Source organism: Rattus norvegicus, chromosome 10, assembly GCF_021556685.1.
Source record: "Rattus norvegicus strain SHRSP/BbbUtx chromosome 10, alternate assembly SHRSP_T2T, whole genome shotgun sequence".
NCBI lineage: Eukaryota > Metazoa > Chordata > Mammalia > Rodentia > Muridae > Rattus > Rattus norvegicus.
Window position 1 is genome coordinate 48,093,941 of NC_141543.1, and position 141,216 is coordinate 48,235,156.

The 141,216-nt window shown below is 46.4% G+C and overlaps 4 protein-coding genes, 1 long non-coding RNA gene, 2 other non-coding genes and 1 pseudogene across 58 annotated transcripts in view; 3 read left to right on the forward strand and 5 right to left on the reverse strand.

Annotated features, from left to right (window-relative positions):
• Positions 1-6,397: 6,397 nt before the first annotated feature.
• Positions 6,398-61,596, forward strand: Larp1 (La ribonucleoprotein 1, translational regulator). 2 transcript variants are annotated; one of them, NM_001427639.2, is given in 19 exon segments: positions 6,398-7,034; positions 39,349-39,410; positions 39,630-39,695; positions 40,498-40,672; positions 41,278-41,406; positions 41,485-41,691; positions 41,793-41,955; positions 43,162-43,306; positions 46,791-46,965; positions 47,073-47,242; positions 48,999-49,391; positions 50,136-50,259; positions 50,355-50,560; positions 50,976-51,082; positions 52,210-52,361; positions 54,741-54,885; positions 56,493-56,602; positions 56,697-56,824; positions 58,053-61,596. In NM_001427639.2, coding segments are annotated over 19 exon segments (3,222 nt in total). In that variant the 5' UTR covers positions 6,398-6,676; the 3' UTR covers positions 58,260-61,596.
• Atp5mkl1 (ATP synthase membrane subunit K like 1) lies at positions 26,633-26,977 on the reverse strand (annotated as a pseudogene). The gene has a single exon (XR_015631636.1). The product of XR_015631636.1 is annotated as an ATP synthase membrane subunit K like 1 (transcript).
• A 506-nt stretch (positions 61,597-62,102) lies between the features above and the next one.
• On the reverse strand, positions 62,103-89,454 carry Faxdc2 (fatty acid hydroxylase domain containing 2). Of its 39 annotated transcripts, none has more exons than XM_087574513.1 (9): positions 89,403-89,454; positions 89,033-89,138; positions 72,607-72,698; positions 72,423-72,526; positions 69,439-69,560; positions 65,900-66,105; positions 65,421-65,526; positions 64,934-65,100; positions 62,103-63,497 (listed from the first exon to the last, which is right to left on the reverse strand). In XM_087574513.1, the coding sequence occupies exons 3-9, from the start codon at positions 72,675-72,677 to the stop codon at positions 63,305-63,307; spliced, it is 969 nt and encodes a 322-aa protein (XP_087430639.1). In that variant the 5' UTR covers positions 72,678-72,698; positions 89,033-89,138; positions 89,403-89,454; the 3' UTR covers positions 62,103-63,304.
• Trnal-aag (transfer RNA leucine (anticodon AAG)) lies at positions 82,412-82,493 on the reverse strand. The gene has a single exon. It is a non-coding gene; the product is annotated as a tRNA-Leu (tRNA).
• On the forward strand, positions 86,676-89,611 carry LOC134480692 (uncharacterized). The gene is made up of 3 exons (XR_015631640.1): positions 86,676-86,800; positions 87,267-87,312; positions 87,504-89,611. It is a non-coding gene; the product is annotated as an uncharacterized LOC134480692 (long non-coding RNA).
• A 7,644-nt stretch (positions 89,612-97,255) lies between these two features.
• Positions 97,256-110,284, forward strand: Cnot8 (CCR4-NOT transcription complex, subunit 8). Of its 4 annotated transcripts, none has more exons than XM_087573413.1 (8): positions 97,256-97,352; positions 98,798-98,919; positions 101,703-101,908; positions 103,539-103,732; positions 104,774-104,935; positions 105,720-105,864; positions 106,800-106,910; positions 109,094-110,282. In XM_087573413.1, exons 3-8 carry the CDS (start codon positions 101,792-101,794, stop codon positions 109,241-109,243), a joined length of 879 nt encoding a protein of 292 aa, XP_087429539.1. In that variant the 5' UTR covers positions 97,256-97,352; positions 98,798-98,919; positions 101,703-101,791; the 3' UTR covers positions 109,244-110,282.
• Positions 98,590-98,663, reverse strand: Trnas-aga43 (transfer RNA serine (anticodon AGA) 43). Its single transcript has one exon. It is a non-coding gene; the product is annotated as a tRNA-Ser (tRNA).
• The window catches only part of Gemin5 (gem (nuclear organelle) associated protein 5), a 50,078-nt gene continuing 17,146 nt past the window's right edge, over positions 108,285-141,216 (reverse strand). For 2 of the 9 annotated variants that reach the window (XM_087574543.1, XM_087574540.1), the window contains exons 12-28: positions 139,981-140,054; positions 139,373-139,554; positions 137,778-137,917; positions 136,593-136,764; positions 134,550-134,771; positions 131,563-131,676; positions 131,322-131,444; positions 129,556-129,651; positions 128,699-128,836; positions 126,527-126,674; positions 122,168-122,287; positions 121,548-121,758; positions 119,961-120,215; positions 118,002-118,164; positions 116,687-117,158; positions 114,180-114,276; positions 111,844-113,656 (exon numbers count right to left, since the gene is read on the reverse strand). In XM_087574543.1, coding sequence (XP_087430669.1) covers positions 113,489-113,656; positions 114,180-114,276; positions 116,687-117,158; positions 118,002-118,164; positions 119,961-120,215; positions 121,548-121,758; positions 122,168-122,287; positions 126,527-126,674; positions 128,699-128,836; positions 129,556-129,651; positions 131,322-131,444; positions 131,563-131,676; positions 134,550-134,771; positions 136,593-136,764; positions 137,778-137,917; positions 139,373-139,554; positions 139,981-140,054 — 2,895 coding nt within the window. In that variant the 3' untranslated portion in view covers positions 111,844-113,488. 9 annotated transcript variants of the gene reach the window in all.

The window sequence follows — 141,216 nt, forward strand, 5'->3', positions numbered from 1 at the left end:
ACCACAACTGACGGTCCACAGTAGCTACAGTAGTTGGTACTCCTTCGGCAATAAATAACAGGTCTTTGTTCCCACACCCTTTCCAACATATCCCCACCCCCTTCCTCCCTTCATTTTTTTTGATGAGAACCTTTCTAACTCAGGAGTGATGATTCTCGTTGTCATATCTTTTGCTTCTCCTTTTTGGCTCCAGAGTGGTTTGTTGTTGCTGGAGGGTAAAGAGGGAGGGAGGAGGAAGACAAAGGGATAGAGAGGAAGGGACCAGGCTGTGCTGGGAAGAACACCCAGCTGTTGAGCAGAGGTGGGTCTTGTCGAAGTCCATCAGAGCAGCCTGAGGCTGTGTAGTGAACCTCACACAATAGGTGGCCAGTGGGAGTCCCACCAGGAGGTAAGCATGGGCAACCGATGTAGTTTACTTGATAGTGTACTTGTCTAGCTTGTAAAAAGCTTGGAGTTCAGTCTCCATCACTGTATGAAGTGTGGTCTGGTTATGGTGCCCTCTGACTATAATCCTGGTACTTAATGTGTAGAAGGGAGAATAGAAATTCAAGGTCACTTTCATCTTTGTTGTGAGTTCAAGGCCAGCCTGGGACACATGAGGCCTGTCCTGAGGCCACTGCGGAAGGCAGGATGGAAAAGAGTTTGCTTATGTAGAATTGATGAGGTGAAGGTAGGTTGGTGTCAGGGGCAGAATCAGGGGCAAGTGTGTGGAAAGCTGGTGCCTTCTGTTAGTCCTTCTCTATTGCAAACCATCTCACCCTAACTCTGGGCCTCTTTCAAATGTAACTGGGGTGCATCCTCACCCTACTTGATAGAAAATGGTTGCTCCAGGGTTAGGTGTCTTGGGTGTGATGATGACAACAGTGTCTTTCCCCATCCCCTTTCACATGACAGGTCGCAGAGGTGATCTCAGTCGAGCCTCTCTTCCCAGGAGCTGAAGTCATTGTACAGCATGTGCCGGAGAGGCTGTGAGTCTTTGGGGCTGGAAAATGTTCCCCAGCTGGCATTGTTTATTCTGGTCAAGGTCTTTCCCCCTATTACCCACCCCCTTGTTGGCATAGGCAGTACTGTACCCAAGGGCTACCAGAGGAAGTGAATAGCCCAGCACAATTTCTTCTAGAAACCCAAGGTCCTTTGGAAAATTAAACTCACAGAGGGATAAAACTGTGGGTTCAAGGCCAGGTGTGGAGGTGCTGCATGTCTGTAATCCTAGGACCTGGGAAACGGAGGTAGGAGGATTATAAATTTATGGGTAGGGCTGGAGAGAGGGGTCAGCACTTGCTGCTCTTTCAGAGGACCTAGGTTCAGTTCCTGGCATGTACACGAGGGCTCAGAATCATCTTTAACTCCAATTCCAGGGGATCTGACATACTCTTCTGGCCCCTATAGGTACTAGAATGTGCACAGCACACACATACACACAGGCAAGACGACTATATACATCAAAAACTACCAAAAAAAATCTACCAAGCAGCACACACTTTTAATCCCAGCACCCAGGAAGCAGAGGCAGGCAGATCTCTGAGTTGGAGGCCAGCCTGGTCATAGGGTGACTTCCAAGACAGCTAGAGCTATACAGAGAAACCCTGTCTCAAATATATATATATATATATATATATATATATATATATATATACATACATACATACATCTCAAATAATTAAAGCAATGCTCTTGCATGAGCAAGTGTGCTGTGAGCTAAGGCATGGTAGCTCTTCCTGCACTCATCCCTAGCTCCCAAAAAGGCAGAGTAATGGTCCTGGGCTAAGGGGGCTCCGAAAGGCTTCCACAGCTCCAGAGTAGGAGAGTAGGGACTTGGGTTACCAGACAGTCTCCTAGGTTCCCTGGTTTTCATTCCCAACTCTGCCTCAGTTCAGAAGTTCTCAGCACCAGGAGCAAACATAGGTATTTAACTACATAAAGGAATTTAGACCCACTGTGTGTTGTTTTTACTTTCTTTTTTCTTGTCATGGGTAATCTAGGCTACAGTTACAAATACGTAGATAGGGGCTGGGGATTTAGCTCAGTGGTAGAGCGCTTACCTAGGAAGCGCAAGGCCCTGGGTTCGGTCCCCAGCTCCGAAAAAAAAGAACCAAAAACAAAACAAAACAAAACAAAACAAATACGTAGATAAGGCTGACCTTGAATTTCTGATCTCCCTGGCTTTACAACCTGAATGCTAAAACTATAGGCACGTACTAACATGCCTGGTTTTAAACAAACAAACACAAAAAAGCATCCATATTAATTTTTGATCCTGTCTTGTATTTAGACAAAAAAAAAAAATGCTTGTGTTCAGAACATGGTAGTATGTCAGAAACCAGAAGTCTGGGCTAGGGATGTGGGCTCAGTAGTCAAGCACTGAGTCTGGAAAGTGTATGGCCTTGTTGATTCTCAATACTGCAAATAAAGTATCACTGGGATCATTAGCCTGAACCACTCAGTGGTATTGTGGTACAGCATGTGCTTAGCAGGCAAGAAGGGATCTACATTCACTCTTTAGTACTGAAGGGTGGGGGTGGGGGTCTGAATTAAGATTCCAGCTCTAGGGGGTTGGGGATTTAGCTCAGTGGTAGAGTGCAAGGCCCTGGGTTCGGTCCCCAGCTCCGGAAAAAAAAAAAAAGATTCCAGCTCTAGCTCCTGTCTTACAACTCAGCTCCTTTCCCCAGCCTTCCTTTTTGCTGGTGCTACCTAGGAAGGCCAGATGCAGTACTAGCCTTCTGTATTTTAATTTTTGAGACACGATCTTGATATTTAGTTCCAGCTGAACTGGTACTTACTCTGTAGCTCAGGCTAGCCTTGAACTCTCTCCAATTTTCCTGCCTCAGCATTACAGGCGTGTGCTGCCTCATCGGTCTTGCCCTTTGTTATAATCTTTTTTTTTTTTAAAGATTTATTTATTTATTTATTTATTTATTTATTTATTTATTTATTTTTTGGTTCTTTTTTTTCGGAGCTGGGGACCGAACCCAGGGCCTTGCGCTTCCTAGGCAAGCGCTCTACTACTGAGCTAAATCCCCAACCCCTATTTATTTATTTTTATGAGTACACTGTAGCTGTCATCAGACACACCAGAAGAGGGCATCAGGTCTCATTACAGATGGTTGTGAGCCACCATGTGGTTGCTGGGATTTGAATTCAGGACCTACGGAAGAGCAGTCAGTGCTCTTAACCGCTGAGCCATCGCTCCAGTCCCCAATTTTTTTTTTTTTTTTTCGGAGCTGGGGACTGAACCCAGGGCCTTGCGCTTCCTAGGTAAGCGCTCTACTACCACTGAGCTAAATCCCCAGCCCCCCCCCCCTTTTTTTTTAAAGATACTATCTTATTTTGTGTCTGGGTGCTTTGCCTTCTAGTATGTTTGTGCACCACATGGGTGCCTGGTGCCCAAAGAGGACGTCAGATTCCTTGGGACTGTAGTTATACATAGATGGTTGTGAGCCACTTTGTGGTGCTGGGAACCAAACTTAGGTCCTTTGAAAGAACAGCCAGTGGTCTTAACCACTGAACCTCTCTCTAGACCTATTGTTATTATTTTGTTTGTTTCAAGACAGGGCTTCTCTTTGTAGCCCTGGCTGTTCTGGAACTCACTCTATAGATCAGGTTGGCCTTGAACTCAGAGATTCCCCTGCCTCTGCCTCCAGAGTGCTGGGATGAAGGGTGGGCACTACCACCACCGCCATCGGCTTTCCAGCCCTCCATTATATGAATTATTATTTTTTAAAGATTTATTTATTGGGCTGGAGAGATGGCTCAGTGGTTAAGAGCACTGACTGCTCTTCTAGAGGTCCTGAGTTCAATTCCCAGCTGTGTGAAGACAGCGATAGTGTATCCACATACATGAAATAAATAAGTCTTTTTAAAAAAAGATTTATTTATTATACATAAGTACACTGTAGCTGTCTTCAGATACACCAGAAGAGGGCATCAGATCTTATTACAGATGGTTGTGAGCCACCATGTGGTTGCTGGGAATTGAACTCAGGACCTCTAGAAGAGCAGTCAGTACTCTTAACCACTGAGACATCTCTCCAGTACCCAATTATTTGAATGTAAGAAAAACTATTGGATTTGGTTGTGCCATGGACTGGCCTTGTGTCCCTTGGATAAGGAACCTTATTTCTCTGAAGTTCAGTGTCCTCATCTTTAAAACAAGAAGATGAAATAATTATTCAGTTTACTTTCTTAGGGTTGAGTATCTCTAGTTGAAGATAGTTCTAAAGAGTCTAAATTCAGAGCTTCCCCAAACCCCATCCAATGCCTCTCTCTGGCCCAGGACAGGGTCCAGAGTAGCCATCTCAGAGCACCGGTTCCCACGAAACAGAGCCTGGACACTTTTGTTGGCACTGACACTGAGAGCTAGGTAGATAAACCAGCTAGTTATATGCTACACAAAGCCTTGCTATGCCTACAAGTTGTATGAGAGCATATCTCCCCTCTACATCCAATTAGTAAGTGGCCTATGACTTTAACCCCAGTACTCAGGTGGCAGAGGCAGTGGGATCTCTGTGAGTTTGAGGCTAGCCTGGTCTATAGAGTAAGTTCCTGGACAGCCAGGGCTACACAGAGAAACCCTGTCACGAGAACACAAACACAAAACAAAAAGAGAAAACAAAAAGAAACTATTTACCAATAACTAAAGTTAGCCCTGGTGAAAAGTGTAGTGATGTGCTTTGACTAAGGGTAGACATGACACAGTTTTGTAGAATCCTGCCTAAGCTAGGTGGTGGTGGCCCATGCCTTTAACCTCGGCACTCTTGAGGCAGAGGCAGGCAGATCTCTGTGAGTTCCAGGCCAGCTGCTTGAATTCCCTATTCCCTTTAAACCATATGTTCCTCTGCACCTCTTCAAGCATTGGCTTTGGTGAGTTGTGCCTTATAATATCGGCCACTTTGGCTGTCTCGTTGACTACTTAGGCATTAATTTTCCTCAGAGAGGGGCTATCAGGGAAAGGGAGAGCTGTCCCAGGCTTGTAGGCCCAGGACTGGAGTTGGAACTGGACATCAGATTGCTAGGAACACTTTTTCCAGTATTCCTGATGTCCACAACACCAGGGCCTGCTAAGTCTTTTCAGGAAGCCGAAGCCTTGCCCTCTGCCTAGGAGACAACCTGTTTTTTTAATCCTTCTTTTGGAGAGTTCCACCAGCCTTCCAGGCTGTTTGGTTCTCAGATTTCTGATCCAGTCCCTGACACTTCTCTCATTTCCAGTATTTTGGGATCTGAGTTCAAGGGAACATTCCCTCAGCAACTAAGGAAGCAAATCTCAGTCAGATGGTGGCGGTGCATCTCTCTGATCCCAGCACTAGGGAGGCAGAGGCAGGCCTGGTCATCTGGTATACAGAGAGTTCTAGGGCAGCCAGCACCCAGAACTACATAAAAAAACAAACAAACAAACAAACAAAAAACCCTGCTTGAAAAACCAAACCAAACCAAACAAACAAAAAGCCAATATTGTCTACTTCATTACAGCGTAGTGACTACTGGACAATATTTGTTTCTTGCCTTCCCCCACCTTACAGTGTAAATTCCGGGAGGACAGGTGCTTGTTAGCCTGGTTTATTGGCAGACTTTTCTAAGAACTTTGCAGGCCCCCAGAGTATGAAGTCAGTAAATATTTATTGAACCGAATGACAGTGAAATTTGAAACCGCCTGGCATAAATGGCTCCTTCATTTTACAATAGAGAATCGAGACCCAGGAAGTGGACCTGACTAAAGCAGTTAACCCAAACTGCAATGGGGTCAGGGTTACGTTACAAATCTCAGAGCTTTCTGAGTCCCTCGACTAAGTGTCAGTTCAACCCCACCCTAAACAATTCTGTAGAAAACACACAAGCTACTTGAAAGAAAAGCCATTTCCTGCCCATAAAACACTGGGTCTCGAGGGCCTGTAGAGTGTGGGCACTACTGGGAAATCTGTTCTGTTTCCGAGGTGCTCGCTGCCCCTATGGGGTAAGAACTCCCTTGGACCCATTACCAGTGCCCTGACCAGGCTGCAGCTGGGCCAAGGTCACAGGAGTGGGGCCAGAAGCCACGCACAGGGGGAGGTCAATTTTTTTTTTGCATCATTACCCAAGTCAGGGCTGATATATTAAAAGACCCCTTCCCTGGAGCCCCGCAACCCTTGTCACCAGCGTTAGCAGGCTGGGCTGGCCGCGTGGCCCGGTCCCATGTGCTCCACCTGCGGTCGCTCTGGGGCGCTGGCTCTTTAAGGCTCCTCCCCCACCCCCGCCCTTCGGAGTTGCATCAGGCACGTGCTCGCCCCCGTTCGCTTGCCGCGCCACAGGAATGGCCGCCGGGAGGCGGGGCCTGGGCGGGACCTTCCGCCCTGCGCGCGCGCGCCCGCCGCCGCGCCGTCCCCGCCCCTCGCGCGCCGCGTCGCGAGGCGCGCGCCCGCCCGCCGCCCGCCGCGGATCGCGTGGTCTGGCTCGGCTCTCCGCGCCGCTCCCCCCCGGGCCGTCCGCACCACTGCAGCCCCCCGAGCCGCCCCGGGCCGGGGGCGGGGGGACGCAGGCCGCGGACCGAGGTCCGCCAGGCCGGCTAGGCGCGCCGGAGCTCTCCGCCCGGCGCGCCGCTCAGCGTCCGCCCGTCCGCGCCGCCCCGGGTCCGCGCGGCCCGGGCCCCGGCGCCCCGCCAGCGGCCTCGAGCGGGGCCCGCGGCGCGCCCGGCCCCTCCGCGCAGATGGCCACTCAAGTGGAGCCGCTGCTGCCCGCGGGTGCCGCGCTGCTGCAGGCCGACGAGCACGGTCTGGCGAGGAAGAAGCCGGCGCCCGACACCCAGGCCGAGTCGGGCCCGGGTGACGGCGGTGGTGAGCCGGACGGCGGCGTCCGCAGGCCGCGGCCCGCCTGCGCCAGGCCTGGCCGCGACGGCACGGAGCGCGAGAGCCCGCGGCCACCCGCAGCTGCGGAAGCCCCAGCGGGGAGCGACGGCGAGGACGGCGGCCGGCGTGACTTCGTGGAGGCACCGCCGCCCAAGGTGAACCCGTGGACGAAGCACGCGCCGCCGCCGCCGTCCGCGGTGAACGGACAGCCGCCTCCAGGTGGGTCTGCGCGGCGCGGCACTGGCCCGCGCAGTGACGCGGGCGTTTCCTTCAGAGCGGGGCTGCCGGGGCCGCAGCGGTTGGTGGCAACGGCATGCCTCGGGCCTAGCTTGCGGGACTGGGCCGGGCGGGGCCGCTCGGTGTGCCCTGTGTGCCCTGTGTTTCCTATGCGTGTCGGCGCCTGGAGAGTGCGTGTTCAGTGAACATGTGTCACGGCTCCGAGCGGAGTCTGCCTTTGAACTTTGCAACTTTGCGGTTCGGGGAGCCGGGTGAGGCGTAGGGAGCGCGGGCCCCTGCGTGCCCGGGAGCCGGTGGCGGCCCGCGGCGACGCGAGGGGCGTGTGTGGCGGCGAGGGAGTGGCCGCGCCGGTGCGGGGCGGGCGGGTGACAGTTGGGCGCCATGCGCGGTGCCAGGACTGTTCGCTGCGCTCGCCGGCCTGAGCTGCGCGCGGGGCTCCCCTCCCCCGCTGAGTCCGGGCGGGAGGTGGCTAGGGAATCCTGGCCGGGCGCGATCGGCGTGGGCATCTAGTAGCGCACCACTCGGGCACAGCCTCCGCCTGTGTACTCCCCGGTGTCTCGTGAGCATGGCCCTTGAGTTTGACCGTCGGAGTCCTGGTACTTGTACTTTTTAAAAAAGAGAGAAAAGAAAAGAAAAACTCCTTTTGGAGCTTCGGTGAGGTTGCCTAACCTAAACTGGGCACCGAGGAAGTCGTAGCTAGCCTCTTTCAGGTTCCAGAGTGCAGGAAAGTGTAGGCCTACCCCTGGGGGAAACCAGCACGTTGGTTGCCCTTTCGATTTCTCTTAGGGTTGCTTCATAAGGAAGAGGGCACATGGGGTGGGGGTGTACTAGAGTTTCTCTCTTCTCCTTCCCTTCCAGAATCCTCTTATGCAAGGGGCAGTACTGAAACCTCCATTTTCTTTCATATCCTCGCTTTCCACCCACAGAGTGGGAGAAACAACTTTAAGACACTCTTTGGTCCTGCCTCTCTTTAAATTCAGAGGTATAATCATCCTCTCGAGCCGCGCTCCTCAGAAGTTTAAATGAGGCTGTTCGCTCAGTTCGCCGCGCTTAGCTACTGGTGAACCTGCCTTGTGGGTTTTAAGTCAGCTGTGACATCAGGCAGGATTGGGTGCCTGAGCTGGCATTTTGTGTAAAGCCAGGGGCCCTTGATAGCTTGCGTCATTGGAGTTATTGATCGTGGGAAGAAGACAGTTTGGCTGGCATCTCAAATTTTCCTCCGGATAAAGCCAAATTCAATATGTGACCAAAGCACACATTCTAGGCATGGTATGTCTGTTCTGTACCTGTGTTTGTTTTTGGAATCTTAAAAATGAGTGACTACCAGTTGGTTTAGAACCTTTGGAGTAGTCTTTTGACAGACTACCAGAATTAATCCAATAGTTTTTTAGTTTAAGCTCATCAAGACCTGGGTGCTTTTTAAAGTGATTATGTGATTGGGTTGTCTGTCTGGTAAGGTTAGGTAGTGGCCTTATCTCTTCAGCCAAAGGGATCTGTAGGTCCTTTTTTAGCTCTGATTTTATTTGCAGCCCGGGCATCTTTAAATGTGACACCAGTGGTGTGGTTGTGTGGTATTGGAATTTTTATGTTCTGTGATGCATATGTTTTGGGGAGTGTACAGAAATGAGTGTCTCATAAGCAACCTAAGCTTTCCAAAGCTTGCTGCAAATGCCTATTTTTAGCCTTCTTTTGGCTCAGATGCTGGTGTTTTAGTTTTTAAGGGACACAAGCAGTAACTAGTAATAAAATATGTTTTACCCTTTTATCCCTTTCATGTGGCATTTTTCTATCTTGTTTAAGCTTCCAAATCCTAGGTTTGTATTTGGAGAGGGGGGGGAGCGAGGGCATAATCTTAATGGCCTAGAACTTACTTAATCAAGGTTGGTCCTAAACTCCTGATTCTCCTGCCTCTGCCTTCTCCATACCTGATTTTAGCGGCACCCCCCACCCCCCCACCGTGCGTGTTCGTGTGTGTGTGTGTGTGTGTGTGTGTGTGTGTGTGTGTGTTTTGTTCCTTAGTCCCAGTTGGTTTTTCATACATATGTTAGCCTCTACTGCAGTTTCCCCTTCATTCCTCCCAGTATCACACACACCATTTTAGGTTTATGTTTTTTTTTTAATTTTTTTAAAGATTTATTTATTTATTATGTATAAGTACAGAGTAGCTGTCTTCAGACACACCAGAAGAGGGCATTGGATCCCCATTACAGATGGTTGTGAGCCACCATGTGGTTGCTGGGATTTGAACTCAGGACCTCTGGAAGAGCAGTCAGTGCTCTTAACCGCTGAGCCATCTCTCCAGCCCAGGTTTATGGTTTTAAATTTTGAATTTGTCCTTTTTTTTTTTTTTTTTTTTGGTTCTTTTTTTCAGAGCTGGGGACCGAATCCAGGGTCTTGCGCTTCCTAGGCAAGCGCTCTACCACTGAGCTAAATCCCCAACCCGGGATTTGTCCTTTTGGACACCGTTCCTAACAGTACTATTTACATTCTTCCCCTTTTTCCAGCCACACCCCCTTTCAATCTTGAGTGCCCAAGTGGGAAGAGATACATAGGTTCTGCACGTGTTCTATCTGTCTCTTGTTAGCTGATCTCGCCTTCTCCTCTGTACAACAGGGATTAGTTTATGATGTGCATGCCTCTCAGGACATTGGTGACCCTTCACTGTGATAACAGTGGTTCTCAACCTTCCTAATGTTGTGACCCTGTAAAAATACAGTTCCTCATAAAATTATTTTTGTTGCACTTCGTAACTTTGCTACTGCTGTGAATCATAATGTAAATATCTGTGTTTCCTAGTGATCTCAGATGAGCCCTGTGGAGCAGCTTAAGAACTGCTTTGTGCTTAGGAGATTATGGACCCTTCAGGGACTTTTTTATTTATTTATTTTTTTTTGGGGGGGTCTTATTTTCAGAGCTGGGGACCCGAACCCAGGGCCTTGCGCTTCCTAGGCAAGCACTCTACCACTGAGCTAAATCCCCAACCCCCCTTCAGGGACTTTGATGTTCGGTTTCCTTTTTTTGTTTTGTTTAGTTTTAACTTGTGAAAAGAAGGCAGAGAATGCACATCTTTTGTTTTTGTGTATAGCTTAACACCCCCACAAGTAGTAGTTTGCTTTAAAGTTGACCTTTGAACTGGGTGTGGTGGTTCACACTTAGGGTCCCAGCAGAAGAGTGGTCTTGGTTCAGGGCATGGAGATACTCCTTTTTTTTTTTAAAACAAAACAAAACAAAACAAAACAGGGGTTGGGGAGCGCAAAGCTCTGAAGTTCGGTCCCCAGCTCCGGGGGAAAAAAAAAAAGCAAAAACAGCCAAACAAGAAAAAACTTTTTATGCACCGTTAATAAAAATTGTCTTAGAGCTCACTCTATAGACTATGGGCCTTGAATTCAGAGATCCGCCTGTCTCTGCTTCCTCAGTGTTGGGATCACGGGTGTGCGCCACCACTGCCCAGCTCTTCAGAGGATATTTTACAAGAGTCTGGTCTCTCCTTCCATCGTACACAGGTCCTGAAAACTGAATTCAGGTAGTCATGCCGGATGGCATGCTTTTACCTGCTGAGCCATCTTACCAAACCTTGGCATCAACACCCCTCCCCCTTCTCTCTGAGTAACAGCCCCGGAACTCAGTTTGTAGACCAGGCTGGCCTCTAGGTCTGAGATCTGCCTACCTCTGCCTCCCAGAGCGCTGGGATTAAAGGTGTGCGTTACACCTGGCTGCAATTAACAGCTTTACATAGGTCAGTCACTCAAGAAATGACTACCTGTTTTGGGGTGTCTTTGTTTTTGTTTTTGTTTTTTTCAAGACAGGGAGGGGTTCTTTGTGTAACCCAGGCTCTTGGAAGTCTGTAGATCAGTCTGGCCTTGAACTCAAGAGTTCCCCCTCTCTGCTTCCTGAGTCCTGGGATCAAAAGGGTACACCACCATTGCCTGGATGAAATGACTACTTTTGCCTTGGGACATGGTATAATGATGATGAGTTCTGCATGCTTCTGCTGCATGTCTAGCGCCATGCCCACCATTCTTTTCCAGTAATGATGATCTTTTTTAAAAGCAATTGAAAAATAATTTAATTATTTTTATGTACGTTGGTGCTTTGTATATATGTATGTCTGTGGGGGGTCTGATTCTCTGGAACCAGAGTTTCAGGCAGTTGTAAGCTGTTGTGTGTGTACTGGGAATTGAATCTGGGTCCTCTGGAAGAGCAGCCAGCGCTCTTAACCACTGAGCCATCACTCCAGCCCCCCAATTTTTTTTTCTGACAACTTTTAGGGTTTCACTCTAGCCTAGCATTACCTTGAACTCACTGTGTAGTTCAGACTGACCTTTGAATTTCTGACAATAATCCTGCCTCAGCCTTTTGGGAGTTAGGATTATATGCATTAGTTACTATGCCTACCAAATCAAGTTTTCATTTGTCTTAAATAAGCTTTAGTTAATTTGCTTCTCTCCAAGACCCTGGGGAGCGCTCACAAGAGCTCACATACTGTATCTGCCTCTACTGGGTATATTGAGAAAGCTGGTGCCTGAACTGGGCATAGAGTCTGAGACTTAGTGCTTCATTTCTGTTTGTGTGAGTCTCTTTGAAATAGAGCTAATGATTGCAGCCTGGCCTGCTAACTGATGGTGTCCTGGGACCCTATTCTGCCCCTGCTGCTGTGGTAGTTGGTCATCACTAGGGCCTCTCAGCATTGTTAGGCTTTGAAACTCTGGCTCTGGAAACTGGCTCTTTACACTTTTGGTCCCCAGGTAAGTTTCTAAGTTGCTGGGTAATCTTAGAATTGTGTGCCTGTCTTGAGCCCCTGTTAACTTTACCCTTCTAAAGAAGGGTGATGGCCGTGGTTTTGGAGAATGGTTGTGAGAATCAAAGGTGGTAAATCAAAAGGTGGTTACGAAACTCTTAGTACGTGGGTCAGACACGGTGGAAGCCCATAAGTGGTGCCTGTAGTAAACACTGCTCAAAAATATTTTTGTGGGGCAAGTGAAATGGCTCATCCATCAGATGAGGGCACTGGCTTGGTACCTTCTAACCCCGAAGATTTGAGTTAGATCCTCAGAGCCCATGTGGTTGATAACCTGCAAGTTGTACTTGACCATACACACAGAACGAAAAAGGAGTATTGCCTATATGATAAATAGTTATCTTGTCCTAACCCCCCCTCAATCCCACTGACATATTCGTCAAATCGTCTTTCTGATGTATTTCTTCATTTGCAGGGAATTAGATTAGATTTAAATGTCTTTTAGGTTCCAGTGTTAAAACTGTGTTCTTGGGGCTGGGGATTTAGCTCAGTGGTAGAGCGCTTACCTAGGAAGCGCAAGGCCCTGGGTTCGATCCCCAGCTCCGAAAAAAAAGAACCAAAAAAAAAAAAAACAAAAAAAAAACAAAAAAAAAAAACTGTGTTCTCCGTGTTAGAACCCCAAGTCCACTCCACCCACAAAGCACAATTAAAGCAGAGCTTTAAGTGCATGTGTCTTCAAATCTGCCCATGTGATTGGGAACTCCCATCTTGACACTAAGCCCTGGGAAGGCTGGAGAGAGGCTCTTGGTTTCATTAAATGAGAGTGGTAGCTTGGAGGGCACATGGTGGAGTGATTGGCCTTATTGTATGGTCATAGAAAGTTCACAACAGCACTTGTGAAATGCCTCCCACTCACAGTACATTGAGAAAACAGGATGACCTTGCGGTCCCCATCCTAACACCTCACAAGTACTGGAATTAAAGGTGTGTGTGGCCAACTGGGGTTATCCAGTGTTTAACGAGAAGTTCTGTGCAGCAACTTTTTTTCAGTGAAGCAGCCTTTTAGAAGGGGAATATTAAAGATGAAAAGGTCATGCATGGGGTTGGGGATTTAGCTCAGTGGTAGAGCGCTAGGCCCTGGGTTCGGTCCCCAGCTCTGAAAAAAAGAAAAAAGAAAAAAAAAGAAAAGGTCATGCATATCTGGATCTTCATTTGAACAAACTAGACCATGAGATGTTTTGAAGCAGGGTCTGGTGGCTCAAGCCTGTGCTCCCATTACAGAGACTAAGGCAGAAAGAGTTTTTGGTCAGCTTGGCTAGAGTGAGATCTAGTCTCAAGCAAACAGACCCCCCTCCCCCCCAGACAAGTCCTTTTGATGATAAATGAAGAAATTTGATCATTTTAGGTCCTATTAGGAAGTTATCCTGTTTGTTAAGAGCATATGGTCATCCACTTGTTTTGAGTTTGCTGATTATGTTATATTATTGCAAACGAGCACTAAGAACTGTTGAGTACAGTTTGAATAAATGAGGCTTAAGACTTTCCTCACCCTAGTTCATGTCACTTTTTCTTCTGAAGAAGGCACAGTTAGGATTCTTTTTTTTTTTTAAGATTTATTTATTATATAGCTGTTTTCAGACACACCAGAAGAGGGCATCAGATCTCATCACAGATGGTTGTGAGCCACCATGTGGTTGCTGGGAACTGAACTCCGGACCCCTGGAAGAGCAGTCAGTGCTCTTAACCACTGAGCCATCTCTCCAGCCCACCAGCTCTCTTGAATCCTGAACTTCCTCAGAGACTGAATCTTTGCCTAGGTCTGAAGTGGGTCCCAAGCCAGAGTTCAGCATTTTCCACTGTTACTCAGCATCTCTTTTTCTCTTCTCTGGGATCAAGCACAGAGAGAAGAAGGAGCAGTGCCCTAAACCACAAAGCCCTCTTAAAAATGGAGAGCCTGGGGGTTGGGGATTTAGCTCAGTGGTAGAGCACTTGCCTAGCAAGCGCAAGGCCCTGGGTTCAGTCCCCAGCTCCGAAAAAAAAAAAAAAAACCAAAAACAAAACAAAAAAAAAAAAAAGGAGAGCCTGGCAGATGGGAGTGTCCCTGTTCACAAAATCCAAGAGGTGATCAGAGGGGTAATTAGGTGTTGCTGGGGCTCCGGAAAGGTTTCAGGCCAGGCTCACAGACCTCTGTTGGCTAATCCAGAGTGATCTCAGGGAGATGGTCAGGAGAGTGGGTTACTTTAACCTTCTAGGCCTGAGGTTTTGATAATAGCTAATGAAGTGGAGGGAGAAGTTGAAGAAATTTAAATTATAACCTGGGCAGAGAGAGTACTTAACTTCTTCCTGTCTTCTATGCCTTCCTTCCTAGCTTGCCTAGCCTCTCTATTCTTCCTGCAGTTAAGGACTCGTGCAGTGCTACCAAAGTTCTGAGGATCTGGTTGATGGCACAGCATCCCACACAAGATTAATTGGCTCATAGCCAGAAGATGAATCCCATAACTAGATTTTTGTAGACTGAGGTGATTGTCTTGGGGGGAAGGTATTTTGTGCCTTTCCTAAATGGGGATGAGTATCCGTGAGTCTGGTGAGTTTTGAGATGGCTAGCTTCCTGTGGTGGGTTTTCCATGAAATAATAGGGACAGCCTTGATGTGACACCTTTGTCGTTTAGCTGTCCTTGGACTGGCTGAGTTCTAGGTGTGGGGAAAGGCCTTCCTGGTGAATTATGTAAAGCTGGCCAGGTGTTGAAGGCCATCTTCATTATCTTAGTCTGGGGTACTGTGTGAACTGCTGTTGACCACCACCAGAGAGAGAGAGAGAGAGAGGTCCATTCATGGGCATCATCCTGCAGTAGCCAGGATCTGTAGTTTTTTTTAAATGTCTTACTCTTTTTTTTTTTTTTTTTTTGGAGCTGGGGACCGAACCCAGGGCCTTGCGCTTCCTAGGTAAGCACTCTACCACTGAGCTAAATCCCCAGCCCCTAAATGTCTTACTCTTTAAAACATTTGTCTCAGCAGGTGCTCCTTAACCTAATTCCCATATGAAAAACAGACTCAGAAGCAGCTAAGTGTTCAGAGAAACTTGAGGCCATCCTGCACTGCTTTTGTGAAGGCACATCTAATTCATTAGTACAATCCTTTAAAGGCCTTAAAATTGCCTCTAGGTCTAGATATTTCTTTATACTTTGAGTGTCTGAACTAGAACTTAGGTTGTCCCAGCAGCTTCTTTACTGTCTCCTGTTAACTTCTGTTTAGAACCCTCTGGATTTTCAGAACAGGAGTCCTTAGCCTGGCCTAGGACTTACTGGGCTGAGTCCTCTACCCATCATGCACTCACTATATATCACTTTCTTCTTTCCCAGGAGTGACTGTAGTGTGTCTTTTGCTTTGGGCCTTTAGTTCTGGACTGTTCTTTCTCTGGATTGATGTCATGGTGAGGCCTTCCCAGACCACGCTCATAGTTATAAACCCTGGCCCTGGACTGCTTCCCCTCCCTCTGATCCTGCTGTGTCTTTTTAGCTTTGTCTCTATTTGGTTAAGCTGTCCCTGGCACTATAGTTGAGGTTGACAGGTTGCAGTGGCAGCTCAGAGTATATATACTGGTGAGCAGGTAGATGGGTGGTGTGCTTTGTGGGTTTGCTCTATGTGAGATGTTGAGGATCTTATAGTAGATAGGAGGATGTGTACGTAAAGTTCAGTGTGAGAGAAAGTGCCATGTGGGAAGAGCATATGTGGTGCAGCAGAGGCGTCCTGTGCAGTTCAGCTCAGAGATCCTGGGGAGCAGGGCTGAGCCGACATGGGAAGGGTGAGTGGGGTTGCTGAGCAAAGCCTGTGATCACTTCGGTGGAGCCCAGGGAGCTGAATTCCCTGTGGTTGGAGTACAGCCAACTAAAAAGGTGCTTCATAGGAGTGCCAAGTCCCAATTTTAGCAGAAATCCATAGGCAGGCAGTCTTAGGGGATTTTAAGTGAAAAGAAAGGTGGTCAGATTTTTCCTTTTACAAGATGACCTTAGCAGAATTTACTTTAAGATAAATGATTTGGGGTTTCATGTCTGATCCTTTGGACTACAATTCCCAGATTGAAGATAAATGATTTGGGGTTTCATGTCTGATCCTTTGGACTACAATTCCCAGATTGTACAAAAAGGAGGAGCCCCACATGCTATACTGCTTCCCAGCCACTTTGCAGCACAGTCCCTGGATGGGGACTACATTTCTGAAGTCAACTGAGGTCACACCCGTGCTCAGGAACAGGGAGTTTGCATGGTCCCGGAGAGACTAAGTGTCTTCCTGAGAAGGCTGGCTGGCCTGAGGAGGTGGACTTTGTTTCAGTCCAGACCCTAGTTGTCAGCTCTATTCCGATAGTTGTGCCCTGGTATGTTTGGTTTTCCTCCTCTTTTAAGAGTATGGGAATTACTAAAATTGGAAGGGGCTGCAAAGATAGACTCCTCCTTGCAGGGTCCTTCATTTGCAGAACAAGTTAGATGGGAGGTGTTTAGGCTCTGGGTTTCAGAGGGTTCAGTCTGAGACTGGGTTACTTTGGTGTAGACAGGGTGAATGTAGGAATGTAGGGGTCTGTAGAGGAGGAGGCTGCCACCTCCTGGGAACAGAAAGCAAGGAAGACACTGGGCATATTTCCAGTCACCTACTTCCAGCTCAGTCTCCACTCCTTCTAAAGCATTTCCAAAATCTCCTAAAATTGTACCACACCTGTAAGGGACATTGTATTCAAACCATGGCACTTACCTACTGGAACCTGTAGGTGAAGGTGAGTTTAGCTGAGAGTGTAAAGAGCTTCCCAGGAGCCTGGCTCAGAAACTGCAGCTTTACTCTTGAGGCCCCGAATTTGGCCTTTTATTTTACTTAACAGAGGATATTGTTGAAGCCATTCTAACTCATGACCCAGCATCTTCTGTCACTTGATCTCTAGAATTTGGCCTATCCATAGAAAGGAAGGTGGTTTCTGTCACATCTCTCAGCTGCTTTTCCTCCTGGCCCTGCCCTCTCTTGGCTTATCATAGAGATGAACTTAAGAACCTTGTAAGAAGCCCAAATGGATGTGGGATGTGTGCACATGTCTTCACCTGCCCAATTGCCTGTGTTTTGAGGTCAGAGGACAATTTGCAGGAGTTGGTGTTTTCCACTATGTGTGTCCCAGGGATTGAAGTCAGTTCTCTTTTTTTTTTTTTTTTGGTTCTTTTTTTTTTCGGAGCTGGGGACCGAACCCAGGGCCTTGCGCTTCCTAGGCAAGCGCTCTACCACTGAGCTAAATCCCCAACCCTGAAGTCAGTTCTCTTTTATCTGCTGAGCCATCTCATGCCTACCCATGCCCCTCCAAATTGTGACTCTTAGAATTTTTTAGTGGTAGATGAGCCTGGGTGCTTTGTGGTAAAACTGTCCCTTTAGTGCTTTGGTATCTTTCCAGTTTCAGATTTGCTGCAGACAGAGAGGTCTCCTTTCCCATGTATGAGAAAAAGGTCAGTTGGCATTAATAGCATAGTCTTGTTTTGGAGTTAAGTCCTATCGTTTCAGTGACCTTATGATTAAGTTTTGGTGTAGGTTTGGGGAGTATTAGTGGGTTTTGGCTTTGTCAGTTGGTAACTTTGAACAGTGTCCCCAAGTGAATGTAGCAGATGCTGAGTTCTTTTGCTCAGTAACTATTTACATTTTTTTTTTTTGGGTTCTTTTTTTCCGAGCTGGGGACCAAACCCAGGGCCTTGCGCTTCCTAGGCAAGCGCTCTACCATTGCTCAGTAACTTGATTAGTGGTGGTGATTTCCTGAAGAACCTTTGATTCAGAAAATTTGTAGACTCTATTAGCTGTCAGTGTCTTCTCCACCTTCAAATTAAGTAGGAAGCAAGATAAATTTGCCATGGTGGGTCTTATTTATACCTGAAAGAAAGAGGCATAGTGGTGCACATCTTTAATTCTGGATCCAGAAGGATTACATGAGCTTGAGGCCATCCTGAGATACTATAGCAAGAACCAGGCTAGGTGGGGCTATAAGCCACACCAAAAACAAACAAGTCTGGACTGCAATGAATGGCAGGTGGATGTTGGCTCTCTGTTGAGTTTGAGATAAGCATGGGCTCAGGGAGGGGGAGGGGTAAGGGATGGCTCAGTGGTTAAGAGCATTAACTGTTCTTCCAGAGGTTCTGAGTTCAACTCCCAGCAATCACATGGTGGCTCACAACCATCTGTAATGGGTATTCAATGCCCTCTTGGTGTGTCTGAAGACAGTAACAGTGTATCCACATGAAATAAATAAATAAATCTTTAAAAGAGAGAGGAGGAAGCAGAGAGACAGAGAGATAAGCATGTTCTCTACATAGGGTGTTCCAGGCCAGCCAGGACTTTGAAACTGCTTTAAAAAGAAAAAAGTCACAAAGTGTCTCCCTGTGTCCACATCTCCTGCCCAGTTTTAACTTTCTAACAGTTTTCAGTTGCTTTAAGAACACTTTAAAGAAACCATCTGTATTTTAAAATTGGGAAAATGAGATTAGGTATGCTAGCACACAGGCCTGCCTGTAATCCCAGCACTTCGGAGACAGAGGCAAGCATATTTCTTTCAATTGGAGGCTAGCTTGGTGTACATAGTTAACTGTAAGATGGCCAGAACAATGTTAGAGACCCTGTCTCAATGACCTACCTCCAGAAAAAAGACCTACCTCCAGAAAAAAGTCAAGTCAGTCAGTCAGTCAGTCAGTCGGTCGGCCAGCCTATCTATCTATCTATCTATCTATCTATCTATCTATCTATCTATCTATCCATCCATCCATCCATCCATCCATCCATCCATCCATCCATCCATCCATCCATACGTGCTTAGGGATATCTTACTTTACTTATAAAAAGGCAAATGTGTAAAGCTATGCTGAATTGCATGTGACACTGGGTGAAGGACATGGACTAGCATCTAAGTGTATATGTCACTGACAGGTGGCAGAGCACAGCCACCTCAGGACTACTGGCCAGCAGCTGTCTACATGCAACCCACTGCTAGGCCCTGCAGGCCCTTGAATTTGTATTCCTCTTTAGGCTTCTTTCCAGTATGAGGCCTGTGGGTCCACATACTATGCTTCATCATAAAAGGGAAGGGACAGTGCTCTGTCCAAGGTATAAGTCAAGGAATAGCCTTTGTAGAACAGTGCAGAGGAGTTGTTAGATGAGACTTGAAAGCTCTCCAGAGAGACTACTTAATCTTCTTCTGAGGGAGAGCAAGTGTGGTGAAGACATGATACCAAGAGCATTGTGGCCTGAGGCCCTGGAGCAAAGCTGAGGATGAACTAGCCAAGAAAATTGTGTTAGGTTCCGGGTAGTCTTTCCTTTTCTGCTCTCTCCTGTGGACTGGGTATATAAATAGCATCATTGGTTTCAGTCTGTTGAAGCCCCTTGTACCACCTGTCCTCTTGTAGGTGTGAGGAGGACTATATAGGTGTTAACTATCACAATGGAAAGGGGAAAGAATGATCCTGGGTAGACATCTTGTGCAGTGTGGTCCTGTTGTTTAGGGAAGGGAACCGAGGCTGTTGGAGCATCTCTGGACAGAGGCTCCCAGCAGTGTTGTCCTGTGCTCCCTGTAGTAGGGAGGGTAGGAAATGAGGTAGGGAGATTGGAAGATAAGCTGCCAACCTCAGCTGTGCATCTCACTGAAAGATTTGGGCAACCTTACTGAATTTCCCCACTTCCTTTCCTGCTTCCTGTGAATGGGAGTGGTTGAATCACAAGAACTTTCAAGACTTTCCCATTAGGATTAAGTACACTGTATCAATTGAGTCAGAAGTTAAGGCCCTGATTGTTAAGATCTCATTCAGAGACTCCTACTCAGATCGGACCAGCTTTTCTCCCCAGAGCTGCACTAAGGCAGTGGGTTTCTTAGGCATTGTGCTCGAGGCTTCTGGTTCGTGTTTAGGTAAGACGGACTGCCCTAGGTGGTGAGTCCTCTGCAGCAGACAGTGATAGGCACTTGGAAGGATTCTTAAATCCTGTGTCTAGTTCAATTGGGTCATTTTTGAGAAATCCCCTTCTGGCCTGAACATGTAGAACCTAGGGCTGGTAGAAGCTGGGGTCCAAGCGTTAGTCAACTTAGAGGAACAGAGGCAGACCTAAGAGGCTCACAAGTATTCCAGTGTTCAGGCTTGTTCAAACAGGCCCCATGGCTTGAACCTAACTTTTGTAGAACAGGAACTGCTTAGCTCCCATCAGTTTGAGCATCCTACTAAGAGTTAGGCCCTGGGAATTCTGCTGTGCACTAGACAGAGAGGCCTGGCCTCATTGTTTACATTTCCACTGGGAAGCAGTGAACTACAAATGATTGTTTCCTGCCTAACATCACCTCCCAAAACAGCATCTCAAAGAATCAGCTGTCTTGAGGGTGTGTGCGGTGTACAGTCCTGTTATCCCAGATACTCTAGAATCAATTTCATAGGGAAGTACTGCACAGTGACTCTGTGCAGGCACTGTTAAGGTGTTGGCATGATCAGAGTGCACTGAGGATCCTCCAAGGACACAGATGGCCTGTGTAGATGAGGAGGGCCCTGCACTCTGTTGTGGAAGCTGGAGAGCAGGGACACCACAGCATATGCTTTGAGATTCCTCAGGTCTGTGGAGAGTGTTGAGTGGGGAACCAGGTGAGAACAGAAAGGCAGGAAACTCAGGTAAATCAGAGTAGAAGACAAGAATTATAGGATATTCATTCTTTGCTCCCCTTCTCCCTTCCCCCATTTTGATACTTAGTAACAAAAAATGTTCCAGAAAAGGATTGAACAAAAATTACAAGATTAGGCAAGGGTTAAAAGTTTTTTTTTCTTTTTTCTTTTTTTTAAATCTGTTTCTTAGAGACTTTAAGCAGTTCGGAAAGTTGTTTCGTTTGATCTAAAACAGGAATCGAATCATGGTATTTAAGTGAGATTTCAACAGAAAATTTTCCTTTTGCCTTCTGTCAAAGCAGAATGTAATCAGGGTTTTTATTTATACCTGCAAGTTAGGAAATGTTAGGGGCTGGAGAGAAGGTTCAACCAGCTAATAGCATTTGCTGCTCTTGCAGAGGACCCCAGATGTGTTTCTTGCACCACGGGCTGGTTAGTGATCATTGTAATTTTAGCTCAGGGTGTCTAATGCCCTCTTAGCCTCTGAGGGCACTGCACTCAGTAAATATACACGCACACATGTGAACACATAATATAAAATAAAATATATAATTTTTATTTCTTGTTTGTTTTTTAAAGAATTATTTTATGTATATGAGTACACTGTAGCTGTCTTCAGGTACCAGAAGAGGGCATCAGATCCCATTATATATGGTTGTTAGCCACCATGTGGTTGCTAGGGATTGAACTTAGGATCTCTTTTGAAAGAGCAGTCAGTGCTTTTAACTGCTGGGCCATCTCTCTCTCTCTCTCTCTCTCTCTCTTTCCAAGACAGAGTTTTTCTATGTACCTCTGGAATTCACTCTATAACCCAGACTACCCTTGAAATCAGAGCCGCCTGCTTCTGCCTTCCCAGTGCTGGGATTAAAGATGTGAGCCCTCACTGCCTGGCCAAAATAAAATGGATCTTAATCCAAAAAGAGGAAACACCAAGGGGTAGGGAAAAAAGGAGCAAAAGGCTATGGCAGAGCCATGGAATTGATCACAAGCATTTACTAAAGCATTCATTTGGCCTTTCTAGTCCTCCCAAAGGGGATTTAAAGATGGAGGCAGCTCAGGCTACCCTCAAAATCACCATGTAGCTGATGATGACCTTGAACACTATGCCTCTCACCTGAATGCTGCCATTAGAAATTACAAGCAAGTGTAATCCAGAGAAGGATTTAGGCAGGAAAGGTTATGCAGCCTGTTTTCTGGTCATGTTTGGGTTGTGGAGTATCTGCCTAGCTAGATTCTTTGTGTGGGCCTCAAAACAATTATTTATTTTTTCATTTCAATGGTTGTAGAAAAGCTCCAACCCACACTCTTTGTTCACCTGATGGTCCTTCTGACAGGCTCTCTAGTAACGCGCCCTTTTACACATTTGCAGTCTCTTTCCTGCAGAAGATCTGTGGCTGCAGCCTTTGGCTTCAGCTACTCCACTATCTTGACCGAGGGAGGTAGGGGCACTGAAGCTCTTGGTGGATTTATATAGATTACTCTGGGGGACTGGGGAGATGGCTCAGGGGTTAAGAGCACTGACTGCTCTTCCAGAGGTCCTGAGTTCAATTCCTAGCAACCACATGGTGGCTCACAACCATCTATCATGAGATCTTCTGGCCTGCAGGCATACATGCAGGCAGAATGTTATATACATAATAAATAAATCTTTAAACAAAAGTACTCTTGTAGGCAGCTGGAAGGTGTAGAGTCTGTCCTGTGCCTCCCTTTGCAGAGGTACTGTGAGAGTGACCTTTATCAGAGGGATGTCATGATGTTTGCTTGTCATGTGACAGTTAAGTTGTGAGTCAACCTCCTGGTTTTCTTTTCTTTTTTTTCTTTGTCTTTTCTTTCTGGTGTTTTTGAATCAACTCACTGTTTCCTTGTGAATTGCTGTCTCTTACTTCCTCTTCATCTCAAGTGCCTAGAGGCTGAGATAGTGGTGCCATGCCAATCAGACAAAAGGGGCATTGGGTTCTTTGGTTCCAGATCTCTCTACTTTTACCTGCTTGTTCCAAGTTTCAAGCCTGCGGGTGGAGGTGGAATAAGATGTGGATGGGTAGCATAAGATATCAGCAGTTGTTGATCTCTGCAGAGAATCACAAGTCCTGGATACGTTATGGAATGATTATAGCTCCCCCCCCCCCCCCCCGCCAAATTATTTATTTTAAATCATGTTATGTATTCCTGCAGAGGCCACCTGATATGAATGCAAAAATCTAACTCAGGTCTCAAACTCCAGTTCTTTGGAAGAGCAATACATGTATTCTTAACTGTGGAGGCGTCTCTCCAGACCTGATGACCCTGGGTCTTAATAGTTTTCTGTTCCTCTCAGGATAGACTGCTGTGTCAACAACTGCTGTGGGTTGTTGCTAGTGTTAAGATGCAGCCGTGGTTGTCATGGAACTTACTATGTAGGCCAGACTGACTTGGAACTTTTCACCCCGGGGTACTGTGATTAAAGGCATTTGCCACCATGCTGGACTTTGCTGTGGGTTTTGACCAGCTAGATAAGACTTTTCCTCAGTGGGCCCAGAGCAAGCTTAGATGAAAGCATGAGAACACCAGTTCTGACTTTGGCCTTTCCTCATTCTCACAGTGGGTGTCATGTACAAATTTAGCCAAGCTTCTGTGCCTCTGTCAGATCTTAAGTTCATTAGGTCTGCCTCATGAGTGACAAGATTGCCCTAGAGACTCTGGTCAAAGTGTTGAAGTATCCTTACTTCTTGAATGCTAATCAGATCAGAATTCTGATCCTCCATCCATATCACATTTGTTATCTCTATTCATTATCTCCATTTACTTTTACTATAGTTCTGAATATGATCCTTACAAGAAAGTGAAGTTCTAAGAGATACTCAGTAGTGCAGTAGTTAGTGAGTATCTGAGATTTGCCTATAACACATTGACTCTAGAGACAGTGCCATGTCTGTTGCCTAGCCTGTGTTCTGCCAGACCAAACTTCCTACAAAACTTAAGTTGTTTCTGGAAGGAAGGGACCTAAACTTACCTTCAAGCTTCAGCTTGAAGGCCCCACTTCCTCTTTGGCAGGCTGGTGTCTCTGGGCATAGGACCAGTGGGTATGAGCCAAGCCCTGGGAACTTTGGATCCTGCCAGGGAGAGTTGGCCTCTTTCCCCCAAGAGCTGTTCTTTTTAGTCACTCGTTAGGGCCATGAAGATATGCTAAAGGGGAGGGATGGTGACCTTAGGACCTGGTCTGAAAAGTAGGAAGGATGGACTGGCTCTCCAGGGTTTTTTTTTGTTTGTTTGTTTGTTTGTTTTTGTTTGTTTGTTTTTTTTTTTTGGTTCTTTTTTTCGGAGCTGGGGACCGAACCCAGGGCCTTGCGCTTCCTAGGCAAGCACTCTACCACTGAGCTAAATCCCCAACCCCGGCTCTCCAGGTTTTATGGTGTCCTTTGGGCCACCAACTATTATTATGTGCTGGGCCTTTTTTTAGCTTTTTGAAGTGGAAAATCTTTTTTAAATCAGTCAGGCAATAACAACTCATTGAAAATGTCCAAATAGATTTTAGCAAAAGGAAAACCTTGCATTGTGTCCCACCAACCACCATGAGTACTAGTAAGCACTAAGAGGATTACATCTTTTTCTAAACCAGTACTGCCTGTTGGAAATACAATACAGTGGACTGGAAATGTATACTCAATTGGTAGAGTGCTTGCTTAGCACACATGGGGGAAGTGCTCTAGCTTCCAGCAGGCTTATCTAGTCAGCGCTTGACAGCTGTAGGGGGAAGTATACACACCTGTGCCCCTCACTCTTTCACTGCCCTTTTGGCTCCCTGAGCTTGGAGGGAGGTCACAGAATCATGCTCAGAATTCACACGAGCACAGAGAACCGCCTGGCACTGTAGGCACACCTCTTAACCTTGCTACCTTGCAGGACTAGTGTTCTTCCATACCGACCTGATGCCTTCTCAGAGTTCCCACAGCCTACTTTGGCTTTGGAAGTCGCTATACAGGAAATTAGTAGAAGGGAAAAGGCATAGCTGTGCTTGTCCAAGGAGTGTCCCAGTACACCCTTGGTAGATGCTGACCAGCAGGCTAGAATAGGTACATGGGAATACCTAGAATAGTCCCCTGCATGGCTGCCTGTGCACTTATGCTCAGCCCTTACATGGAAACCTAGCCTCCTGTGATCAAGGTGAACAGGAGCCAGTTTCCTTGTTGCTTTGTTCTTTCATTCTCAAAATGAAACATGTCAGGCTGCTTCCCTGAGCACTGTTTACCTGCTGCCAGACAGCTACCTCCTTTGAAGGAGGCAGGTAGCTTGCCCCTCCCTGCAGTGACCGTGATATGTACCTGGAAAGCATGCATGGCAGTGAGTAGTGTAGATGCTGTTGGAGTTTTGCTGGAACAGTTTTGCCCCAGGTGTCTTTGGGCTGCAGTACTAAGGTGGGCCATCCCTGCCCAGTCCTAATCTATTTACTATCCTGCTCCATTTCCATCGGTTGGGTGTCAGCTTGTTCTCTTCAGTCTGTTGCTACCCCACATAGATGCTGCGATGAAGGGCCTTTGTGGGGCAACTTTGAATCAGCCCTCAGGCCAAAAGGGAGAAGATAGCTGGTAACTGAGGGTCTGCCAACTTAGTGGGACTAGGGAAGTCAGCCTTCTCCTGACTTGACTCAAGTCCATTCTTGGTTACCACTATTATGCCTGCCACTGTGAACCAAGTCTGTAAGCTGGGAAGAAGCCCAGGTTTGTGTGCTTTTTTTTGCTATTTTGTTGGATTCTTCTCTCTCTCTCTCTCTCTCTCTCTCTCTCTCTCTTTCTTTCTTTCTTTCTTTCTTTCTTTCTTTCTTTCTTTCTTTCAGATTTATTTATTTTATGTATGCGAGTACACTGTCTGTCTTCAGACACACCAGAAGAAGGCATTGGATCCCCATTACAGATGGTTGTGAACTACCAGGTGGTCGCTGGGAATTGAACTCAGGACCTCTGGAAAGAGTAATCAGTGCTCTTAACCTCTGAGCCATCTCTCCAGCCCCCATCTACCTCCCTTTCTTTTTTTTTTTTTTTTTTTTTTTTTCCTTTTTTTCGGAGCTGGGGACCGAACCCATCCACCTCCCTTTCTTATTCTACCCTAATTTCTTCCAACCCCTCAACACTAGGTAGGAGAGAAGGAAGGGTGGAGGAGAAAGGGGGTATATACCTCTGTAGGCTACTTCCTGCTAATTAGGGTCCTCCAGGTTCCTTGGGGCAAGTCCAGTCTTCATTGTCAGAAGATCCAGCAAGCCAGCAATAGCAAATGCAACAGCAGGGGTAGTAGCAGCTGCCACTTGCCCTCCTCCTATAGCTCTCACATTTGTACCTTCTTCAGAATTAACTCATATACAGCGGATAAAACATCTTGCTCTCCCTAGAGCATGAGACAGTCATAGCTAATGCCTGGACAAACTGAAGCAAATCTATGTCCTACACCTGGGATTAAAACAAAAACATACTCACACAACTGGGTTTTTAAGAGATTCAACCTCTCACTGCATCCAGGGGTCAGGAATTGGCTTGCTCTGCTCTCCTTGGAGCTTTTTTTTTTGTCATGTTGCTCAAGGCTGTGGTGGTTGTCCTGCTGGTGGCTGGGACAGGTGATGTAGGATGAATCAGTACTGAGCAGCTTGTCAACCACTATCCAGGTCTTCAGAGTACTTGGCTTGGATCTCTCAAGTTTGTTCTTCCTGGGTTTTCATCTCTTGGGAAGAGCCCAAGCCTGGAGTTGTAAGTCTTGTTTTAGGGCAGAGTGATCCTTGGATGGAGACAGCCCTGATCCTCTTGTCAGCTTTGTCAGCTCATACCAGTTCCTATTTGTGGCCTGTCACCTTTTCACAGTACCCAGCACATCATATGCTCATACTGGAGAGAATACTGCTCATTCATTGCTGACAGGAGTTATAAGCACTCACATTGGTGGTAGCTGCCTTTCTGCCTATGACAGACAGAGGCCCCAGGCCTTTTTTTTTTCCCTTTTCTTTCCTTAAAAAAAAAAAGATTTATTTATGTATTTTATGTATAGGAGTACACTGTAGCTGTCTTCAGACACACCAGAGGGCAATAGATCTCATTACAGATGGTTGTGAGCCACCATATGGTTGCTGGGATTTGAACTCAGGACCTCTAGCAGAGCAGTCAGAGCTCTTAACCAATGAGCCATCTCTCCAGCCCAGACTTTCCTTGAGCCTGAGATTCTTTTTTTTTTCCCCCCCAGGTTCATAATTTATTGTACAAATTGAGTATTACATGATGAGTTCACATCAGCTTCTTCAGGCATGGGACTTAACAGATGAGGCCAGACATTTCAAAATCCATTTATGTTGCTTTCACAGCTGCGGTTTTTTTAGGCCTTAACTTAAAGTATAGGACCAACAAAGCAATGCCTCCATATGTGGCCAGGACACAATTCATTCTACCTGTGAGGGTATAAGAGTTGAAATATTTTTTAATACCAGTGAACTGGAATTGGCCATCACTTTCTGGACCAGCCATGACTTCAATCTTCTTCGTCCGAATCACAAACTCTGCAGCCGATGTCCTTCAACAAACCCAGCCACTAGCTCGGCCCCGAGCCTGAGATTCTTTTTTTTTTTTTTTTTGGTTCTTTTTTTTCGGAGCTGGGGACCGAACCCAGGGCCTTGCGCTTCCTGTGCAAGCGCTCTGCCACTGAGCCAAATCCCCAACCCCGAGCCTGAGATTCTTTAGAGCAGCAGGACCAAGTAGTAGCTTGAGCCAGTCACAGGTAGGCTAACTTTTAAAGTCTCATGCTGAACTGGGGGACCAGACCTGGAATCTCAAAAACAGTTTGCTGGCAAACTCAGTCTAGAGCCTTAGAGGAGTATTGGGTGAGGGATTTATCACTGAGCCACATCCATGGTCCAGTTCACTATTGAGACAAGTCTGGAAAGTTGTGTCTCAGTATATGGAGATGTATTCTAGTGAGATAGATGTGGTGGTGATAGGTGAGGAAGTACTTACCCTGGTCATTAAAGGTAAGGAAAGAAGAAAAGGTAACATCCTTCAGTTCTCAGGGCCTAAATGCACATCCTGCCTGGCTTTTCACCTTCCCATTTCCTGCCTCTTTTTTTTTTTTTTTTAAACATTTTGATCTGTGGGCTTTTCAGCTTTTTGCACCATCTGTCTTAATTTTGCCTCTGGAGGCAAAAATCTCTAGGGATTTGTTTTTTGTTTGAACCCAAGAACTTGCTGTGTAGTAGTAGGTCATGGGGAATTGCTCTTGGGATAACAAGAACTTTGACTCTGCCTACCCATCTGAGAGCCACCCCACCCCTTTCCCCCAACAGACAACAGAGATGATTTCTGGTGAGTGGCCTCATTTCCTATAAGACTTGAAGGCATATCAGGGTATGGCAGTACACACTTCAGTCTCAGCACTCAGGAAGCAGAGGCAAGAGGATCTCTGGGAGTTGGGAGTTCAGGTCATCCTGGTCTACACAGTATGCTCCAGGATAGTCAGGGCTGCATTGTAAGAATCTGTCTCAAAGCAGATGACAGACAGTGACAACAAAACACCTCCAGGCTTGAGCTTGAAGCTTGAAGTTCTTTGGAGACATTAAAAATAATATGCTGGCATTACAGATGGTCATGAGCCACCATGTGCTTGCTGGAAATTGAACTCAGGACCTCTGGAAAAGCAGTCAGTGTTCATAACCACTGAGCCATCTCTCCAGCCCTACCCAGCAGATTCTTGTTCCCACCATTCTGAGCAGAAAGTTCTAGAGAGTAGAATGAAGAATCTACATGCTGATAAAACTTCTCAGATGGTAATTCTTCCACACTTGAAACTAGGGCCTACAAGGTCTTTAGTTTCAAAGGAAGATGAGTGCTTTTGAGATAATCAATGTGTAAAGTAAAAAACCATAGAGAGGGGGCTGGGGATTTGGCTCAGTGGTAGAGCGCTTACCTAGGAAGCGCAAGGCCCTGAGTTCGGTCCCCAGCTCCGGGGGAAAAAAAAAAACCATAGAGAGGGAAGTCTGGAAGGATTGTAGACCACCACCCACCCTCGCAGTAATGGGTGTTCTTGCCAAGTGTCCAACCACTTTTGAGTTTGGACAGGAGGCCATGGTCCTCACCTCCTGACCCTTGTGGAAGCCAGGATTAGCAAATAACATTGAACACCAGTTTAAGTTTGGGCTTCAGATAACTGAATGTTATAAGTAATTTGTTTGTCCCGAGTATTATATAGGACATAATTTAACAATTCTCAGTGCCTATCCTACATTCAGATTTAACTGGGTGTCTTCAGTGTGCTGTCTGCTAGCCACACTTTTCCTGTTTGCCACTTTTTTGGGTCCTGAAAAATGTGAGAATTGCTCAAAGATAAGAAAAAGAGCTGCTGTGGCCCCTGAGCTTATTTCACAGTAACAGAACTGTGAGTGAATATCATTCAGTCTCAATGAGCTGCCTGCTTGGCCCGTGTGCCTGAGTTTATCAGTCATTGGTGATATGTTGCTCACTTAAAGCTTACCATGTTATGGGTACATGAGTTGTATTAGTTTTGAGTTTTGACCTATCTGCCCAGGCCTTGTGTGTGTGTTAATGGTGGCTGTCGGTTAGCATATTCAAAGATGGATATCAAAGTCTATGCCTTTAACCCAGTGGTAGGTACATGGTTGGTGGGATTGGTTTGAGATGGGAGTCAGATCCCCCTCCACCTTTCTTTTTTTTTTTTTTTTTTTTTTTTTTGAGTCATGGGTTTCACTGTAGCTTAAGCTAGCTCCAGACTTGCTGTGGTAGCTCATGTTGGCTTCAGACTTGTGAGCTTCCTGCTTTCCTGTTGAATTAGAGATGATCTGGCCACTCTAGGCAGTCCTTCACATCTGCAGAAGGACTAGTGTGCAGCAAAGGCATCTTTGAACAGGATCTGGAGACTCTGGGTAGGGCAATATGTCATTGCTCTGTCCCCCCAACTCCCCCTTTTTTTAGTCATACTGCCCAAACTTGCTTGGCATAGCACTCAGCACTGATTGGTGGTGTCTAGGAGCCAGGGTTGCTTTCTCCATTCAAGCATTCCCATCTCCTTTTTTTGAAACCTACAGGTTCTTTTTGGTCACAATTTTGGTGCATGTGAGGAAGCAGGCATATAATATAAGCTCTGTCAGTGGCGCAGGGAACAACAGTTCTTGTGAGACTGCTCCCCTACCCTGTGAGTGGGTGCACACAACTTCCTGGGGAGAAGTATTGGCTTTCCCAATTTAGGAAAGAGTTCTACATTGGGAAGGTGCAACTTTATGTCCCGAGTACCACCTCAATAGCATTCACTGCTGACATGACCCCCAGGTTGCTCACAGCTGCAGATGCTTCAGGATACCATGAGTATTTTCATTTCCTCTTGAGTTCTAGTTGGACAGGTTGGGTCAGGTGTCAATGTACTCACTCCAGTAATAAGAACAGTAAAAAGTTATTTCTTCAAGAGTCAGAACAGAAGCCTGTTTATCGGTCAACTGCTTGAGACTTAGGGCAGTAGAAATAAGTTCCAAGTGGTTTCCATATACTATCAGTACTTTTTTTTTTTTTAAACATTTTATTTATTATATATTATGATTACACTGTCGCTATCTTCAGACACACCAGAAGAGGGCATCAGACTCATTTCAGATGGTTGTGAGCCACCATGTGGTTGCTGGGATTTGAACTCAGGACCTTGGGAAGAGCAGTCGGTGCTCTTAACCACTGAGCCATCTCTCCAGCCCCATACTATCAGTACTTAAGAGACTAAAACTGGGAGAATTGACACCAGCCTGGGCTCCCCCCTTCCCCTTATTTTTTATTAATGTGTATGAGGGTTTTGCCTAAATGTATGTGCCGTGCCATGCATTTTTTTCGAGACAGAGTTTCTCTGTGTAGTCCTCCTGACTGTTCCTGAACTCACTTGTAGACTAGGCTGCCCTCAGAGAGATCCCTTGCCTCTTTAATCCCAAATGGCTGGGATTAAAGTGTGTCACCACAAGGCTGTAGCCATTGATCTCTCCAGTTCTCATCTCGATTTCTCAGACCTTGTTTCAAAGATTAAAAAAAAAAAAAAAAGTTTGTAGTACTCTAAGCAGTTGGTTGTCACCAGACAGAAATTATCTGTATTAGGGTAGCATCATCTTGGGAACAGTGACAATGGACTCCAGCTTGCAGCAGAGGACCCTTTTGTCTGTGAAACAGGCTGGGGCTTGGAAGTGACCTAGGAAGCCACAGATAGAACTCATGGAAGTGTTTTCAGGAATGAAAGTTGAAGCTAAGGATAGTGATGCATGGTAGTCCTTCATCCTAGAACTCATGAAGTGGGTGTGAGTTACAGACCAGCCAGAACTACATAGTGAGAACCTGTCTTCCCTGACCTCCCATCTCCCCCCGAAAAGGAATGAGATTTAACAGGTGGAACTCATCTGTAATTCTAGCAGTTGGGAGATAGAGGTAGAAGCGTGAGAATTCAGACCTGCTTGAGCTACTTGAACCAGTATCTCAAAGAGCCTTCCTCCAATAAACAGTGACTTAGCTAAACAGTACCAACGCGTGTAACTTTGCAGTTTGCTCTTGCAACAGTAAGTCTGTGTTGGGGCAAGGGGAACACTGCAGATCTGATGGTGGTATATAGTACTGTCTAGTGGCCTTCACACTAAAGCCTATGGCTTGAGAATTTGCTGTGCTGTTTCACCTACTGCACACTTTGCCACAACTGGCTGGCCCTGGTGCTTAGATTGGTTGCAATGTGAAAGGGCACTTAACCATATCCCAGAGAATTGAGAAGTAATCATGTTTGGTCAGTATTTACAGTAAGTTTTTGACACAAAAACTGTAAGGGGACCTGTATTTGTAGGGTCCTCAGTAGTTTTGCCCAAAAACCCATGGTGAGCTTGTGAGGCAGAATGTGTTGGACAGAGACTACCTGGGTTTTAGTCCTACCTCTGCTATCTACTAGTTGAGTGAGCTTCTTTGAGCCTTGGTTTCCTTGTCAGTTAACTGTCTTCATAGTGATACCTACTTTCTTTTCTTTTTTTCTTTTTTTTTTTTTTTTTGGTTCTTTTTTTCGGAGCTGGGGACCGAACCCAGGGCCTTGCGCTTCCTAGGCAAGCACTCTACCACTGAGCTAAATCCCCAACCCCGATACCTACTTTCTTAATTGATTGTGAAACACTATTGGGTTTGACACTTGTAAGATGTATGAGCTAGTGGTGATAATGGCTCCCCATTCCGGCCTGAGGGAGATGTTTTCAGATGCAGGCACTTCAGGTGTAAGTGGGCCCTTGGAATCCCCAACACCACAGGCTGATTTAGAACCTGGTCTACTTTTTGTGGGAGTGGTAGAGGAGAGGGCTCCTGAGGAGACTGTACTGAGACTGTACTATGGTGAAGGAAGGATCAGCCACTTTGCTTTAGCATATATCCTATATGAAAGCAAGTCTCTTCCTTCTGTTTGCTGGGAACTAGAAGGTAGTTGGTAGTATCCTTTGGAAGGGAATCCGTGGTGTCTCTGTAGAAGATACTTACTCAGTCTTTGTATAAGTCAGTGTGCAGCAGAAGGTGGTAGTTGCTGATTTGACTAGAGTCCAGTGTGCTCTTCAGAAAAGGCCAATCAGGGAGCTGGGTTTCAGCCTTTTATCATTAATCACCTCTTGGGTAGGACTTCAGGGACTGGTACCAGCTGTCGGGGTGGCCATCACCATCATTGGGCTGCATGATCCCTGTTTGGGCAGGAGTGGGAACACCAAATGTGTGGGTCACCACAAGCTAAAGATAGTCTCTTGGGCTTGGCTGGCCTGGCAGACATCATGTGACTGCTTCCTAGCTTGCCCTCTGCCTGAGGCTTGTAGACTGATGCACTGTACCACAAGCTGGACATTGGCTTGCCTCTTCCTTTCTGCAGGGCTTCAAGACAGTCTGACCTTCTGAAGCTCACCTCCTCCTGCCCACAGCCCCTCCTGTGTTTTATCTGCAGACCTGGGGACTGGGTGGGAGGGACAGGGTAGAGGAAGGCCTTTGAGACGTGGCAGCCAAAGCCACAGACAGAGAGCACATAGAAGGTATGGAAGCTAATCTATTCCCCTGTAAGAAACCTGTTGGGGAGTTTCTTAGGTTTGTAGAGATGGGACAAAGACAAACTTGTCCATCTCTAGGTTTTGACTTGACTCTACCCAGGCTGCCTTGGGAGGGAGAGGCACAGATGTGTCACCCCCTCTTCCTATGGCTTTACTGCCTTTCCATAGTCAGAGGTCTGGGCTGGGGTAAGGCAGAAAGAACCCTGTGCTCTGGTCCAAGATTTGGCTGAGGAGCCTTTCTGGGTGGAGGACCTGGGGGAGTCTAGGGGGTGATCAGGTCACTGGCAGGCATCCAAGGCCATCGCCACTTGACCTTGTGGTCCTTAGCTTCTTTTCCACCGGTTACTGGTGGTTAACCTTAAAAATCAGGACACTTCAGATTTTGTCCCCGCTGTTTGACAACTCTGACCTTGGCAAATACTTCAAACATATGTCTTGATTTTCTTAATAATGGGACCAGTGAAAGGAACTACCTTATTTGACTTTAAAGATTGTGAGATCCATGTCATGTGTAACTATAGCTAGGCTCACAACCCTGCTTGGGATGAGGTTTTAGCCTTTTTTGCCTTTTCTCTTATACCTACATAGACTATCAGCTTTTAGTGTAGCTAAGGAAGGTGGTGTTGCCAAGGTGACTTGGCAGTGCTCTCACAATGACACATCTGATAGAATAGGTGCCTGGCTAGCCTCAGGACCTCTGAGAACCAGTAATATCTAGGCTGCTTGTTCTGCACCCCCACCCCTACCCCCACTCCCAACCCCTAGGAAGGTTCAAACCAAAGGCCAAAGGTTGGCAGGACCTCACAGGGATCTAGTGAGGCCAGGCACAGAACTAGTAGTCATTGTTGCTTCCTGCTGTCTAGAGAGGTCACTGTGGTAGTTGAACATGTACTGTGTCCTAAGAGTGCCTAGTAGAGGGTCTTTGCTTCACTCATGTTCTGGAGGTCTCTCAAAAGGACATTGATTTTGTCCAGGTGGGGGAGGCACAGCTGGAGGTGGGGTGGGGTATTTCTGGCTGGTTTAGGAATCTTCACAGCCAAGTCCAGCAGTCCTGCTAAACTCAGCTTGTTACTAGCACCACGGAAATCTGGGGCCTCCCACTTCGGCCCCATTCTGCCTGATCACCCACTTTTTCCCAGACACTCACTTAACGAGCCCAGCCCATCCCTCCTTTAGCACTGGTCCTTGATTTCAATCCACCCTTTCTTCCCCTACCCATTCTTCGTGTCATGGCCTTATTGGGTTGGGTTATTCCATACCATCTTCACCAAAAACCTTAAGTACTTTTTGCGTGGTTGAACCAAGCCCTCAATGCAACTAACCTAGGACACTTCCAGCCCCAGTGGGTAGTCTTACAAAAAAGTAGGTTACAAAAAAGTTAGCAACCTTAGGTCTTTCTAGAACTGGACAATACAGAAGAATAATTGGTAGCCTTTGTACCAGGTGTATATGGGTTTAGCCCCTTCACTGGAGTGAAGGATTCCCAGTGGCCTGGGTTTTCTTCCTCTTCCTGAGTGGAAAATTGAATGCTGGAAATTGAATGGAAGGAGCCCTAGGCTTTTCTTCCTCTCTAGCAAAGCAGAGCTTTATGCCAGAGCTGTGGTGGTAAGGGACCAGGTTCAGTAATTAGTAGTAAATTCCCCATATTTTCCTGTTTAAACTATAGAACCTGAAGGTTTTCTTCTTTCCTGGGGAGGGGAGTATGAGGATGTGGTTGCCTCCTTGCCACAAGCCTTTGCCTTGGAGACAGGTTTGAGGTGTTGGGGGATGTCTGGTTTGTATTTTAAGGTGGAAATTGAGGCTGCTTTAGAAACCTGGAACGGTGATCTACCCATGGAGAGATGGTTTAGTGGTCTTTTTTACTGCTGAGGGTGAGGGCTATTGGTAGATGCTGATTTTTTGGGGTGTTCAAATTGTAACATTTAACATTTGTTGAGTGTCTTTACTGTGTGCTAGGCATTCTGTACTTAAATCAATGGGCCTCTGACATCAGTATTATCTCCCTTCTCACAGAGGTCTGGACAAGAGGCTCATTCCACATGCTTAACAGTATCATCTCTTTCCTAGGTGTTTGAGCAAAGAGCTGGACACTGGAAAGTGGAGGTTCACAGACATAACTCTTTGATGTGTCCTGCACCGTAAGGGACTTTCCCCCTACAGCCCACTAATGCCCTGCAGCACCCACCACCAACCACTATCTTTTGGTCCTTTCTTCCCTCTGCGATAATGGACTTGTGTCCTCCACTCAAAAAACAACCTTTGTGGGCTGGAGAGATGGCTCAGCGGTTAAGAGCACTGACTGCTCTTCCTGAGGTCCTGAGTTCAAATCCCAGCAACCACATGGTGGCTCACAACCATCCGAAGTGAGATCTGATGTCCTCTTCTGATGTGTCTGAAGACATGGACAGTGTACTCACATACACAAAATAAATAAATAAAAAAAAACAACCTTTTTAAAGATTTATTTATTATATGTAAGTACACCGTAGCTGTCTTCAGACACACCAGAAGAGGGTATGGGATCTCATTACAGATGGTTATGAACCACCGTGTGGTTGCTGGGAATTGAACTCAGGACCTCTGAAAGTACAGTCAGTGCTCTTAACCGCTGAGCCACTTCTCTAGTTTCCCCACCCCCCACCCCCCACCCCAAAATCTGAACAGAGTGAAAAAGTTTATAGATAGCATCAGGAAAAAGTCCAGGTATGCTTCCCTTTTGCTTTCTTTAGGTTTTTTCTTTTTACTTTTTAATGTGCTTTCTATTAAATATTTTAATCTTTTTGCTTTAATTTGTTTTATTCAAGACAGGGTTTCTTTTTTTTTTTTTTTTTTTTTTTTTTTTTTTTTTTTTTTTTTTTTTTTTTTCCGGAGCTGGGGACCGAACCCAGGGCCTTGCGCTTCCTAGGTAAGCGCTCTACCACTGAGCTAAATCCCCAGCCCCAAGACAGGGTTTCTAACAGCCCTGACTGTCCTGGAAATCACTTTGGTGACCAGGCTGACCTTGAACTCACAGAGATTGGATTTTCTCTGCCTCCTGGGTACTGGGATTAAAGGCATGTGCCACTATGCCTATCTTAATTCTTTTTTTTTTTTTTTTTTTAATTCATTTATTATATATAAGTACACTGTAGCTGACCTCAGACACACCAGAAGAGGGCATCGGATCCCCCCACAGATGGCTGTGAGCCACCATGTGGTTGCTGGGAATTGAACTCAGGACCTCTGGAAGAGCAGTCGGGTGCTCCCAACCGCTGAGCCATCTCTCCAGCCCGCCTATCTTAATTCTTATTTTTTATTTTATGTTTATGAATGTTTTGCCTGTATGAATTTCTGTATACCATGTATATTCAGTTTCCATGGAGACCAGAAGAAGGTATTGGATTTCCTGGATTTAGAGAAAGTTAGGTGTTTGTTTTTTGAGCCTCCATGTGGGTGTTGGGAATTGAACTTGGGTCCTGGAAGAGCAACGGATGCTCTTAGTCACTGAGTCATCTCTCCAGCCCCTTACTTTATTTCTTTATTTGTGTGTGTATACATGTGGAGGATAGTTACAGGAATCAGTTCTCTTCTTAAATCATATGGGTCAGAGGTGTTATATAACTTTAATCCCAGCATCCAGGAGACAGACAGGTGGATCTCTGAGTTCAAGGCTCGTCTGGTCCAGGGCTGCACAGAGAAAAAAACTAAACTAATTAAAACAAACAAAAACATGGGTTTTGGGGGTTGAGCTGAGGTGTCAGGTGTGGTATAAGCACTTTTACCCACTGTGCCATCTCACTCGCCAGGTTTGTGTGCTTTTTGTTTAACAAACTTGCATCCACATGTGTACTCACACACGACTCAATCCTTCGCTGGACTTGGTCCTCTGAGACAGAAGGTAATTTCATCTTCTTTTAGGTACCTGGTAGCCTCTAATCTTAATGGAGGAGGAAGCCATCCTAGAGCCTGAGCCTGCCATTTCATACTGACCCTATAAACCCAGACTGGGGTGTCTGATTGGAAAAAAACAGAGATGGACCCTAAACTACAGTAAGAAAGGACAGTTAGGAGTTAAGAGAGACTTTCACTCAAATCCAGTAAGAAGGGGCCTTTTTCTACTGCCAGTGGATGTCTGGGAACCCATGGAGTTTCTTTTTTTTTTGTTCTTTTTGGTTCTTTTTTTTCAGAGCTGGGGACCGAACCCAGTGCCTTGCGTTTCCTAGGTAAGCGCTCTACCACTGAGCTAAATCCCCAGCCCCTCCCATGGAGTTTCTTGCAAGAGAATAAAGCCTTCTAGTTCCTAGAAAACCCTTTCCATGTCTACCTACTGCCTGCAAACAGTGGGGTTAGAACTGTTTTCTCATGTAAGTGACAGTGGTGTGTCCTGAGCTTGGCTTGGGTAGTAAGTGGTGGCAGCTGCAGGTTTTAGAAGGCAGGTTTAGAGAGCTGACTTGGCTTGGTGCAGAGTGGACATCAGGGTCCTGCTGGCTTGGAGGCAGTCTGAGGCTCTAGCAAGGATCAGGGAAAAAAAGGGGATGGCATAGTTCTTCTTGTTAGAGAGCCCTCTGGGATGGAACTTTCTAACAAGCTCTACTTAGGACAGATATAAGATCACTTTCCTCTCTCTTTAGGTGGATGCTCAGATAGGAATAAGCAGGAGGCTCCTCTAAGCTTTCTCTCTGTACTGGAGACAGAACTTACAGTCCATGACCATGTTCTGCTGAGATCTCAGGGTGATCTCAGTTAGTACTGTTCAGTTTTGAGAGATTTTATAAGAAATAAGATGGCCACTAGGAAGGATATACATCTGGAATTCCAGCACTTCGTAGGCTGTGGCAGGGGAATTGCTGGAAATTTGAGACTGCTTTTGGGCTACAGAGCAAGACCCTTCTTTTAAAATGCTTGAGAAAATAGCTTTAAAAGGCTTTATTATGTTTGTTTATTTTGTTTGTTTTTTGGGGGGAGCACCAGGGCATGCTTGTGGAAATCCGAGGACAGCTTGTGAGAGTTGATTCTCCATTTCCTGGCGAGGCAAGGTATATTTTACTCAGACCAAGAGACTTGAAAAGACCAGTGTCTGGAAACTTTTGCCCTCTTTTCAGAGATGATTTTCGGTATACCTTACTTCCAGTCCTTGTGCATAGAATTCTTTCTTTCTTTCTTTCTTTTTTTTTCCAGAGCTGGGGACCGAACCCAGGGCCTTGCGGTTGCTAGGCAAGTGCTCTACCACTGAGCCAAATCCCCAGCGTGCATACAATTCTTGTTGTAAACTTTGTCACTAGCTTTGGGGCTTGCTTTCCTGCTAGCATGTACCAATGCTGTTGAGCACATGAAGAAATGACTCCAGTTGTAGCTCAGGTGGGCGGCCACTGTCCAGGCCCTGGGCTGAATTGGATGAAGATCTGTTTAGTTGTTAGATGGTCGGTATATCCCTGGGTGTCCTGGAACTTACTTTGTAGATTAGGCTGTCCTCAGATTTCCAGAGATCCTTTGTCTCTGCCACCTGAGTGCTGGCATTAAAGGCATCTACTACCACACTTGCTCGGCTCGTGTGAGGAGCTTTAGACCAGTCAAGGAACTACTAAATGTTCAATGGCTTATCTGGGTCAACCTGGGGTCAAAGGACAGTGGTTTTCTTGCACCTGAGATTTTCTAGTTTTCTGCTTCTCAGCCCTGGAGGTTGCTGTGGGCTCAACAACTCCAGCTATCAGAAGACTTATGTCCACCATTAGGGGACAGTGGCTCCAGTAACCGGCCAGAAGCCAGGAATGAATTGGCTTCACCCTTAGGAACTGGGCAAGGACACTTTCTTCTCATTAAAGGACATAGTCTGTTGAAAAACCTTGTGAGGCCAGCCAGCCAGGTTTCTGTGCTTGGAGGCTAGGGTAGTTCCTGACCTGACATGGCAGAGGAGGGAAGTACAAGCTAAAGTGAGTGAGCAGAATCTCAGGATGTGTTTCTTCCCGTGGATCTCTAGAGGCAGGAGGGACAAGACACCCTTGGTTTTCAGGACCAAACTAACCAGAGCCACTTCTTCTAGACTTGCGTACTCTGTTCCTTAAAAGCCATCTTCATCTTTGTAGAAAAGTTAAATATATGCCCCACAGATGCATGATTACATACACGCTCCTCTGTTCTATAGAAAACAGATGAAGTCATCATCTTCTATGTGTCTATCTCCACATAACCAAAGACCAGTATATTCTAATGGCTATTGTGAAAGTGGATGAATTGAAATTCGGTGATTTTAGTACTGTTGGAGTTGAAATTGTGTATAGCTCTTGTCTCACTTGTATTATTGGGGTTCAATCTAAAAGATGAAACTGGCCAGGTATGGTGGCATGCTTGGGAGGCAAAGGATGTGTCGGGGGGAGATCTCTGTGAGTTCAGCAGTCTGATCTGCTGACAAGTTCCAAGCCAGTCAGGGCTACACTGGGAAATGTTGTCTCACAAAATTGAACTTTAGAGTCAAATCGGAGTATGCCTTTTCTTTAGGAACAGAAAAGGTAGTTCTTACTTCAACTACATGTCAGCGAGGACACAGCAGGCCTTGGTATGGCCCTGGACGTGTCCATTCACATGTTTAGCTTTATTTTCTTTGGGCTTGCAGAAGTATACAGAAGACTCAATCTCCTTACAGGTTTTGCCTATAGATTTGGAGCTCTGAGTTACAGTGTAGACTTGGTTATGGACCTTGAGACTCAGTTGATAACTCATAAAAAATACAGACTTAGACTCTAAGGGTTTTCCCACTTCAGTGTTGAGCAGCTTGGTGGCTAGGCTGCCAGTTTATATTGTTGCCCTTTCTGCTGTGGCTCCTTTGGGAACCTGTAGGTGCATGGTGGGATGGGCATGGTAATGACATAGGCTCTGACAGCTGATTCTTTCTCTTTGTTCCCACAGAACCTTCTGCTCCGGCCAAGGTGGTGAGGGCAGCTGCTCCCAAACAGCGTAAGGGCAGCAAGGTAAAGACCGGGGAGTGTCCCTGTGGGCGCTCATTATTCTTGTTCTCATAAGCACTTCGGGCCCTTCTCTAAGAGCATGGAAGCCTTTATGGGTGCCATTGCATGGTGTCTGAGTGCACACACTGTTGTGTCCCTATCTCTAAAAAGAGCTAGAGCTTGGGTGTGGAGCAAAATGGCAGGCAGAGTAACCCCAAGGCCTTCATAGACGATACCTTGCAGGTTGGTGACTTTGGAGATGCAATCAACTGGCCTACACCTGGAGAAATAGCCCACAAAAGTGTGCAGGTGAGTGAGGAGGGGTTGGCAGGTTCAAGTACTCTTCATACTGACTTAGTTGGTTTTTGACCAAGAGCCATAAACACCACCTTTCTTGATTTTTGAAAAGGAGTGGTCGGTGAGCACAATAGTATGTATACTTCTGAAATCCCAGCTACTCAAAAGGATAAAGAAGGATGACTATACTCAGTCCAAGAGTTCAAGGCCATCCTTTGAGACATAGGACTCCCAACCCCCTTCAATTCTCAACAAATGAAGAGTAGTTATTTAAGATGGACAGGAATGAAATAATTAGGAATTACCATCATGTGAGCCTTTGCCTGGTTTCAGGGGTGCCAGGCACTGTTCTTTTTTGCCTTCCAGTGGTGGCTCAGCGGGTTTAGGAAACAACTGTGTTACAGTTTTCCAAAGCCCATATTTTTCCATTACTGAGCCACATTTTTCTATGAGTAATTGAAAAAAGAGGTATCAGTTGAGGCACTGACTCCAGTTTGGGGAGGTATACTTAGCTCCCCTAGATTCTAGCAGAAGAGACTCTTTCTTGGTCAGTTCAGTTCCACTCATCACTTTTGTTCTGAGCTAGTGACTGCCCCAGTGGGTCCCTTATGGTAGAGGTTTTGGTACAGACAGGCCAGCATCTTTTCTATCCCACAGATTTGGGTAGCTAGAACAATCAGTTGTTCTTCCATAGCTGGTATGGTCGTGTTTTGTAGTGGTGTTGTCTGAGTATGAAAGCTAGACCTTAGGATGTATCTAGTGTAGCCTGTCCTTATACTTCCCCAGTGACCACATGTTTCCTTGCCTCTTGTAGCCACAGTCCCACAAGCCTCAGCCTGCCCGTAAGCTGCCACCCAAGAAGGACATGAAGGAGCAGGAGAAAGGAGATGGAAGTGATAGTAAGGAGAGCCCAAAAACAAAGTCGGATGAATCGGGGGAGGAAAAGAATGGGGATGAGGACTGCCAGCGAGGCGGGCAGAAGAAGAAAGGTAAGTGGCTTGGCCAGGACCCGGGAGGTGTACCTTTCAGAACTTTGAAATGACATAAGCCTGACCTGCTGGAGGAACTTCAGGCCAGGGGGTGACTGACTGCTTGGAGCAGCTTTTGCTCGGCCTTAGTGCATCTTCTCTTATACGGGCTTTTATATTGCTCTAAGAGTTTCTTAAACCTGTTGAAATGATACAGGCTTGACTGCTTTCTCTCCGAGACCTATTCTGTGTCTGCAGGCCAGGCTTGAGGTGGCAACTCTTAACTCATTAAGCACAGCAGCCTCTCCATCCAAGGTGGCTCCCTTGTTCCTGCTCACTCCACCTAGAATGGCCCCACAAGGTTGTCACAGGCAGTGATGTGTCACATGTGTGAAGGGAGCCTAGAAAGTTAGTTTTTATTCAGGTTTCCAGAAAGTGATTCTTACATCTGGAACCTCTGATCTCCTTATTTTAGAGATTTATAACAACAAAAAAGAGGTCTGGTGTTTGAAAAGGACATGCCTATGGCTACCAGATGGGTAGTTGAACTAGAATTTAGGGGGAAGGAAAAAGCCATGTCTGAGGGGCCTGCCATGCCTCTCTGACATGCTTATGCCGTCCCTCAGGGAACAAACACAAGTGGGTTCCGTTGCAAATAGACATGAAGCCTGAAGTACCCAGAGAGAAATTGGCCTCACGTCCCACTCGCCCACAGGAACCAAGACATACACCTGCTATCCGAGGAGAGATCAAAGGTATGTACTGTCTGCTATGGAGAGTCTAATGAGGAGGATACTCTCAGGATTTACCTTGTGTTACTTTTACTACTATAGGATCTGAACCTGCCACCTACATGCCTGTATCTGTGGCCCCACCTACCCCAGCCTGGCAACCAGAGACCAAACCAGAGCCTGCATGGCACGACCAGGATGAGACATCGAGTGTGAAGAGTGATGGGGCTGGTGGGGCTCGGGCTTCCTTCCGTGGCCGTGGACGGGGGCGTGGTCGTGGACGGGGCCGTGGACGGGGTGGCACTCGAAGTACGTGAGGCCCCTTTGGGCTCCGGGATATCCCAGGGAGTGCGGCATGGGTAGTAGGCGAGATCCTTCTCTCTTTCTAATGATGCCCATGTCTCCTGTAGCCCACTTTGACTACCAGTTTGGCTACCGAAAGTTTGATGGTACAGAGGGGTCCCGCACCCCCAAGTATATGAACAACATCACTTACTACTTTGACAATGTCAGCAGCACTGAGATTTACAGTGTGGACCAGGAGCTGCTCAAGGATTATATCAAGCGCCAGATGTGAGTGTGCAAGCTTTTCTGGGGCCATGCTGGAATGGGGCCCAGAGCAGGGTCTAATACATGACCATTATAGTAGCCCCACTGAAGCCGTGAAAGATGGCTTTCTCTACTTTTCTCACAGAATTCTGTGCATTACAGACTAAAACCACATTTACATTAAAAAAAAGTAGAGATTGCCACCAACAGGCAAGCAGCCTGTCCCTTCTGTGTTCCCATGATTATGAAGCAGCTTGTCAGCAGCACGGTAGATGCTGTCAAGCATCTCCTTTAACCATCACTGTGGCCAGAGTCTTCCAAGTATATAGGTTGTGTTCTTATCCTATCCTATAACTTTTGCATGCTGGACTTATATGAGCTGGATCTCCTGACCCTATTTTATAGGGGAACAAGCAGGCCAGTAACCCATCCAAAGTCATGGCTAGTAAGTAACAGTGTTAGCACAGTGTTAAAACTGTTTCTGGGGGTTGGGGATTTAGCTCAGCGGTAGAGCGCTTGCCTAGGAAGCGCAAGGCCCTGGGTTCGGTCCCCAGCTCTGAAAAAAAGAACCAAAAAAAAAAAAAACTGTTTCTGGCTGGCTATTATATTTTGCTCTTATTTATACTTAAGTGCTGGCTCACAGACCAGGGGAGAACCTATAAAAGGAAGTGGGTAGTGTTATAGTTAGAGGGCTACTGTTTTAGTAGCAGAATAGTGTTGGAACTGAGTTCCAAAGGAGGATCAGTTTGTTGGGCTCGCCTCCAATAGCTGAAAGATAGGGTGATTTGACTCAAAGCACAGCATTTCTTTTCATCCTTTAAGCCAGTGGTTTTCAAACTTTTCTAATGCTGGGAATCTTTAATACAGTTTTTCATGTTAGGGTGACTCCCCATCATAAATTATTCTTGTTGCTACTTTATACCTGCAGTTTTGCTACTGTAATGAATCATAATGTCAATATATATGTTCTTTAATGGTTAATGGTCTTAGGCAACCCTTGTGAAAGTCAGTCTCTCTCTCTCTCTCTCTCTCTCTCTCTCTCTCTCTCTCACACACACACACACACACACACACACACACACACCTGGAGTGTCACAACCCACGGGTTGAAAAACAGCTGCCTTAAGCTGTACAGCAGAAGAGTGAGGACAGGGATATGAGGGTACTGGGGCAAATAGGGAACAGGGAAGACCCGTAGCCCTCAGTGATACCTTTTTTCCCCTCGCTTAGTGAATACTACTTCAGCGTGGACAATTTAGAGCGAGACTTCTTCCTGAGACGGAAAATGGATGCTGATGGCTTCCTTCCCATCACCCTTATTGCTTCCTTTCACCGTGTACAGGCCCTAACCACTGACATTTCACTCATCTTTGCGGTATGTTTCTTCCCAGGGGTGATGGTGGGAAAATAAGATCCTCACTGTGAGTCCTGAGTTGATGGGCCAAACCCTGACAGAGTTTCCACTAACTGCTTCTACTGAGTCCCAAGGTGCCACCATGTCACAACAAGCACCTCACCAGCTTCAGCAAGCATCAGCTACAGGTGGTCTGCCTGTGTACCCGTCATCTGCCTTTCCTCGTGCCTCTAGGTCTTTCTAGAAAATGTAGAGTTTCAGTAGCCGCAGCATCGTTATCACTTCTACAAATGCAACAGGTCTATATCATCAGATACCCAGTTTTCAGATTCCCCCCAACTGCTGCCAAAATGGTTTGTAAAGATTCCAGTCCAGGTTAGATCTGTGTGTTCTCTTGTATTTCCGTCTACCTTGTATTCTGCCTGATTAGTTATTTGCTGGGTAGATGAGGTCGTGTATCCTATACATACCTGCAGAGGTGTCATCTCACATGTCTTGAGTTTGGATAACTTAAAGGCATAACGAGATTCAGGGCTTTGTTAATAGCTTGTGTCTTCTTTGGGGTAGCACATGACACCTATCTCCTGAGGTAAAACTACTGCAGTTATTACAGGGACAATTTTCTTAGGGCTTGCAAAATAGTGATATTCTGATCCTTTTAGTCAACTTTGGCTTAACTTTTGAGGAGAGTTTGAGGAGACACCTGCTCAGTTGTTCGGTTACCAAGAGGTAGAAAGGAAGGACAGGTCTGTGGGTTTGACCCTGTTCACTCTGAACAGTTTGTTGAACTCTGAGGTCGTTCCCCCCAAATCCTTCAAAGGTAACAGGTAGGATTTCAAGACCTTTTCTGTAACATTTTATGTTGTAAGCAACGTAGACTTTCCTGTGTCTTCCCATTTCATTATTGGGTCACACTTTGCACTCTCCAGGTAGGCTGCCTTTAAAGGAACATTCATTCCTCCGCTGACCGACTGGTTTGCTATTCCCACCTGGTTGGTTATTGTTTCTAGATTAAATAAAACACAATAGGAGATGATGGTTTTCCTTTTTATTTTATTTTTTTTAAAGAGATAGAGTCTCACTGTGAAGCCCTAGTTCTGGAACTTAGCTGTGTAGATCAGGTTGGCCTGGAACACTTAGAATCCCACCCACGCGTTTCTGCCTCCCAATTGCTGGATTAAGGATGTGTTCAACCATGCACGTTCCAGTTCTTTATTTTTTTTCCATGTCCCAAATTGCCACTTCATTTGCTTTAAAACCCACAGCATGCACATACTACTCCTATAATAATTCATTTGCTTTAAAACCCACAGCATGCACATACTACTCCTATAATAATTCATTTGCCAGCACTGCAGACCGATTCTTGTTTCCTTTTTGGTAATTTGCATAGTTAGGTGACTGTCACTCCAAGTCATGAAAATTTTTTGTGGTACTCTGTGATATGTATTGGTATTATTTTGGACTCAAATTTTGGGGATTCTATCAGTCACCATGACTCTCAATTTTTAAAAAATTTAAGGGGCTGTTGAGATGGCTCAGTGGTTAAGAGCACTGACTGCTCTTCCAAAGGTCCTGAGTTCAAATCCCAGCAACCACATGGTGACTCATAACCATCTGTAATGAGATCTGATGCCCTCTTTTGTTATGTCTGAAGACAGCTACAGTGTACTTAAAAATAAATCTTATAAAAAAATTTTTTTTTTTTTCGGAGCTGGGGACCGAACCCAGGGCCTTGCACTTGCTAGGCAAGCGCTCTACCACTGAGCTAAATCCCCAACCCCGGTATATAAGTTTTAAAACTGTCATTTTGTGGGAGGGGAAATACCCTCTCAGAGGCTAAGGGGAGGGAGGAGGCAACATTTGGGATGTAAATAAGTAAAATAATAAGTAAATAATGAATAATAAAAATCTGTCATTTTTACCTCTTCTGGATTCACCTTAGTCTGCAACCTTTTTTTGAATTTATTTATTTACACACACACACACACACACACACACACACACACACACTCTCAGTCACGTGGTTTTTGTTTGTTTGTTTGAGTCAGGATTTTTCTTTGTAGCCCTGGCTCCCCTAGAAATAGCTCTGTAAGCAAGACTGGCCTTGAAGTCACAGAGATCCCCCTGTCTCTGTCTCCTGAATACTGAGATTTTAAGTATGTGCCAACACTGCCCAGCAGCACAGATAAATTCTTACTGGCTCTCCATTGGCCTATAATCATCTCCTTTTCTTACTAAATACAGTCTACACCACACAGGTGTTTTCCCACTTGTGTTTTTTTCATTTTATGTATCTGGGAGCTAGCTGCAAAGTGATGAAAATAGACAGGTGTTCCCATTTTCTTTACATTGAGCAGTACACCATCCATGGTGTTTTCAACCACGTAGATAGTGTCATGGGTGTTTCCAGTCCTTTATGTGCATATGTGCATGCATGGGAGAGAGAGAGAGAGTGTGTGAGTGTGTGTGGGGGTGTGTGTGTGGAGGTTGTCTGTATATATGTCTATGAACTATATGTATGCAATGCCTGCAGAGGCCAGAAGAGGGTAGTGAGTTTCCCCTGGAGCTGGAATTACAGACGGTGTGTGCAGCCGTGTGGGTTCTGTAAATGAAACCTGAATCTTCTGGAAGAGCAGCCAGTTCTCTTAACTGTTTCCAGTTTTTTACTAATATGCCAACAACATATGTTTATAACAGATGGCCTGTGTATTTAGTTTTCTTTCTTTGGCAAAGAGTTCTAGAAACTAGGGTGGCTGATCCAAAGGTGAAACTACATAACCCTTTGTAGCTATAAAGCTCTACTCCCCCTGCAGGATCTGTCCCTCTTCCCTTGGCCATAGTGACAGGGTCACTGCATGCTGAGCTTTCCCTTTCCTTATTTCTCTCAGAAGATGTCAGCTTACGTGGAAAGTCTTTAAGCTAGGCATGATGGCACTTCTATTTATTCCCAGTACTTGAGAAGCAAAGGTTGGCAGATCTCTTGAGTCTGATGCTACATTGGTCCACAAAGTGAGTTCTAGAACAGCCAAGGCTACACAGGGAAACACTGTCTTTAAGGAAAGGGACTGTCTTTAAGGAGATGAGACTGAAACTCTAATCTTCACTATTGTATCCAGAGATAACAACCCATAATAATTTAGCTGTGATTCTTAACAACAGTTGTCTTACACAGATCACTGTACCTTTTAGCTATCTTACGGTTTAAATGATCAGAATGACAACAGGTACTTTTCCTGTTGTCAGTGACAGTCTCTGTCACTGAACAGCATTTTGCCCAAATCTTAGACATTTTTACGTGAGTGATCCTAGATGTCTGGAAGTTGACTTATAACTTATTGAGTAATTTTGGTTTGTACCTTTTATGTTCCTGTTAGTCAGGGAAGATGTGACCAGATATTTACTACTATTGCTGGCCTCCGTGTACTTAGGGACCTGAGTGTCTCCAGATCCCTGGCTGCCCTAAGTGGTCTTCTTCATTTTTCTTCCTCTTCCTCCTCTGCAGGCTCTTAAGGACAGCAAGGTGGTAGAGATGGTTGAGGAGAAAGTCCGCAGGAGGGAAGAACCTGAAAAGTGGCCACTGCCTGGGCCCCCAATAGTGGATTACTCACAAACTGATTTTTCTCAGCTTCTCAACTGCCCAGAATTTGTTCCCCGCCAGCACTACCAGAAGGAGACAGGTAGGTGCCCCAATGATGGCTGAATATCTTATCCTCCAGTGTGCAGTCACCTCATGACTGCTCTAGAGAGGACTAGGATGATGAGGCCCCACTTGCTCTCCCTTCAGAGTCAGCACCTGGCTCTCCCCGTGCAGTCACCCCAGTGCCAACCAAAACAGAAGAGGTCAGCAACCTGAAGACCCTTCCCAAGGGCCTGTCTGCCAGCCTCCCAGATTTGGATTCTGAGAGCTGGATTGAAGTGAAGAAGAGGCCTCGGCCCTCACCAGCACGCCCCAAGGTAGGTGAGACCTGGCTTAGTCCTGGGCATCTAAACTGAAAACCTAGGTTGTCCTGGTTTTTCTGATGTGGTAATACTGATGTAGTCTGTTTCTATTCTTTGGGAATCATTCTCAGGATACCCAGCTTATTAGTTCATGTGTTTCCATAGGATAATCATTGGCTGTAGCCTGGGATTCTTGCTTTGTAGGCATTTGATTTTTCAGGCCTTTTCCCAGCTCTGTCCTTGGACTTTGGGCCCTTAGAAGAGGCAGTAGAGGGGTTGGGGATTTAGCTCAGTGGTAGAGCGCTTGCAAGCGCAAGGCCCTGGGTTCGGTCCCCAGCTCTGAAAAAAAAAGAAAAAAAGAAGAGGAGGAGGCAGTAGAGAGGGTGCAAGTTTCCTGTAGTGAAAGCTGGTGGCTTTGGAAAGTGGGTGATGATAGCAAGGTTTCAATTTCTGTCTCAGGTTGAAGAAAATCAAACTGCCCTAGTAAGTGGGTAGGAGAATGTGTGTTGGCTACTGGTAGGATCACTACTGTTGAAGTTCTTTGACCTCAAAGTAATATCACTGGCTCCTTTCTGGGCACCATATTAATTTCTTCTACCTCAGTTCCCTCTTCAGAGACCTTTGGTCTGGGCCTTATAAAGTGGCCTCAGAGCTGATCTTGGTGCTTATGTTTTGTATGAGTCTGCTGCTTCTGTGTGTGTTTTGCCACTATGACTGTGACTGGCTCTCCCATCTCCTTTCTTTCTTTCCCATGTCTGTTCATTCCCAGAATATGTTCACTGTTATTGGCCTTAGCCAAGTGAAATGTTGTGAGTGGACAGGTACCTTCTAAGGCCCAAGCATGCAATTATACAGGCTCTGGAGAGACAGGAGGGAGCCAGGGCTAGCCCCATTCATCCTGTATGGTCTTATCTTCAACCTTAAAAGAAATGGTTTGACGTTTTTGAAGAATATGACTGGTCCATCAGAGAATCCGTCTTGGATGTATACTGTGTGGGAGACATACTTCTGGTGTCGGGCACATTTGCTGTGTCACCACTGACATATTTCAAAAACAAATGCTTTTGGAACATGCTACATTTTTTGCCCACTCTGCTCCAGCCTGTATCCTCTAGTGGCCTGTTCTAGGAAGCTTTTCCTAACCATACCCAACTCCAGTAGGCTCAACACCCTTTTTAAAGTGTGCTCCCTAGACCTATTTAGAGCCTTTGCTGAACCACACTACAGATGGCTGCTATTCCTTTTCTCCTACTGAGCTGTGAAGCTCCTGAAGTACTGGCTCTTGTCTTACTCATTCAGGCTTGCTCTCATGCAGAGTCTGGTACTGTTATTGGTCTGCTCACCCTTCAGATTGGTGAGTGTCTGCTGTGGCTAGGACCCAGTTGAGTGCTGCAGGTACTGAAGCAAGGCTGCTTGCCTTGAACTTCCTGAGTGCCAGGTTTCTGAGTAGCCAGATGATGGGTGGTTCAGCTGAGTTGTACCTTGTGCCTGTCCCCAGCAGCCAGTGTGTGAGCTGTGAAGATAAACAAAAACTGTTGTTTGTGAATGACTGTGTGACTGTGAATGAAAGAACTGGACTTCTTTAGGGTGATTCTCCATGAAGCTGAGTCCAGAGAGGACACCTGTGATCTGCTGATGTTGCCAGGGTTACAGTTGTGATGTTTTTGAACTGAGAGGCCAGAGAGCCTTGGGCAGCTAGAAAGCCTGATCCAGGGAGGGCTTCATGTATTATTCCCAGGTCATTTCTCTTTGGTGTCTTTCCCTGTTTCAGAAGTCAGAGGAACCCAGGTTCTCCCATCCAACTGCTCTGCCTCAGCAGATTCCTTCCCAGCAGCTAATGTCTAAGGATCAGGATGAGCAAGAAGAATTAGACTTCCTGTTTGATGAGGAGATGGAGCAGATGGATGGGCGGAAGAATACCTTCACTGCCTGGTCTGACGAGGACTCTGACTATGAAATCGACGACCGAGATGTCAATAAGATTCTCATCGTCACTCAAACACCACCTTATATGCGTCGGCACCCTGGAGGGGACCGCACAGGCAACCACACTTCGCGTGCCAAGATGAGTGCTGAGCTGGCCAAGGTCATTAATGATGGACTCTTCTACTATGAACAAGACCTATGGACCGAGAAGTTTGAGCCTGAGTATTCACAGATCAAGGTGAGGCTCAAGCATAGCTTTGAATGAGGGCCTAGAGTTCTTGTAACGTGGAGAAGAGGAAGGCTGATTTGCCATGTGACTCTGGGCGGGTACCTCTGTCTATTGCCTTTTGTCTTTATGTATGAGGTAGTCGCTGATGTCACCTTGCTACCATGGCAGGAGGAAATGTGTAAGTATACAATGTAAACAGCATGTGGAATAACTGTCGTATCTAACCACTCGTGTTTGTCACATAGTCGGGTAGCCTTGTGGAAGATAAAATAAAGATTGGACTACTATCTTTAGTCTTAAATCAGACACATAAAAAAAGGTCTTAAGAACCCTTCTTAGTGGAAAATGGAGAAAAAAAGAAGCACTTAGAGAGACATTTCTTGTCAGTTTTTGGAGTGGTTATGTTTGGTACTGGGTGGGCCTAAAGGTGAGCATGCAATGAATAAGTAGCAGTGTAGGAGAAGACTCAGATGGGCAGTCTGCAGCAAGTTTCTTGGTGGCTGTTGCCCAACTAGTTCCCTGCCAGGGAAGAGGAGCATGGTGAGCACTGACTGAGATCAGTACCTGAGCTGAGAGGTGGTGGTGGAGACTAGAGCCCTGTGTGCATGGATGGGAAGCTGTCCTCATTGGTGGTGGGGACTAGAGCCCTGTGTGCATGGATGGGAAGCTGTCCCATTAGTCTCCTGCCAGTCTTGATTCCCAGACAGCAGAGCGTCTTCTGACTAATAGCTTCCCACTACCTCACATCTGCAGCAAGAAGTCGAGAACTTCAAGAAAGTGAATATGATTAGTCGGGAGCAATTTGACACTTTGACCCCTGAGCCCCCTGTGGATCCTAACCAGGAGGTTCCTCCTGGACCACCTCGGTACCAACAAGGTGAGCGAGTCGGCCCCTGCAGCCCAGTTTGGGTGAGAGGTGTTAAGCTCTAGCCAGAGATCTCCCTGCACATTGACCCCACTCTACTTCTGCAGTTCCTACTGATGCCCTGGCCAACAAGCTGTTTGGTGCTCCCGAGCCATCCACCATTGCCCGTTCTCTACCAACCACTGTCCCAGAGTCTCCAAACTACCGAAACGCCAGGACCCCCCGCACACCCCGGACCCCCCAGCTCAAAGACTCTAGTCAGACATCACGGTTTTACCCAGTGGTGAAAGAAGGACGGACCCTAGATGCCAAGGTAAGGTACTTCAGCTGGGTGGAGTCTTGCATACTTTACTGCCTTGTCTGAGCCAACAAAGGGCCAGGGTCCCCTCAGGCAGCATCCTTAGGCTGAGAGCTCATAAAGTAGACTTGGGTATAGGCATGGCCTACAGAGGCTGAAGGAGTGCAGACCAGATGAGAGACCTCAGGCACATCTTCCTGCTTCTCTGCCTCACCTGTGAGATAATTGGAAAATTCTTTCATCCGGTTAGGGGTGTAATATTAGTGGTATTGCCTTTGTCTAGTGCACAAAGCCTTGTGTTCAACATCCAGTTGTACCAAAATAAGAAAAGCCTTTGTAAGATGGGATGTGCCACTTGCTTACTAGGGTGGCTTGATGTACACCAGGGTAATGGATGTGTAGATAACAAGTTCTGGTTTCATCTTTGCAGATGCCTCGAAAAAGAAAGACAAGGCACAGCTCGAACCCCCCCTTGGAAAGTCATGTGGGCTGGGTGATGGATTCTCGGGAGCACAGGCCCAGGACTGCTTCTATTAGGTACTGTGGCTGGGCCAATCAGGCTGCTTGTGCAAGCACATGGTACTCACCAGCTAAATCTAAATCCATACAGCAGTGTTGGGAGGTCAGCCCAGGGCCTGGGAACTGGAAGCATCTTGTGTTTTGTTCTTCTATTTTTAGAAAGAGTCTAACTGCACCTTGGCAGACCTGGAACGTAGTTATGTAGACCAGCATGGCCTTGAGTTCACAGAGATTGACCTGCTCTTGTCTCTAGTGCTAAGATCAGAGCATGGGCTTTAATACCTGATGTTAATAGACGCCCCCCCTCGTTTGGCTGTAAAGGCATGCTGTCATAGACATTCAGAACCCAATTGGAGGTTACTTGGGCGGTGAAACGGAATTTCTTTCCAAACCTGTGTGCTGTCTGCTTACAAGTAGGGAAATAGCCCCTCTGCTAGGTAGACCCTGCAGGACTCCATGGTAGCTGCACATCTGACCCCAGCACCGAAGTTCCCTGACTCAGCCGCTCAGAGTAGGGCCCAGATACTTTTTTTTTGGTTCTTTTTTTCGGAGCTGGGGACCGAACCCAGGGCCTTGTGCTTCCTAGGCAAGCGCTCTACCACTGAGCTAAATCCCCAACCCCTAGATACTTTTTAAATTTAATTTTGCCAAATCTACTTTAAAGTTAGGCACAGTTTAAGAGTTACCAGTCTGAGGGGTTGGGGATTTGGCTCAGTGGTAGAGAGCTTGCCTAGGAAGCGCAAGGCCCTGGGTTCAGTCCCCAGCTCTGAAGAAAAAAAAGAAAAAAGAAAAGTTACCAGTCTGTGCGCTCAGCTTCTCACAGAGATGGCAGATACTAGGAAGAGGTAAGATTTGAGAAAAATACACATTGGTTAACATGATGATTGATTAAAGACGGTATAATATTGTGAGTTTCTTTCGGCAATAATAGATCTCTATCACTAGTACTACTGCCTAGGTTCTGTGAGCTCAGTGACCTCAACTCTCCAAAGGTGTCACTGCATAACTGGTGGCTATAGATCAGGGCCAGTGCAGTACAAGACCACACCCTGGCTGGTAGGTCAGAGGAACCTCTCCTAACCTTAGAGTGGAGCTGAGTGGGAAATTTGTGACTGGTGACACCATCACTCTTCTGGCTTCCATAGCTCCAGTCCATCAGAGGGAACACCTGCAGTCGGCAGCTATGGCTGTACCCCTCAGTCACTGCCCAAGTTCCAGCATCCTTCCCATGAGCTGCTTAAGGAAAATGGCTTCACACAACATGTCTACCACAAGTATCGGAGGCGCTGCCTTAATGGTGAGTAGGCGCTAGCTCATCTGTAAGTACTGTGGCCGTGACTTAGGGACCCACCCTATGCAATCAATCCCAGGGTATGAAAGCTGGTTGGTGTGGTGCTGGCAGCAGTTAGCTCTCACAGCTTTTCTTGATTCTCAGAACTGTAGTCACAACATCCTGGAAACTGGGTAGGAGGGTCTTAAATTAATTACAGGCCAGCATGGCTCCATAGTGAAATTCAGACTTAAGAACTACTAGTGTTAGACTTAGGTGAGGTAGTTTTTAAATGCAGGAAGCTAAGGGATTATAGTGCCTAGTCTCTCTGTTCTATGCCTATCTGTATAGGAAATGCCAATTTTCGCTAATTTCTCACAAGATTGCTGGGTCAACTGTTGCCAGAATAAGCATGTATCCCAGACATTTTCAGAGTTGGACTGAGGCTAAGCAGAGCTTTCTAGGTAAAAGATTTGGGTCCAGGTTAGCCCATGGTGGCTCTGGAATCTAGACAACTTTTCTTTTGAAGAGGTTGAGAAAGATCTGACAAACTGTCACCTGTGAAGCCTGAGTACTTATTCTCTGCCCCTTTGTAGTACATGGGTTACTGTCCTTATTCTGGATGATAGTAGGCAGCAGCCTTGCGTAGAGTATCTCTCTGGTCACATGAGATGTCTTAAAGGTGTAAGGCTTCACCTGAGGATACGCAGGTCAGTCGGTCTGTTACCACTTAGTAGCCTGGTGCCTGCCTTACTATTTCCTTACTCTGGGAGGGAGGGAGGGAGTGTGTGGGCAAGAGTATAACTGTGTAAAACTTGAGCAGTGTTGTAGCCTCTAAAAGAAGTTGGCGTTTTCTATTGTGATGGCACTATGTTATGTCTCTCTGTCTTAATAACTTTTCTATTACTGTGAGGAGACACTGTGACCAAAGTGACTTATAGAAAGAAGAGTTTACTGGGGGCTTGTGGTTTTAGAAGGTGAATCCATGACCATGGCAGGAAGCATGGTGGCAGGTACAACACTGGAGCAGTAACTGAGAGCTGGTATCCTTATCAGCAGGTAGAACACAGAGAGGGCAAGCAAGTCCACCCTCAGTGACACCCTTTCTCCAACAGGTCAAACATCTTAATCCTTCCCAAACAGTTCACTAACTGGAGACCAAAGTATTCATATATAGGAGGTTATAGTGGTCATTCTCATTCAAACCTCCAGAGTTCCTACCTTGAGCATGGGCCTTTGTTTTCTTCACATGCTCCCAGACATGCTTTCTCCTTACACAAGGCCATCCTAGTTCTGCTCTGCCTTGTCTCTTGCCTATGGTGTTTGTTCAGATCCTCTTTAATTGGCTTATTGTCAAATCTCTCTTTAGTAGGAGTGGGTGGCTGTCTTTTTTTTTTTTTTTTTTTTCCGGAGCTGAGGACTGAACCCAGGGCCTTGCGCTTGCTAGGCAAGTGCTCTACCACTGAGCTAAATCCCCAACCCCAGCTGTCTTTTTTTTTTTTTTTTTTTTTTTTTTTTTTTGATTTATTTATTTATTATATATAAGTACACTGTAGCTGTCTTCAGATACACCAGAAGAGGGCATCAGATCTCTTTACAGATGGTTGTGAGCCACCATGTGGTTGCTGGGAATTGAACTCATGACCTCTGGAAGAGCAGTCGGGCGCTCTTAACCGCTGAGCCATCTCTCCAGCCCCCCAGCTGTCTTTTTAAATAGATGTTGAGGCAGGATTTAAATATACTCTTGAGGCAGGGTCTCACTTGAACCTAGAGCTCACAGACTTGACTATCCCAGCTGGTAAGCTCCAGGGACTAACTTTTAGCTTTCTGTTAGTCAAGTCTGGCCTTGAACTGCTGTCTCCCAACTGCTGTAATTTATGTGTTTTACACACATGTATATTTATGTACCATGTATATGCAGGGTGCCGTTAGAGGCCAAAATAGGGTATTGAATCTCTTGGAACTAGAATTACAGACGGTTATGAGCCAACCACCATGTGAGTGCTGGAAACGATGTGGGTGGGTCTTCAGCAAGAGCAGCCAGTACTTTTAACTGCTGATCCCCTCTGTCTACTTACATATTAACATGCTGTACTTGCTAAAACTAATTTGTCAAAAGGAACTTGTTTGTACTTCAGCCTTGTTGTACCTGTTTAAGTCAGTGGATCTCTTCCCATTTGGGGGTTTTGTATCACATATTTACATTACAATTCATAGCAGCAACAGCAAAAATGGTGTTAAGGTTGGGGGTCACCATAACATGAGGAACTGTATTAAAAGGTTGCAGCATTAGGAAGGTTGAGAACCACTGTTCTAAGTGATAGCAGGTGAAACTCAGAGCTGAACAGATGGCTAGATTAGATGCTAGGGCAGCCTGGCCTGACCCTCTCCTGTCTTTCCCATCAGAGCGGAAGCGCTTGGGCATTGGCCAGTCTCAGGAGATGAACACCCTCTTCCGCTTTTGGTCCTTCTTCCTCCGAGATCACTTCAATAAAAAAATGTATGAAGAGTTCAAGCAGCTGGCACTGGAGGATGCCAAAGAAGGCTACAGGTGAGTGGGGTGGGCCGGGGGGGGGGGGGAGTTAGGGCCTCAGTAAGTCAGCTGCCAGAACTGAAATTTAAAGATGAGCAAGGTATTCACACCAAATTTGAAAGGTTCTGTGGTACGTTTGTGCAAGCAGAGTTCTCTTTTGCTCTTTACCTCTTTGTTCCTTGCTCTGTTCATTGTGCCCTTAAGCCACCAGCAAACCTACCTGGGGAAGCGGGGGCTGGGTATGCTTTACCATATAGGGCTAAGCTTGTGACTGTCAAAAAGCAAAGCGGGGGCTGGAGAGATGGCTCAGCGGTTAAGAGCACCTGACTGCTCTTCCAGAGGTCCTGAGTTCAATTCCCAGCAACCACATGGTGGCTCACAACCATCTGTAAAGAGATCCGATGCCCTCTTCTGGTGTATCTGAAGACAGCTACAGTGTACTTATATATAATAAATGAATAAATAAATCTTTAAAAAAAAAAAAAAAGCAAAGCGGATCATCAGCACAGCACTGGGAAACGCAATGTTATATACACAGCATCATTTGGTGAAATTTTTTTTTCCTCCCTTCTCTCATCTCCTCCATCCCTACCCCTAAAACAGAATTTCCCTATGTAACCCTGGTTGCCTTGGAATTCACTGTGTAGATCAGGCTGATTTCGAAACGCCTAGATCTGTCTGCCTCTGCTTCTTGAGTATTGGGATTAAAAGCATTTGCCACTAATACTACCAGGGGGCAAATAACCCCCCACCCCCATCCACCTGATAAGGTTTCTCAGTGTTAGGCCTGGCTGTCCTGAAACCTTCTTGTAGACCAGGCTGCCTTCAAATTCAGGGATCTGCCTGCCTCTGCCTCCCAGTGCTGGGATGAAAGGCCAGTTGTTAAGTTATTTTAACAGGGCAGGAGAGATGGCTCAGCGTTTAAGAACACTGACTGCTCTTCTAGAGGTCCTAAGTTCAATTTCCAGCAACCACATGGTGGCTCACAGCCATCTGTAATGGCATCCGATGCCTTTTCTGGTGTGTCTGTGGATGGCTATAGTGTACTCATATAAAAATAAATAAATCTTTTTTTATAAAGTTATTTTAACAATATAAGGCTATTGTAACAGTTCCTGAATTTTTCTAAACAACTCTATTACTTAGAGTTTTGTATTTTGTTTAATTGTGAATACTTTTATGTGTCTGTAAAATATAAATATTTTCTGGTCTTTTGGTTTTACATTTCTAGTGGTAATGAACAAACATGGTGATTGGTGTGGGTCAGAGAGGTGGTATAGGAATGAGTGTTTTCCTGTGATTGGATAGATAGGTGATTTTTTTTGTCTTCATGATTTTGCCTTCATTTTGTTTGTCAGGGCTACTCTACTGCTTTTGGAGCAAAAAGCAGATCAATGTGAGTACAGCAGATCAAGGTGGGCAGAACTGACTGAGCTCTGCAAAACTAAACAGCTCTTCAGGGCTGTATTACTGCTGCTGTCCGTTTGCAGTGGGCCTGCCATGTGTCCAGTCCAGGATAGTTGACTGTCTTAACTATTCAGAGTGTCTTTGCTAGGCCAACAACCCCTGCTCCCCTCTCCATTCAAGTGGGTCTTGTGCCAGCTTCATTTCCCTACCCTCCACAGGTACGGTTTGGAGTGCCTTTTTCGATACTACAGTTACGGCCTAGAGAAGAAGTTCCGGCTGGACATATTCAAGGATTTCCAGGAGGAGACTGTGAAGGACTACGAGGCTGGTAAGAGTCTGTCAGAGTTGCAGTGGCCTTCCTGGGCCTTACTGTGTTACACCCCAACTCTCTCTTCATAGTCCACCTACCCATTTTTTCACAGGCCAGCTCTATGGATTGGAGAAATTCTGGGCCTTCTTGAAATATTCCAAAGCCAAAAATTTGGACATTGACCCCAAACTGCAAGAATACCTCGGCAAATTCCGCCGTCTAGAAGACTTCCGAGTGGACGTGAGTGAAAGTCTCTCCTGACTCCTAACTGTCCTGTAAAGAGCGTCCCTCTGCTGTCTGTGACGTCCACATGACAGTGGACAGCAGCAGGTGCTCACTAGAGTTGCTGTTTCCAGCTTCTCTCCTATTGTCACAGCCTACCTGCTTATCCAGGCCCACTACTGCTAGTTTGTGTCAGGATCAGGACCAGCTACTCTGATAAATATACTTGTTCCTTCTGGGAAAAGAAATTTGTAAATTAATGTCCAGTCCTCTATTGTCTAGAGCAGTGCCTCAATAGTGACATCCTGTGGTGAGTCTGGATATTGCTTCTGAGTGTGTCAACAGCTGCCTTTAAAGGCAGCTTAATTGACTCATCTTTGGTGTCTGTGCAAAGTACTTCAAGTGAGATTTTCCTCCAAGAAGTCTGTGGTACTGGAGGTTTACCTCAGTGGTAAGGTACATGTTTAACCTATTGAAGGCCCTGGTTTTGATGACCAGCACCAAAGAAGATAGAAAGGCTTTTAACCAAAAAGTTGATAATGTACAGTCTCTGATACTCAGGTTGTTCTCTTAAGAACTTTTAGCAGAAAGTTGGTAGGTGTAAGTAAGTAGCAGCAGCAGCCCTTAGTTCTTTTAGAACTGACACTTCCTGGGGCCCAGACTGCTGAGCACACAGTTCCTGCATTCTGAACCCCTAGTGGCGAGCATAGGTAAGAGTGTCATCAATTTACAGATTGGTAAGCTGGGCTTGTTCTTACCTACTCTTGAGAGGAGAGAGTGTGCTAAGGACCAATGGCTGGACCTTAGTACCTGGAAAGTGCTTTTGGTGGCCTTTGGTGATAGTAGGGCAAGCTGAATCACAGTCTTCATTGTTGACTCATGGGCTTGGTGAAGGCTGGAATAAGACTGCTCCAGTATATGTGGCTCTCTCTATACCAATATAGCCCATACATACACCATGTTGCATTCCATGTACCATAGGTCTTTTCCTAAGAGAACCTTTGTAGAAGGGGACAAAAATTTACAGGATCAAAACCTCATCTTTAGGATATGGACCTAAATATAGGAAGCCTTTGACAAATTACTTTGTTTGGTCCCACTCCTTATTTCTGGTAGTGTCCACATGAAAGGACAGGACATAAACCAAACCACTGTCCACATTTGGAAGTGGAAAGGAGACCTCTGATTGGTTCTGGAAAGTGGTGTGGCTAGTGTTCTCTGACCACTTTTGACTCCTCTGTTACAGCCCCCCATGGGCGAGGAAGGCAACCACAAGCGACACCCAGTAGTAGCAGGAGGCAGCGGAGAGGGCAGGAAGCGGTGCCCTTCCCAGTCTTCCAGCAGGCCTGCCACTGGGATCAGCCAACCCCCTACGACACCTACTGGCCAGGCCACTCGAGAAGATGCCAAATGGACAAGCCAGCACACGGACACACTGACTTTGGGAAAGTGAATGACCAGAAGCCCCATGGGGTTTGGGATAGAAGGGGTGGGGTGGGTGAGGATCTATGGGGGTGCCCAGGCTCAGGAGAGTGAACAAGAGAAGGGACAGGCCTCGAGTTATTGAGGATAGGCCTTTGCGCTAAGTAGCAGTGTATACAACATTTGGGCTATTAGCGGTGCTCCTGGGCGGGAGCCTCCAGTTGCTACCCCTTCCCCTGTCTCCATGACCTTCCATCATAACTTCTAAGGGGGGAGGGGAAGGGGGGAGATTTTATATATATATATATATATATATATATACATATATATATATCAAGTTTTAAATTATTGATAGTTTGTCTGGATTACCAAAATCACTCTTCAGCCCTTCCTGTGGCTGTTAGGTCGACCTGTCTCCCCTGCCTCTTCCCGCTCCCCTCAAGCCAACTATGCAGCCCACCAGAAGGCTCTGGCGGTTCCCATGGGCCCTAGAAGCACCAGCCCCTTGATCACCTGGGGTTTGCCATCACCGTGTCCCTGCTGTTCCACATGCCCTTCTGCCACCTCTGGGGGAAGGAAACCAAAGGATCTCAGTGGGGGTTGGGGAGCTTCAGCCTCTCCCCCCTCACCCCCTCGCCCCACCCCAGAGATGCTGCTCACACCAGAAGAGACTATTGAAAGATGATTCATTTTATTTTTTTCTCTGACCTTTTCCATCCTTGGGAAAACAGAAAACAAAAAAAAAAAAAAAAAAAAAAACAAACAAAAACAAAACAAAACCAAAAAAAAACAAAAAAAAGAAAAAGAAAGATAAAAGAAGAAAGAAAAAAACAAAATCGACCACTTTTTAAAAATGACAAAAAAAAAAAAATCAGAACCCACCTAATCCATAGAAAGTGATGTCTTTCCCCCTCCTTGGAATTTTTCTTCTGTTCTGTTTTTGGAAATAATATTTTTTTAAAAGTTGCCTTATTGTGGAGCGGGAACCTGAACTAATGCCCAAATGCCTGTTTTCCTGAGCCTCTGGAAGAGCTCCGCCTGCCGGGGATGTCCCTGGGCTTGGACTCACTAGAATTTCTTCGGGACTGAGTTGCATGTACCAGGCCTCCTGCCTGGAGGCAAGAGAGTTGGGGCAGTTTTATCAGAACTGTGCCCAGAACACCCCTGCTGTTGCATTGTCTGAAGCTGATGTCCTGTGTCTGCACACTGTCGCCACTGTTCTTGTTCTGCTTTCTTTCGACTCACCAGGCCTGCCCTGCTTTGCCCTGCCCTGTCCCACCCTGCCCTGCTGCCCTGAGAACCCCAAGGCCAAGTTTGCTTCAAACTGTTGTAAACAGAATTGGTCTTGCCTGGTACACACTTGTCCACAGTCTGCACATCTCCTCAACCCCAGAACAAGGGAATGAACACCCACCAGTGTCCACAACTTAGATCTGTGTCTAACCTTAAAGACCTTTGACCTCAAGGAGGTTTGTGTCACAAGGTGGAGAAAGGTACCATTCTCTAAAGGTCTGATGTGGTCTTCCCTCCCATCTTAATACCATCACCCCCTGCAAGCCATCTCTGCCCACCTCTCATTGACCCTGCCTGGGATAGAGGGGTGAGAGGAACCAAGGGCTGGGGAATCCTGACGTTTGGTGAAGCCCCATGGCAGGAAGGTATATGTGGACAGAGTATACCTGACTTCTCTTCAGAAGCCACTGACTGCCTGAGCTGCACTTCAAATGCCAGAGGAGTGGCTGGAAGCTGCTGTCACCACGAGCTGAGGAGGGTGATGAAGGACTGAGCACACAGGCTGGGGAGACTGCATGCTCACCCCACACTGGGACCTGGGCGGCACAAGGAGGTGTGGTCTTTTTTGCTCAGTTAATTGAAACTTGTGTGACCTTCCTCATCACTGAGTTCCTCAATTGTCCCAAAAGTTGGGACTAGGACACAGCAACCCAGCTGGCAAGTGTTTGCCTCTGCCTTGGTTACCTTGTCACTTTTAGCTCATGCCTTGTCCCACTCTGTCCTCCCGGTGCTTAGAATGTGGGAATCCCTTGCCAGCTCCTGTAAGACTCTCTTGTCCCAAACAAATATGGGAACAGGATCTGCTGCTGGGATCTGAGGCCTTCTGAGTTTGGTACCTGCCCTATGGTACACCTTCACCAAACAGTGGGCTCCCTTCTTCCCTTCCCTGTCTTCCTTTCCTTTCCTTGCTCAGCCCTATACTGTATATCCTGTACCACAGAACCTCAGGGCTCGAGGCCCAGTGTCAGGGAAGGTGGTTTCCATCTAGACTATCCAGGCTAGGTTTGCCATCCTCTCCCGGATCCTCCCAGACCCTCTGAGGGAAGAAGCCCCTCTGGGGTGGGAAGGCAAGGCTATCATCTCAACCCAGGCTGAGGAGGGGTGGGAGTGTGTGTGTGTGTGTGTGTGTGTGTGTGTGTGTGTGTGTGTGTGTGTGTGTTTTGTGACATGTTAAAGAGTTGATGTTGCAGAGTAGTTTACATCCTCACCTTCTGAAGACACTTGAATTTAGGACCGATGTATCTGTGACAAGTATGCCAGGAGTGGCGGGGGCCACCAGAGCAAGCCACTTCCCCATCACCATCTTCCCATGGGATCCAAGACCTAAGACAGCCTGCCAAATGGAACCGCCTTCATCCTCTGCCTGTGCAGGGTTGGTCATCCACCTGGGCCCAGCAAGGAGCAGAGTGTTGTTTGCCCTCTGAGCCTCAAGAGTAAATTTGCTACTCGAAGAGAAGGCTGCCTGGCCCTGCTCCAGCCTGGACCCCAGGTTCAGACAGAGGTGCTGAGCCCCATGTCAAGTTGTTAAATGTTTTTGTTCTGTAGCTCCGTCCCACTCCTTTTTGATGATATTTACAAAAGAAAGCAAGCTGCTTGGAAGGTCTGGACGTGAGGGAAAGGGCATGAAGACAAGGCTGATAGTGGGGAGTGCTAGAGGCTTGGTTGTTCCCCTGGATAGGACCCCAGAGTCTCTCTAGTTAAAGGGCCCCTAGGTTCTCCCCAGCTCCCACCCTCTCCTCCAGCCATGGTGATGGCAGAGGCAGAAGAAAACTTTGAGCCCAGTTCTCACAGGAAAGGAAAACTCTCATGGGCTTTGCAGAGAAGGTTCCACCTTACGCTCGTACATTGTCTTTACCATGTTCTAGGATATCACATTCAACAGGACAAAAAAATGTAAAATACTTGAATGAGCTTGTATTATAACATTAATATTATTGAGAGTGTCTGCTTCCCAGGCTGAAGTGATTCATTCATTATTCTGGTCCTGCTCTAGTCCTTTGTAATTGGTGGTAATTATTATGCTTTTCTTTTTAATACAAAAAAATGTATAAAAATAAAAACTTGAAAAGGCAAAACACTGGCTGGTCTCCCATCTGGGACACTGCTGTTGGGTGTGAGAGAGAGAAACTTGGTGTGTCCCCCCAGATGGAGGAGCCCACGCTGTACGTGAGCATAGCTACAATACACTCTCAAGAAAAGACTGCTTTTGGCTCCTGGGCATCTGCCTAAGGCAGGCTCTTGGTACTGCTAGTGCATTCAGGTGCTTGGCCAACCTTGACCCTCGTTGACTCTGCATGTTGTGAAGCTTGAGAAAAGGTGAAGTTGGGTTTTCATTCCCCACAATGTATGCAAGAATTCCTTATGTAGAGTGTTTAATTTCCTCCAAGACCTGACACTTTGCTAGTTTCTTACTGTCAGGTAGTAGGATGGTCACTACCAGTGTCCTCTATTCTGTAAGTTGCCCGATGAAGCACACCCACCTCAGTCATGGTCATTAGGAGCAGCTGTGTCCGTTGGCTCCTTGGTTGTGTGCCCTTAGTTCCCCAAGTGTTCGGGGGAGGCCAGTGACAACACAATCTACTGGAGTTAAACAGACTTTATTACATGCTGCTTTTGTTTGTTTTGTGGAGACATTAAGGCCTTAGTCACCAATATTCATGCCTTGTGGTGGGCCATGTACCAGGACAGTACTGCACAGGACCTGTTTGTCTGACTTGATACTGCTGCAGAGAGCATTTCTGATGCTCGTGAAGAAGGGAATAGCTACCGGCCAGTGATGATGGTGGGATTGAGGCAGGTAGGCTCGCACTTGAAGGAGTCTAAGGTGAGGGGAGGCTGCAAGGTCCTCAGTTGCCAGCTGGTCCATCAGATCTTGAGGTTTTGCTCTGTTGTCCAGGCCGGCTTTGAACTGGGCCTAAAGCCCAGGCAGCTGGAAGTGCAGTGCAAAGCTGTTCCCAGCTGGGTTATTTTATAGAAGATACAGGAGGGAGTTTTGTTGACTCATCTCGAACTGGAAATGTTAGATCAACACAGTTGTGCTGGAACTTAACAGATGGTAATGGTGGCAGCCTCCCAGATCCAACCTAAATGCCAAGTTCCTAAGACCTCAGGATTCTTAACCATGTGCTGCCAGGGTGGGGCCTGGTAACGTTTTTTCTGGAGAAACTCTCCTCCTATAGTTCTCCCTGAGACATCTGGAAGAGATGGCCTGCCCTTTGGTAATGTTTTGTTGGTAGAAGGCTGGTTTGGATTTAGAGAGTAACTGACTCTCTAAATAATCTCTAAATAATCTAGTAATCCTCCCTAACATGAATGGTCCTGGACCAGAGCCCCAGATTGCACAGGAGTTGGGGTGCACGTCCTAATAAAAAGCTGCTGTAGTTTGTCATTGTTTCTTCTAAGGGACTTGTGTCTGTGGAGAGCAAAAGTAAGTCAAGTTCTCTTGATAGGAAGCAGGGACCACATCTAGCATCTGACCTGTGACTATTCCAGAATACCTTGGCTTTGAGTATGAGAAAAGCTTTTGGAGTCAATCCAACAGCACCCCATTCTCTGTATCCTGCCTAGGCCACAGGGGAGTTGTATGGGAGTGGAGCAGAGGACTAGGGGATTCACCCTGACTCAGTGATTTGTCTCATCTGGCTAGCCTCCAGCTTAAATAGTTCTTCGCTAAATCCTAAGTGACATGAGAAGTAATTTGGGGGAAGCCTGGATCCTATCATAACCTTAGAGTATGGTGGCCAAGGGAAGCAAATTGTTAAGGGCAGCATGGCCCCAGGCTGTCTACTGATGAGGGAGTGGGCCGGATGGTCCAAGTGCACTTCCTGTTTTCTTTGGAGGATCAGGGATGCTTTCTGAGAGTGGGGTGAAGCCCAGCAGAATGACATGTCTCTCATAAGCCTTGGTCTGCTTAAACATAACATCAGTCCCATGCAGGTGGTCCATCACACCCAGCACCCCATAGCACTGGTTGAACCTGAAGGAAGGAAGAAAATTAACCAGCTAACACTGGTGGGAAGTTCTGAGTCTCTCATTTTTCTGTCCTCCTCTCCCATAGGTAACACCACCCACCATGTTGCCCAGCTGTATCTGTAGAGCCTGGGGTATTCCTTTGAAGGGTTCTGTTTGATGGTGATCTTTAAAAGATTTGTTTATTATATATAGCTAATACTGTAGCTGTCTTCAGACACACCAGAAGAGGGCATCAGATCCCATTACAGATGGTTGTGAGCCACCATGTGGTTGCTGGGATTTGAACTCAGGACCTCTAGAAGAGCAGACAGTGCTCTTAATCACTGAGGCATTTCTCTAGCCCACTGTTAGTGAACCAAAGCTCACTATGTGTAGCTGGCTTTGAACTTGTGGCACTGCTTCTGCCTCAGCTTCCACAGTGATGGTATTTAAAATTGTGAGCCACTCTGTGATGGTTTTTAAACTGGAGAATAGGGCCCTGGGCCTTGCACATGCTAGGTGGGTACCTACCAGCCCCCTTTCTGTGTGTGTGTGACTACACACAGATCAACTGGAGTGTCAGTGTCCTCCACCTCACCCACACTCCTTTCTTCCTACACCTGGAGTTCTCCTTTTTGGCTAAAGCTAGTAGCCAGTAAGCACCAGCTATCCTGTCTCTGTCCCCTGTGCTAAGTAAGCACAGGACAAGGCTGACATTTATGTGAGTGCTGAAATCTCACTGTATAGGCCTGGCTTGCCTGGAACTCTCCCAGACCAGTTAACTCCACACGGAGCCCACCCACCTGCCAGGTCCTGGGATTAAAGGCTTGCCACCATTCCGCTGCTGCAGCAAGCACTTCAACTGCTAGGCCATCTCTCTGGGACCTCCCTACCTGCTTTTACTGTGTGATTCTGGTTTGCAGAAGTTAGAACTTCAAGCATACCCGGCCTATGCTGTTGTGGTAGGCTGAGAGGCTCCCTGCATCAAAACACCATGGAAGACCTTAGGAGGCAGGATCCCGCTGTGCACTATGTATTTTGACTGGTGAGTTTAGAATGGTACCCAAGAGCCTGTGTTCTAAGTGTGTCTGGTGACCCAGGAAAAGCCTGGGTAAGGCCAGTTGCAGTGTGGCACATTTAATCCCAGCACTCAGGAGGCAGAGGCAGGCAGATGTCTGAGTTTGAGACCAGCAAGGTCTCATATATTAAGTTTTAGGACACCCAGAACTACATAGAGAAACCCTGTCTCAAAACTAAGATGCTTCATTCAGTGTGTCAGGTTTTTATGTACATGGGTTCTGAGGAGAAGATTCAAGGCTCCCAAGATTCAGAAGGTCCAGATCCTAAATAATGATTAAAACTCACAACTGCAGGAAGAACCTAGTGTCAGGAAAAAAAGGAAAAGATCAAGGTGATAAACACCACCGTCTCCTGAGAGGAGCAAGGGTGCTGTTGGCTTACTTGAGATGGTGGTAGTCATGGAACTCAGGTGAAGGCAGGAAGGGTAAGTGGTAGCCACAGTGGGTGATCGAGCTGACGATGAGAACCAGGGATAACCACACGGTAATAGAAGACAAGTGAGAGCCCATTGCTAGAGGACCCACCATAACTGGCAACATGTTGGAAACCTGCAAGAGAAAGGAGGGTTCCAGGAGATGGAGGGACCCAGCTGGGTGTTCACTCTGCCCTGCATGATGCTGCAGGGAAATTGGTTGCCTCAGTTTGTAATGGGACACACTCGCTTAGCTTCACCTCCTCCTCGAACAGAATCAGCATGTAAGAGGTTGTTGGGAAGACTATGGTAATGGACACTGGGTACCTGGCACAGCCAAGAGATGGAGGCTATTCACTGAGGGGTGGGAGAGAGGAGGAAGAAGGGGAGGAAGAGAAGAAAGCAGGGCAGGGAAGCTTCAGCCTCTGCTTCTGGAGCCTTAGGAGCTGTATTTACCACATGTTCTATAGGGTCGGCGTATATTGAGATCAAACCAATGGGTGTTGTCCATTCATGATGTTTCTTGTGAACTTTCTTGAACAACTTTGGGTGGTGAAAGAGCCTGGAAAGATAATTGGTAACTGTCAACCCCCCTTTTCCCTTCATCCTAAGCAGATCATCAGAAAGCCAGGGGGAATGTGGTCCCCATCTGAGGTGCGGGCAACTACTCCTTGCCCTCCTCCAGTCAGTCTCATTGTGGATGATGAGGCTGGCTTAACATCGCCTGACAACTGCAGTGGTGAAGCAAACTGACACCCAGAAAGCACTAGCAGGAAGCGGATGGGAGCCCTCTCTCCCATACACACAGCTTATTTTTTCACTGGGCATTGTTTCAAGTTGGAGAATCAGTTTTGTCTCTGGCAGTTACTGGGTATGGCCTGAGAATAGAGACCACAGTTTGCCAATGTGGGGCTGACTGCATGTAGGGAGCTCACCGATGTGAGTAGTAGAACAAGATTTCCTGCACAAGGGTGAAAAGGACCAGCTCCACCAGGATCCAGTGGAAGGTTGGCAGCTCTCGACAGCAGGGGTCTCCTGTCCACTTTAAGAAAGGATAGAGGATGACCAGCATGGGGAAAGAGATGACGCTCTGGTTGAAGATAACTGTGCGGATAGACTGACGCAGCTTCACAGGGTCTACCTGCCAGGACAGAACAGGGAGGAGCATGTGAAAAATAGGTTTCCACCTGACCTGCTCAGGGTGGGTTTCTGGGGGTGACTGGGGTAGTCCTCAGTCTGGCAATGTTCCCACCAGAGCATAGGTTCTGTGGGCCAGCGTCCATCACTGCCTAATTCTGCCCCACAGTACTTTACACAGCCAAATACCAGTTAAACAGAGAAACAGATGCTCACTCAGTCATCTTAAAGGGTTCCAGGAGAGATCTGTGACCTGAGAGCAGGCTGTCCTGCACTAGGCTTACAAAGTGAACAACGTGGATTTGAGGCCAGCATGGGTAGGCCTCCACCTCGCTCAGCTTCCTCTGCTTGGGGCCAATCTAGTGAGGCTGAACAGACAAACTTGTCCCAGAAGGAGAGGCTAAATAGTCTCTTTGGTTGTCAACCTTTGGGCTCCCAGCCTCCACAAGTGCCCTTGTGGCTACAAGAAACCTGTCAGGAATATGTGGCCTGAAAATTAGGCCACTGGTATGACTGGTCTACAGAAACAGAAAGGAGGCAACTTCCTTATGGGAAAGAGACTTAGAAAGGACAGTGCTCCTCCAGTGTCTCACACCTGGAACAGTTCAGGGAAAAGCTATAGATTGTAGAGTATTTAAATGGATGAGTTAGTCTGTAGACGAGTCTCGTATATTTGTCCTGCATTTCTGTCTGTATGGTTAAAACTTTCTTACTAGTAAATGTTTGGAAAAAGAGACAGATGAGAACAAGGATAGAGACTGTTTTAAGACACTGCGTAGATGGCTGAGACAATATAGACAGCTCTGAGAGACTACATAGATGTCAGAGGGCTTTGCCTTAAAAGTGAGTATAATGGGGGGGGGTGTGCCTGTGTGAAGTGGGGCAAAGGGCTGATGTTGGTTTTGGTTTTTAAAACATTCTTGGCGGTTAGTGGTGAAGAGCACAGGCTCTTCCCAGGCAACCCAGCTTGATTCTCAGCATGCATATGGCAGCTCGCAACTGTCAACCTGACATCCTCTTCTCTGTGGGCACTGTGTACAAAATGTACACAGACATACCTGCAGGCAGAACACCCATCTAAAGAAACAGTCACTTGCAGTCCTTATTGGTCCTCCTGCCTCCCTTTCAAATGCTGGGATTCCAGCTGTTTGCCACCACACCCAGCCAGGTTTGTGTTTTGTTTTTTAGAGATGGAACAATTAAAGCATTTACATGATCGTGCAAAGAGAAGCTGTGTTGTGGGAGAGAGGGGAGGTAGGAAGGAGGGAAGAATGAAGAAGCTGAGACCATTTCCTGGGGTAGGAAGGACAGGAGGCAGAAGTGGCAGGCACAGATGTGGACCAAAAGGAACGAAGGAGTGAGACAGGAGTGCTGAGAGCCGAGGGTGGGTCTTGCTTTCATTTCCTCAATGTGGTAGAAGCCAGGTCAGAAAGGAGGTGTTGAGAGAGGAGAGGTGTGTATAGGCAAGGAGATGAGAAGAGTGGCTGTGTGGGCAGGCTAAGATCCAAAGAATGCGGGGTTGGGGATTTAGCTCAGTGGTGTAGAGCACTTGCCTAGCAAGCACAAGGTTCTAGGTTCAGTCCTCAGTTCTCGGGGGAGAAAAAGACAGAGCTGTGGCCTGGTGATGATACAGGGTGGGGCCGGGACATGGCTCAGTGGGTAGAGTGCCTTCTTGGTATCCTTGAAGCTGTAGGTATGATCCCCAACCCAGTGTGAGGTGGAAGGAAGATCAGGAGTTCAAGGTCATCCTCAGCTACATAGTAAGTTGGAGGCCAGCCTGGGCTACAGGAGACCCTGTTTGGAATGGAAGAAGAGAAAAAAAGAGGTTCTAGTCTATCTCTGGTTTATCTCAGGGACCATGGCAAAGCCCCACTGAACCATGACAATCAGAGGTCTTAGACCAAATACTGACACAAAGGCCTCCAGTCTGTGTTCTTTCAGGGTGGGCAGGAGGAAACCCTCCCAACTGTCTGGTAGCTGTCATCTCAGGAGAAGACCATTTCAGAAGACACTATCAAGACTTCTTTTTTCCCATTCTGCCTTTGGTGCCAGGCTGGGCAGACAGCCTTGAGAGCAGCGGTGACTCATGCAGGCACCTGGGCAGGTTAGGAGCTGATTGTCAGGACAGGGTTTGGGTGGAGCTGTAGAATAGCTTGTTTTCAGAATCCTCCTCTGCCCTGTGTGTAAGGGAAGGTTGTCTGCAGGTTGTCAGAGTACCAGGAAGGCAAGTTCAGGCTGCATTGTGGTGATTCAATCCCTACAGTAAGCACGTGGAGCTGCTCAGAATCGAGCGCTGTTCCTCCCTTAACTGGCTCACACTACTGGTTGCAATGGATGACTAAGGAGGCTAGGAGCCTCTCCTTTAACCTCAGGCCTCCGGTGGCATAGGCAAGTGGATCTCCATGAGTCCGAGGCCAGCCTGGTCTACACAGAGAACCCTGTCAGAGGTGGGGGAGGGAGGGGGGAGGGACAGGCTAAAACAACTACATTTAGAGTCTGTACCAACACCTGGCATATTGGGGGTGCCCCTGCTTGAGACAGAAATGTCTGGTTTCAGATCCGTGGTCTCAATACCATGGATAGCATGCTGCTATCTCTGAGACCGGCAAGTCTTGGCTGAGGCAGTGATTTATCTTCCTGATATGTCATGGGGCAGCCTGGGTTGGGAATCAGGAGACCAGTACATTAGTACATTGTTCTAGACTGATCACTGGCTGAGTAGCTCCCCCCGTGCGTGCGTGTGTGTGTGTGTGTGTGTGTGTGTGTGTGTGTGTGTGCGCGCGTGCCGTGTGTGCCGTGTGTGCGCGTGTGTGTGTGTGCGTGTGTGCCGTGTGTGTGCGTGTGTGTGCGTGTGCGTGTGTGTGCGTGTGCGTGCGTGTGCGTGTGTGTGCGCGTGTGCGTGTGTGTGCGTGTGTGTGCGCTCTGCTGTGCATCTGGACGACAGTGTAAATAGAGTTGGTTGTCTCCATCTACTGTGTGGGTTCTGGGGATGAAACTCAAGTCTTCCAGCTTGACTGCAATTGCTGTACCGCCTTTTAGATGACCCCTTCTTTTTAGATAGGGTCTCATGTAGCCCAGGCTACATTCAAACTTCCTATGTAGCCAAGGATAGCCTTGACTTTCTAATCCTCCTGCCTCGACTTCCAGAGTGCTTGGATTATAGCGTTAGGGATGGAACCCAGGGCTTCTTTTGGGATAGACAAGCTCTCTACCAACCAAGTATACCCCTAGCTCCCTTCTCTTACCTTCTGAATTCAGGTCACCTCAATGATAAGTCTTCGACTTGCCCCAATGTTAGTCCTGCATTCCTAGCTCTAAGAGATGCAATGACACTTACTGGCTCATTCTTGTCAAGTTGGATGCGGTAGCGGGAGATGAAGGTGGGTTTTCCTGTTCTGTCCACCATCAGTAGAAGGCCATTGAAGCCCCAGAAGCACAGCCCCGGCACGAGGACAACACCTGAGGCAGAGAGCAAAGGGACTTAGAGCAGCCCCAGGTACCACAGTGGCTCACCAGGAAGGAAAATGAACAGGCACATGGATCTGTCTCCTGTCTGGTGACTCACTGTTCAAGTCCTAGCTATGGAACCTGAACAAGTCACTAAGTGTCTGTATTTGTTCTGTCTTGTCTGTCTCTGTCCCCTTTGCACCGTGTGTGTGTGTGTGTGTGTGTGTGTGTGTGTGTGTGTGTGTGAGTGACAGGTGAGTGACGGTCTCACTGTGTAGTCCTGGCTGGCTATGTAGACCAGGCTGCCTTGAACTCACAATATATTGCCCACTGCCTCTGCCTCTCAAATCCTGGGATTAAAGGTCTGTACCACCACACCTGAGGTTTTGGGTATTTTTTTACTTGTTTTGAGAAAGGGTCTCAGTCTCTCCCAGATCAGTTTGAAACCCACTGAATAGTCCCCAATAGATCCCAAACTCTCAGCAATCCTCTTGCCTCAGCCACCTGCTGGGATAACAGGTGTTGCTGGTGTACCCTCTCAGCACAAGTAGTGGTGACACGCCCCTTTCCCCTCACAAGTGTTCCTACTTGGTTGCTGATGGCACCCGACCACCCCGTCTATCACTTCCCAACGCCTATGCTGTAGAAAACATCATAGGAAATACTGAGCAAAAGCAGGAGGCTCAGACAGTCAATGGTCGTCCTCAGCCACATTCTGGGACACTGGGATACATGAAGCCCTATGTCAAGAAGAAGGAAAATAGAGCCGGCAGGGTGGCTCAGTGGGCAATGGTCTCACTGAATCAGCCTGAGGAGCTGAGCCTCACCCCACAAACCACAAATGTAGAAGTGCAGAGAGCAGTTACTGCTAAGTCATCTGCTGACCTCCACACACATAATGTGGCATATGCATGTCCCCGGCCACACCACACACAATAATAAATAAAAATTAAAAAAAAATACTGACCGAGATACACTTCATCTGGGCTCTTTGTGTCACATCCCGCTTCTCATGTCACTGAATGACCGATGGCAGTCATCCAAGGGACACAGTGGTGTTAACTGCACAGTGACCTCTTACTAGAAGATTGGAAATTCGGAGGAACAAGGACACTGCTTCACTGACCTCTGTCTCTATACCCGTCCTCTAGTCCTTTCCTGCCTCATCGAATACAGTGTCTGGGGTAGGAGGAGCACAGGAAGGACTTAACCAGTGTGAGGAGACCTCTGGTAGATCCATTCTGCAGGACAGTTGGATAGACTCCGAAGTGAAATAGACAGAAAGCAAGTACACATGGGTTTGTTCATAGAAAAGCTGACACAAGCTTAGCTGTTCACAGAAAAACTAACAAGAAAAGCCAGGTGGTGGGGTTGGGGATTTAGCTCAGTGGTAGAGTGCTTGCCTAGGAAGCACAAGGCCCTGGGTTCGGTCCCCAGCTCCGAAAAAAAGAACCAAAAAAAAAAAAAGAAAAGAAAAGCCAGGTGGTGGTGCTGCACTGCTGTGATCCCAGCACTTGGGAAACAGAGGCACGCAAATCTCTGAATCTGAGGTCAGCCTAGTGTATAGAGCAAAGTTCCAGAACAGCCAAGGCTACACAGAGAAACCCTGCCTCAAAACACACACACACACACAAATAAAAAGTACAAGGAAACCTAAAGGGGGGCGGGGGTGGGAGGGTTCAGTGGTTAAGAACACTGGCTGCTCTTCCAGAGATCTAGGGTTGAATCCCAGTCCATGGTGGTTCACAACCATTTGTAAATCTAGTTCCAGGGAAGCCAATACCCTCTTCTGACCCTCCCCCCCCCAGCTCCTGAACACAGTGCACTCAGGCATGCGCACACATAAAGCACATCAATAGTATTTTTTTTTTTTTTTTTGGTTCTTTTTTTCGGAGCTGGGGACCGAACCCAGGGCCTTGCGCTTCCTAGGTAAGCGCTCTACCACTGAGCTAAATCCCCAGCCCCACCTTTTTTTTTGTATTTTTTTTTTAATACAAGGAAACATTTAAAGAAGTCTGTCTGTTAGCTAGAGACGAGTCTTTCATGTGATACAACAGACCTGGCAAATTGAAATACTGTTGTCCGTGGCAAGATGACTACGGAGTATTCAATTACAACCTTGGTTAAGGGGTTGGGGATTTAGCTCAGTGGTAGAGCGCTTGCCTAGGAAGCGCAAGGCCCTGGGTTCGGTCCCCAGCTCCGAAAAAAAGAACCAAACAAACAAACAAACAAACAAACAAACAAACGGGCTGGAGAGATGGCTCAGTGGTTAAGAGCACTGACTGTTCTTCCAGAGGTTCTGAGTTCAATTCCCAGCAACCACATGGTGGCTCACAACCATCTGTAATGGGATCTGATGCCCTCTTCTGGTGTGTCTGAAAACAGTGATAGTGTACTTATATAATAAATAAATCTTTAAAAAACAAAAAAAACAAAACAAACAAAACAAAAAAAAACAGCAGGTTGGGCAGGTAGTGGTGTGTGCTATGATCCTAACACTCAGAAAGCAGAGGCAGGAGGAGGATCTCTGAGTTCCGGGCCAGCCAGGGCTACATAATGAGATCCCGTGTGAAAACAAAACTACAAAAGAGCAGATTGGGCCCATAGCATAGAGCAGCAGACAAAGGAGCTTGCAGCTAAGCCTGGTAACCTGAGTTCAATTCCCCAGAGCTACATGGTGGAAGGAGAGAACCAACTTCTGCATGTTGTCCTCTGACTACCACATGTGTGCTAAGGCAAGCTCATGCCGGTCCTTCACATGCACATGAAGTAAATATGATGTCGTCGTTGTTGTTGTTGATGATGATGATGATGATGTAGTATGGGAAAAGAACAAATGTGGTGCCCAACACAGCCCTCCAGCTGGAACCTCACCTATAATGTACAGGATCCACTCGTTGCCTTCAAATGTAGACAGCAGTGTCTCCCACCGGGTCTGCCAAAAGTCGCCAGAAGCACCCCAAAATCTCTGAGGATACCTTGGAAGGAGACAAGACTGGGAAGCCAGCTCTTCCATGCTGTGCCTCTCACCGCGCAGGTCTGGAGGAAGCATACTCACCATGTGATTGAGTTCCAGAAGGCAGCCAACAAGAGCAGCCCCAAGCCCAGGATGAGAGCTGTCCTCCTCATGGAGTCCCAGATATGTCCTTTCTGTAGGAATTAAGAATGTCAGGCCCGTCAGGCTCCTGCTGCGAGCAGGCTGCTGACCTTTCCCAAGTGTGTGGAAGGCCCTTCCCTACCAGGGTTTTTGACTCTCTCTGGGTGTGCTTATGAAAATTAGACTTTAGGTTGGAGGAGGGAAGAAGATTGCCCCAAATACATCAAAAAGGTTGAGCAATGTTGCTGCCCGGATCTGGATAGGAAAGGCTTTTAGCAGCTGTGCCATGTGTGTCATCAGGCCTCTTGGCAAAGAAGTCTTTGCCACTCAATGTGTCCCACACACAACAGAGTCCTTCTGTAGCCATAAATTGATTTGGAACATGGTGCACTCTGTCTAGTCACTAAAATTAGAATATCACTTTGGAGCAGCCATCCTTAAAGCCTTGGAGTATATAAGAAACATAATAGAGGGCTGGAGAGATGGCTCAGCGGTTAAGAGCACTGACTGCTCTTCCAGAGGTCCTGAGTTCAATACCCAGCAACCACATGGTGGCTCACAACTCTTTTTAAGAAAGGAAGGGGGGTTGGGGATTTAGCTCAGTGGTAGAGCGCTTGCCTAGGAAGCGGAAGCGCAAGGCCCTGGGTTCGGTCCCCAGCTCCGGAAAAAAAGAACCAAAAAAAAAAAAAAAAAAAAAAAAAAAAGGAAGGAAGGAAGGAAGGAATAAATAAATGTTTGAAAACTGGGGTGGAGACATGGCCAAGCTGTTCCAAGAGTTTGTTGAGAGCTCACAGGGGCCTGGAACTCCAGCTCTAGGAGATCTAATGCTTTCTTCTGACCCCTCCTATACCTGTGTGCATGCATACCCACATACAAACAGATAAAAACAAAGTTTTTAAAGACTACAGGGAATTAATAAATTATTTAGGGGTTGGGGATTTAGCTTAGCGGTAGAGCGCTTGCCTAGCAAGCACAAGGCCCTGGGTTCGGTCCACAGCTCCGAAAAAAAGAACCAAAAAAAAAAAAAAAAAAGAGCAATGGCTGCTCTTCCAGAGGTCCTGAGTTCAATTCCCAGCAACCACATGGTGGCTCACAGCCATCTGTAATGGGATCCAATACCCTCTTCTGGTGTGTCTGAAGACAGCGACAGTGTACTTATATATAATAAATAAATAAATAAATAAATAAATAAATAAATAAATAAATAAATAAATCTTAAAAAAAAAATAGGGTTGGGGATTTAGCTCAGTGGTAGAGCGCTTGCCTAGCAAGTGCAAGGCCCTGGGTTCAGTCCCCAGCTCCGAAAAAAAGAAAAAGAAAAAAAAAAATAAAAAATCTCTGGACTCAGCCTCCAAAGTACTGGGATTCCATGTGTGTACCATCTCAAGTGGCCCAGACTGGGTTTCACTGTACACAGAGGAGGCTGAACTTTGAGTTAGATCACGTACACTGTTTTAAGGGGGAGGACTGGTTGTTCCAGGTCATCCTCAGTTACTTAGGTAGCTTGAGGCCAGCCTGAGCTACAGGAGACCTTTGTGTCAAGATAAGTTTGATTCAGCTGTGTGAATGTGGTGACTACCATCGAAGATAATCTGTCTTGCCATTATGCGTTTCCATGGAGATGCAGCCTACTCTCTGGAAGCTTTCTGTGGAGTGCAACTGAAATCCAGGTTTTTGGTTTTTAGAATTATTTATTTTATGTGTGTGCATGTTTTGCCTACATGTTATGCCTGGTGCCCATGTAGTTCAGAAGATGGTGAAAGACATTTTTGGAGTGTGTGTGAGTATGGGTGCATGTGTGAGGTCAAAGGGCAACCTCAGTGTTCCTCTGTTCACCACCGTGCTGGCATCCTCCTGCCTCTGCCTCCCATCTCATTATAGGCGTGCTGGAATTACAGACCCATATCACTGCACCTGCTTGTCTGTGAGTTCATGTTCAGGTCCTCGTGCTTCTGTAGAAAGTGGTTTTATCTCCACTGTCTCCTCAGTCCCTGGACAATCCCACTTTAACCCTCCTGTTCTTGGAATTAAATCAATATTCCACTGTATTTTTATAATTGATTAATTTATTATATATGAGTACACTGTAGCTGTCTTCAGACACACCAGAAAAGGGCATCAGATCTCATTATGGAAGGTTGTGAGCCACCATGTGGTTGCTGGGATTTGAACTCAGGACCTCTGGAAGAGCAGTCAGTGCTCTTAACCACTGAGCCATTTCTCCAGCTGTTCTTCTATTTATTATTTTTAAGTTTGTTTTATACGCACAGGTGTTCTACATCCACAGTGTGTACACTGCGCCACACCCCCACTGTGCTTCTTTCTATACTGTTTTTATTTGTTCTGTGTAGGCGGATGTTTTCCCGTGTGTGTGTGTGTGTGTGTGTGTGTGTGTGTGTGTGTGTGTGCGCGCACCACATGCCTGCCTCCATTGAACATATTGAGATTTTTGTTCTCTAACACAATCCTGTATATGAAACCCTATATATGAAATCCTATATCTAAAAAATGGCTTATGGGCTGGAGAGCTGGCTCAGCGGTTAAGAGCACCCGACTGCTCTTCCAGAGGTCATGAGTTCAATTCCCAGCAACCACATGGTGGCTCACAACCATCTGTAAAGAGATCTGATGCCCTCTTCTGGTGTATCTGAAGACAGCTACAGTGTACTTATATATATAATAAATGAATAAATAAAAAAAAATTTTAAAAAAAATAAAAAAAAAATGGCTTATGAGGCAAGGGTGGTGGTTCCCACAACTCAGGGAGTAGAGGAGGGAAGATCATTGTGAGTTCAAGGGTCTGGAGAGATGCCTCTGACTACCCAGGTTCAGTCATCACATGGACCCACATGGTGGGAGAAGAGAATGGACTTCTAAAACTCTCTCTCTCTCTCTCTCTCTCTCTCTCTCTCTCTCTCTCTCTCCCCCCCCCCCTTTTCCCCACATCAAAGAAAGAAAGAAAGAAAGTAATTTAAGAGAATCGAAAGAGGTAGGAGAGATGGACGGCCCAATGCTGTAAGCAAATACTGCTGTACAGAGGACTAGTTTGGTTCCTGGTGCCCACAGCACATGGATCATAACTGATGCTAACTCCAGCTACAAAGGATCTGACACATTTCTGACTTCCACAGGCACACACACACACACACACACACACGCACACATACACACATGCACACACACACATGCATACACACACATGCATACACACATGCATATCCACACACACATGCATATATACACATACACATATACACACACACTCATACACACATGCATACACACATGCATATCCACACACACGCATACACACACATACACACACATACACACACACTCATACACACATGCATATCCACACACACGCACACACACTCACATACACACACATGCACACACATACACATACACACACATGCATACACACATGCATATACACACACACATACACACACATACACACAAATACACACACATACACACACATACACACACACTCATACACACATGCATATCCACACACACACACGCATACACACACAGGCATACACACATACACACACGTGCACACACACATACACACACACTCACACACACATGCACACATGCACACACATACACATACACACACATGCATACACACATGCATACACACATGCATATCCACACACACGCATACACACATACACACATACACACACATGCATACACACATGCATATCCACACACACACGCACACACACTCACATACACACACATGCACACACATACACATACACACACATGCATACACACATGCATATCCACACACACGCATACACACACATACACACACATACACACACTCATACACACATGCATATCCACACACACACACGCATACACACACAGGCATACACACATACACACACATGCACACGCACACACGCATACACACACACGCGCGTGCACACACACACATGCATATCCACACACAGATGCATACACATACACAGAAGTAAAACCTTTTAAAACAACAAAAACCCTCCACTGCAAACAGAAAGATGGAGAAACTTGTGGATGGGTATGACCAAGACACTATATGTAATTGTAATACACTTTGCTTTTACTGGGTCAACCTGGAATCAATAAACAAATTACAGTGTTTCACTTCATGTTGTAAGAGTGGCTCGCTTGCTTATTTATTTATTTATTTATTTATTTATTTATTTATTTATTTATTTATTTATTTGAGACCTGGTCTCATGGAGTCTCAGCTAGCCTCACCAGGTGACTGAGGATGACCTTGAAGTCCCGATTCTTCCGTTTCCACTTCCCCTGGGCTGGAACTCAAAGTATGTGTCCTACCCCTTGCAAGCATGTTTCTTATCTGAAAGATAACAAGTGCTGGCAAAGACCCAGGAGAAGGGGATCTCCATACACTCACAGAGGGATTGAAACTAGCCCAGCCATCACAGAAATGAGCACAGACGCGTCTCGGACATTAAAAATGGACCTTGTGTTGGGGATTTAGCTCAGCGGTAGAGCGCTTGCCTAGCAAGCGCAAGGCCCTGGGTTCAGTCCCCAGCTCCGAAAAAAAAAGAACCAAAAAAAAAAAAAAAAAAAAAAAAAAAAGAGAGAAAAAAAATGGACCTTGCACGTCAGTTGATGCACACCTTTAATCCCAGCAAGCAAATCTAAAACAAAACAAAGCAAAAATGGAAGTAACCTGTGAGCCAGTCAGATCTCTCCTGGCAGATACACAAGGCTCTATATACTGTATCTTAACTAGTGTGCTACTATTGTGAGGAGACACCATGACCAAGGCAACTTGTAAAATAAAATATTTAATTGGGGGCTTGCTTACAGTTTCAGAGGGGTTAACTCAGGTCACCATGGGAGGGATTATGGCAGAAGGCAGGCAGGGATGGTGCTAGAGAAGAAGCTGAGAGCTCACATCTGATCTGCGAGTTGCCCACCCCCAGTGATATGCCTCCTCCAACAAGGTCACTCCTAATCCTTCCCAAACAGTTCCACTGGGGACCAAGTTTACAAATATATGAGCCCAGGGGGACCGTTCTCATTCAAACTACCAAACTCTGTCATAGAGATGCTCACATGTCCCTACCCATTGCTACTCTATTCATAATACCTAGGACACGGAATGTATAATGAAAGTGTGCAGGGGCTGGAGAGATGGCTCAGCGGTTAGAGTACTTGTGGCACAATCATGACACAATCATGAAGTCTAGCGTTTTTGACCCTGGAACCCATGTAATGAGCCAGGCATCCCACAAACACCTGTAAACCCAGCTCCAAGGGATCCAATGCCTTGTGATCTCCGAGGGGTGCACACCTGCACACACCTGCACTCATGCATGAGTTCATGCTCTGGGGCGCGAGTGCTAGGTGCTGAGACAGTGTAGACGTTCGAATGCAGGGTTAACCTGACCAAGAAATTCAAACTGAAGAAATGGAAAAGTGCTTACTTTCTGATGAGCTAAGAACCTGATTGGTGGTGCACGTGTAAACCCTGAAGTTACCCTCTGGTCCTTAACCGCTCGCTCCATTGCTTAAGTGGCCATGCAAGGCCATGTCCACTGTGGGGTTCACCAAGATTTGTAAAGTTGGGCTGTCCAAGTATTTGGCTTCCTTGAGCCAGCTGTATGATGTTTTATTTGTGAGTTAAAATAAAATTATTGGTTGGGGATTTAGCTCAGTGGTAGAGTGCTTGCCTAACAAGCGCAAGGCCCTGGGTTCGGTCCCCAGCTCAAAAAAAAAAAAAAAAAAAAAAAAAATTTCCCCTGCTTAGGAGCTCTGAATTTAATCTTCATACTCACAAGGAAGGGAGGGAGGGAGGGAGGGAGGGAGGGAGGGGCAACTTCATTGCTCACCAACAGCGAATGGACAAATCAAAACTGAGATATCTAAGGGAACAGTACTCGTCCATACAATGGCAGGAAAAGTCCTAAAGATGGATGGAACTGGAGACCATTATGTTTGGAGAACTAAAGCCCACACAGAAACCAGCACCAGGGTTTCTCCTGTCAGAATCTAACAAAGTTGAAAACATCCATTGAAAGGACTAGAGGTTCTAAGTGTGTGGCGACGGACAGTCCAAGAGAGGGAGCCGGGGAGAGGTTATCATAGCATTTAAGTTACAGTTAGGAGCCGACTGACTCTCTGATCAGTGAGTTCGAGGCCAGCCTGGTCTACAGATAACCAGGGTCTAGGATAACCAGGGCTATACAGAGAAACCCTGTCTCGAAAAACAAAAACAAAATTTTTTTTTCAGTTGGGCTCAGGGTGGCAATGCGCGCCTTTAATGACAGCACTCCGGAAGCAGCAGCATGTGCGGTGAGAGTATCTCTGAGCTCCAAGCCAACCAGGGCTCTGTAGGGAAACACTGTCTCAAAATTCAGTGTGTGTGTCCGTGTCCGTGTGTACCCTTAGCGGCCAGAAGAGAACATCGGATCCTCTGAAACGTTAAATGCTAGGAGGTTGTGAACCACCTGATGGGGGTTATTGGAAACTGAGCTCCTGTCCTCAGGAAGAGCAGCTAGAGGTCTGAACTGCTGAGTCATCTCTCCAGCCCCGCCCCTCCCCTTTCTCTACCTTTGAGGCCTCCCTAATCCGAAAGCTGGAAGATACTTGAGGCTGCTCTTGTGTGTGGTAGCTGGTAAGAGAGCAGCATCACAGAGGTCTGCAGGGAATTCCATCCTCGCAGTCCGCAGTCCACAGCTTGTGAAAGCACAAGCTCAAACAGCAGGATCCTGACCTTTGCTCTGCATGCAGGTGAGGCGTTGGCAATGCCTAAAAGGTCCTGACATGAGGCTGGGAGCCGGCTCAGTGGGTCAGCATTTGCCTAAAAGGTCCTGACATGAGGCTGGGAGCCGGCTCAGTGGGTCAGCATTTGCCTAAAAGGTCCTGACAAGAGGCTGGGAGCCGGCTCAGTGGGTCAGCATTTGCTAGGCAGGATCCAACCCGATTTTGATGTAAGCCACGTGAAGGCTCCAGTCTTTAATCTCAGCACTTGGAGGTAAGATGAGGGGCAGAGATAGGAGACTCTGCAGGAAGTTGAATAACAGAAAGAGAAGAGAGAACTTGCCTCAAAGCAAGCTGAACAGAGAGAACCAATTCCTACTCCTTTGACCACACGCACGCATGCACTCACCCTTGTACACACACTAAATAAATGCATTAATAAAAGAGATCCTAACATTATCATCTAGCCAGCAGCTTCCTGTGAAGGAACAAACATCCTTGTTCCCTCCCTTAAGAGTTAATCCAAGGGCTGGAGACATGGTTTAACGGTTAAGAGCACTGACTACTCTTCCAGAGGTCCTGAGTTCAATTCCCAGCAACCATATGGTAGCTAACGGCTCTCTGTAATGGGATCCGATGCCCTCTTCTGGTGTGTCTGAAGACAGTGACAGTGTACTCACATACATAAAAAAAAAAAAAAAAAAAAAAAAAAGAAAGAGGGGTTGGGGATTTAGCTCAGTGGTAGAGCGCTTGCCTAGGAAGCGCAAGACCCTGGGTTCGGTCCCTAGCTCCGAAAAAAAGAACCAAAAAAAAAAAAAAAGAGTTAATCCAAGTGGGTCTGTTAATCACCTGGTCAGGAAAGAGGCACTGTCTGAGGACTTTAAGAAATAGAATAGGGGCTGGGGATTTAGCTCAGTGGTAGAGCGCTTACCTAGGAAGCGCAAGGCCCTGGGTTCGGTCCCCAGCTCCAAAAAAAAAAAAAAGAAAGAAAGAAATAGAATAAAGGGCTGGAGAGATGGCTCAGTGGTTAAGAGCACTGACTGCTCTTCCAGAGGTCCTGAGTTCAATTCCCAGCAACCACAGGACGGCTCACAGCCATCTATAGTGAGTTCTGATTCTCTCTTCTGGCCTGCAGTTGTACACGCAGATAGAGCATTCATACGCATGAAATAAATGAATACAACTTTAAAAAGGGGAGAGAGAGAAATAAAGTGCCTCCTGAAGATGTCCACTGGCACAGTGGTCTCTTGCATTGTCTGTTCTCCATCTTTACAGCATCCAAGTCTGCTCTGCCCTCCAGAGTGTCTTGATTGACTATTATGAACTCTGTCTTCTGTAGGCCGGTGAATATCATCCAAATTCTTTTCATGGAAATCACATGGACTAGGGGTTAAATAGGAGGCCCCAGGAAAATCCAAGTTCGACTCAAATTTGACAGAAATTTAATGGCAGAACTTGAATCTGGTGCTCACATCCTCTGAGAAAGTACAGGATGGCTTGAAGGCAGGAATGAGTGTCACAGACTGGATGGTCAGAGGGAAGTCAGCACGCTGGCCATGAACCGTGCACTAAGGTGTGGTACCCTAGCAAACAACATGCTTCTCTGACATCATCATTTTGTCCAAACAGTGTTGCAAATCAGGGCTGGAGATGCAGTTCTAGGGACTGGTGCCAGAAGCCCTGGTTTCCATTCCTTGTATTGCATAAATTGGGTGCAGTGGCAAATGCCTGTAATTCCAGCACTCAGGAAACAGAGGCAGGAGGACCCAGGTAAAAGCTAGATACAACAGTGCATATCTGTGCACATCTGTAACCCCAGAGGCAGGGAGTGAAGTCCCCAGAAGCTCACGTATACTCTAGCTAGCCTAGAGTATATATCCAGTTGTAAGTGACAAGAGAAACCCTGTGTTGGATAAGGCAGAAGATGAGCTCTACACTGGAGGCTGTTCTCCTGCACACCCACACTCTCATGCATGCCCACACACATTAAGATAAATAAATAAATGAAAGACCTTCAAGGTTAGCATCAGCTGATATCAGGTTTGAGGCCACACTGGAACATACAAGACCCTTCGAATTTAAAGAAAAGAGAGCCATTCCTTGTTCCTCTCTTACAAAATAGAATTAGGTAACTCTTCTGGATGATACAGTGTTCAGAAGAGTGAGTTGCATTTACGATCAGGGACGTGTTCGGGAAGAGAAAACAAGACAATAATATGCACTAAAAAACAAGCTCTCTGGTATAATGATGAACTGATTCTCCCTTAAAGAGAACTTGGCTTGCACTATTTTTCCAAATTTAATGCTTTTCAGCATTGGTCTGTGGGAAGCAGATGGTAGGAGCTGTGCTGACTTATTTCAACAAACAAAAACCAAACAGACCCAATTTAGATAAATTTTACCTCAAGAATCTAAATACTAGCTGGGCAGTGGTGGCACACACCTTTAATTTCAGTACTCAGGGGGCAGAGGCAGGCAGAGTTCTGAGTGCAAGGCCGGTCTGGTCTATAGAATGAGTTCCAGAACAACCAGGGCTCACAGAGAAAGTATCTCAAAAACAAAACAAAAGGTGGGCAGAGTGGAGCCAGTATTGTATTGAAGTTATCTATGGACCAATTTTTCCAGATTGTCTTTCAGATTCAAGGTTCCTGGGTGTTCTGTGTGGAAGATGAATATCTTTTATATCCTGTCACCTCCCCAGATGACAGTACTGATGACATTGACCTAAACAGAAGGACCCTGGCTGGATAAACAGAAGGATTGTCATTGGGTAAATAAGCCTAAGGGGGCGGGTCCCATTTACTAGAGAAGCAGAATTCTTTTTCTTTTCTTCTTTTATTTTATGAATATGAGTACACTGTAGAGGTCAGATACACCAGAAGAAGGCGTGTGAGCCACCATGTGGTTGCTGGGAATTGAACTCAGGACCTCTGGAAGAGCAGTCAGTGCTCTTAATCACTGAGCCATTTCTCCAGCCCCAAAAGGCAGAATTCTTTTTTTTTTTTTTTTTTTTGGTTCTTTTTTTCGGAGCTGGGGACCGAACCCAGGGCCTTGTGCTTCTTAGGCAAGCGCTCTACCACTGAGCTAAATCCCCAACCCCCAAAAGGCAGAATTCTTAAGGGGTTCCTGATTGTTAGAAACTACTCATAACCATTCAGGAACCTCCCTTAACCTTCCCCCAAAGGTCAACTAACTTAGGTAAGGGATGTCGATCTTGACAGCCTATATCAACTCAGACCCCCAGCCTGCTGACATACATACACACACATACATACTTACATACACACATACATACATACCATACACACACACACACACACATACATACCATACACACACATACATACACAAACACACACACATTAATACATACATACACACATACATACCATACACACACACACACACACACACACACACACACACACACACACACATAATCTGCTTGCCTTAGCACCATATTGTTCCTCTCTCTGCCCCACTTTGAGCCCCAATAAATCTTCCATTCTGCCCACAGAGTGGTCTAGTTTGGTAGTTTCTCCTCGCCGTGGCTTATGTATATGTATTGTCCTTATATGATGGCTATCCTTTTTTTTAAAGATTTATTTATTTTATGGATATGAGTACACTGTAGCTGTCTTCAGACACAGCAGAAGAAGGCATCAGATCTCATTACAGATGGTTGTGAGCCACCATATGGTTGCTGGGAATTGAACTCAGGACCTCTGGAAGAGCAGTCAGGGCGCTCGGCTCTTAACTGCTGAGCCATCTCTCCAGCCCGATGGCTATCATTTATATTAAAATGTTTTATTATATTTTAATTAGCTTATTTGTGGGTGTGCTCACATGCAGGCCATAACACACACGTGGGGTTCAGAAGGCAACCTCTAGGAGTCAGTCTTCTCTTTCTACCGAGTGATTCTGGGGATGAAACTCAGGCTCTTAGGCTTGATCACAAGTGCCTTTACCGAGACACTCTGAAGTTTTACTTCTTTGTAAACATCTTATATTATTTTAATTTTTTTTTAAGTTTGTTTGGTTGGTCAGTTTTGAGACAGGACTTCTCTGTGCAGCCCCGGCCGTCCTGGAACTCACTCTGCAGACCAGGCTGGCCTCAACCTTAGAGATCTGCCTGCCTCTGCCTCTCAAGTGCTGGGATTAAAAAAGCATGTTCCATTGAAGGCGTTGATGCCCGAGATGAAACTGAGTACTGAGTTCTACTTAGGCAAGAGCTGTGCTTATGTGTACAAAGCAAAAAACAATACAGTGACTCCTGAAGGCAAACCAAACAAAACCAGAGTAATCTGGGGAAAATAACTCAGGCCCATGGAAACAGTGGCACACATTCCGAAGCAACCTTGCTGTAAGGGCTCTGGACACAGAATCCATGTGATGCTGTACCCATCCCAGATTTAAACTAATGGAGAGTAAATAAATAAAAGTAGATTTGGAAAAAAAAAAAAAAGCATGCTCCACCATGCTTAGCTTTATTTTTTAATTATTTATGCCTGTGCATGGGTATGGGCGTGTAGCTTTTATATGTAAACACAGTGTCTGTGAGGAGGGCGTTGGATTCCTCTGGGGCTGGAATTAAAAGCAGACGTGAGCGGCCCATTGTGAATGCTACAAAGCTCAGGTCCTCTGCAAGTGCAGCAAGAACCCTGAACCACCGAGCTGTCTCTCCAGCCCCTGACTTACTGATTTTGTACTAACTCCTCTGCCTCCCCGTACAGGGCCAGGGCCATAGGTGAGAGGTGAGAGGTGAGAGGTGAGAGGTGAGAGGTGAGCGGTGAGCGGTGAGCGGTGAGCGGTGAGCGGTGAGCGGTGAGCGGTGAGCGGTGAGCGGTGAGCGGTGAGCGGTGAGCGGTGAGCGGTGAGCGGTGAGCGGTGAGCGGTGAGCGGTGAGCGGTGAGCAGTACCACGCCCGGCTTGCTTTGTCTTTGCAGCAGGGTCTCTCTAATGTGACTCAGGATTATGATCTCCTCCTCGCAGCCTGAAAGCTGTGATCACAGGTGTGTACCATCACACCTGGCCCCAGGAACTCTTCTAGGATAAGAAAACAAAAAACCAGTCTCAACCGACTTTGCTGGTGTAGCTGTCTGCCTGGAGTCCGGCTGAAGTGGGTAGAGCTGGAAGAGTTTCAAGCTTGGGATCTACAGTATCTCCCAGGTCAGGCAGGACTGGCATCCTGCCTAATAAAACAAAAACAAGATGTGTGTAGTAGGTTAGGGCTAGCCTCTCAACACTTGCCAGGAAGAGTGGGAAGAGTCAGGAATTCAAAACTAGCCTTACCCTAATGAGGTTGAGGCCAGTGCGGGCCACATGAAACCCTCTCAGAGAAACAAACAAACAAAATCAACATCAAACAAACAAACAAAAAAACCCAAATCTAAAACTAGATCCAGACCTCATGGTCATCTGCTCCTCCTGCCTCTGTTTTGTAACTCAAGAGACAGACGCAGGGTTGGGGATTTAGCTCAGCGGTAGAGCGCTTGCCTAGCGAGTCCAAGGCCCTGGGTTCGGTCCCCAGCTCCGGAAAAAAAAAAAAAGAAAAAAAAAAAAAAAAAAGAGACAGACGCAGACAGCAGTGGTGACTTGCTTCTGGGCTGGGAAGACCATTCAGCGGGTAAGAGGACCTGTTGCTTAAGCAAGAGGACGCGAGTTCAAATCCCTAGAAGCCACCTGAAAATGCAGGCATGGCCAATAAGCTTTTTGCTGTCGTACACTGAACCCTGGGTATTTATGGGCTTGCTAGTAAGGCAAATAGGGCTTGCCTGGCTTCCAGTTAGCCTGGACACCTTGCCTTAAAGGCATAATAGGACGGTGCTGGAGAGATGGCTCAGCGGTTAAGAGGACTGATTGCTCTTCCAGAGGTTCTGAGTTCAATTCTCAACAGCCACACGGTGGCTCACAACCATCTGTCCTGGCATCTGGTGCCCTCTTTTGGTGTGACAGCGACCCGCACGCAGGCAGGCGTGCATATCCACACCTGTACATGCTAACAGAAATAATGTTTTTAAATGACTCATTCCAAACCCTACAAGGCCTCTGGCGGAAGCCAGGCTTCTTAACATTTTCCTACAAGCTCCATGTTCTTTAGGAATTCTATTTCACAGACGGAGAGATGGGAGTCAGCAACTGTCAAGGCTCCGCCCACCCCTAGCTGTTTGCATCCTAGGGGAAGAGCCCTCCAGTCACCAGCCTCAGGCGCAGCAGCCCAGATGAGCACTTTTCTGCAGAAGGCTCGAGAGAGGAGAGCATCATCAGCCCTGGTTTGGGAAAAGGCAGATGGAAAGGTGGCTCATAGTGATACTGAATGAGATGAAAGGTTCCCAGGAGGTGAGACTCCGCTTGGGCAGTGTCCCCTCCCCACTGTGCTGCAGTCCTTAAAGAGCTCTGGCAGCTTCTGCAATCCCAGCCACTCTGGATGCCGAAGTGGGAAGATCGCAAGTTCACAGTCATCCTGAACAACTTGGCCAAACTTCCTCGTCTCAAAATCAAGTTAAATGCAACCAAGACAGGGGTGTAGCTCGATGGGAAAGCACAGGTCTGGCACCCGTAAGGCCCTGCGTTCTATCCCTCATACAATTTTTTAAAATCACAGTGCAGGCCTGTTGTGTTTACAGTGGCATTAAAGCACAAAACACAAGCTGGGCAGGTAGTCCACACGCAGGAAGCACAAAATAAGGAAAGTCTTGTGTGTTTTGCTTTGTTTTCCTTCCAGAATGTGCGGAGCGCTTGTGGCTGAACGCTTCTACCCCTTTCCTTCCTGCTGGTGGCTTGCTTGGTAAAAGTAGAAGCGCGCCCTCTCTTGCATTTATTTTATCAAACTGACTTGATCTCTCTGCCTCAGCCAGAGACATCTGTTTGGAATTTTTTTTTTTTTTTTTTTTTCGGAGCTGGGGACTGAACCCAGGGCCTTGTGCTTGCTAGGCAAGCGCTCTACCACTGAGCTAAATCCCCAACCCCTGTTTGGAATTTTACAAGCAAAACTGACAGCAACTCACAAGCCACAGCATCCTGTCTTGTCCAGCTTAAGAACCAAAGGCCTCTAGGGCCACCCTGCAAACCACTTGTCCACTGCTAGCTTTGGTGGGTGACCTTCTAGGACTACTGGACACACCTACAGTCTGAAACCTGAAGCCACTGTATGTCCTCCTGGAGGAGCCTGGAGGGCTTTGATCTGGCTGCTTAGCCCACACCCCACACATCCTTCCGGAGACCTAGAGTGGCAGTTCTTCCCAGTCCTGCCTCCCTTTCAGTTTCACTTCCCTTTCGGGAACTGTCCCACCCACAGGCTTTAGCAGAGGACCCAGTTCGTTAGAACGATGTCAGTTTTGAGAAAAGCAACATTATGGAGGGGATAGAAGGTACAGACACCGGCAGGTGGTGCTGGCTCTTTGAGGACCAGGTAGAGAACAGTCCAGGCACACTTCACCTGTGGAGGACGGGAGAGGACAGGCTGATGGCTAAGGGGGACTTGGATATGTCCTAGCCTTCCCGAATAGCCCCTTCCCAAGAGTCCCCTGCTCACCTCTGCAGAGGGGTTGTTCCCAAGCGTCCCTGTCAACAAACCACAAGTGCAGCCTGCAGTGGTTCTGGGTTTTGTGGTTGCTGTGTCGCTGTAGCTCTGCAGGCTAACCTTGTTGTCACCGGGCTCAGCTTGGGTGGGTCTGGAGGCTGGCCCTGGTGATCGCATTACTGGGCTGCGGACTGGCTCTGGCCTTGCACGTGATGAGAAAAAGTTTAGGTCTGTGTGGGCTGGAAACAGAATGCCTTTCTTTTGGAAGGACATGTCCTTAAGGAGAGAAACAGGGCATGGGCCAGATTCTGCTCCCCTCGAACTTTCTTTTTCCCTTTGTCCTCTCTGATTGTAGAAAATGTTAATAAACAGGAAACTTGGATGAAGAAAAGATGTGGGTGGTAAGCAATGGAACAGTGAGTCCAGACTGATAAAAAGACTAGAGGACTGACTGCCTCAGTTTACCTTTGCTCTTCCCTTCCCTGTCCCTCCCTCCCTTCCCTCCCCCTCCCCCTCCCTCCCTTCCCTCCCCCTCCCTCTTTTAAAAATATATATAGTGCATGTATTTAAATTTTTAAATTTCCATTTTTAGGGTTATCTGAGACAGGATCTCTCTGCATAGACCAGCCTGTCTTGGAACGATGTAGACCAGGCTGTCCCGAAACTCAGAGATTCCCTGCTTGCTGCCTCCTGAGTGCTGCGATCACACACCTTTCTTTACATTTACCTGTATATGTGTCTATCTGCTTGTCTGTGTGTGCACCACTTGACTGCATGTACCCACGGAGGCCACAGATTCTGATCGTCTGATTCCCAGAGCTGGATTTACAGGCTGTTGGGAGCTGCCCCATGTGGATGCTGGGAACAGAATTGAGTCTTCTACAAGAGCAGCAAGTGCTTGTAACCTCTGAGTGATTTCTCCAGCCCCATTGGTCGTTCTTTTTAAGACAGAGCCTTATGTAGCCCAGACTGACCTCAAACTTACAAAGAAGTCAGAATTGGCCTCCAACTCCTGATCCTCCTACCTCAGCTGGCTGAGAACTTTGGGACCACAGGCATGCACTACAAGGCCTGCCTACAAATTACTTTAAAAGAGAGAACTATTAGAGCATATGCCTGACACTTTATGATGGGGGAGGTGTCACTCTTTAAAAGGCCAGATCCCACAGCCTGTCAGGATCAAGCCTCCCTTCAGCTCTTTGTAGGAGAGACTGTCTGGGCTGTGACTTCACATTCTCAATTTATGATACCTGGCTCCTCCAGGCTCTCTGTGACAGACTCCATGTTGAAGTAAATTCTGTGTTCTGAGACTCCCGTCAGTTCCCACAAACTCTTATTGCTGGAGGGAGTGCTCTGAAGAGGTTTCTCTGGTCTCTCTCCCCCATTCATCTCATGTAGCCTTAGCTGGTCTGGAACTTGGTATGTAGATCAGGCTGATCAAAAGCTTGCAGAGGGGCTGGAGAGGTGGCTCAGTGGTTAAGAGCACTGACTGCTCTTCCAGAGGTCCTGAGTTCAATTCCCAGCAACCACATGGTGGCTCACAACCATCTGTAATGAGATCTGATGCCCTCTTTTGCTGTGTCTGAAGACAGCTACAGCATACTTATATATAATTAACTAAATCTTAAGAGAAAGAAAGAGGGGTTGGGGATTTAGCTCAGTGGTAGAGTGCTTGCCTAGCAAGCTCCGAAAAAGAAAAAAAAAAGAGAGAGAGAAAGAAAGAAAGAAAGAAAGAAAGAAAGAAAGAAAGAAAGAAAGAGAGAGAAAGAAAGAAAGGAAAAAGCTCGCAGAGCTCCTCTGGCCTCTGCCTCTCAAGGGCTGGGAAATAAGGTTTGTGTTACTATGTCAGTTTTAGAACCCCCCCCCGCCACACCCACTCCAGTAGAGTCTGTGTGACGTGAAGCTTTTGTGCTTCGTTTCTATCCAGAACAGAGGCCTGTGCCTAGAATGGCTCGGCCTCCTGGAGGTCCCTGGCAGTCTCCCTACAAAAAGATGATGACTAGGGTCTATGCTTGTGGTGGAGGTGCCTTCTGTGTTCTAGCCTTGGTGATCTTAGCAACTTTAAGCTGTCAACAATATCTGATTTTAAGAATATAGCAGTGTGGGAAGATGGTCACGTACCTTTAGATGTCTCAGGAACTGAAAGTTCAGAGACGGAAATGTCTCACACCATCATGATCCTGATGAACTCAATGGCTGCGATGAATTCAACTGCTGTATCCATTAGCTCCCAGTAAATAGGAGAACAATTAATTACAGTTACTAACAACATGGCTGTTCCAGAAAAGTCTTTTCCCCCTTTTGGATAAGTTTTGATTAGCATGATTCAAAATAGTAACGATTCTTTTAGAAAGATCATAGACAAGTTCCAACAAGTTGAACAAACTTATCAAGAGTTAACTATGGTTACAAAAGTTTCCTTACTAATCTGAGGGGCCATAAATATAGAGTTTAAACTTTATTATGACAAAGATAAATGATGAAAACATACCTGGTGCCCACAAATCTGGCAGTATAACTGCAGTTTTCTAAACTATTGTTTGCAGTTGAGAACTGTTTCCTAGACTGTATGTTTAGCTTTCCTCTTTGCAAGGGACATTGGTGGGGTAATGAATAAGAGCTGGATGACTGCCAATTATGATGTACCTGTTCTAACTGCTTAAATCTACGCCAAGAAGTAAAGCTTTTTGCAGCAGCACACACCTCGAATTTGTGTCTGTCTGTCATGCCGAATCCCTTCTCTACCTGAAATCCAAGCCTTGGTCTCTCTGCTGACACACTCCCCTGGGTGGTCTGTGGCACCCCCCCCATATATCACATGACTACAGTGGCATTAGATTCCCTGATGTTGGAGATAAAGGCAATCGTGAAGTCTTCCATGTAGATGCTAGGAACCACATTCTCTTCCTTTGCAAGAGCAGCAAGCGTCTTAATCTCTGAGCCATTTCTCCAGCTCCATTCCTCAGTTTTCTGAGAGATAGGTCTTCATGTAGCCCGTGGGCTTTGACTTATTGTGAATCAAGATGGCCTTGAGTTCTTGATTCTCCTGAGCTCTACCGACAATGGTGAGATTACAGGCATGTGCCAGGCTTCTTCGGGTGGAACATGGCCTCATGCACACTAGGCCTGGACTCTACAAAATCTTTCAGAAACAGAGCACACTTTCTGTGTTCTTTATTATGTTTTAATACTGTTTGAGAAGTATCGATTAGCCAGGGGGTGGTAGTGCAGACCTTTAATGCCAGTGCTTTGGAAGCAGAGGCAGGCAGTGTGGTTTGAGGTCAGCTTGGTGTGCAGAGGAAGTTCCAGGACAGGCAGGGCTACCCGGAGAAACCATCTTGAAAAAACAAATAAATAAGTGCATCTTTTATTATGTGTGTATGTGCCTGTCTGTGCGTGGGAATGTACACATGTGGGTACAGGGGTCTGCAGAGAGCTGGAGTTGCCTGATTGGGGTGTTGGGAAATGAATTTGGCAAAAGCAGAAAAAGTTGGCCAATCTCTTCAGCCTCGACTGATTGAGACAGGATCTCAGGTGACCCAGACTGACCTGGAACTCCATCTGTAGAGGATGTCCTTGACTCTGGTCTTTTTGCCTCTTCCTTCCTGAGTGCTGAGATTACACCTTGATTTCTTAACGTTTGAATGTGTGGAGTTTCCCAGATAGTATACTGAAGAGTTGCTGTGTTTGCTGGGTGTAGTGATGCTTGCTTGTGACCCCAGTGTTCAGGAGAGACAGGAAGGCAGACTGAACGCTGGGTGGCCAGGGTTACCCAGTGTGAGACTTTGTCTCAAAAAGCTAGTGTGTAGTCATGTCACACTTTATTTGGCCAGCAAAAGGCCATGTTTTTGTTTTGTTTTGTTTTGTTTTTTTTTTTGATTGTCATTTCTTTTTTTCCTCCCATCTTTATTAACTTGGGTATTTCTTTTTTTTTTTTTTTTTTCTTTTTCGGAGCTGGGGACTGAACCCAGGGCCTTGTGCTTGCTAGGCAAGTGCTCTACCGCTGAGCTAAATCCCCAACCCCAACTTGGGTATTTCTTATTTACCTTTCGAATGTTATTCCCTTTCCCGGTTTCCATGCCAACATCCCCCTTACTTCTCCCCCTCCCCTTGTCTATGGGCTTCCCCTTCCAATCCTCCTCCCAAGAATCCCATTCACTGGGGGTCCAGCCTTGGCAGGACCAAGAGCTTCCCCTTCCATTGGCGCCCTTACTAGGCTATTCATTGCTACCTATGCAGTTGGAGCCCAGGGTCAGTCCATGTATAGTCTTTGGGTAGTGGCTTAGTCCCTGGAAAAGGCCATGTTTTAATCAGATTTTTCTTGGATCAGTTTGTTGTATTAGGTCAGGGCTAGGTAAAGCATCCAATGCTGGGTTAAAAATTAACTATGTGGTCAGGTACAACTTGTTCAGGGCTTTCCTCATCATTGAGAGACACCGATACACTTTCTCCCATTTCTTAGATGTTTACATAATGAGCCTATTGTGTGTACTGATCAGATGATGTCAAGGGTCCTGGTGCTGTTCAGTGTAGTTCAGTGGGTAGGGTACCCACCTACCATGCCAGAGGCCCCGAGTTCCGGCACCACCTAAACTTACTCTGTGTCCTCTCCTGACTCCTTGTCCACTCCCCCACTTGCCAGGTGTCACTGCCATGGGCAAACTTCCGTTGTTCACTTACAAAGATGCACAGGAAGTTTTTGATTTTTCCTCACCTTGGCTTGTACAGCCCCTCCCACTCAGGATGTTTCTCTTCTTCCCACCCACTCTTTTTTTTTTTTTAAAGGTTTATTTATTTTATGTGTACACTGTAGCTGTCTTCATGCACACCAGAAGAGGGTGTCAGATCCCATTACTGATGGTTGTGAGCCACCATGTGGTTGAACTCAGGACCTCTGGAAGAGCAGTCAGTGCTCTTAACCACTGAGCCATCTCTCCAGCCCCCTTCCCACCCACTCTTATGCCTCTGGTTCTTCCTGTGGTTGGAAACTTCTGTGAAATTCGGAAGCCCTTGGGGTCCCACTACTAGACCATTATAGAATATCATGATTCAGAAAACAGTTCCTATTTTTTATACGTTATTCTTTCTGCATGTTTAGTGTTTTGCTTGCATGTAGTCTGTGTGAGGGTGTTGGGTCTCCTAGAATTGGAGTCATAGACAGTTGTGAACTGGCATGTGAATGCTCGGAATTGAATCTGGGTCCTCTGGAAGAGTAGGTAGTGCTCTCAACTGTTGAGCCATCTTTCCAGCCCCCCCAAAAGGTTCTTTTTTTTTTTAAAGATTTATTATATATACAATGTTCTGACTGCATGTATGCCAGACCTTATTACAGATGGTTGTGAGCCACCATGTGATTGCTGGGAATTGAACTCAGGATCTCTGGAAGAGCAGTCAGTGCTCTTAACCACTGAGCCATCTCTCCAGCCCCCCCAAAAAGTTCTTAATGCTGCTCATTTAAAAATAAATCAGGGGAGGAATCAGAAGCCCCCGGGAGGCAAGCCACTTTAATCAAGCCATCTAATCCTTTCTGTGACAAAGGAGGATCATTGGTTGAACACCTTTGGAAGTGATCTCATTTTGATACTGTCTCATAAAGTAGCCCAGGCTGACCTTGAGAATGTGGCAAATCAGGGGCTGGGGATTTAGCTCAGTGGTAGAGCGCTTGCCTAGGAAGTGCAAGGCCCTGGGTTCGGTCCCCAGCTCCGGAAAAAAAAAAAAAAGAAGAAGAGAATGTGGCAAATCTCCTGCCTCTGTAGACATATATTACATCTTGCCTATTTTTTTTTTTGAAGTTTTTTTTTTTCTTTTTTTTTTTGGAGCTGGGGACCGAACCCAGGGCCTTGCGCTTCCTAGGCAAGCGCTCTACCACTGAGCTAAATTCCCAACCCCTTTTTTGAAGTTTAAAATTCTCTGAATAGTATAAGATTTGAAATGCTGCGGGTTGGGGATTTGGCTCAGTGGTAGAGTGCTTGCCTAGCAAGCGCAAGGCCCTGGGTTTGGTCCCCAGCTCCAAAAAAAAAAAAAAAAAAAAAAAAAAAAAAAAAAGAAAAAGATTTGAAATGCTACTTTAGGGGGTTGGAGAGATGGCTCAGCGGTTAAGAACACCGACTGCTCTTCCTGAGGTCTTGAGTTCAAATCCCAGCAACCACATGGTGGCTCACAACCATCTGTAATGAGATCTGATACCCTCTTCTGTGTGTCTGAAGACAGTTATAGTGTACTTATACATAAAATAAATAAATATTTAAAAAAAGAAATGCTACTTTAGTGGATTATGAAGGAAAGAAAAAAAATCTAATATAGATAAAAACAGATTTAATATAGGTTATAGGCTACCAAGAATGAAGTAGGGGCTGGTGCTGGGACTCAGGGACAAAGTGTTTGCTGGGAAGGTCCTGGGCTTAGCCTCCACCATCACCACACAAAAAACCTGAAATCCTTACATAGGAGTCCCCCACCACCTTTTCAGCTACAATTAAATTGTTCAAATATCTAGAAAGAAATATGCATGTATCTGGAGGCTAAAAGAGGTTTCATTGAAATAGCTGTTTTGGAAATGTGGGAGGTTAAAAATTTCTGCCATCTTTGAAGGCGCGGATACAAACTTCAGATTTAAACAGAGAACTGGGTCTGGGTGAGAGGTCTGTATACTGAGGCAGGCTTGGGGAAGCATGGTCTGGTCGGTCTTTATCTAGAGGAGAGTCTATGGGACGAAGCAGGGAAGTGTGATCTGGTTGGTCTCCGCCTAGGAGACATTCCATAAATTATAAACAGGCCCACGTTCACAGAAAGACAAAGGAGCCAGGTGTAAAGTGAAGGCTGGGTACCAGGACTTTAAGGGTTTTTGAGACAGTGTTTCTCAGTGTTTCTCTGGGTGTCCTGAAACTCACTGGGATTAAAGGCATGTACCACCACATCTGTCAGTTTAAATTTTTTCAGGAGTATTTATTTGTGTGTGTGTGGTCATCGTGGCTCACACGTGAAGGTCAGAATGTGGGTCCTGGGGACAGGCCTTTCTCCACGCAACCCTCTCACTGACCTTTAACCTGTCTTTATATTTACTTTTTAAAAAAGTATCTATTTTGGGGTTGGGGATTTAGCTCAGTGGTAGAGTGCTTGCCTAGCAAGCGCAAAGCCCTGGGTTCCGTCCCCAGCTCCGAAAAAAAAAAAAAAGTATCTATTTTGAGACAATATCTCCTGTTCAGTCCTGTTTGGCCTGGAGCTTTTGGTAATCCTCTGGTTTCAGCTTCTTCAGTTCTGGGATAACAGGCATGAACTATCTTTTTTGAAAAATTAAGAAGGGCTGGAGAGATGGCTCAGTGGTGTTCCAGGACAGCCAGGGCTACACAGAGAAACCCTGCCTCAAAAATAAAAAAAATTTTTTTTCTTCTTTTTTTTATATATATTTTTAATGTATGAGTGCTCTTTTAATGTATGTATGTATGCTGCATATATACCCACATGCCAGAAGAGGGCATCAGATCCCATTACAGATGGTTGTGATCCACCGTGTGGTTGCTGGGAATTGAACTCAGGACCTCTGGAAGAGCAGTCAGTGCTTTTAACCACTGAGCCATCTCTCCAGACCTGTACATTTTTCTTAAGATTTATTTTATGTATATGAGCACACTGTTGCTGTCTTCAGAAACAACAGAAGAGGGCATTGGATTCCACTACAGATGGTTGTGAGTCACAATGTGGTTGCTGGGAATTGGCCTCAGGACCCTTTGGAAGAGCAGCCAGTGCTCTAAAGTCGCTCTTTGTACCTTTTTTCTTTTTGAGCAAGGCATACCTTTGTTTAGAACTGGAGACAATAGTGATAGGTTATTTTCCTGCCCCTCGTGAAATGAGCGCCAATTTAAATCAGATTAGATTAAAGGCAGGTTTATTGGGAAGTTCTGGTTGGACCAAGGACCAAGGTCATTTTAAGGGAGAGGGGCGATAGGGGAGGGAGAAAGAGAGAAAGAGGCACTAGCCCAGAGAGAGGAAGAGGAGGAGGTGAGAGACCAAAATGCTGGATTATATAGGGAGGAGCCTCTGTGGGAAGGGCAGCCCAGCCCCTGGGCTAGAAAGTTGAAGGTTGGGGCCAGGGTGTGCCAGGTAGGGACTGAGGGATGCTGGGAGAATTTGGAGGCCAGATCTGCTTTGATGTGTAAAATATGCACTTCAATCCCTTGTCCCAGGGTCCAAAACCAAACATTTAGGAATCCAGGCTGCCCATGGAGAGGTACGGCCCAGCTCTTGAAAAGATCTATGTTCTAACCATGTTTCTCTGTACTTTCAAAACTATGCTTTTTCAGTTGAAGAAATTTGTTCAAACTTTAGTTTCTCTTGTTTGCAGTTTGAAAGTCACTCCAGTTCCTTCTGAAATACAATTAACATTCTGTGAAAAGCTCTAGGTGAAGGGTGTCGGGGGAAACCAGGTGTTTCCTGTTCAACTCTTTCAGAACACACCAGGCCTATTGGTGGCAAGAAAAAAAAATTCCATGCTCTTCACGTGACTAGCACATAATAGGTCCAACCTCTCCTGAATCGGATTCAGAGGCTGCTCCTCACATGACTAGCACATGCTAGGTCCATCCTCCCCTGAATTGAATCACAGAACAGAGCACAGACTCGTACTGAACCAGCCAACTGAGGGAAGGCAGCATTTAACTAGCCTAGACAACCCGAACACGTCAAAAGAGGCCAGGCGTGGAGTCAGTGCCATCAACATTGTTGCAGAGTTAATCTACGGCAGTTACAGTTACTAACTACACAGACCTCTCATTCTTTGTGGTGATGGCTATTGCCTTCCTCATCACAATCTTTTTTTTTTTTTTTTTTAAAGATTTATTCATTTATTATATATAAGTACACTGTAGCTGTCTTCAGATACACCAGAAGAGGGCATCGGATCTCTTTACAGATGGTTGTGAGCCACCATGTGGTTGCTGGGAATTGAACTCAGGACCTCTGGAAGAGTAGTCGGGTGCTCTTAGCCGCTGAGCCATCTCTCCAGCCCCCTCATCACAATCTTATGTCTCTACAGATCCTGGAGAGAAGCAGCAAAGGTTGGGCTTCAGAAACTGTCCTTGACATTGTTACCCCAGAGGCTGGCTGTGAGATTTCACTTCTCTGGCTGGAGTAATAGTTCAAAAGGTTAGCTCTTATTTAGATAGTATAGCTCAGTGGTAGAGCGCTTGCCTAGGAAGCGCAAGGCCCTGGGTTCGGTCCCCAGCTCCGAAAAAAAAAAAAAGAACCAAAAAAAAAAAAAAAAAAAAAACCACTTCTGGGGCTGTAGAGATGGCTCAGCGGTTACGAGCACTGACTGCTTTTCCAGAGGTCCTGAGTTCAAGTCCCAGCAACCACATGGTGTCTCATAACCATCTGTAATGAGATCTGATGCCCTCTTCTGGTGTGTCTGAAGACAGCTACAGTGTACTTATACGTAATAAACAAATAAATAAAAGTTAAAAAAAAACTTCTGGAATAAAAGTTTAACATAAAAAGGGCAGAGTAACTGGGGGATGGGACGTCAGAGGGGGACACCTGCTGTCCGCCTACCTACAGAGCCCCTTGGAGAGGAAGCACCAGGGATGGAGGCTGGAGCTGCGCTAGAGGAGGAGGCGGTCCTCAGAGGCCTTAGTCTTCTCGCCGCGTGGGAGAGCACGAGATGGCGATGCATCCCAGCATGGCCTCGCTGCCAGCTGAACCCTCTCCGGGACTGGCCCCTCTCTCTGCACAGGCCCGGGTGCAGCGCTGCTTATGCTAGCTGGTTGCCAAGACAACGTTCCGTCTAGGTCCTGGGAGGCAGTGCTCAGCTGACCTCAGTTAAGACTTAATTTGGTGGCGCCCCCCAAACCCCCACCTAATGGCCATTCAGAAGGGGTTCTATGGATAGATGTTCTCTGAGTGAGGAGTTCAGGTCGCAGTAATCGAGGGTCAGGACACCCCATGTTCCCTGCACCATCACCTCCAACCAATAGTCCTAATACGCCCTGATGTCAGGAAGTGGGGCCAACTCTAGATTCCGTCTTCTCCCGAGGCGCGACTTAGGATATTTCAGAACCCAGAAGGGGATCCAATTTACACAGCTTGACGCCGTCTGAGGCCGCAGGGCATACCTCGTTTTGCGCACGCGCCCTCCGAAAACCCTAATTTTCTCGTTCTGCGCCTGCGCAAGAAGGCGGAGCGCGTGTATCTGAGCGCGCACTGGGGGAGGAGCCGAGACTGGCGGGCCCGCGCACGCCTCGAGTGACGCGAAGAGTAGGCGAGTCGGGAGGGCCGAAGGGTAGAGAGGCTCAACCTTCTGGTTTGTTGCAAATCGTAGGCCGCTCTGGGCTCCGGGGCTTGCGTCTCATTGTCGTGTTGGGTTCCTGGAGCGGATCCGGGGCAAGAGGGAGGAGAGCTCGGGGTCAAGGGCCGCTGCCGCCCGCACTCGGCGGGGCCGCCAGCCAGGGTAAGCAGGCTGGGTTGCCCAGGGTAGGAGCTCGAGGCGGAAGTGCCTCCGTGGCGACCCATCCTACACACGGGAACACTGAGGCTAGGGGGGCTCTTGGTCCCCTAAGTCCAGCCTGGAGGCCTAAGGAGGCGGGGGGAAGGCAAGAGGCCTCTCTGCTTGGATCTTGGGGTGCTGCAGCTTTGCGTGGCAGAGCCGCTCTCGGGTAGCCAGCAAGCTGGATGGGGTGCCGTCTGAGTTCAGGGCTGTGGCCTGGAACGCTCCAGAGGGGACCTGTTGCCATTTCTTCTAACGGGCCGCTGCTTCCTCCTTCGCCGGTCTTGCTCGGCTAAGCCTTTTGTTTAGTCTTCTGGAACAGGGAAGTGAAGCTTTTTGTTTCCCAGACGCTCTGGCGAAAACAAAACCAGACAAGTAGGAGACACTCAGCTGAACTGTCTGCAAGGCTAGCAAGGAGAGCATGTTTCTTGAGCTCTCACTTGCTTGCACTTCTTGCACTACTGCTCACCTGGGTGCACAGAGACCCTGCTCCGAAGTTTGGATAATCAGGAGCGGTTTCAATCAGGAGATTGTTTTGCTCGCTCGCATACACACACACACTCCCCCCCCCCTCTCTGTGTCTCTGTGTCTCTGTGTCTCTGTGTGTGTGAGAACACAGGGCAGGGTGTGCGTGTGTCTGTGGTGTATGTGTGTGTGTGAGAACACAGAGCAAGGTGTGTGTGTATGTATGTGAGTGTGAGAACACCTTTTGCTTTGCAGTTTCAAATGTAGCTGGATTGGGGATCAAGTTTTAAAGCCAGCCTGTGAGGCAAACATTACATGGGATCAAAATTTTCCTTTAAGGAGTTGGAGAGATCGCTTAGGTGTTGATGCACTCAACCCTTCTTTCACATACTCATAAATAAATGGAATAAAAATAAATCTTTAGAGGAGAATGCAGCCTCAACCTCTGAACCTTCCTGAAGAACTTTGAAGGATTTTTTTTTTAGGGATTAATGTTTATTAGTGTATGAATTTGCAATTAATGCCATGTGTGTTGGTGGCAAAAATAGGCCAAAAAGGTGTCAACGTTCTCTGGAGCTGGAGTTACAGGCATTTGTGAGCCAACTCACATGAGTGCTGGAAACCAAACTCTGGTCTGCAAGAGCAGCAAGTGCTCTTAACTGCTCAGCCATTACTCCAGCCCTCATTCTGCTTTAAGCTTTATTATTATTATTATTATTTTTTTTTTTGTTCTTTTTTTCGGAACTGGGGATCGAACCCAGGGCCTTGTGCTTTCTAGGCAAGTGCTCTACCACTGAGCTAAATCCCCAACCCCTTTATTATTATTGTTGTTGTTGTTGTTGTTCTTGTTATTATTGGTGTACACATGTGCCAAGTTGCATCATCATCATCATCTGTGTGTACACATGTGCCAAGTTGCTCAGCTGGCTCACTGACTGGTTTAGTTTGCTTTCTTTTCTTTTAAAAACAGGGTCGCAGCTGGTTGTGGTGGTACTTGCCTTTAACCCCAGCAGTTGGAGGCTGAGGCAGTTGGATCTCCGAATCCAAGGCCTGTTTGGTGTACACGGTGAGTTCCAGCACAGCCAGGGCTACAGAGAGAAACCTGTCTCAAAGGACAAAACAGAACAGTGAAATAAAAGCAGGGTCTCCTCCAACTGGCCTGGTGACTCCTTTCTCAGCCTCCTGAGCGTGGGATTGCTGTCTTATTTCTGAGTGTATATAGCTCAGGATGCCATTTTTTTTTTAAGTCGTGAAATTCATTATTGCTCTTCTGGTTGTAACCTAAATAATGAGGTTACTTCAGGGGCTGTTATACTAATAACTGTACTTGAAAACATAGACTCACTTCATCTGAGGTATGGGAAAGAGAGGCTGAAGAAAAGAAGTGTGCTGCTTCTTAGAGCCTGGGCTCCCTGGGTGGAAAGTGGAGGAGGCTGGTTGCCTGTGTGGAGTTGCTGTTTTCTCTCTTCCCTGTGGCCAGCATGCCAAAAAGTTCACTTGCTTAGTAAAATGTGCCTTATGTGATCTCCCTTGTACGTCTGCAAAGGATCCCTTGTGGATCTATCTGAATTATAGGGTCTGAAGCCAAGGCTGATCTGGAACTTTCCAAGTTTTAGCACAGGCATCCTCTTCATTGGAAAGGATCTGCCTTTCCTGGGCTGAAATCTGCCGATCGTATCTGCACAGATTTGCTAGGGAAAGGTTTGCTGCAGGGATGACTTGTGTGTCTTTGCCAGTGTCTGCTCCTGTGTGGCTGCCCTTTACCTGATAATAATGTAACAGTAGCTTTGAAAGTGGTTGGCTTCCCGAAACAAACTCTTTCTTTAGGCAGTTTGTTTCTTTATGCCTGTGTTTTAATGGAAACAACTTTCAGCAGTCCAGGACTGACACCCACTTCCCTGCTATGTAGTTTATGGCTTGCTTAGGGAAACAAGGTTGTTGTTTTCAGTAACCAGACATGGGAAGTGACTTCAAGAGCCAGGTGCAGTGGCTCATGCTGATAGCTGCAGCACTTGGGAGGCAGAAACAGGAGGATTTTTACAAGTTCAGAGGCCGGCCTGGAGAAGTCTGGAGTAAACATTTTCTCAGTTGTCAGGAAGTTGAATTTACTGGGCATTCATTGTGAGTGAGCATCTTTCCTAGTCTCTGCTAGTTCACTTGCCAGCCTTTATTAATAAAAGAAAAACCGGAGAAGAAATGGATTGTGCCTTCAGGAGGCAGCTGCCACATGTTTCTTTATGTTGAGAGCCACCACTCAGTGTTCAGTCTCAGGGAAGCTCCTGCGAAGAATAGATTGCCTTGAGTGAACGAACGGGTCTCTTTAGAAGTAGCCAGCCCTGAGGATGGTCCTCAGTGTCTTCTGGAGTCTACTGTATGTCAGTTCTAGAGCTGGAAGACAAGGCTTTTCCTTCCTCTGGGCTTTGGAAACCCCTCACGTTCATTTACTGTTGCTGAAGTTTTCACGCATGTGCACTGCAGCTCACCTTTACCTGTCCTGTTGAGGATCCATACAGTGGGCTTCGCCTCATAAGGAAGCTCTGTGCCATTATGCACCTCTCTCCCCAGGGTTTCCCTGTATCGCTACACTGGCCTTTAACTTGTGTTTAGGGGTGTGCGTGTGTGTGTGTTTTGGGGCCAAGGATCAAGCCTGAGGTTGTTAAGCGCTATCAGAAGCCTTTTCTGTTCTGTTCATAAGTGAGCCTTTTGTGCTGGTTTGCTGTAGTGACTGGGAGCTGAGGTGATGTTGAATTTGATCCTGCTGAGTACATACTGTGGTGTGCGCCATCAGCCAGTCTGCTCCTGTTTGAATTATTTTTACTGGCCACCTCTTCTTTTTTAGTTATTTTACTTTATGTGTATAAATGTTTTGCCTACAGAATGTCTGTGTACCATGTATCTGTTTGGTGCTTGTTGGGGCCAGAGGAGGGCATCAGATCCCCTGAACCTGGAATTATGATTGAATGTAAACCACCATTTGGGTACTAGGAACTGGACCTGGGTCTTCTGTAAGAGCCACCAGTGCTTTTAACCTTGGAAGTATTTCTTCAGTCCTACCACCCTTGTATTCTTATTGTATTCTTATTATTATTAAAAAAAAAAAAGAAAACAAAAAAAGGGATGGGAGGGTCTTGTGTCTACATTTTTTTTTAAAGATTTATTCATTTATTATATATAAGTACACTGTAGCTGTCTTTAGATACACCAGAAGAGGGGATCGGATCTCTTTACAGATGGTTGTGAGCCACCATGTGGTTGCTGGGAATTGAACTCAGGACCTCTGGAAGAGCAGTCAGTGCTCTTAACTGCTGAGCCATCTCTCCAGCCCTTTTGTTTTTCAAGACAGGTTTTTCTGTGTACCCCTGGCTGTCCTGAACTTGCTTTGTAGACCAGGCTGGCCTCAAGCTCAGAGATCTATCTGCCTCCTCTGCCTCCGAGTGCTGGATTGAAGGCAAGTCCTACCACCACGCCCGGCATAACTTTCCATTTTTAATGTCCTGTTAAGGGCTCAGGTCAACAGGTAGCGTTTTCTTTGTATGGAGAGAGAACAAACTTGACAAAGGCCAGTGCAAGCACTCCATAGGTAGTGGGTGCCTAATGCACTGTTAATGAAGCTATGGTAAGGCTGGTTTGTGTGTGTGTTTTCAGGCAGGGTCTTGCTGTGTAGCTCGGGTTGACCTTGAGTGGACTCAGTATGTAGTCCACGCTGGTCTGAAACTCTGCATCCTTCTCCTGGGCCTGCTGAGTGTTAGGACCTTGTGTCCGGGTCACTGAGTCAGCCTAACACTGATGTGTTTACATCTTACACGACGATGTAAACTTACTGTGGTTTCTAAATGTCTTTAAATCTAGATTGGATCCAGTGTGGAAGATTAAATCAAGCAGAAGGGGGCTTGTTCTTTTCATAGTTGGCTCACAGTGGCTCCTCAGGTGCCTTCAGGATGCCTGCGGCACTTGTAGAAAACAGTCAGGTCATCTGTGAGGTGTGGGCCAGCAATCTTGAGGAGGAGATGCGGAAGATCCGGGAGACTGTCCTCAGCTACAGCTACATCGCCATGGTGAGTAGGCCTTCCCCACCAAAGCCAGGGAGGCTAAAATGACTGGAACCTGCATGCTTTTGTGAGTCAAGGCAGCTAGTGTCTCTGAGGAGGGCACAGCTTCTGACACAAGTTTTCGTAATATTCCTCTGATGGAAAGTTTTTATATTTTTATTTTTGCCTAGCAGGCCTTGTGCTTGTCCTCCTGCTTCTGCCTTCTTGGTGCTGAGATATGTGTGCACCATTGTGCCCAGTGTGTGTGGAGCTGGGCAAGTCCTCTAGTGTCTGACTTGCCCCAGCCCCTTAGACATAGTGAACCTGAACACGTGGTATTTATTTATTTTTTAAATTTGAAGACAGGGTTTTATGTAACACAGGCTAACCTTGAGCTTGCTGTGTTTCAAGAGGATGACCCAATTTTCTGACCCTCCTGCCTCCGTCTCCCAAGTGCTAGGATTATAGGCATGTACCAACATGCTCGGCCTGTGTTTTCAAAATATTCACACATTTTATTGCTAGCACGAACTAGGCAGGCAATGTCACACTGCAGCTCTGGCGTCTCTGGGTAAAGTGGGAAGGACTGGTATCAGTGCCTCATTTATTTTCCTGCCTGATGTCGGGTCAGGTGGTGCTTTTCTTAGGCTAGCCCCTGAGCAAGCAGGTGTTCAGTTCCACTGCAGGCTTGGCGCTTGCTACTGTCTGTCTTCAAACCCTGCCTTCACTCCTCTGTCCAAAAGAGGCACTAGCCTCACAGGCCTCCCAGCCGGTTAAGATCCTGTCATCCCAAACAGTGGGTGTGAGGGTGGGGATCAGGAGTTCAAGACCAGTGAGTATAGGCCAGTCTGAGCTTTACAAGGATAAAAAGGGTTTTATGTACACAGGGCAGTGAAATAGTCACTCAAGAAAAAGAAAGGCTGCATTTATCCTTCTTAAAAAACAAGAGACGGGGTTGGGGATTTAGCTCAGTGGTAGAGTGCTTAAGGCCCTGGGTTCAGTCCTCAACTCCAAAAAAAAAAAAAAAACAAAAAAAAACCAAACAAGAGACCAAGGTGGGAGCTCTGAACAGTAGGCTGTCAGCCAGGCTTCTCGTGCACCGAAAGTCACAGCAGGAAGCTGGTGTGAAGGGGTGAAGCTGCTGTGAGCACCACATCTGCGTGGCTGCATTTGTGTTTAACTCGTACTGGAAGTTCCTATCTGAGGCTAGAGAGATCACTTGTTCTTCCAGAGGACCCAGCCGGGTTCAATCACAGCACACACATGACAACTCACAACTGTCCTTAACTCCAGTTCCAGGGGACCTGACACCCTCCTACAGACATACATGCAGGTAAAACACTAATGCATGTGAAATAAATGAATAAATTTTTTTTCTTTTTCTTTTTTTTTTCCCCCGGAGCTGGGGACCGAACCCAGGGCCTTGCGCTTGCTAGGCAAGCGCTCTACCACTGAGCTAAATCCCCAACCCCATAAATGAATAAATTAAAAAGTTCTACCTGACTTCACATCTCATAGTTACCCAGGCTTGTGTTGTGTTGTGGGACCTTGGGGAGCTTATCTTGGGGCTTCTGTAAACTGAAGAGCAGTTCTGCTCAGGAGTTGCTGAGCACCCACTCTTAGGTGAGACTTAATAGTGAGAGGCTTTTGTTCCCAGGACACAGAGTTTCCAGGTGTTGTTGTACGACCGATTGGTGAATTTCGAAGCTCCATAGATTACCAGTATCAGCTTTTGCGGTGCAATGTTGACCTTCTAAAAATCATCCAGCTGGGCCTTACATTCACAAATGAGAAGGGGGAGTACCCTTCTGGAATCAACACGTGGCAGTTCAACTTCAAGTTCAACCTGACGTAAGTGTCTTGAGAGACCCTTAGTGTTATTATTAGATGGCTGCATTTGAGTGCACCGATGGCCATTCATATTACTAATCCTGGTTTTTGGGGGTGAGGTGGGAGGAGACATGGTCTCTCTCTATTATGTTGCTCTGACTGTACTGCAACTTGCTTTGTTGATCAGGCTGGCCTTAAACTCAGAAATCCACCAGCATCTGCCTCCAGAATGCTGGGATTAAAGGTGTCCATGCCTGGCTAATTGTATTTTTATTTTATTGAACATAGGTGAGACAGTCAAGGGGAGTTTTTTCTTTTTTTAAAGATTTATATTATGGATATGAATACAGTGTAGCTGTCTTCAGACACACCAGAAGAGGGCATCAGATCACATTTACAGATGGTTGTGAGCCACTATGTGGTTGCTGGGAATTGAACTCAGGACCTCTGGAAGAGTAGTCAGTGCTCTCAACCACTGACCTTCCTCTTCAGCCCTGCCTTTTGTTTGTTTTAGAAATAAACTGGAGTTTTAGTTCTGTCTCAAGTTTGTTTACTGTAAATGATATAAAGAAGTATAAATATGAATGATCAAAAATTTTAAAAAAAAGGGCTGCACAGATGATAACTCAGTGGTTAATAGCACAGGCTGTTCTTCCAGAGATCCTGAGTTGAGTTCCCAGTAACCACGTGACCACTAACTGTCTGACGGGATCTGAATGCCTTCTTCTGGTGTGCAGACATACATACAAACACCCATATACATAAAATAAATAAATATTTAAAAAATTAAAACAATTAAAAAAACGTGTGGCTCGGTGGTAAGCACTGACTACCCTGGCTGCTCGATTCCCAGTGCTCAATGGTGGCTCACAGCTGTCTAGCTTATTCATTTACTTAAAACAAGCTTTAAGTGAGAGAATGTAGATTTTTGTAATTAGGAAAGACAGATCTGCTGGCTGCAGTGTTTAAGGAGTGCTGTGTTTCTGAACCCTAAGCTAGCGGTAGTATTTCTCCTGCTTTGGTCTCACTGCCACCAGCTCACAGTGACACCTTGTTTTGCAGAGAGGACATGTACTCCCAGGATTCCATAGACCTGCTAGCCAACTCAGGGCTGCAGTTCCAGAAGCACGAGGAGGAAGGGATCGATACGTTGCACTTTGCAGAGCTGCTTATGACGTCGGGAGTGGTCCTCTGTGACAACGTCAAGTGGCTTTCATTTCACAGGTCAGTCCATGGGGACTATGGCATTCCTGTCTCTTCCTCATAGCTTCCCCTTCTGACTTTAGGCTGCGCTGGGGAGGAACTAAGTCCTTGTTGATTTGGGTCCTCCTGGCTGTTTGGCGGCAGCAGTGGGAGTTGGAGGTGGTGCTGGTGCTGTCGGGTGTTAGGAGCACTTGAGCCTCTCACAGGCTTGCCCCACGTGGCCTGCAGTGCTTTAAGTGGCTGTGCAGAGTGGCAGCTCCGTCCCAGCTGGTTGGTGGCTGCTATGGGCTTGGTTATTTTCAGTCTGGTGTGGATTGTCCTTTGAATATACAGATACTCTTTCAATACTTTTGGAAGGTTTTTATTTTCAAAGGGTGTGTGTGTGTGTGTGTGTGTGTGTGTGTGTGTGTGTGTGTTGGGGGGGAGAGGGACAGGGAGAAGAAGATATGAATATGAATAGATATGTATGTGTGTTCGCACCAATGGAGTCCAGAAGAGGATGTTGGGCCATTGGAGGCGGAGTTGAGGCATTTGTGAGCTGTCTGACATAGCTGCTGGGATTAGAACTCTGATCCTCATAATTTCTCTTTTTGAGTTTTGATTAATCGACTTACACAAACTCTCAGGTTCTTCTGTGTTTCCCACAGTAGCTTTCCCTATGTCCTTACTGAATGTAAAGTTCAGATCACTTAGTGTTCCTCTTTGAAAGGTCCAGCCCCCAGCCCGAGGTGGTGGTTTTTTAAGCCATGAGTGGTTTAAGGCTGGGCCGAGGCTACTTTTAGCATCTGCTTCCTCCTTCCTTTAGTGGTTATGATTTTGGCTACATGGTGAAGCTGCTCACGGATTCTCGCCTGCCAGAAGAAGAGCACGAGTTTTTTCACATCCTGAATCTTTTCTTCCCATCCATTTATGATGTGAAATACCTGATGAAGAGCTGCAAAAATCTTAAGGTAACAGCCGGCATTCTCCTTAATACTAGCAATAAAACAAGCAGACTCCCAAACTCAGATTTGTTCTGTGTTAATAATGTATTCAGCATGCTTTCTTGAGGCCTGCCAGGTGCCAGACTTCTCTAAAGAGGATGTTAATCGAGCTTCTTTCTTTTTTTTTTTTTTTCTTTTTTTGGTTCTTTTTTTCGGAGCTGGGAACTGAACCCAGGGCCTTGCGCTTCCTAGGCAAGCGCTCTACCACTGAGCTAAATCCCCAGCCCCCGAGCTTCTTTCTTAACTGTCTTTGTTGGTGACTCAGGCACCAGAAAAGCCCTATTTCTTGCATCCTGAGGCTGGCTGCCTTCCTCTTAGGCTTGAGAACCTCACAAAGTACTTGGTGACATGAAGCCACACGCAGTATGTTGTGACTGTCCCACATCCTCTGTAAGGTTCTTTTTTTTTTTTAACATTTATTTATTTATTATGTATACATCATATAGCTTTCAGTCTGCATGTATGCCTGCAGGCCAGAAGAGAGCACCAGACCTGATTATAGATGGTTATAAGCCACCATGTGGGAATTGAACTCAGGACCTCTGGAAGAGCAGTCAGTGCTCTTAACCTCTGAGCCATCTCTCCAGCCCTGAGGTTCTTAATTCTTAAAAAGTTCAAGTTGGTCTTGTGAGATGGCTTAGTGGGTAAAGATGTCTGCTGCCAAACTTAATGGACCTGAGTTTGATCTCTGTGACCCATGTGGTATGATAGAACTGACTTGTGAAACTTGTCTCATCTCTGCATGCAGCAGGGCGCATTGTTTGGGAAGAATAAGAGTGGAGGTCTGAAAAATGGCTACCGAGGCCTGTTAGGTGAATGGCCTATCCCACTGCTAAATGTTCATGTAGCCTTAGCTGAGTCCGGAACAGTGTTGGTTGTGACACCTGTTTTCTATCCCTTAGGGAGGCCTTCAGGAGGTGGCTGATCAGTTGGATTTGCAGAGGATTGGAAGGCAGCATCAAGCAGGCTCAGACTCTCTGCTGACAGGGATGGCTTTCTTCAGGATGAAAGAGGTAATGTTCCAGAGTGAGGCCTCTAAGTGCAAGGGGCTCTGAGACGACAGTTTCCAGGTGTGTGAAACCTGAGTTTCGAGGCAGTGTCCCCTTTGTTTTTTTCTGCTTTCTTCAGTAGGAATGTTATTTGTTGGTCTACCCACTTAGGCTGAGTTCTGTTAATTACTGAATATTATTTCTCTAAGGAAAAGTGAATTCGTTCTCTTCTAGGTTTTTGTTTTGTTTTTTAAGATTTATTTACTTTATATGAGTACACTGTTGTTGTCTTCAGAAACACCAGATCCCATCACAGATGGTTGTGAGCCACCATGTAGTTGCTGGGAATAGAACTCAGGACCTGTGGAAGAGCATTCAGTGCCTTAACCGCTGAGCCATCTCTCCAGCTCCTCTTTTAGTTTATGTACCTTTTCTTTTATGTTTTAAAATATATTTGAAGAGGAAGACACTTTAAACAATCAGAGTAAAAGCTGAGTGATGGTGGTGCACAACTTTGATCCCAGGACTCAGAAGGCAGAGGCAGGCAGATCTCTTAAGTTCAAGGCCAGCCTGGTCTACAATCAAATTCCAGGATAGGAAGAGAAAATAAAGAAAAAAGAAATTACTATTTTGTTCTCTCTCTCTTGCTCGCTCTCTCCCTCTCTCCCTCTCTCCTTCCCTCTCTCCCTCCTTCTCTCCCTTTATTTCTTTATTTTATGTATATAAGTATACTGTTGCTTCAGACACACCAGAAGAGGGCATCAGATCTCATTACAGATGGTTGTGAGCCCACCATGTGGTTGCTGGGAATTGAACTCAGGACCTCTGAACAGCAGTCAGTGCTCTTAACCGCTGAGCCATCTCTCCAGCCCGGTATTTTTTCTTTTAGTTTTATTTAATTATTTAGTTGTTTGCATGCTTTTTTTTTTCCCCCCAGACCGGGTTTCTCTATGTAGCCCAGGCTAGCCTTAAATTCAAAGCCTCTAGAGTGCTGAGATCAAAGGCATGAGCTACCACTGTTGGAAGATTTGTTGATCTTTTAAAGGAATGAATGTTGATATTTTTAAGGAATGAGACATGGCATGGCTCTCGTTTTAGAGTGGAGAAACTGGCAATTCAGTTTTTTAGACAGGGTCTCACTGTGTAGCCCTGGCTGGCCTTATCCTCAGTATAGAGATCTGCCTGCCCTCTGGCTCTGCCTCTTGAGTGTGGAATTAAAGGCTTGTCCTTGAATCCATGGCTCTCTCCTTGCCTCAGCCTAAGGGCTGGATTGATGATAGCTGTGAGCTGCCTGCCATGCCTGGCTAGTAGTTCTTTTTGATGCTTTAACCACTATTATGAGTTCCAGTGTTTAATTAACTAGTTTTCTGTGACCATATCAAACAAAATACCCGAGGCCAAGTTCAAAGGACCAGTTTATTTATGTTTACAGCTTGGGACATTTTAGCCAGTGGTTGGCTGGCTCTGTTGTGGCAGACCAGAGCATAGTGTCTGTTCATCATCAAGTGGTTTGGAAACAGGAGGAGGCTGAGTACAGGGCCTGGCCCTGACAACCTCAAGGTTTTTACCATTTCTCCATCCCTATCAGGTGTGCTAAGCCTTTAACACAAGGACTTGTAGGGACATTTCGATCTAAAGAGTAACAAGGGTATTAGGCCAGTCCTTGTCGTCTGGCTCATTTGCTGATGTTCGTTACACTTGGCAGAGGCCGCACTTCTGGCCAGGGCTGTGCTCAGCATCTCGAGGCGATTGCAGTGGGCAGCTCCTGCCCAGTGATGTTAAGGTTGAGTTGTTTGCTGAGTGCCTAGCGTCCATGGTCACTTTCTCCTCACGGTAGTCACTTTCTGCCTCAGCTTCGCCTATGCTAGGATTACATGTGTGTGCCCCCACACCTGGCTTACATTACTTCACAAATAAGGAACCATGATGGAAGGGAACTGAAGTGACTTGGCAGGCCGGAGTTCTTAATAACTCACTGCCTTGCTTGGCAGGGTTGTTACTCTACACAGCAGCAGCCCAGAGGTTCCAGCACCGACAAGTCATAGGAATGCCAAGTCTGTTAAGGGAACAGAGCCCAGAAGTAGAGAAAGGAACAGAAAAAGTCTGTGAGGGAGATATTTGGTGTCTTTGCTGAGTGTCAGGACATAAAGCTGGGAGGTGGCATGACTCCTAGCCCCATTCTCAGCTGGTTTTGTCCTGTTCTGCAGCTATTCTTTGAGGACAGTATTGATGATGCCAAGTATTGTGGGCGCCTCTATGGCCTGGGCACAGGAGTGGCCCAGAAGCAGAATGAGGATGTGGACTCTGCCCAGGAGAAGATGAGCATCTTGGCCATGATCAACAACATGCAGCAGTGATGGTGCGTGCACCGTGCTGCTTGCGTTGTCTGCCCAGCCATTGACCTGCATCTGCTCCGAGCAGAGACTTTGGGGTTTTGTTTAAAGATGCCTTTATTTTAGATCCAGGAGGGGCTTTGCTCTGAATTTGTAAACAAGTCTTCCTTGTCCTCATGCCCATACCCTTCTGCTGCTTCCTGCCACCAGCATCCATAGCTCCATGGACACCTTTTTAAAGCTCCAGGATGTCTCAAACTAACCAGTAAAACGTATCTGACTCTTGTGTGTTGTCATTCTTCTTTTGGCTTTGCTGCTCTCATGAAGATGCTCAGGTGAGCTGAGACTGCCAGAGAACAAGGTGTATATTCTTGGGAAGCAGGTCTGTGCCAGCAGGCTCTTTTGCCTTGTTTGTGCTTCTTCAGGACAGAGCAGTCCTGATGATACAGTAAGTGATCCCTTGTGCTGAAGTCTGGACACAATTCTGTCTCCTTCCATGTCGTTAGGCTGGCCCAAGCCTCACCTTGTTCACCTTGGTTTTCAGATGATGAACTGTTCTAGACTAGATCATACCGCAAGTCCATCTTGTTCTCAGCAGGGTGATCTGTCCGCTGTGCTCTTAGCCTCCATTTCCCCGCCTGTATTTAGCAAGCCTGAGATGTCAACAGGTGGTAGAGCTGAGCTCTGGAACTGGAGTCTTAGGAAAGGCACAGGAGTCAACTGTGAGCAGGACAGTAGGGGATTCACCTCGGAACCCGTGGAGTCATCCCCACAGCTGTGCTTGGAAGCCTGTTGACTATTATTTTTAAGGTTAGGCATTTAGGAAGCACACTGCTTTTTAAATGTTTACAGAAGGACAACTGTAAGAAAGTAAGAACTTGTTTGGAAGGCAGAGGCAGATGGCAGCAGCTCACTTAGGCAGGAATGGTCTTACCTTTTAAAAGCTTGTGGGAAACTGAATTTGAAATAACAAAATGTCAAGTATTAAAGCTGGTATTTAAGATGCTTGTAAATATTATTTATGTTTTTAATTTTGTAAAATAAAGATTGCTTTTTAACCATTGGCATGAGGCGTGGTCTTTGCTAGCTAGAATCTGACTAATGTTTGTCAGGATTGGCTCACCCAGGAGCCCTGGAAGGTATTGAGGGAGCACACATGTACTTCACACTTAATCACTCACAGCCTGCTGGCTGTTGGGTCTTACTAGAGGACCCTGGCTGCTCAGAGTGAGTTATAGTCAGTGGAATTCTGTCAGAAACACCGAACTTGGGGTTGGGGATTTGGCTCAGTGGTAGAGCACTTGCTAGGCCCTGGGTTCAGTCCCCAGCTCTGGAAAAAAAAAAAAAAAAAAAAAGAAACACCGAACTTAAGACTTCCTGATTTAGTTTTTTTCCCCAGCCTTTTCTGTTGGCACAAAAATGTTAAGTCAAGTACTGGGGCCCTTCTAGAGTTTGAGTCAGGGCCTTGTTCCCTAGGCCAGCCCTGACCTCCAAGCCACCATCCTCAATAGCAGTGTAGGCTTCCATCACCACACCCAACAAATCTACAATTTTGGCTGGCAGCAGAGTGGCTCTCAAACTAGGCTAAAAAACTAAAAAACTAAAAAACTAGGCTTTTCTCAGACTAACCTGTCCTCTAAAGTGCCCAGTTGAAGAAAGGGACTGTCTAAGCATTACATAGTGAGGTGCTGGAGGAAGGGTGCAGGTCTGTGAGAACTGGCAGCTATTGTCACTCGAGCACACAGGGCTATGCAATGGGTGGAGAGATGATGCTAGGAGAGAATGAAGAGAACAGCTTTCATGAATGAGCCTGTGTGCTGCTGACCTTGGATACCTGTCTGCAAGGTTGGGTGTCAACCTTAGGCCTCTTGTTAGCCAATGCTGGCATGTGAGAGCCCCAATGTTTCCAAATTTCCAACAAGTTTCCTAGTTTATTCAGCCAATGAGCTTCCATTAACTACTCACTAGATACTCTAGTAGGTGCTGGGGTGAACAACAGAGAAGCCTACCTTGTTGCCAGACAGTAAATGATTTACACAAATGTAATCAGAACTGTGTAAACTCATTTGAGTTTAAAGTATAGGGATTGGGAGTGTTTCTGGTGAAAAGTTTAAGCTGAAGTTAAGTGATAAGTCAGCAGCTGGGCCAGAATTGACACAGGATATGGTGCTGACAAGAAGCCAGGAGAAGGAATGTAGGCATCGTTGGACTAGGGAGCTACTGAGCAGATCAGAGCATGAGGTAGCCAGTAGGTAAGAGGTGGACGGTGCTGCGAAGTGGTGGTGCACACTAATCCTAGTGCGAGGCAGGCTGAGAGAGGTGTATCTCCGTGAGTTCGAGGCTGCTCTAGTCAACTGAGCAAGTTCCAGGACAGTCAGGGATATGCAGAGAAACCCTGACTGGAAAACCATGGGGTCAGGGGAACTGGACTGGTGGTCTAAACCAAATTGTTGATGGTCTAGAAAGGGATGACACCCCCTAACCCCAAAAGTTGTAATACATGTTTTCTGCTGGAACCTTGAGTGAATGCCTTTGCTTCTCAGGGTCTTTGTGGTTCTTATAATTAGGGATACAGAAAATATTCGAGTCATAGCAAGTTGCTATACATTATTGGAAAGAGCAAGTAAGAGGAAGAAAACAGTTGCCATTTTAATTTTCCTATTGGGCAATTTTACTTTGGCTTTCTTGTGGGGTTAAAACCACCCAGGTCCTGTGGAAGAACAGCCAGTGCTCTTAACCCAAGCCATCTTGCTAGTCTTTTAGATTATTGACTGAGACAGGATTTTGCTTCAGTGCTCAGGGTTGACATTAATTTGAATTCCTCCTGCCTCTGGTCTTCCTCAGCAGTGAGAGGCGTGCACAGTATGCAGGATTACTCCATCAAGGACTTGCAACCACAAAGCAGAGTTTGTAGTTTACCAACTGCTCTTTACTCAAGTGGAGGGAACCAACGTTTCCCATCTCTATAGATGATGCTACTTGGGATTATACAGTCCTCCATGTAGTCATGCCCGCTTACATCTTTGTCAAGACGCTTGCTTTTAAGACCAATGCATCTTCCTTGAGTTCACATGTAAGGAAACCATGTAAGGCGTGAGACAGTCTTGGCAGGGGTTAGTTCTTAGTGACCCTGCTGGCTTTTCCCTCCACTACAGGAAGCCACTTGGGAGGCACCAGGCAGGCTCCATTGTGTGAGCGGATTCAAGCTCCACTCTCATTGTACAGTATTTCCTTTTTGGGGTGGCTTAGTATTTTTTAGACCCCAAAGCTAGGTACACACAAATGTCTCAAGATGGTGTGTCCCAAGGATTTCCAGTTGGGAAAATTTCTTGATGCCCAAAGATGAAGCCTTTACAATGGACCTCAGGGAGAAATGGGAGAAAGGGATGCTCTTCCCACCCGACCTGAGCACATCTTCTGTTCTAGAAACCAGTGATGATGGAGGCACAGGTCTCTGACCTAGCTTGCTGGGTGATAACCCAGCCAGCCCAGGACTGGCGAACAGGTAATACTTGGGGCTCCAGGGTGTAAAGTAGGACTCTATTGTTCTAGGAGACATACAAAAATCAATATGCATTGCTCTTGCTCTCCAGGCTGTGTTTTAGTCCAAAAAAAAAAAAAAAAGGGGGGGGGGGTTATATGACCCCCAAAAGATTAAAAACCACCAAGAGTGATTTTTTTTTCCTGAGCAGTCTGACCACTTCAGTCATGTCACAACCTGGAGGACAACAGACAGCCTCATCAGCTCTGATCTCGGAAAGCTTTATCTGCTTGTCCATGTAACCAACTCCATAAAAAATGTCACCTAATGGTCCAAGGCTAGATCCTTTCTTTAGTTTTTGAGTGGGCAGGCCCAGCTAACAAGATAATTAAGAACCTCGAACCCCAACAGTGATAGGTGTGTGTCAAGTGTACCTCCCACAGAACGAGACACTTCTGATGGTGAGGGTTTATAAAGGCAGCTGCATCTGGGGTAGACAGACTTTGGGTAAATACAAAGGCTTCTCTTTGGGGAAACCATGTAAGGCGTGAGACAGTCTTGGCAGGGGTTAGTTCTTAGTGACCCTGCTGGCTTTTCCCTCCACTACAGGAAGCCACTTGGGAGGCACCAGGCAGGCTCCATTGTGTGAGCGGATTCAAGCTGCACTCTCATCTGTCAGTTGGATCACAGCCTCCTTCCATCGAAGGTCAGGGTGAAGGCCTGGTGAGCTGAGACTGAGGTGAGAGCTGTCATGGGTTGTGTGGCACAGCTTTATGGCCTCTGGAAGTTCATGTGTGTCGAATCTGGCAGTGTCTTCTGTAAGCTCTAGTGTGGCCATACTTCTGAAGGAGCTTCTGGGCCTGTTGCTGCATCTCAGGGTTCACAGCACCAGGACACTGGGACCCGATGTGAAGTAAGACGAGACAGCACTCCAGCACATCTGGAAAGGGCCAGGCCTATACAAATGACAGGACAAGTGTCTGAGAGGTGCACACTGACCATTCTGTGGAGACAGGGATGAAACTGGCATGTCTGGGGGCATATCCACATACCACTGTTCCCAGTACTATGCCACAGCCCAATGCTCCCCCTCCCCCAGTGCTGGGCACAGGCTCTCATCTAACACCTGAGTTGAATGTGTTACCCCTCAACCATATGTAAGTCTCGTTTGGTTTTCCCCAAGACTGCGCTGAAGCCTTCTGTGTGGTTAGTATTGCTACTTCACACATCAGTTTAGGAAGCTGAGGTAGACTAGAGCCTTATTTTCCCTTTTTTTTCTAAATAGTCTTTCTGTCTAGCTTTTGTAGCCCTGACTGTCCCGGAACCCAACAGAGATCCACCCACCTCTGTCTCCCAAGTGCTGCGATTAAAGGTGTAGCCCAGCACACCTAGCTCTTGTGTCCTAGAATCGTAAATACATGCAATGGCAGTAGATGTAGATGACCTGGGTTTGTGGCAAAGCTTCTCCAAACCCCTTACCTTTACACTCTCTGGAAACTCAGCTATTCTCTCGTTTGCCTCTGTGAGCCTTCTGGTTAATTCAGGGAGAGACACCGGTGCATTTCTTTCTTCTCTGCTTAAAGTAACAATAAACTGAAGTCACATATGGCGGTCACCTCACTTTTTACCCCAGATGTTTCAATTAAAAAAACAAAAAACAAAAAACTTGGGGGCTGGAGAGATGTGGCTCAGTGATTAAGAGCACTGGGTTCAAATTCCAGTACACGTATGGCAGCTCACAGCTGTCTTAACTGCAGAATCTGACACCCTCACACAGACATATATGCAGGCAAAATACCAATGCATATGAAATAAAAATAAAATCTTTTTATTGTATGTATATCTATGCAGTCATGGTTGCACTTGCTTGCAACGGCATGCATGTATGGAGGTCAGAGGACGACGAGTTGGGAAATGGTTCGCTCTCTCCATATGGAGGATTAAGTTCATCAGGCTTGGTGGCAAGTGCCTTTACCCACAGAGCAACTGGCCCTGCGCTCATGTTTTCATTACAGTAAAAACAGTTAAACCATTTCAAGCACCTAAAACATACCTCCATTCACCACGGTGTGCAACTGTCACTACCACCCACTACTAGAGCTTTTTCTTTTTGGGAAGGGCTTAAGGGAGGGTCAGTGTCTCATTGTGTGACCCTGGCTGGCCTGGCACTTCATCTGTAAAGCAGATTAGCCCGAGTTCTGGAATTAGAGGCATCCACTACCACACCTGCTCAGGACCCAGGCTCTTGTGAGACTGGGACTTGCCCTGCCGTGGTGATGCTCGTCTCTACTCACTGCTTCCAGGCCGTCCACACTTCTTGTACCATGGAATCATTGTTAGGCTATCTACCTTATACTATACGCCATGATTTATTTCCACTGAGTGAAACATACTGGGCGGCTTCCCCACTTCAGTGCTATTATGTACAGTGCTACAGATACTTACACACAAAGAGTGGGATTTCAACTATTTCATTATCCCTGTATTTATTTAGATAGTATTTTCTGTGTAGCCCAGAGTGGTTTCAGACTTGGAGTCCTGTTTGAAGTCTTTAGACATAGGAGTCGAATGGCAAAGAGTCTCCCTTTCTAAGTCCCAAGGACTGCTACAGTGTTCCTCTCACCATGCTGCATGCTGCAGCAGCCATAGCACACTGGGATGAGTGCTATTTCACTGCAGTTCCAGTTTAGCTTCTAAAGGCAGGATGTCATGAGGCTGGCTCTGAACTGCACTATGCAACCTTACACTCTTGATCTTCTTGCTACCTTGATCCTACCCCACCAGTACTGGGATTACAGGCATGTACCACCATGCCCATTTTTTTTTGGTGTGGCGCTGGTGATGGAATCCAAGGCTTTCTGCATGCTGGGGGCAGCCTCTCTTTATTCAGCTTAAACTGTGTCTGGCGAGTGACAGTGACAGTGACTGTCTTCCTGGGTTCACTGGTCATCTGTCTGTTCTTTCCTGTATTTCCTCAGTACTTTTTCGAATTCAGCCACTTGTTATGCCCGAGTATCTCCAACTCATACATACATAGATCAAGAGAAAGCAACAAAATTGGATGAGATACACACCTACGAAGATGTAGTTTGCCACTTTACTACTTGAGAGACAGACCATAGGGCTTTAGAGGAAAAAGACAGGAACAGCATCCTGTGAGCAAAGGTAAGAGCCAATCTGAGGCTTTACAGCATTTGTCTGTAAAAGCAAACTTGGCTGGGCATGGTGGTTCCCATCTATAATCCCAGCACTTGAGAGGCTGAGATAGAAAGAAGGCTGCTACAGGGAAAGATCTTGTCTTATACATAAATACAAAGCAAACCTCATCTGCCTACAGCTGGCTGGGATCTCTAAGATACACATCAGACAATTTTCTAATTCCTCTGGAGACAGTCCCACATTTCCTAGGTGGCCACAGACTCAGTGTGACCTTGAACTACTGCTGAAGCTCTTGCCTCTAACTCTGGAGTCTGGGATTACAGGCATGGAGTTTGGGATTACAGGCATGGAGTTCTTCAGTTTTGAAGATACATTGTTTATATGTGTGCATGTCTCTGACTGGGTATGTGCGCATAGCAGCAGTATCCATGGAAGTCAGAAAAGGGTGTTGGATTTTGGAGCTAACATTACAGGCAGTTGTGAGCCCCCCATGTGGTGCTGGGAACTGAACTCAGGTCTTCTGAAGAAGCAGGAAACCAACTATAATCTGTCTCTCCAACCCCTTAAGTTTTTAAAGTCAATATAACCTCTGTAGATTTACTGAACTTAATGGTATTTTAGATTCTAGCCCCGGGAGTGTAGTCAGGATAAAGGGTAGTGAAGCATAGTGGCGCAGCCCTCTGACCTCAGCAGTGCTGCTGCTGTCGTAATCTGTACGGCACCAAGAGGCTCTACAGAGGAATCAGCTGCCCGGCCCAGAGGCCTAGTCAGTGATGTCATGTACTTATCTGGACAACATGTAATTGTGGTTCCAGGTCTAAACTTACGTTGGGCTCGGAGGTTGGGAAGGGGCCCGCTCTGCTTGCTGGCTGGGTTCATCTCTGTTGGGGCCGTTGGCTGTGGCCTTGCAGAGCTGACTCTTTTGGTGCTGGCGGATCATCTCTGCCAGCGTCTCTTGGACTTCAGCAACAGTCCTCTGGGAGGTCTGTAGGCTGGCATGCCTCTCTGAGAAGAGCTCCTTGCAGGCACTCAGCAAACGTTCACTCTCCGCACTGAGCCTCAGGCCTGGGCCTAGAGGCTGCTCCATGTCTTCAGCACTGGCACTGTCCCCTGGCTTGCTCTGTTTATCAGAGACTGTGCTTTCAGCCGACCACACCCAGATGCTTGATTCTGAGCCAGGCCCACAGAGTGACCACCAGACTTCATACAGTTGCCCATAAATGAAAAAGGCCTCTAAGCTTTTGAAAGCCGCCATGGTAGGAGATAGGTCACCTAGTTTGTCTCGTAGGTGGTCACAGCCTAGAAGAAAAGGACCTTGGGATATGATATGCATTTCTTTAGAAACCTGGCTTCTCACCCTTATGTTCTATAACCCCAAATAAAGGGACACCCTTTTGTCCAAAGTCAAAGGAACTAATCGTTTCCTTTCCCGCCTTGGGACAATGCCATCACTGCCACAGATGGCAACACTCAGCACTGTCTCACTAAGAACTCAGGGGCTGCACTGCTGGGGTTGGGGTGTGAACCATAACTGTGCTCTGAAAATTGAGATTAATTGCAGGGACTAATTACAAAGTGAAGGAACACTGAGCTCCATGCACCTGTCATCCCCCCAACCCCCGTCCCCACCTAGGATTCCCCCTATCCTCCTGTGGTGGTAGTTGTGAGTTGAACAGGATCTCATATAGCCCAGGCTGGACTTAAACTTACCATGTAGACAAAGGTTACTCTGAAGTGCTGATCTAACTCCCTCCCCCGACCCTTCACCATTCTGGGACGATAGGGTGCATGCACCCCATGCCATCCATTTCTTTACCTCTCCAACTGAGCTTTAAAAGAGTGAGCGGGGCCAGGCAAAGAACCCAGTAAACACTTTGGCTTTGTTTTTGTCTCACATTGAAACCTCGGGAAACATGAAAATCCCTACGCAGCTCAGAATTTGTGGTGATCCTCCTGCCACAGCATCATCGCCTTTAAAGATTTTGCCACTCCCAGTCCAGTACTATTTGAGGTGGTGATGTTGTGCTATAATGGGAGGACATCAGGCAGGGGTAGAGGTAGGAGTGTGTGTGTGTGTGTGTGTGTGTGTGTGTGTGTGCGTGCGTGCGCGCGCGCGCACGCGCGTGTGTGTGTGTTACTTACCGCCTGGGAGAAAGGCTGAGTAGATTTCTTGCATGAGGGTGAAATTCCCTGAGGTGTAGCTCCGAACCACAGCCTGCAGCAGTGCAGGGACAGCCTCCTCCCAGGAAGCAGCCTGCTGGCTCAGCATTGCTAAGGTTAGGTCATGGCAGACATGAAGCAGCAGCTGGAAAGAGACCAGAATCTCATTCACCTGCTAATGCCCTCCTGTGGCAGAGACTGCAAAAGCTTGGTTCCATGGCTAGAAAATGCACTAGAAACCAATCACACATCTCCCTCTGGAAAGCCTTTATCTCCTACCCATCATCCACTGTCTGCTGGTAAAGTCTGAGCATGCTGAAGAAATCTACTGACAGCTGCACTTACTAAAATCAAAAGTGAAGGCACATGGAGGTCAGAGGTACAGTGTCAAGGTGTCTTTCCCCATCCCTCTCCATTTTATTTTTGGTTTGTTTTTTTAAGACAGGGTTTCTCTGTGTAGCCCTGACTGTCCTGGAACTCTATAGATTCGGCTGTCCTCAAACTCCGAGATCTGCCTACCTCTTTGTCCAGAATACTGGGATTAAAGGCATGTTGTGGCATAAGCCATCACTACCACCTGGCTCCATTTTATCTTTTGAGGCAGGATTCTCTCTGAACCACAAGCTCACTGATTTGGCTAGACTGGCGTAAGAGCCAGCCCTTGGGCTCGACCTGCTTCTCTAGGGCTGGAACACAGGTGTAAGCTGCCCTGTTAGGGATTAAACACAGGTCTCACTCAAAGCAGCTCACCTAACTGAGGGCACCATCTGTCTAGTCCTTGGGGTATGCAGGTTGAAACATTCTGACAAGTTTAGAGCTTCCACCAAAAGGCAGGCACAGAACCTCTGTCAGTGCAAACCATTTCAGCAGCACCGTTCAGTGACTCTCCCTTCACACTCCTTACAGTTTCTTTTTGTGCCTTTTGGTATTTCTCCCTAGAATCCATGTAATAGAGTCAGTTTCAGTCTATTGGGACTGTTAGAATACTTCTGGGGCTTGCTGATAATATGCACCACAAGTCTGTTCTTCTGTCACCTGTCTGTCCAGTTTGGCTGTTGTGGACAAAACATGTGCAAGTGTTTATATGCAGGGCTCTAAGTGGCCTCTTGATTTCATTTCCGCTATGAACCACCGGGTCACTGGGCTGCCTGGGCAGGAGTATGGATCTTTTTAAGAAACTGCAAAGCGGGGCTGGGGATTTAGCTCAGTGGTAGAGCGCTTACCTAGGAAGCACAAGGCCCTGGGTTCGGTCCCCAGCTCCGAAAAAAAAAAAAAAAAAAAAAAAAAAAAAAAAAAAAAAAAAAAGAAACTGCAAAGCTGTTCCTATTTTGTATCCATTTGAAGAAGTCTCCTTACTCAGGAGTACAATGTCTTTGGATTTAAAAATTAAAAAGTAGACAAACTGAGGTAAGTCCACAAGATGAACACAGTGGTATAGGGTATCAGCCTGACAGCTTTGCATGAGGATAGATGACTTTGGAGGCCGGTCCTCTCTCTGGTGAGTGGGTGTGTGTGGGCAAACAGTAGCTGAGGAGGAGAACAAGACTTCAACTTTATTGAAGGTAGTAGTTTGCCTGCATGCATGTCTGTTCATTATGCGTGTGCCTGGCACCCATGCAGGCCAGAAGAGAGTGTTGGGCCCCCTAGAACTGGAATTATAGATGGTTGTTAGCTGTGAATGAGTGCTGATAACCCAACCTGGGTCTTCTATAAGAGCAGCCAGTGCTCTAAACCACTGAGCCATCACTTTAGCCCCAAACTTTCTTGTATTTTAAAATTAAACAAATAGAGTCCCAAATGAATAGACAGCTCAAGGCTTTCATCTGTGGGGTTGTCACAAGGCCTTGGCTGCCTTCTTTTTTGAGGTGCAAATTATTCTATGATTTTCCTAGAGATGAAGAATCCTACACGGCTCCTGATAAGGTTGGGGAAGTGTCGCACCTGTCTGAAGGGAGTGTTACTTGTTGCTGATGGGTACTTGACATCCTGTAGCTTCTGCAAGGCGGCCCGACACTGCTCCGGGGTGTCCACACTGAAGGCGCTGCGCCACACACCAGTTACTCTCTGCACCAAGGTTCCCTCAGAACCAGTGGCCCACTGGTGGTAAACGGAAGAGGGGCCTCTGACCTCTGGAGGCTGTTTTTCCTCCAGGTGCCGGCATAGAAGCTCAAGGAGGCAGAACACCAGTCTCTGGCCCTGGGATACAACAACAAAGAGGCGTGACATGGGAAACCATGACACAGCTTGTAAGAATTCTTCATGGGATGCCCACTGAGTTTACAATCTGTACATGGTGTACCCAAGCCTGCTGCTCCACTGGAGTCATACAAAGGGGAAACACAGCAGCCCTGCAGGTGCCACTGCAGTCCAGGAAACTGTTTCTAACACAGGATCCTAATGACACCCAGTCTCTATCCTGGAAGTCACATTCGGGTCTAACCCCCAGCCCTATACCATCAGGCTCTCCCAGCCCGACAGTGCAGTGGTGTTGGAACATACAAGCTTGGCAGACTAAGGAGCTGGGCAAGCACAGGCCATGCCCTAAAGCTCCAGAAAACCATTTCTCGTTGCTGTAAGATGGCCGGTGCCCACTTGCTGCGCTCTTCAGTTAGGCCTAGAACGGCACTGGCCTCCAGTCAAAATGCTCTCACCAGGTGGGAAGGCTAGGGGCTGCTTTAGTTTTCACTTTGTCAAGGCTGCTGCACGGGGAAAATCAGATTTGAAAGAGCTACTGGGAAAGCCTGTTCTTAGCTATGGGCAAATGACGTGCTGTAACTCATGCTCCTGTGGCACTGCCTTCCGGTCCCACAGGAAGCTAACCACCTATACACCCCCTATGACTCTAAATACTCGGCTGGGCACTGCATTAGGACTCATTCCTACACTCAGGAAACAGGGGCATAAAAACTCCATGTCAGAACTGGCTTTGTAGTTCACGCCTGGAAAGCCAACCCCAGAGCAGCTGAGGCAGTAAGATTTTGAGTTTGAGGCCATCCTGACTGTATAATACATTTATGGTAAGCCTGGCCTACAGACTAGACCTCAGTTCTCAGGTGTCAGACAACTCAATGGTGGCAGTGGAGTCTGAACATGTCAGTGAAACCTGATGCTTGCAGAACTTGTAGGGCTTGCTAACTCATTAAACTGCCATTATTATCTGAAGTGCTGGGGATGGAAACCTGGCTACCCTTGGCAGGGCAATGTGATATCCCTAGGTACATCCCAGCCCGAGTCATTTAGATGCCTGTTACCAACCATAATCTTCCAGTCAGAGGTCAACCACTCTCCCTGCAGGGAGACAATGCTAATGCAGGAAGCCTGGGCTGGGCAGACGATTTGTACAAACTTGTGAACAGTGGGCTAGCCCTTACCCCAAACACGGTAACTAGCAAGCTGTAGAATTTTGGTGGGACAGAAAAGCCACTATGGCTTTCGGACATTTCTTGAATTGGAAGTTTGTCTACTGGGGACTAGTTTGGGCAGAGAATGACCCAGGGCCCCTCCTACCCTCAGACTCCAGAGACTGACCTGCAGGCTTTCATGCAGTCCCAAGGCTTCCTGTGCACCCACCCAGTTCTTCAGCAGAAGCAGCTCTTGGGCGCACCTAAGAGCCAGGGAAGCAGCCAGCTCACTCTCTCCTGCTATGGCAGCCAGCTCTGCAGCTGTTCTAAGAGAGGCTGCATCTCCCTTTCTGGCTAGGACTTTGGCTGCATCATAGGCGGAAGTGGCTCCTAAGTAGCTGTGGCAAGAATGAAAGAAACCCAATCACCAGCCATAATTGCCTTCCCACACCCCAGAGCCTCCCATGTTCATGTGACTGCCTTCTGGTGGCCCTGCTGTCTGTCGTGAGGCCACGATGGCCACATGCTGTTGACTTGTGTGCTGTGAAACTCCATAGGAGCAGACTGGTCCAAACAGGACTCACCCCGTAATCTGATCATCTGATCATCCGATCACCTGATCAATGGAAACAGGAGTGATTTTCACGTTTGCCACTGAGCTCTAGCATGTAACCGTGGTGCACGAAGTTGGGCTGAACTGTGTCTCCCTTTTACATTTCTCGTCACAGTACCTGTTTCAACACTCAAGTCTTTTATTCTGTTGTGTCTTGGCAGATACTAAGTTGGCCTTGACCTCTCGCTGCTTACCACTTGGCTGCAATTGCATAGTGGCCATCTCTCTCCAGGATGGACCCCCAGCTGAGGTACAGGTCCTTCAGAACAGGGTCCTCAGGGCGCAGCCGAGCCTTGGCAACTGCAATAGCTTCTCTGTAGAAAAATAAGCATGTTAGCCAATCTTTAAGGGCTCTCCCACAATTGTTCCAACAACCAGTAAAAACAGTAAGTGCCCTGATGAGGTAGTCAAATAATCTCATTGATTTAATCTCATCAAAATTTAGCCCTCACCATCACGAAGTGGCAAGAATGTTTTCTTTTTTCTTTTTGGCATTATTCTCAACCATGTCAGTCACCTCTGGGAAAACCTAAGAGTGCTTTTTACTTTTAATATTTGAGCGTGTGTGCAGTGCATTCGAGTGGATGTACCTGTGCCTGTGTGCACACACACAAACACATGGAGGTCACAGAGGATGCCAGGGTATCCTCTTCTATCACTCTTCGCCTTCCTCCCCTGTCTGTCTGTGGGCAGAGGTCAGACAACCTGCAGGAGTTGGTTCTGTAAGGCTTTCCACAGCATGGGTCCACAGGCTGGGCAGCCAGAGGGAGCCCTTACCCGCTGCCTCCTCACTTCTTTAAGACAGGCTCTGCCACTGAAACAGTGAGGCTGCCTGGTCAGTGAGCTCCTGCTGGGATGCTCTTATGCTCACCTGCTGACACTGGGGTCACAGGCACAGGCACCCATACCCAGCTTTTCACTGGGTGCTGGGAACCGAATGTCTCCTGCCTGCCAAACATTCTTCTTCTTCTTCTTTTTTTTTTAAAAAGATTTAATTGATGTGAGTACACTGTAGCTATTTTCAGACACACCAGAAAAGGGTATCAGATCTCATTACAGATGGTTGGGAGCCACATGTGGTTGCATGGGAACTGAACTCAGGACCTTGGGAAGAGCAGTCAGTACTCTTAACTGCTGAGCCATCTCCAGTCCAAAGCAGACATTCAGCCGTAGCTAGCTGCTTTGTTCATGAAACCTCATTTGTCAGAAAGCACCCCCAGGCTCAGTGCGAACAGACAGATCTTGGTGTTTCAGGCTGGCTGGCCAGGTCTACTGAGTGAATTTCAGAATGGCTGAGCTAAGGTGAAACTCTGCCTCAAAAACTGAATAAAACTAACAGATAAGTTAGCTATTTTAGCCTTGGGTATTTTATAGATATTTTCTCAAAAATGAAGAGAGTAAAGCATGTCATTTTATGTTGCTAGTGATAGTTTACATCTTCCTGGAAAATGAAATTTTTGGAAAACTTGTGACTGCCATTGGGGACTCAAGAGCATTCCAAAGTTGAAAACTTTTCCAAGGAAAATGATCCAAGACTAAGAGGTGTGGCATTTTTGGTACTTCAAACCAAGCATCTCAGTATGCAGTAGGTAGGTATCTGTGGCAAACAGAATCCAAGTCACCATGAGGCTGTAGGGTGAAAAAGCAATGTAAAGAGCATTTAAAACTACCTGGGGGCTGGGTGGTGGGTGCACGGTGGTGGCAGTGCACACCTTCAATCCCAGCACTCAGGAGAGAGAGACAGGCCCATCTCTGAAATTCTTGGGGCTTTTATTTCTAAGCACAACCCTTTAATCCAAAGACACAGCACCAGAGGAGAAAGCTGTTGAGACAGAGGTGGCCAGGGCTCTGCTTGTGGGTCTCTGCCATATTGGAAACTCTGAAAGGCCGAAAAAGGAAAACCACCAGGGAGTTGGAAACTAAATGATGCCCAGATCTTGCCGAGACTTGCTCACTAAATGAGGCCTGCCACAGAGAAATCAGAAGGTAGGAGACTCACAGCAGTCTACAGTATGGATTCTCTAAATCTGCTCTTCTGAAATAAGGGAAGGGTAAACAATCCCAGCATTCCAGAAGACAACATGGCTGCAGACTTGAGGCTAACACTGTTATACTTTTTCTCTATCTTCAAAAAGATGAAGGTGAAGCACAACAAAAAGTAGCATTCTTAAGGTAGCATTCTCTAAAAGAGAACAAAACCCAGACAAGATAAGCAAAAGGACCAGCTCACATGATCACATTACTGAAAATCAGTGACAAAGAAAAGCCCAAATAGAGAAAACCCTATCCTATCTTCTCATGCCGCAGACAACAAATACACCTGGCATGAAGTGTGCACCGGAAAACAAAGTCAGGAGTTCCAGGCTAGCCTGAAATACATTACATACATTAAATGCAGAAGCAGTCAGGAGTTCCAGGCTAGCCTGAAATACATTACATACATTAAATGCAGAAGCAGTCAGGAGTTCCAGGCTAGCCTGAAATACATTACATACATTAAATGCAGAAGCAGTCAGGAGTTCCAGGCTAGCCTGAAATACATTACATACATTAAATGCAGAAGCAAAGTTAAAGACAGTAGTGAGAAAGTCTGCAGTGTAGGGTCCTTTTATTTTGTTTTTTTTTTTTTATTTTTTTTTTCTTTTCTTTTTTTCAGAGCTGGGGACCGAACCCAGGGCCTTGCGCTTGCTAGGCAAGCGCTCTACCACTGAGCTAAATCCCCAACCCCAATGCAGGGTCCTTTTAGGTCCTGGCTCCTCGAGGTGCTAGCTGTATGTGTGTATACCACATCTGACATTCCTCCCGGAGCTGTGCTAAGTGTGGACCACCACAACTTGAAACCATCTACAAGTTTAAACTTGGGAAAGATCTCTTAAGATGAAGTGAGGGGCTGGAGAGATGGCTCAGCAGCTAAGAGCATTGTCTATTCTTCCAGAGGACCTAGGTTAAATTCCCAACAACCAAATGGTGGATTATAGCTGTCAGTAACTCAAGTTCTAAAGTATTGGACACCCTCACACAAATTTACATGCAGGCAAAACACCAATGCATTTGAAATAAAAATAAATAAGTTTAAAAGAGACGAAGGTAAAATTATATGCTTTCATACACAAAAGTAGTTTTGAGAATTATCACCAGTAGAATATATTTTTAAAAACCAGAACTGGGGCTGGAAAAAAGGTTAAGAGCACTAACTGCTTTTCCAGAGGACCTGGGTTCAATTCCTAGCATCCACACAGAGGCTCACAATCACCTGTAACTCTAGCTCCAGGAGACAAATGGCACTGTGCAGTCTCTTCAAGCACCAGGCACCCTTGTGGTGCAGACAAATATAGGGACAAAACAAACGTCCACACACATTACAGTAAACAAACACATTTCATGTGGGCTGGAGAGATGGCTCAGCGGTTAAGAGCACTACCTGCTCTTCCAGAGGTCCTGAGTTCAAATCCCAGCACCCACATAGTGTTTCACAACCATCTGTAATGGGATCCGATGTCCTCTTCCGGTGTGTCTGAAAACAGTGAAAGTGTACCCAGATACATGAAATAAATAAATAAATCTTAAAAAAGCATTTCAGAAGATACGGCTAGGAAGTCAAAAACAGCTGTCTCTGACCTATAACTTTTTGGAAGCTGTGTTCCTGTGCATCCTACATACCCAGGTAATATTTATTTCTCAGGTCTGTAATGGGGTTGAAGACTAATAGTTATAGTCTCATGATTAAAGTCGTTCAGCATTTAGGAAGTTTTAAATCTATCTAAAAAGATATATATTTTTTTTTTTTTGGTTCTTTTTTTCGGAGCTGGGGACCGAACCCAGGGCCTTGCGCTTCCTAGGTAAGCGCTCTACCACTGAGCTAAATCCCCAGCCCCCTAAAAAGATATTTTAAAGTTCATTATTGCACATTAGGATGGAATTAAGAGGGTTGGGGATTTGGCTCAGTGGTAGAGCGCCTGCCTAGCAAGTGCAAGGCCCTGGGTTCAGTCCCCAGCTCCGAAGGGAAAAAAAAAAAAAAGAAAACAAACGGAAGAAGCCAAAAAGAACAAGGAAGTGAACAATGTTCCTCCATGGCTACTGATTCAGTTCCTGCCTCCAGGTTCCTGCCTTGAGTTCCTGCCCTGACTTCCCTTGGCATTGACACTTACCCTTTCTTCCCCAAGTTGCTTTTGGTCACGGTGTTTATTACAGCAATAGAAATGCTAGGACAGTTATGTTGAATTCTTCTTAAATAAAAGTTGGAGAGAGGACCGAAGAAATCACTCAGCAGTCAGGCGCACTTACTGCTCTCCTGAACAAGACCCAAGGTTGGTTCCCAACATACCAACCCATAACCTCCTGGAATTTCAGCTCCAGGGGCATCCTGTGGCCTCTGTGGGCACCTTAGGCCATGTTTAAATACCCTTTACACACACATAAAGAAAATCTTTAAGGGAGCTCTTCTCGTGAGTCATCAAGACCCCAACTAGCTTGACGCTATTTTGTTCCCATTACTTGTCAACATTTTAGATCCCAGTATGTTGGATCCTGCCTGAGGCCCACGAGGCACAGACCTGTAGAGATGGTTTGACCTGAGAAGCTCCACAGCTTCGTACACTCTGTGGATGGATAGCAGGTAGGAGGCAGCCTTGACATACTGATCCTGGAAACACAGCTGCTTGGCAAAGGCTTCCACAGCCCACAGCCACACACTGTAGCCAGCTTAAAAAAAAAGAAAAAAAGAAATCAAGGGGGTGATCAAGGGGGTGTGGGTGCAGAAAAGGAGGTACACTTGATTTTAAAATGCCTTGTTTCAGTCACTGAGCAGGCAGAACACTCAGGTACGACTTCAAATAGCACTTTTGCTCCACTTCCCTCTGCACACTCATATTCTCAAACAGGAATTGTTTCTTTGACTCTGTCATTTAAGAGGTTCAGGGAAAGCGCCCAGGTGGGAGTAGACAATCACAATGAGACAGGGTGGCCATGGCTATGCACGCCTTCTGCTGAGGGTGCTGTGCAGAGTTTCTGGATGGGTTCATGACTGGTTTAAGTGTGGCTCACTTAGCTGTTCATCACAGCATCAACAGCTCCACCTCACAGCCATAAGAGATGTGCACACAATACTCTAAGGCATTTAGTCACAAGAAGACAAGCTTTTTTTTAATAATAATAAAAAAAATTCACCCTTTCCTCTACCTCTTCCTGTACAAGGGTGGTAGGATTCCTGGTACCAGCAAACTTCCCCTGTCCACTTCAGCTTTGCTGTGTTGGTGATATGACACTTTCTGTTGTCACTTCTCACCAGCTGTTTGCTCTTTTGAGACAGGGCCTCATTACGTACCTCCAGCGTGCCTGGAACCCATGGCGAGCTGCCTGCCTCTGCTTCCTCAGAGCAGGGACCCGTATGCAATACCATACCCAGCTGGTACCCAGCTTTTTACTACATCTCTAATGAATGCCAGTATTGGTGGTAGAGGGATGATGGTCTTATTTTAAGGATCTTAGGGGGACTTATTCTCCTTGCTTCCTTGAGCTGGACCATAATTCTTCATTTCCTAACCATAGTGTACTTCATCTGCCTTCATCACTTCACCAATCTTAGATTTCTCTTTGCCCAACTTAGTCTTTCACCTCTCACAGCACTTCTTAGAAAACTGCAAAGCCAACTAGGATGTCCAGTGTTTTCTTAGGAAGACATAGACAGACATCCTGCCCTTTGGTTTCTTGGGGTCACCTTTAGCCATCCTGACTGAATGGTTCATAGTTCAGCACAGGACATAGCCCGGCTCAGTGCTCCCAGGCTCACGCTAGCTGTCTCCGTGAACGCCACCTTTATTCTTCTTGTATACTCTGGAGCTCACTCATGGTAACTATACAAGGAAGGCTGCCTCAGTCTCTGGGTACCTGTAAGGGTTTCTATTCTGTCTACATGACTGGACAGGTTGTTTACTTATGGACACGGAGGTCCTTACAGTCTTTTGTTATGTCAATGAGTAAGAGCTGAGTTTATTTTCTATCATTAGAATTACTGGGTCAAAGGTTTTAAGCATTTTCAAATTTGTCATATATGGATCAATTGTCCATGGACACGTAGTTTCTCTCCATCAATGGCTTATGGGCTAGAGGCATCTTCAGAAACTAGGGACTGGTGGATATTAATTAAAAAACAGGTCAGTGTCCCTGGATAGACAGACTGACTAGTGCTGATGTGTGGAGTCATCTAATTGCCATGAGCTGCTAGAAAGAGTAAGGCTTGGCTCAATCTGCCTCACTCGCAAGGCCAGCCTGTCCCGATTCTGGTCTCGGATGCTTGTCTCATCAAGCGGTCCCTTTTACCTACATCTGAACACTGCCATGCTGCTGACCAGGAGGCCCCTGCCACCACTGAGCGATGTGGGCTCTGGCTCCTTAGCCTCTAGAAACTATAAGCAAAAGGAAGCTCCTATTTTACAAAGTGTGAATAGCTCTTCTGTCTAGACTGTACACAATGTTCCATGTGTCCCCAGCCTTTGCCTCTACTGCAGGGTCAGCTTCTGTAGAGCCATCTGTTTGTGTGAGACCAAGCTTAAGGCAAGAGCTGCCAAGTCATCTTTCCTTGTTTTGGCCCTGAATTGGTGATTCCTCTGCCCCAGCCTTGAAGGTGTTGGCACTGCAGCTGTGCACCACCACAACACCACACAAGTGCCAAGGCATCTTTAATGGAGACGTCCTGGAGGAGACATACCTTTTTAAGTAGCACATACCTACTGGTGCCACGGCCACGAGACTGTCTGTGAGCTCGCCTCTCTCTGCTGCAGCCTGGAGAACGCCTTTCAGATCTCCCTTCCAGAGCATGAGCTGGTGAAAAAGCTCGGGGTGGCCACTTTCCAAGTGACCTTTCCCTGTTTAGAAGAGACAATGTTTGGAAGCTATGTTGACCTTTATAAAACAAGTCACATTGGAAGAGACGTATACGGTCAGCCACTTCCAGATCAGGATGCCACGCACTAAAATGACTTTTAAGGTTTAAGCTAGTGTGTTCTGAGAACTGAACTCAGGTCAGGGCTGCACTTTTACCTCATGAGCCACCCTCTGCTCCCTGGCTTTTTTTTTTAAGACAGGGTTTCTCTATGTCGTCTTGGCTGTCCTAGACTTTATAATGTAGACTAGGCTGGCCCTGAACTCAGAGATCCCCCTGCCTCTGCCTCCTAAGTGCTGGGATTAAAATTCTGTGCCCCACCACCGCGTGGCTTTTATTTTCAAAGACAAAGCCCCCTCATAGCTCAGGCTGCCCTAGAACGCAATGGATGGCCTCACTCTTGTGATGCTCCTGCTTTAGCCTCCAGAGTGCTTCAATTACAGGAAGGAACCATGGACCAAAACCAACACATACGAATGGGACTGGCACCCAGCTGTCATCAGTGGCCTTTATGTGCATCATATCTGTTAGTGGCTACTGTTTCGAGTCTGATGACCATATAAAAGACAGATGGGTGTAGCCCAGATGGCAACATGTTTGTAAACAGACCAAACTGAATGACATGGCAATGTTTGCACAGAGCCACGTGTCAAAATTAGGGACAGTGAGGATGGATGGCTAAGAAGACTGAATGGGACTCACCCTCTGTCTCCATCATCCTGTACAGAGCAGCCCTGTCTGTGAAAAGGCCCAAGTGAAATCGTTCCTCAAGGTCGGCAGACACATCTTCATGCAGTTCTGCTAATTTAAAATGGAAAAAGTCAACACAGGAAGTGCTAACATGGCTACTAATTTCTGGATACATGCTCAACACCTACACTCCGGCCCTCACGTCCTCCTTTACTGGAGACCTGCTAGTCACAGGAAGTTTAAAGTCTTTAAAACTCAGCCTGGGAAAAATCCAATGATTTCTGTTTTGTAGTTTGGGCTAACAAAGGCTTGAGAGAAAAGTGCTAAAAGATGGTTACAGATTCAGCATGTCTTAAAAATAATGTTTTAGGGGCCGGGGATTTAGCTCAGTGGTAGAGCGCTTACCTAGGAAGCGCAAGGCCCTGGGTTCGGTCCCCAGCTCCGAAAAAAAAAGAACCAAAAAAAAAAAAAAAAAATAATAATGTTTTAAAAAATAAATCGAGGGGTTGGGGATTTAGCTTAGTGGTAGAGCGCTTGCCTAGCAAGCGCAAGGCCCTGGGTTCAGTTTCTGCTCCGAAAAAAAGAAAAAAAAAAAAATCGAAATTAACCAGTGTCCCAAGAATTCCTTAGAACCAGTGCTAAGCAGACAGGAGCAGGAGGGTTTCAAAAAACAAACAACCTTCCTGAGACCTATCAAAAAAGGATTCAATATTCACTCTCTATCCTTTAAATCATTCAATTATGTCTGCGTGTGACTCAACGGTGGAGGACTTGCCTAGCACATGAAGGCTCTGGGCTCCACCCAGAGTACCCACTCTATCTGAGAATAAAAAAACAAACAAACAAACAAAAAAAAACAAACCTAATTTCCAATAAGTTTAACTACTGTTAATCAAGGATGCTCTAAGCTGCCTCAAAACTCAAAAAACAGGCCATACCTACAAAAAACAGGGGAGAAAACAGCAGCAGGCAGTGGAAAAGGAACAGGACTTCCTTTGGATTCTTTGAATTTTTATTGTGCTGTTTTTTTTAACACACTGAATTCAAAACAAAGTTGCTCAGACACCCAAATAATGGGCTGTGACACACAGAACCAGGAGCCATGTGGAAATGGAGAAATACTTAAAAATACCTGCATTGTTATGGGGCATTTCTTTTTCTTTCTTTTTTTTTTTTTTGGTTCTTTTTTTCGGAGCTGGGGACCGAACCCAGGGCCTTGCGCTTCCTAGGTAAGCGCTCTACCACTGAGCTAAGTCCCCAGCCCCGGGGCATTTCTTGAAAGAAAACACTTTTTCCAACCTAAAGACACTGGTAGGGTGGGCTGGAGAGATGGCTCAGCGGTTAAGAGCACCCGACTGCTCTTCCAGAGGTCCTGAGTTCAATTCCCAGCAACCACATGGTGGCTCACAACCATCTGTAAAGAGATCCGATGCCCTCTTCTGGTGTATCTGAAGACAGCTACAGTGTACTTATATATAATAAATGAATAAATCTTTAAAAAAAAAAAAAAAAAAAAGACACTGGTAGGGAAGAGGAGAGCAGGTTTACACCAGTCTGTGTAGATGCCTCACTGAATGTGGCACAAAGATATCTGGGTGACAGACTGGACACGGGAGCAGTGACTACAAGACAGGCCTATGGCAGTGGGGCAGGGAGGCCAAGGATAAGGAAAGCTGGGAGAAAAGGGGAGGCAGTAGTAATCTCAGACATCTGCCTGTTTCCTCATCACCAGCACCACTATGTCCTGAGCATGTGCAAGCACAAGGGCAGGTTCGTACCTCTGGCGTGTGTTGCCGTTGCTAGAACCAAACAGTCTCGATGGAGCTCCTCTTTGGACCTGTGGTCTAAGCTGGTGCTCAGGGGGAGCATGGAGCGAGCCTTCCTCTTCTTGAGCAAGGCTTCTGAAATGCACCAACAGCACACGGTGTCAGAACGACAGGTCAGACGCACTTACCCAAAGGCTCTCTGGAGCACAGGTCTTAGGAATGTCAGTAAAGTGCACTGATAGAAGACACCAACCTGGCTTCTCTTTAGGTGGCTCCTTTTTCAGTGAGGCGACTTTACTAGTAACAGTGACTTTTGACTTTTCCAAGCCTAAGGAGACAGCAGTGCAGGAAACAGGTTCTCCACAAACTACATCAAGAGAAAAACAAAACAAAACAGAAACAGAAAAGGTTTGAGACAAGAAAGGCAGCCGAGGGCTGGAGAGATGGCTCAGCGGTTAAGAGCACCCGACTACTCTTCTAGAGATCCTGAGTTCAATTCCCAGCAACCACATGGTGGCTCACAACCATCTGTAAAGGGATCTGATGCCCTCTTCTGGTGTATCTGAAGACAGCTACAGTGTACTTATATATAATAAATGAATAAATCTTTAAAAAAAAAAAAAAAAAAAAAGGCAGCCGACATTGGGACTCACGCCTGTAACCTCAGCATTCTGGACACTGAGGCAGGGTAACTGCCATCTGAAGCCAGGCCAGGACAACCAACTATGGTTATAGAGACTCTGTCTCAAAATGTACTGTGGGATCTAGCTGTTGTCTCAAGAGTATTAGCAGGCTCAGTAATCCAGTTCCCACAACTGTGCCTCAGCCCTTCAATCTGACTGTGACTCAGGAGTGTTTAAATCTATCGCCCTGACACTGACTGGAAACTGCCCGCATGACAAGCTACCTGTCAATAAGTTATGCTGCACTGCACAAATGGGAAAAGGCCTCCCTAACAGAGCAGGCATGTCCTAAGCACACACACTGTTTTCTGACCACAGAGGCAAAGGATATTTTGTTTAGCCCTTAATGACACAACGGCATTTAAAATTATCATCACAGTATGTGCTCTATGTATATGGCGGTCAGGACAGTTCTTCGGAGTCAGGCCTCTCCTTCCGTCTTCCATGGGGGTTCCAGGATCAATCCCAGGACATTTTGATAAGGACAACATATAAACATGGTAAGCTCTGAGTCTACCCAAATTACGGGTCCACCAGCCAGTCGGGAATAGAGGTCACAGACACCTCTACTGTGACTATTTCAATCCTGCCACATGGAAATATCAGAATTAAGCATAAATCAGATTATAGTCTCTGGTATTTAATCATTTTAATAGGTGTAAACACAAGATAGTTTGGGCTAAGAAAGTTAAGCCTTCCAAACTTAAAACAGTAAGAGAACAGAAGTGCTATTTTATCTATAACAGTTGTGGTAGTTTGAATATGCTTGGCCAATGGAGTGGCACTATTAGGAGGTGTGGCCTTGTTGGGAGTATAGGTGTGTCACTGTGGGCATGAGCTTTAAGACCCTCCTCCAAGCTGCCTGGAAGCCAGTCTTCTAGCTGCCTTCATTCATTCAGATAAAGATATAGAACTCTCAGGCTGGAGAGATGGCTCAGCAGTTAAGAGCACTGATTGCTCTTCCAGAGGTCCTGAGTTCAATTCCCAGCAACCACATGGTGGTCCACAACCATCTGTAATGGAATCTGGTGCCCTCTTCCTGTGTGTATGAAGACAGCTACAGTGAACTCATATATATTAAATAAATCTTTGGAAAAAAAAATGTACAACTCTTAGCTCCTTCTGCATCATGCCTACCTGGATGCTACCATGCTCCCACCTTGAGGATCATGGACTGAACCTCTGAACCTGTAAGTCAGACACAATTAAATGTTGTCCTTCTACGAGTTACCTTGGTCATGGGTCTGTTTAGAGCAGTAAAACCCTAAGACAACAGTCATTTCTCTTCAAACATGCAAAAGATTACAATATGAGAGCTAGTGACACATGCACTCCATGACAAATGACATGGTTGAACTGACATAAAGAACTGATCCTAGGGGTTGGGGATTTAGCTCAGTGGTAGAGTGCTTGCCTAGGAAGCGCAAGGCCCTGGGTTCGACCCCCAGCTCCGAAAAAAAAAAGAACAAAAAAAAAAAAAAGAACAAAAAAAAAAAAGGGGGGGGGGTTGGGGATTTGGCTCAGTGGTAGAGAGCTTGCCTAGGAAGCGCAAGGTCCTGGGTTCGATCCCCAGCCCCCCCCCAAAAAAAAGAAAAAAAAAAAAAAAACTGATCCTGTTTGAATAAGAATGGTCCCATAGGCTCATATAAGTGTGGCCTCGTTGGAGGAAGTAGGTTTCAGATGCCCACACCAGGTCCAATCTCCCCCTCTCATAATCTTCAGACCAGAATATAGATCTCAGCTACTGCTCCAGAGCCATGAGTGCTGCCATGCTCCCCCCCATGAAGATACTGGACTAAGCCTCTGAAATATAAGCAAGCTTCCAACTAAATGCTTTCTTTTAAAACACTTGTCTCGGTCATGGTTTCTCATCATGCAACAGAACAGTGACTAAGTCACCCGTCTTAGCTTTTTGCTGCTAAGAGAAGCTAAGCACGACCTCAGGTTAGACAGGGAGAACTTGCTTGCTCCATGTAAGTAGGAACATTTACGTCCAGCCACCCAAGGGACAAGGGACAGTGCTTTCTTTCATCTGTGTGTCTTCTCCATTCGTACCCCGGCTCACCTGGGCTCACACACTGCCCTGTCTACTGTGTCCAGTCTTACCCTGAGCACTGAAGCCCGTTCTGTATATTACTGTCTCCACCACAGTCATCTACCACATCACCTCTAACACTTCAAAAAGGCACTTAGAGATTTAACCTCTTAAAGAGATGAAGATATAGATCAGAAGTTAAGAGCACTGGCTGCTTTGCAAAGAATCTGGGCTCAGTTTCTAGCACCCATATGGCAGCTTGCACTTGTCCATAATTCTAGTTCTAAGGGACCCACTGCTTTCTTCTGGCTTCTATGGTACTGCACTCTTGTGGTGCAGACATAGATTCAGGCAACACTCATACATATGAAACAAAAATAAATCTTAAAAATCAAAACCAACCATACTCCCTTTAAACAATGCTAACACAGTTTGCAAAGGTTCATCTGAGACAGAAGCTCACAACTGAGGAAGGACCTGTTACAAAGACACCAATGTGAGCGGCATTTTCCAAGCACCTACCCACGGGAGAGGGAGGCAGCTCCGGCTCCTGGGCTTCCTCCTCACCATCCTGATCGGACAAGCCATTCTCAACAGGTGCCAAGTTCTCCCTCACACTCTCATCTTCATTGCCAATGGATGAATCTTGCTTTATGGGCAGTCGCAAGGTAGGTTTTTTCTTCTTTTTTAGCTTTGGCTTAAATTGAGAGAGCCGTTTTTTCTCTAATTCAATACATTTTTTCCCTACAAAGAATACAATAAAAATAAGAATAGATTAAAATACACCGTGGGATGAAGTACCCTGGCAAAATCCTCCAGAGCCCACACCACTCTTCTGACAGAGGCTTACACACCCTCCTGCACTCCCCATGATGTCAGAGCCACATCCTTCATCAGAGGTCAACCCTCCTGGAACCCATTACTTCTACTCCTGTCTTCACACTCTTCATGGGGTGCAGACTACGTTTTCAACTGGCCAGAGAAGCAAGACCACTTCTCTGGGGTACTTGGGAATTAGGAATTAGTACCTGCTTGGTTTTTTTTTTTTTTTTTTTTGGTTATTTTAATCATACGATGAAAGTGTCCTGACAGTGTCTGCTGTCCATTACCACATTTCTGGTTCCACTTTCTTGACTGGGACGGTCACTATCCCAATCATTGGGCACTTGTAATTCACTGGTTAGAATGCACTATTGAACAGAACTGGTTCTCAGGAGAGGCCTATAACTCCAGAAGTAGTAGACTTCCTTGTGATTCTAGAACCTGAAGAGTTTGATTCTCACATACCTTGCAGTTACTAGTTCGCAGCATTAGTACTTTCTTTCTTAAAGACTTTACTGTTTGCTTAGTCATTTTTATCATATCTCAACTGCTTCTGAGATTCATAGCAGTATAACCCAGCACTCTCACCACAAATTAGATATGAAGCATCTCCTTGACCTGAGACTCCCACCTGCCTTGTAGATGCTGCTCTGCTTCCCCAGCTCCAGATTCCTGCTAATCTGTCACCTGTTCTAAATTTTCATAGAAACAGTATGTACCCTGTGCAGTCCTCTGATCCTTGCTCCTTCTGCTCATTGTGGTTTGTCAGAAACTCATCAATTCTGCTGCATTTATCAGTAGCCGCTCTTTGTCTCTGTTCTGGGGGTGTTGAACCAGGCCTTGTACATACGACATGCTCTGTACCGAGCTGCACCTCCAGGCCTTGTACATACGACATGCTCTGTACCGAGCTGCACCTCCAGCCTACGACTTCCTTATTTTGGCTACTTAGGCTCACACATTCATTAGCGTTTGAGCTGTGTCCAGGTTCTGACCACAAACACAGCTAATCTGAGTATTCTTTTACCAGACTATAAGAGGATGGAAAATGCCATCATATGAAATGTACCTCTTCATCTCTTATTTTTATTTGTTTATGGTAGGAAGACATGTCAGACATCAATTGTCAGACATCAATTAATCTTTGATAGCTGCACATGCAATTCCCGTTTAGTTTTTTAATCAAAAAATTATATTTCTAAAATTTACATTTATTTTTTTAAACTTGTGAAATTTATATATAAATTATAAACATTAGTGTGTCTGACAGACAGACAGACAGACAGACAGACAGACAGAGAGAGCGCTCCATCCATCAGAGGACAGTTTGTGGGACTTGGTTCTGTTTCGTTAGAATCCTGACTAATCCCCCATCCACCTTCAGACATCTTGTTGCCCTGCCCTCTGCCCCTGGTCAACTGGCTCCCTTTTGTTTATCAAGGTCCCTGTTAAGCTGACCCCATCCTTTGATGCGTCTCTCTCAGTCCTTGAGTACATCATCTTTTCTTTCTGGCCTAAGATGTAGATTCTTTCATTTTCCAATCCTTCCTGGTGAAGAATGAGGCCTGACAGCCCTGACAGAGTTCAGCCACACGTGTTACAATTTGGCAGTGCTATCCTTGGCCCTGTAGGTTGCAGACCCACTCTACTGATGCTGGGTGGGCTCAGAGTAACAATTACTAAGGCACAGAAAAAGAAAATCAGAAAAAACTGTGTTGGCTCTCCAACTTCTTCTTGACCAACCTTGAGGAGGCCGGGAATGGTCCTGCATGGAGGTCAGCCACCTGTAGACACAGAAGTCATCTGCACCTGAGTAGATGCATTCTGGATCCACTGGGGACCACGCAACACATAACAGCCGGCCTCGATGTCCTCGGAAATTGAACAAAGGTTCTTCTCGGAGGGCATCCCACACCTAGAACCACAGCAGTGGGACAGAATGGACAATTGCTGGTTATTCAACTGTTCTGGGACATAAACTGGTCAGTTACAAATATGCTCATGACCTGCTTTTATTTTTCATGTGATTTGCATTCTTTCTAAGGCATTCATGTGATGATACCATCTCCCAGGGAGGAGCACATGAGAGGTCTTCCCACGGAAATGATCCACTGGTGCTGTGGACCACACTGCTTCAAACCAGAACTGTGTTAATATCTGTCCTGGGGAGCTGGCTCAGTGGCCCACACCTACAATCCCAACACGGAAGGTTGAAGCAAAAAGCTCAAAGCTTTGAGCATAGGATCATGAGACAGTTCAGTGGAAAAGATACTTGGTGCCAAGTCTAATGACCTGTGTTCAATCCCCAGGACCTACATGATGGGAGGAGAGCACCAATGTCCACAAATTTTTTTTCTTGGCCCCTTCAGCATGCACATAGACTCATACTATCTGCCTCTATCTCTGTCCCTCTCTCACACTTACACACACACACACACACACGCACGCACACACACACATGCACACACACGCACACACTTACACACACGCGCACGCACGCGCACGCACAGACGCATGCACACACACACGCACACACTTACACACACACGCGCATGCACATACCTACAAAATAAATGTAATTAAAACAAAACAAAACAAAATAAAAAGAGTTTTAGAACAGCCTACCTTGCACAGCTAGACCCTGAAGCAAAGGCCCAAACAAAGAAATGCCTGCAGTTAGCTAAAATTTTGGCATTGGTTTGACTGAAAGAGACTTTTGGGCTACTTGGGTCCACTGAGAGGATTCAAAAGTCAACACATTGACTGTAAGGCAAAATGTATGACAAAACTACAAGGTCTTCTAGTTCAATCTTTAAAATTGTAGAGTACAGACAATAAAAGGGAAATGAAAACAATTCAAAACAGAGAGAAGAGGAGATTAAGTCAGACTACACAGTGAAGGACTCCTGGATCAAGGACACATAGTACCTGAGCTGTGCCATCGTAGCAAGCAGATACCAGCCTTCCATCATGATGTGGGCTCCATGCCAGACTGGTAACCTTGGCTGTGTGCCCTGAGAGGGTCCGGTAGGGCTCTGTGATGGTTATTGGAGACTCAGGATTGCTCTCTGAAGGGCAAGGGGAAGAAGTCACAACAACAGCCACAGGAAGGATGCACAGGAAGACAGAACATGGCAGGAGGCAAGGCTTTGTAAGATCTCAAAGGCGAAGAATGCAGTGGACTAGATTATAAGAGCCACAGGATCAGGAGTTTGCTGTGAGATTCTGTTTCCTTTAAAAGACCATGAAGTCTCTCATCAATATAGCTGCCCAAGCACGATGTGTACAAAGACGACACCACTAGGCACATTAATGTAGAAGGGAGAAGGCTTGAATATGCAAGGGGAAAGGCTCATGCCAACACGAGACAAAGAAATCCAGGCAACTTAGAAATACTGAAAGGGGGGTTGGGGATTTAGCTCAGCGGTAGAGCCCTTGCCTAGGGAGCGCAAGGCCCTGGGTTCGGTCCCCAGCTCCGGAAAAAAAAAAAAAAAAAAAAAAATACTGAAAGGGAGAGTCTTCCCCAGGGAAGAACACATCAACTGGCTATCCAACATCAAACTGTCAGCTATGAAAACATAAACATACCAACAACACCACACAGTCTGGCAGTAAAATTACATATTTAGCAATATGTATGTGTAACAATAATTAAAGAAAAAACAGAGCCCAGGAATTTGAAAGAGAGCAAGGTGGGTACACAGAAGGGTTTGGAGGGAGAAGAGGAGGAAATGACGTGACTGTATTATAAGCTCAAAAATGAAAGAATTGTTAAAGATGAATATAGCTCTCTGAAGGCCTGACATGCAGGCTACCATATGAAGTGTGCTACATAAAGGCAGGAACACAAAAGTCCCGTACATATCTATATTCACGTAGTATTTTAGGTAGTAACAAATCATCTGAAGTCACTCGTGAGAAAACACCAGATAAAACAGCAAGAACAACAACCAAACAACTGTTCTGCGTTTCTACTCACTATCAATTCTTTTACCTGAAGAAATCCAACATTTTTTGGTAATATGGTCTGCTCTGCTGGTGAGAGAATACTTCATCTTAAAAAAGGGGGTGGAGGTGGGGTGGGGCAGCTGGAGAGATGGCTCAGCGGTTAAGAGCATTGGCTGCTTCTTCCAAAGGTCTTGAGTTCAATTCCCAGCACCCACAGGATGGCTCATGACCGTCGTAAGGGATTGATGCCCTCTTCTGGCATGCAAGTGTACATATAGCAGAACACTTATATACATAAATGAAATAAAGTCAAAAATATTAAAAACCAAAACAATAACAAAGAAAAAGAAAAAAAAAAAAAAACCAATGTGAAGTCTCTATACCTGTATTTTAAAGGACCTTTCCCTAGGCATAGGATCCTAGATTACAGTTGGACAGGGAAGTGTAAGGTGCAAGCCAGTACTCAGAAGGCACAGGCAGAAAGATAGCGTTCAAGGGTATAATGAGGCCAACTTGGGCAACACAAGATCCTGTCTCAAAATCCTCTATCATCCCTGCCCAGAAGTCAGTGTTACCTAGGACAGCTTTCAGGTTGTGCACGTAGATAACTGCATTGTTGGAGCCAGAAGCAAGGAGGCAGCTCAGCTCTGGACGGCTGCCATGCTCATGGTGCCAGACTATGGCGTTCACAAGCTTGTGGTGCTGCTGGATGGTGCAGAGCAGTTTCAAGTTTGGGACTTGGAATATTTCTATTGATCTGGAACAAGACAGCAGGATAAGAACAATGGCTCATCAAGTTATAATTTCACTAAGGCCCTAGCTATTCTCTCAGCCCAGGAAGGTGAGACAGAAAGCCTGGGACACTCTATTCCTGGCAGAGGTGCTGAGGGAGGAGGTGTGGGTGAGTGAATTATGAACTAACATCAGAAGGACTATGACTATAGTAACAAACAGACAATACACAGCCAGACTCCAGTAGCCAACAGGGTAGGGAGACACTGCCATTGAGCTGTAAAGATTCGAATAATTCCGTCTTCCCAAAGATGCAGAGTCCAGATCAGCTGAGGATATCCACAGTGAATCCTTCCACAGAACACAACAGGGCTACCCCAGGGCACTGCAGAAACCCTTGACTAGCCAGGGAATGCTGCAATCAAGAACTTTGTGTAAAGGATGCACTCACCCATCTTCATTTCCAAGAGCCATGACTTTGCCATCTCCTTTCCAGCTGATCTCTGTGTGCACAGGCAGCTTGTACTAGAAAGCAAACAGGCTAGGCATGGGTATAAGCATCTTCTTCCCACTCTTCATCTTACCAACAATGACATTGAGAGGGAAAAGACAATACTGGGGTTAAAACATGCTCTGATAATTAACGGCACTTTTCTGGACCAACATCACACTCAGCCAAAGTTACGACAAGTATCTAAGCACTGTCTGCAGCCTTCAGCCCTGCAGGCGGAAACAAAAGGTTCCTTCTGCCTCGACAGTCCCTTAGCAAAGGGCACACTCGCCAGCATCTTCCCACGCTTCTACTTTCACAAGCAGATCAGCTCTTCCTCAGGATCCTGTTAAATTATGTCTTATGTGTATATGTAGTTCATGAGCATGGGCACATGCCCTTGCGTGCGTGTGCGCATGTGCGTGCATGCATGTGTGTGTGAGTGTGTGCGTTTGCAGTCAGAGCTCAGGTGGTCAGGTGTGGCGACAAGCACTTTACCTGCTGAGCTACTTCACTGGCCCCACCAGCTGATTTTCTTATTGGTTTCTTTTATCTACTCCATCTATGCCCACAGCTTCTTCTAAACCATTTATGTAAAGAGATTAAAAATTTATATTTCCTGGGCAGAATTCTTTTTTTTTTTTTAAAGATTTTATTTTATTGTATATGAGTACACTGTAGCTGTCTTCAGACACACCAGAAGAAGGCATCAGATCTTATTACAGATGGTTGTGAGCCACCATGTGGTTGCTGGGATTAGAACTCAGGACCTCTGGAAGAGTAGTCAGTGCTCTTAACCACTGAGCCATCTCTCCAGCCCCCCTGGGCAAAATTCTTAAGTGAACTCTGATACAGAAATTTGGCTGCCACTCAACTAAAATAGTGTCAGGACAAGAAATCTGTTACCAGATGTTAATATATAAACAACATTGAAGAAAATGAAAAAATACAATCAAGTATGATTTATGATTATATTACCTTGTGGTAACTATAAAAAAATAATACATGGGGTTGGAGAGATGGCTTAGAGGTTAAGAGCCCTGAGTGCTCTTCCAGAGGTCCTGAGTTCAATTCCTGGCAACCATATGGTGGCTCACAACCATCTGTAATGGGATCTGATGCCCTCTTCTGGTGTGTCTGAAGACAGCTACAGTGTACTCACATACATAAAATAAATAAAATCTCAAAAAAGAAAAA

Bases quoted from the DNA above. Each gene is read 5' to 3' on its own strand.
- Larp1 (XM_087571725.1), top strand. From the start codon at position 7,618: ATGGCCCTTGAGTTTGACCGTCGGAGTCCTG. The intron at 51,083-52,209 runs GTACTGTGGCTG...TGGCTTCCATAG, and splicing joins CCCAGGACTGCTTCTATTAG to CTCCAGTCCATCAGAGGGAA. The intron at 56,603-56,696 runs GTAAGAGTCTGT...ATTTTTTCACAG, and splicing joins TGTGAAGGACTACGAGGCTG to GCCAGCTCTATGGATTGGAG.
- Faxdc2 (XM_087574510.1), bottom strand. From the start codon at position 72,609: ATGGTGAGTATGCTTCCTCCAGACCTGCGCGGTGAGAGGCACAGCATG. The intron at 69,561-72,422 runs GTGAGGTTCCAG...TCTCTGCCTCAG, and splicing joins GTGGATCCTGTACATTATAG to GTGTTGTCCTCGTGCCGGGG. The intron at 63,498-64,933 runs GTAAGCCAACAG...TCCTTCCTTCAG, and splicing joins CATGACTACCACCATCTCAA to GTTCAACCAGTGCTATGGGG.
- Cnot8 (XM_087573413.1), top strand. From the start codon at position 101,792: ATGCCTGCGGCACTTGTAGAAAACAGTCAGGTCATCTGTGAGGTGTGG. The intron at 104,936-105,719 runs GTCAGTCCATGG...TCCTTCCTTTAG, and splicing joins AAGTGGCTTTCATTTCACAG to TGGTTATGATTTTGGCTACA. The intron at 106,911-109,093 runs GTAATGTTCCAG...CCTGTTCTGCAG, and splicing joins CTTTCTTCAGGATGAAAGAG to CTATTCTTTGAGGACAGTAT.